Source organism: Calliphora vicina, chromosome 1 (assembly GCF_958450345.1).
Source record: "Calliphora vicina chromosome 1, idCalVici1.1, whole genome shotgun sequence".
NCBI classification, from domain to species: Eukaryota; Metazoa; Arthropoda; class Insecta; order Diptera; family Calliphoridae; genus Calliphora; species Calliphora vicina.
The window spans coordinates 134,583,496-134,716,628 of NC_088780.1; the positions used below are offsets into that span (position 1 = coordinate 134,583,496).

The 133,133-nt window shown below is 29.8% G+C and overlaps 4 protein-coding genes across 6 annotated transcripts; 2 read left to right on the plus strand and 2 right to left on the minus strand.

The window, feature by feature from the left end:
* Nucleotides 1–5,496: 5,496 nt before the first annotated feature.
* On the minus strand, nucleotides 5,497–83,564 carry cindr (CIN85 and CD2AP related). 2 transcript variants are annotated; one of them, XM_065515908.1, is made up of 7 exons: nucleotides 83,256–83,564; nucleotides 46,291–46,492; nucleotides 44,097–44,208; nucleotides 43,253–43,835; nucleotides 13,019–13,612; nucleotides 11,090–12,395; nucleotides 5,497–5,819 (listed from the first exon to the last, which is right to left on the minus strand). In XM_065515908.1, the coding sequence occupies exons 1-7, from the start codon at nucleotides 83,278–83,280 to the stop codon at nucleotides 5,777–5,779; spliced, it is 2,865 nt and encodes a 954-aa protein (XP_065371980.1). In that variant the 5' UTR covers nucleotides 83,281–83,564; the 3' UTR covers nucleotides 5,497–5,776. The 2 variants fall into 2 exon arrangements, with proteins under 2 accessions (XP_065371980.1, XP_065371981.1); XM_065515909.1 differs by lacking the exon at nucleotides 5,497–5,819 and having other exon boundaries at nucleotides 8,316–12,395; nucleotides 83,256–83,563.
* Nucleotides 83,565–87,898: 4,334 nt separating this feature from the next.
* mtTFB2 (mitochondrial transcription factor B2) lies at nucleotides 87,899–89,847 on the plus strand. Its single transcript, XM_065515910.1, has 5 exons — nucleotides 87,899–88,412; nucleotides 88,479–88,618; nucleotides 88,678–88,839; nucleotides 89,101–89,255; nucleotides 89,320–89,847. Exons 1-5 carry the CDS (start codon nucleotides 87,902–87,904, stop codon nucleotides 89,732–89,734), a joined length of 1,383 nt encoding a protein of 460 aa, XP_065371982.1. The 5' UTR covers nucleotides 87,899–87,901; the 3' UTR covers nucleotides 89,735–89,847.
* LOC135963908 (uncharacterized) lies at nucleotides 89,735–91,533 on the minus strand. Its single transcript, XM_065515911.1, has 3 exons — nucleotides 91,307–91,533; nucleotides 90,301–90,397; nucleotides 89,735–90,233 (listed from the first exon to the last, which is right to left on the minus strand). The coding sequence occupies exons 1-3, from the start codon at nucleotides 91,418–91,420 to the stop codon at nucleotides 89,854–89,856; spliced, it is 591 nt and encodes a 196-aa protein (XP_065371983.1). The 5' UTR covers nucleotides 91,421–91,533; the 3' UTR covers nucleotides 89,735–89,853.
* A 4,189-nt stretch (nucleotides 91,534–95,722) lies between these two features.
* LOC135963909 (probable Rho GTPase-activating protein CG5521) lies at nucleotides 95,723–123,770 on the plus strand. 2 transcript variants are annotated; one of them, XM_065515912.1, is made up of 7 exons: nucleotides 95,723–96,562; nucleotides 113,950–114,060; nucleotides 114,513–114,530; nucleotides 115,431–115,602; nucleotides 117,319–122,553; nucleotides 122,623–122,813; nucleotides 122,883–123,770. In XM_065515912.1, exons 1-7 carry the CDS (start codon nucleotides 96,457–96,459, stop codon nucleotides 123,110–123,112), a joined length of 6,063 nt encoding a protein of 2,020 aa, XP_065371984.1. In that variant the 5' UTR covers nucleotides 95,723–96,456; the 3' UTR covers nucleotides 123,113–123,770. The 2 variants fall into 2 exon arrangements, with proteins under 2 accessions (XP_065371984.1, XP_065371985.1); XM_065515913.1 differs by lacking the exon at nucleotides 114,513–114,530.
* Nucleotides 123,771–133,133: the final 9,363 nt, after the last annotated feature.

Genomic DNA, 133,133 nt, shown 5'->3' on the forward strand with positions numbered 1-133,133 from the left:
TCATTCGACTAATGATCGTTCGATTAATCGAATAATTTCTTACGAATAATTATTCGAACAATTTAAAAATGTACATTTTCGAATAACGAATAATTCGAACAATTTTATGTAGAATAATCGAATAAAACGAATAAATGTTCATATATATTTAAATTTATTTAATTGCTTAAAATTTTTCATAATTTCAAATTTAAATAAGTAACAATGACTCGCAAGAATTTTATTGTTTCTGAAATTCGACAAATAACTAAAGACAAAGAGACTTTCGATCACTGTAGATGAGTGCTCCGATAGCTCCTTCTATAAATATATAAATATTACTGCAAGAAGTTACAATTCTAAAAACAAATCTTTCAACATTTTTAACTTAGGACTTGAACCAATGGAAATAAAAGGTACGGAATAAACTATTTGTTATTTAGCTGGCGAAATATTAGAAGAATCGCAATTAATAATCAAAATATTAACTTACATTAAAATGAAGTTGAATATGATGGAGAATGTGATTTTGAAACGGTCGTCGAAAGTGATATTGAGGATGACATTTATAATGATTACATTGAAATATATAAAGGTCATGATCTTAAAATATATGTATGTATATATAAGTAATGTTATTAACCGCGTACGTAAGTGTTGCAAAATATTTAATAAATCGAATGATAAACACAAATATTGCCAACTAACATTTTGTTGCAAGAAAAGCATGCAGTTCGTCTTATACATGATTTTGAACATCGTTGAACATCTTTGTCTAACATCCCAGCAAAAATTTTGTGAATTTTTGTAATGACAACTAGTTATTTCATGCATTCTTTTGTAAGGAGTGGGGATTACCCATCACATTATTTTATTTACTAGAATAAGTACTTATTTTTATACAGGCTGGTAATGAACTTTTGCATTTAGCACAGCTATCTAGTGTGTTTGACTGGAAAACGGGAGGTTAGTGGTTCGCCACCTGTCAAAGCCATTAATTTTTTTGTTCATATCATATTCAGTTATATGTTGATGTTAAAACTATTGTTAACTTAGAATAAAATAACTCGTACATGGAGCAGTGAGTTAGCAGCTTGACTATCAAACATAAGCAAATAATGACTGTTCGATTCCCACACAAGGCAATATTTTTTGTGTTTTTTTTTTTAGCTACATATTCTTGTTGTGAATTTACTACTTATTTCTCAACTGATTGTAAGTACATTTGTAAGCTTGACCCATGCATTTTTTAAAAATCTCGAACAAAGATAAGTAGTGTTTTTTGCTGGGATGGTAATAAACTTTTTGCGTATTTGTAAATGCGTCAATCATGCAGTGCCACGTTCACTGACAATGATATCAAACTTTGGACAGATTTCCTTTATTGTGTAATTCCCCAAGACAACTTTATTAAGCAAAGATTCGGCAACGTTGATAGAGCTTGATGTATAATACAATTTGTTATAAATAATTTAGAAATAGTGAATAATTAATTTACTAAAGAATTAGTTACTCAATTCAAAACCCGAATTAATGAACGACATACAAAAGTTCTGAATACGTTTATATTGTATTTGAATTCAGGATCATGTCCAACTAGCGCAAATTTTTTAACCCTTTAATGCATATTGTTGCCAATTGTCTACATTCCAGTTCCACTTAATTTTAGACGAATATAAGCTTGATACTAATTCAGAAAAATCAAATGGAGTACGAAAAGTTTCAGCTAACGAAATTCTAAATCAAACTAAAGCTAAGTGAAATATAATAAATAAAAATCAACTAAATATTTGATACTTTATAGAAAAATAAAAGTAAAAATCATGCATTTAAGGGTTAAAGCATAGCTCCAAAACGGAAACTAAAGGGTTTGCTAGTCAATTGTTTTGTAGATTGTTCGGGGGTTAATCTGATCAGAATATTTCTGTTGAAAATTTAATGGTGGACTTTGTTTTCGAATATTTTTTAACATTATCAATACTTAAATTGTTAACATTAAGGTTATTTTTTGTTTTTCTTTAACAATAAATTATTAAAAAAAACCTACACCAAAACTTCATTCTTTACTTTTTTAAAAAAATTTAAATTATTCGAATAATTCGATTAATTTTAAACGTGTGATCGCTTTATTCGAATAAGAGAAAACTCTAATAATTCGAATACCCTAGTATGTAGGTAATATTCCTAACCGATTAACGATACTTGAAAGATATCACTTATATGTAATGAGTCAGAAAAAACTTATACCCACTATTCCAATCAAATCTTGTCCTTGGTCCAACAAATTATTTTTTTTAATCACGTTCTAAATCTTTAATTTTCAACTGTTATTTCGGTCAAAGAAAAGTGCGTGAAAAAATAATTAAAAGTTTTCAAAACAAATTCAAAAGATTCGATATCGAATAAGAGAATCCTAAAAATAAAAAAACTCGCACGTTCGAATAAGTATTCGTATTCGTGTTCGACTGCGGTAATTAGCCTTGTGAATGTTCATCGTCACACTCTTCAAAAGCCATTAAACAGTATAAGAAAGAAAAACTGGATTAGGAAGACAATATTGGTAAGGCAAACGAAGTCGAACAACTCTTTAGAAGAGCACCGAACACTTCTACCAGAGCCAAAGCTAATGCTGAGCCAAAACTACTGCCTGGGTTGCAGTCGTATAAAGTTCAGAAAATTCCAGATCGCAATGCGGTAAATAATTTAGAACCAAAAGATAGAGCGAAAAAATTGAGGTCAAATTTTGCCAGACTTTTCACAAAATCCGGATCACGATTTTTATGTGGCTGATGGACGAAATTCCCCAAGAAGTTTCTTGTGTGGTAAGCCATTTGAAGTTGTGGCAAAAGGCTAAATAATAATGTCAATTTTGTACCACAGGAAGCAAATCCACCCAACTGTCCAGAACTTCGGTCTGTGGAAAGGTATTGGGCTCTTGTAAAAAAAAAACACAGGGAAGGTATCCCAGGGCATGTGCGATTTTAAGCGTATGTCCTGGGACGGAAGCAACTATAAAATCTTTAATGGGAGGATTTCCGAAAAAAGTGGAAAAATTATATTTATAAATTTAATTGGTCAATTCACAAGGTCTCTTATCAGTCATATTGTCATAATGTCCTAATATATCATGACTCGGCAGCTCAGCTTAACCGACTCTTAGGCATTCGGCACAGGTCTCAGCTGGTTGGTTACGGTAACAAAATAAACATAGCATACAGAATAGTATTACTTTAGGACATTTTTTGCTTGAAGAGACCTTTTGAATTGACCAAATGTTTAATGAATTTGTAAAATATTTGAAAAATTTACGAATTTTTGAGAATTTTTATATTGAACGGTTTAAGTTTTATGTAACTTAATACAAGTATACGTTTTTTCTGACTCACTCTTTATATACGTTTTCAAAAATACAGAAAATCTGATGTTAATGTTCCACCACTAAAAACGCACTGTTCAACAAACTATCATTCGACTACATTGTTGTAACGACAAAAGACTGACATAGATGCTGGTTGTAGAACCAAAAAGACAATCTTTTCCAGGAAAGTACGAAGGGTGATGACAATTTTCCCAGATATTCCTTGTTTGCATACAAACAAAAAGTAAAAACTTATAGATTGAATGAAAAAAAAAAAGTTTTTCAAACCTGCTTCATATAAAAGTTAATGAAAAATTTCGTAATATTTTATTAAATTTTATTTTTTGTATGTAAATTATTGTTTTGTATTTACAACCATATTAATTGGTTTATATACACATCTGCTCAAAATAATAGATACACCTAATTGGAAAAAATTTAAATGGCGGTAACATTGAAAATTTCCTCGCAAGCGTTAAGAATACATCATATTATTAAAATTTCTATCTGGCAATGTCATGTCAGTCAAAAATCTGGCAACTATTTGCTTTCATGTTGATTTTTAAAAACGAATTTATTTGAATTACAAAAAATTATTTGCTCATAAAAATAGATACACATCAGTAATTTGTAATTTGTTTATATACAATTTTTTTTTTGTGCAATTTTTTGTTCCTATTTACGTGAAACAGTAAGTATAATTTAAATTTTAGCAACAATTTTATAAAAAATAGGACTCTTTTGAAGAAAATGGGACGAAATCATCATTGTACCGAAGATGAGAAAAAAATTGTTCAAACGATGAGAAATCAAGGAAAATCATTACGGGAAATAGCAAAGAGCATAGGAAGATCTTTACATTTTGTCCAAAATGCTTTATCTAAAAAACAAAAAAGAGAAACTCGCGGTAGACCAAAGAAAACCAGTCCAGAAACAGATAGGCGGATCGTCCTTATGGTTAAAAAAATACCCTTTCATATCATCGAAAGCTATTTCTGCGGAGCTATGTAACGAAATCAGTCCACAAACAGTTCGTCGTCGTCTTTTACAAGCTAAATTGCCGGGAAGAATTGCCAGAAAAGTGCCACTAATGCGCCAAAAAAATATCAAGACAAGATTAGAATTTGCTAAAGAGCACTTACAATGGTCCGGGTGTGAAGGCGAAAAAAAATGGAGAAATATTTTATGGAGCGACGAAACAAAAATAAATTTGTTTGGAAACGACTGCCAAAGAAATGTACGCCGACCAAAAGGAAAAGAATTCCACGTTAAATTTACAAAAAAGACGGTAAAACATGGCGGGGGAAACATAATGGTTTGGGGTTGCTTTTCATGGAATGGTGTTGGTCCGATATTCCGAATAGAAGATACCATGAATGCTAGTGGGTATAGAGACATATTGGAAAACGTAATGCTTCCATATGCATCGGAAAATATGCCATTAATATGGACATTCCAGCAGGACAACGACCCAAAACATAGTTCAAGATTAGTTAAAAACTGGTTCTTGGAGAATAACGTACCTGTTTTAAGCTGGCCCAGCCAATCCCCTGATTTAAACCCAATAGAAAACTTGTGGAGTGAATTAAAGATAAGGCTTTCGAAGGAAGTTTTCAAAAATAAAGACGATTTATGGGAGAAAACGCAAAAAATATGGTACGAGATTCCATTGGAGAAGTGTCAGAACTTGATATCCAGTATGCCCAGAAGAGTGGAGAAAGTTTTACAAAACAAAGGTGGATATACTGGATACTAGCTTTACTTTAATAATAAACTAATTTTTTTAAGATAAAATTTATTAGCTTTTGTTTAATAAGAATTTTTAAAAATGTATCTATTATTATGAGCACCAAATTTTTCGAAATTTAAGAAATTTAATTTACTTTATAATATTTATTATTAATTATGAAATATTTTGTTTTTGTTTTTTACTCTCCTTTTAACTATAAATAAAAATCGACTGAATTTTTTTTATAATTTTACAATATACCATTATTTTTTTTCGTTTTTAAAAAATAAATTTTGGTGTATCTATTATTTTGAGCAGATGTGTATATTGGGTTTTGCTTCTTTTTATAATTAATTAAATTAAAGGTATAAATACAATTTAATAACTATTTTATAATAAGATAATAAAAAAATAAAAAATATACATGTGTTATTTAAATATACAAATTAAAAAAGCCGATAACTGAATATCACATAACTTAAAGGAATTTTTTGTTTGTTTTAATTATTATTATTATAATTATTATTAATAATTAATATAACTACTGTTTTCTTTTAATATTTACTACAAAAAAATATATGTATGTTTGTATGTATGTATTTAATACTAAATAAAGCATTAAGCATTAATTGTAATTGTTTGGTATTCAATTAAATTATTGATAATTATTGTAAATTATATTCAAGTCGTAGATGATGTCCGTCGTCCACCTAAAACATCCAATTATCAAATTTTCCACGACGTGTAGGTTTCCTTTTTTGATGATTTAATTGGTACGAGTTTCATAGATCCAAATGCATGCGCCAGAAGCAGTTTTTAATATATATACATATGTATATTTTATTTTTAAAGAAAAGCAGTTAAAAATATAAATAGATAAAAATATTGTAAAAGAAAAAAAAAGAAGAATAGTTGAATAATTATTTTTTTTAAAATTGTTGTTCAGAAATTTTTTAATTTTTATTAAATTTGTTTTTATTTGAATTACAATTTGTAACTCAATTTTTAAAAGAAAAATATATCGCTCTTTTGCTGCAACAACGTCATAACTCAAAATCCTGGTGTGCAAAACAAAATGTGCGCCGTTCTTTAGTCTTTCATACAGTTTTATCAGTTTAAAAAAAAACAATTATTTTTTGTATGAGAGTGTTTTTTCGTTGTAAACGTCAAAATTAAAATTCATGTTTTCTCGTATATTTGACAAGTAAAAATTTGGGTTAAAAACAGATTAGAAAGATATTAATATCTAAATCAGATTTTATTTCTGAAATCGCATGATTTGTTGAAAATTTATTTTCTCGAAATGACTTTATTTGAATTATGATGTTCTTGCAGCAAATGAGCGATATGTGTATGTATATTTGTATGTACATATGTAAAATGTGGGAACCATAGATAAATAAATATAGATCGGAAACTCTCCTGTCATAAACCTAACTCAGTTGTCAGAAACCTAAGTGATGAGAATGCATTAGTATTAAATAAAACAAGTAAGAGCGTTATATTCGGCTGTGCCGAATCTTGTATACCCACCATCAATATGAGACAATAAAATATTTTTCTGATATATGGCTTATATGGGGGGTAGGGTATATTATGGACCGATCCTCACAAAAGTTAATTGAAAGATTTGAATAGGAAAAATGAGAAAAGGGAAAAAACTCCCGGGGAATTTTTATTGATAATTGGGCTGATTATGTTTAATGTGAATTGTGTTCATTTGATGTTAATCTGATTAAAATGAGTGACGAGAAAAAAGTGCGTACTAAAATTATAAAATTTTTTAAACAAAACTCCACTTGGTCCTACAAAAAGTTGGCCAAACAATCAAAGGTCTGCCGTCAAACTGATTCCAATGTTATTAAACAGTATCGGGAGAACTTGTCCGTTGATAGAAAACCTGGCTCATGAAGAAGGAATGGTCCACATGATGTTTCTAAAGCCAATAAATAGAAAGAGCTCCCAACACATCCGGTAGGAAAGCAGTCCGGTTAGCTCAGTACTTGGACTATTTCGTACGAAAAGTTAAAGCCAATGGTAGTTTAAAAACATATAAGGCTCAAAAAGTTCGTAACGGGAACTCTGCTAAAAATTTAGAGGCCAAAGACATAGCACGGAAATTGAAGTCAAATTTTATACAACAAATATTCCTGCTGAATAATGGATGACGAAACGTATGTACATACGTATTTAGCAGCTTCCGGGTCAATATATTTATGTTGCTGATGCTGGAGAGAATGTTGTAGAAAAGTTTAGGACCCAAAAGCAGAACAGTTTCCACAAAAAGTTCTTGGCATTGCAAAAAATATGCAGTTGTGGCAAAAGAAGCCAAATACTCTACAACTACCGAAATTTACATCAAGGATTTCACCAGTTGATTCTGCATCAAAAATTAATACAATTGATGTTTTTTGAATCCTTAAAAATAGTTCCAAAATCCCATAAAAAATAAAAAAAATAGTTTTAGTTTTTTTAAAAATTCACGATGAAAATTCATTTTAAGCTTAGCAAAACCGCACCAATATTTATTTTCTATCACTAACCATTAAAAATTTATGAGGCTTCAAAGTTATTTATTAACAAGAAAATAATAATTGGTAAAAAAAAAGTTTAGAATTTTTTGTTAGTTTGCCTTAACAAAAAATTTTTAAAGCCACATAACTTTTTGGTTGTGATAGAAAGGACATACTGGTACCGTTTTGATAAGCTTAAAATGCCTTTTTATCGAGCATGTTTAAAAAATCGAAAATTCTTGTTTTTTTTAATGAGATTTGCGCCGTCTGTTGTGAGTTTTTGGAACTATTTTTAAGGATTTAAAAAACATCAATTGTATTAGTTTTTGATGCAGAATCGACTGGTGAAATCAGATTTGCAATACATATATTCAACCGTTTTTGCTCTACAGAAAAATGTGCTCAAAATCCTCGTCTTTAGGTGCGTTGAAACACTACAAAGAGTAAAAATTTTCCAAAAAAAGGACGCCATTATTTTTATTTACGCAAAAACCTTCAGAAAAATTATTATACCCGAAAAACAAATGAAGTGACCTGGTCACAAACGAACTCTAATATACATACATACATACATATGTATGTTAAGATTTTTTCGATCTCAGTCCTTATAACCGTGTTCGATTGTAGTGCCTTTTCTGGGCAATTATAAGTCATTTTTAAAACTCATAATATTATTTTAAACAACCTTGCCGAATAATAAAATAGAAAAACTAGAGAAATTAAAATAAACTAGGTATTTTCATATATTTTATGATGATTTATATCTTTTCTTTATTTAAATATATAGTATGTATATATAGAATGTAAGTATGTATCTTTTTATATGTTTGTGTATGTATGTAGTTATATATTTATAATATTATTAACATGATTGTATTATTTATTTTTGTATGTCATGCACGATATTATTAATTGTATAAAATTTTTGAAAAAAGGAATGTTTTTTTATCTAGATTTTGTTTATGTACTTTTAAAGGGATTTTTTAAAAATCCTATATTGGGACATGCAAACAATAATTAATATATTTTATTTTGTTTTATTTGATTTATTATTGTAGTTGTGTTTATCAAACAAAGTAATCAACATAATAAACATAGAGGGAAGAACAAACTTTAGTTAACTTACACACATTTATAATAAACAAATAAAAATCATATTTATATTAAAAAAAAATAAAGTAAAATTACATTAAGCACAAGAACAACATGTTATTTTAGTTAAAAACAACAAAAATTACACAATAAAACTAATATGTATATTAAAAACTAAAAACAATAAAGTATATTTTATATTTGCATGTATGTGGAAATTGGTTATGGTTGGTATTTATGTTTACAATAGTGTTAAATTAATATTAAATTAAAATAATAAAATAATAGAGAAGTATGTATAGTTTTTAATATTATATAAAAGACTTTAAACGTCAAAAAGTAAAGAATTCAAGTTGACAAGAAGTTTTTGTTGGTGTAAAAGTAGTTTGTGTTCAACGAAACATAGCTGAATCCGAAGAATTCGAATAATATTTTGGGGCTTAGCTTTCCAGTAAAAACTCGCTATTTATCGAATACCTACATTATAATTTTATATACATTTTATTGGATTTATAATAAGGGAAACCCCACAAAAAAAATTAACTTTCGAATAAGTATTTGCTCGAATACGAATGTATGAATTAGCCCTCTGACCAATATGTATTCTATCACCCGTAGATATTGATATGAATTAATTTCAACAAATATATATCGGTCTTAAAATACCCAGCAGATAAGTTTACCTAAACATAATTTAAAATGAATATATACGGGTAAAAATTACCCAATATTAATATTCCATAAGTAACTAAGCGATGATAGATATCTATTTGTTGAAATTACGAGCACAAATAAAGTATTTATTTTCAAAAGTATTTCAAAATTCTGAATATTTTAAAAACTGTTTTTGAGCCGATCTGATTTTTGTTTGAAATGGAATGTTAGAATAAATATAATATGTAGTTACAAACAGATTACTTTATAGATATCTTATTTTGTATTTCTGACTACAAAAAGTATATTTTGGCAGCACTATTGCTGTTTTGTGAGGCTTTACATGAGTGTGTAATTAACAGAAAACCGAGGCTGATCAATTTAATCGATCGATTCAATTTAAGATTTTTAGCTTTTAATTTCATATTAACTTACTGCCTGTGAAACAGGCCCTTAATAAAAAACATTATAGAAGGCTACATTTCGTAGTGCCGAATCATGACTATCCATAGGAATTATTAGATTTCAACAATATTCTTAATAATGAACTAATTACAAATAATGAACGAAATTTAAATTGATTGAGTTTTTAAATTAAATTTTAAACAATTCCCAAACCGAAACTAATAATTACATCACATCCATTTTCGTTTTCAAAATCTATTTCCATCACATACCTGAATATTTAGTGCAACGTCAGACAAAAATAGAGCGCTTTCTGTGTTACATTTTTCTGATAACAATGATTGTCAATTCAGCATAAAATGTATCAACCGGAATTATTTTTCATCAGAAAGAACATAGCAGACCTATTACAACAACAACTAACATAAAAATAAGAAATTAAATTCTTGGAATTTACGTCGATAAAAGTAAAAACTATCAGTTAAGTTAAATTTTGGAAGAACCCCTGAATTCAGTATATAATTAATCTCCAGAAAAAATTTAGATATATTTATAACTTGCAGAAGCTATTTTTTTAAAACAGATGTTTAAACGCATGCGTCATAAAAATACTGGCCGAGGATCTCGTCTTTAAAACGTACTAAGACGTTCTTATAAATCCTATTAGAGATGTTAAAAATTCTTTAAAATAAATATAAAAAGTACATGCGACATAAAAATACTGGCCACAACCAAAAAAAAAATGCATTTAAATAACTGCAGAGTTAAAAACCTATTACTTCAGTCTCTTTAAATATTAACAACTAAGAATTCAATCAAAAAAATATTTATCAAACTACTTTACACCATAAAACCTCTTGTAATATTGACTTCTAATAATTAGTATGAATTTATGTAAAAATAAAAAAACTAAATAGTATATGTATAAAAAAAATACTTAAAACATGTTAGAGGTTTTTACACATTTTTTGTTTTGGAAAGAAGAGGGTGGGCGCGCTCACGGTAATAATCATGAAGCCTATTTTTAAACAATATAGTACATGGAAAATAAAAACACAACAAGGTTATATTTAAAACAGACTTTTTGTTTGGGTAATCATCATGTAGTAGTAAATAGGTATGAATAAATGTTAAAACTACACTGGCTGGCTTTCACTTTACATGGGAAATAATTAGAAAATAACGCACACACACATAATATAAAATGCTAAAAAAAGAAATCAAAATAAAAACTATCAAATAAAATACTTATACTAAACATAATTTTTCTAAGCACATAAAAATAGAAAAAAATATTTAAGTGTTTTGTTTTTCTCAGTTTTTAGTTTTTGATTATTTTTTTAAACTTGCGTAACGCACTGTGCATATTTATCCAATTCAGCGCGTAAGACTTTGTTGCGATCCGTTTCTTCCCGCAAAGTGCGTACAAGTTCATCGATTGTACGCTGTTGAGCATGGACCAATAATTCCAATTTGTCCACTCGCGATTCCAATTCAGCAATTTTGGGTGGCCCACCTGTGGTAGCAGCGCCACCATTATTAAGCAGATGATTGCTACTAGAACTATTTAGATTGGTAGATTTGGCAACTGTGGATTGTGTAGTACTCGAGCTATTGTGTGTATTACTGCTGGAGCCTTCAGCTGGTGAGGCAGAATTGGTGGTGGTAGAAGTGTTGGCCGCTGTAGTGCTTGACTTTAGTATGTTACGTGTGGCATTCATTGAGGGAGAAGCACTGCGATTACGTATCGACAGACTGTTGGGTCGAGCTCTGACATCGTCCACCACATGGCCAGAGGCGTTGCTATTAAGGGAGGTATTATTCGAAGCCGCCAACACATCATTGGCAATTTTAGCACTTAAACTTTTAGTCATGGCTTCTGTTAGGGTTTTAGCTGTTGTATTATTGCTACTGCTGCTACTGTTACTAGTACTACTGCTACTTTCCACTATCATTGATTGTTGCATAATGCTGGTGGATGAAACAGACGATGATTGCACTTTTGTCGAGCTGGTCGAGGAAGAGGAGGTGGTGGAATTTGTGGCTTGCATTGAACTGGTCACTTGTGAGCTGGCATTATTTGTGATTTTTACATCCTCGGCAAACAATTTCGAACTTCTGTCGGTCATCGCTGTTGTGCCTGCCGCCCCAGCACCATCGCCCACACTGGGTGATGTTTTCTTCTTAACCTGTGATGCTTTCAACTCTTCCATCCAGGGTGCCTTCTTCTTTTCCCATTCTCTTGGTTTTGGTTTGGCTAATTGCTCCTCACCCGTTGAATTATCATCGGATTTCAATTGATCATCACCACTTTGAGTCGTATCACTGCCATTGCCATTGCCATTGACATACAGAGAATTGTTATTACTTTCACCGATTGCATTTATAGCCGCCGAAGGTGGTCTACGTTTTGGCGCTTTAACGCGTCCTGCGCGCATATCTGGTAATATTGAACCGCGTTCAACGCGATCAAAATCTGTATCTTCAACGGCAATGGTGGCGGCCCTTCTCATTACCACACCTCCGGTACCACTTCCCGAATCGCTCGCATAGCTGGGCGATAACTTACTGCTGCCTACACCATCGGCGTAGTCGTGTGATGCTGCGGTGGTTAATTTGCTTTCGACACTTTTGACTTTTTGTTTAATCCCCGATAAGATGTTGCCTGGAAGATGAAGAAAAAAATACATGTTATTAAATATTTTAGGTTATGGTGCAAATAATACATTAATAGATATTTTTACTTGTCAATTAAACCGTGTTTAACTGTTGAACTCTGACATTTTCAAATTAATATAATTTTTGTATGAAAACTGTAGTATATCGTCTAAATGGGACTAAATCTTAAAATATTGTTTAACTGATGTTTAAACCGTCAACATATAAATATATAATGGTTTTTGACTGGACGATTAGCGATTAAATAGATTTATCTTTGAATGTTGTTTTCGAGTTATCGATTATTTCGTTTTCATTGTTTTGATAATAAATTATGAAAAATTATCTGAGGTTGTGTATAACAATACTGTATAGTTTAAACAAGAACTCAAAAACAACAGTGTCAAAAGACCATTTGATTAAAATGAAATGTTCGAGCAATACTTAAAAAATTAAAATCGTTTAATATAACTTTAAATTTGTTTCTAACGGATTATAATCCGTAAAAACAATTAAATTCACTAGCCAAGAACTTGCCACAAATACTTTTTGTTTTCTTTATTAACAAAACTCACATTCTAATTACAAACGGAAACACTGAATTAAATAGGAATTAACTAAATTACTCACCTGTTATGCTGGTCACTGTGGTGGTTTTTTTAACAGGCACTGTTGGCTTTTTATTAAGTACTGGTGGCGGTGTCGTCTTCGTTTTCTCATCCATATTTTCCATGCTTTTGCGTAACTCACTGGATGAGGAGGAAGTGGCTGTTATTAAGGTCGAGGTAGTTGATGTGGTGGTGTTGTTGTTGTTACTACTAATCGACGATGTAATCGTTTTACTCTCCTGTTGCTGTTGTTGCATTTGCAATTGTTGTTTCTTAAGGGCCAAACGAGCTGCAACATCGGAGGCATTTGTTAGATCTAGATTTTTATTTTCCAAAGATTTACGCTGGGCGGCTACATTGCCCGTAGGCAAGCCAGTCTCCGATAGAATATCGTTCAAAGAATCCCGAGAACCGAAACTATCTTTACGATTGGAACTTTGGGTGGATGAAGAGCTACCGGATTTTTTAATCAACGATTTGACATTGGTCGATGTTGAACCGGTTGTAGATAAATTATTGGTGGTTGTGGTATTGGTTGTATTTGATAATTTGGCAGTTGTTCTATGGGATTGTTGAGGTTGTGATTGTTGCTGTTGCAGATCATTCAATGGCGAAACTGTAAAATTTACACAAACACAATGCGATATTAGTGAAATTAATTATTAAGTAAAACTAAAATTTAACAAACTTTGTTTTTTAGAAGCATTTAATTGGTTTTATTTGTAAAAATTTCTTGGTTTCTTTTAGTTTTTCTTAATTATGGTGGTTGGTTGGGTATTATTTATTAGTAAAAGCAGGCAATATATTTATTATTACATATATTATTTGGAACAGAGGGATTGTAAATCATAACAGCAGCTAATATAAACTATTTATTATTTTAAATAATTTAACAATTTTTAACGATAAAACAGAATACAAACAAAATACTTTTCAACACAAACAAAACTAAAAGCCATTGCGTTTGCTGTGGTGCGCTATCAATAATTTCTAATCTCCCTGCATAATTTTACTTGATTATTAATATTTTTTATCAAAACACAACAAATAAACTTTTTTAGTTAGTTCTTTTTTTTATAGATATTGAATTTTTAACGAATAAAAAAAAAACTCTAAAAATGTAATATTTGGCTTTATGAACTCATTGTCTGTATTCGAGTGATTTAATTCTATGAATCACTCAGTTAAATTGTTTTTTTTTTTATTGCTTGCTTTTTATTTTATATAGTTTGAACAGGTTTAAGATTCAAACATTTATACAAGTACTTTAAAATGATGTTCGATGAAAGTCATGAAATGAGAAAAATTTAAAAACAAACCCCTTTATAATCATCTACTTGAAAACTTCAATAACTTAAGTATTCAATGTTCTTTTTAAGATGAAAATAACTCAAATTTAAATGTAAAAAAATATGTGAACAAAATTGTATGAAATTTCATATAAAGTATTTGTTGAATGTGCGTCTGGAAATTAAACAATATTTGTTTTGGAATATTCTTAATAAAAAAATAGCCCTGAAAGGGTAATAAAATAAATATGGTATTAATATACAATGTAGTTTAAACATAAAATAATGTTTAAAACATGTTTTGTGAATATTTGAATATAAATGCCAACTAAGTGCTACTCTATGACATCACAATTCGGCGTCACACAGTAGCAAATTTGTCACCGGTTTTTATATTACAGTTCATATTAATAACTGTGTGTAATTTTTTGAGTGATGGAAATATATCCATATACAGACACCACTACGTGATAAAAGACAAAAAAAAAAGAAACGTGTCTCCCAGTTTTGCCCAAAGTCATGCACTTTTTTTTAAGGGCCCCTAAAGATTTGGCACCTAGGTGTCATTTTTGCAAATATGTGATCATTTTCTCCGGCTCATATCTTGTAAACAGTTCGGAATTTTGATTTACTCAAATCTTGTAGCCCTTGTCATAAAGAACAAAAAGTGTGAACATATAAAATCAAAAAAACTTCATCTTCAAGATCAAAGTCGCAAAAAACTTTAAAAAATTCGAAATAAATTTTAAAGCTGCCTAAAAGTGTGCTTTATTTTATAATAATTTAATAGTTTATGGCCCAAAACACATAATTCCTTTAGTTTTTTCTACTAACTTATATTGACGTACCTAAACGGTGTTAAGAATCATTCCTAGAGTAATCTAATATTTCTGTTGAGAAGGCTAATATTCTGAAAGGTTTATAAAATTCTTCTTAAATGTTTGACATTTGATTTCAAATCATTCTCAATTTTAAACAGCATAAATATTTTCCAAAACATGTACATTTTGTTGTTGCATTTCATATTCCAGTAGACTGAGTCACGTAATGGTCGGTGAAATTTTTGTTGCTCTGTGTAATTAGTTCATATTTTACATGATCGTGAGCTAAAAACTTGAATTACTAGTTTCACTATTTTTTCTATTTTAACTTTTTTAAATTCTACTAGTAAAATTCAAGTAACTACATGCATATTTAATTTTAATTAAATGGCCTAATGAAGAGAACAAAATTTGAGATCTACAAATAAATAATAAGAGATCTTAATAAATACATACATATACTTTTATTGATCGTAACTAAAATCAATATTAAAATTTTCTATGGATATTATTTGTTATTTTTATGTAATAGAATTTAAACACTATTTTCACTTTTCATTTATGACATGACATTTCTTTAGTTGCAGTACTTTTTCTTTCACTCTATGACCATTTTTATTAAATGTATAAAGGTGTTTTTAACGATTGTTTGTTTATTATTTTTGTTATTGTTTTATTTGTATATTAGGTCATAATTGACATTTGGTTTTATTGTCGTTTTTCTATTTTGTATTTTTAGTACATATTGTAGTATTTACAAACAATTGTTTGATTATCTGGTCACGTATTTTGAAGAAAAAAAAATCAAGAGTTAAAATATGTAAGTGTAATAATGAAATATTCGAATAATCGTTAACAATGTAAGAGATTTTTAATGTTGGTTTCGGGTATACTTAGCAATCATTCATGTTTGATATCAAATAGATAATGCCACTTTCTCAACAATATATGTTGTTGTGAAATAACTTTATTCTTAAATTGTTTCAAACCTTATTCCCCAGTAGTATTTCTAATGTGGATTGTAATTTGAAAATAAAATGTTTCAGTATAAAATTTGATTACAAATTGAGAAAATTTTTTATACTCTTCAAGGCAAGGGTATAGTTGTATGTTGGACCTACAATGGGTAAAAATCGGGTAAATTTTTTTTAACCCGAATTTTTTTTTATCGTAAATTTTTTTTAGAAAAAACTTTTTTAAAAAAAATTAAAAAAATTGGAAAAAACTTAAAAAAAAAAATTTTTTAAAACAATTTAAAAAATTTAATTTTGTTTAAAGAAAAAAAATTGGACCTACAATGGGTCAAAATCGGGAAAAAAAATTTTAACCCGAATTTTTTTGTCGTAAATTTTTTTTAGAAACAAAAATTTTTTTTAAAAAATTGGAAAAAACTTTTTTTAAAAAAAATTTAAAAAAAAAAATTAATTTTGATTAAAGAAAAATATTTAAAAGTTGGACCTACAATGGGTCAAAATCGGGAAAAAAATGTTTAACCCGAATTTTTTTTGTTATTAATTCTTTTTAGAAATTTTTTTTTTTAAAAATTTAATTCACACTCTACCCTTCAACCCCTCGCCCACAAACTTCGTCTGTCTGCCTATCAATTTCTGCATTGTAAAAGGGGACTAAGATTCGGCACAGCCGAATATAGCTCTCTTAATTGTGTTTTTTTTTCAAATCAACCTCTAATTGAGTTCAAATATGAAATTTAAACCATGTTTAGGTTTGAGAAAATTATGTTTGTTGGATAAATTCAAATCTAATTTTTAGTTTGAGTATCAATTTTAGCAACCTGGTTTAAGAAACCTTTGAGAATAAGATTTGATATAAAATTGATATATGGTCGGTCAAGCCCGACCATATAATACCCTACACTAAGTAAAAGAGCAAAAACATTTTTCTTTTAAAATTTCAATATTTTATATTTTTGAGTGATTTTCGGGGCTATGACCAATTATGGACCGATCACCATGAAATTAGGTCGTGTGATTTATGTCTATATTAAAGTTAAGTATGTTGAATTTTGTGTGTGTACCAACATTTTTAAGCGATTTATGCACGTTAAAGTGATTTTCGGAAGCGGGTTTATATGGGAGCTATGACTAATTATGGACCGATCGTAACAAAATTTGGTGACATGAATTTTGTGTATATAAAACTTATTTGGAGCGGAATTTGTGGAGATACATATATAAATTAAACATTTATGACCGATAAAGTCCAATTTCGGGAGGATATTTGTATGGGGGCTAGGTGAAATAGTGGACCGATTTCAGCCAGTTTCAATAGGCTTGGTCCTTGAGCCAAATTTCATCGAAATATCTTCAAAATTGAGACCTGTACTCTGCGCACAAGGTTTACATGGACAGCCAGCCAGCCAGCCGACCAGACCAGACGGACATCGTTTAATCGACTCAGAAAGTGATTCTAAGTCGATCGGTATACTTTAAGGTGGGTGTTAGACTAATATTTTTGGGCGTTACAAACATCTGCACAAACGCATTATACCCTCCCCACTATGGTGGTGTAGGGTATAACTATGTCCAGGTTTGAGGAACCTTTGAGTAGTAAGTTCGTTGCGAAACTTTGTGTTAGGGTTAATTCAAATCTAAAATGTGAAATGTCTATAATACGAATTGTAGCTGAGAGACCTTGAAAGACAATTTTGTATGTCTGAAATGCCGCTTAAACGCTATAAAAAAATTTTTTTGCACCGAATCAATACATGCGATGGAAAATGGATCCAGACGAATCTACACCAAAGCCAAATATTCATGGCGCTAAGGTAATGGGACCAAAAGGTTCCTATCTATTATGAGCAGCTGAAATCTGGCCAGACCATCACAGGGAACCTTCGCCGAACGCAACAGATTCGTTTGAAGCGAGCATTGGCCGTAAAATGCCCAGAATTTGTGGCCAGACATACATAAAACCAAAATATTCCATCATAACAAAGCTAGGCCACATGTTGCAATATCTGTTAAAAAGTATTTAGAATGAAGTGGCCTTATAGTCCAAACCTTGCCCCTTTGAAGTCAATTATGAAATTTAAACCTATGTTTTGTTTTGAGAAACCTTTCAGAATTATGTGAAATTCAAACCTTTATTTAGGGTTGGCAAACCTTTGAGAATTGTATTTGATATCAAATGAAAATAATAACATTTTTCATATGCCTGAGCTTTACAAATATTAAACTTGATCAACAACTTTGGCTGACTGCTGCGGATAACACTTTCTTTGAAACGAATAACCGATTAACTGATTTTTCATTCTCTGCAACACCGAATTCCATTTCCCCTCTTCTCATCTTTCAATGCTTTTACATCATATTTTGTTTGGATTTTTGTATTTGTTTGTATTTTATTGTATAAAACATTACATCTTTTTACCGGTTTTTATAATATTTTTTTTATACCCCACCAAAAAATTGGGGGTATATTGATTTTGTCCCAATAAGCATTTTCGCTGGAATTCAAGTGTAAAGCAAGTTTAATTCCAGTCATACATTCACATTTCAAGGGTTGAAATACACTTGTATTACGCTTTAATTCAATAGCATTCTCCAGTGAAAAGGAAACTTGAATTCAAGTCGAACATTCCAGTGTTTATACAGTTGAGTTCAAGTCTTGAATTAAAATGCAATTCAAATAGGAATAATACTTGAATTCAAGCTTTCAAATACAGTTTAATTCAATCCTTTAATTATTGTTTAATTCAAGTCGAAAAAATAATCGGATTCAAGCTTTGATTTATTTTTCTAATTAATTAATCTCAAATTTTTTTGGATTCTATTTATTTTGCAAAAAAAAACATGTTTTATATATTATTAAAATACAAATCAATTAAAAAAAATCAGCTCATTGTAAGATTTTGGAGATACATACATTCTGAAGTTTTATTATTTTCGATTTCCTCTGGGAATCTAAAACAAAATAATTAAGAGTTTCATCTACTGACGAGTCTTTCATTTTTGGAAATTGGAGATGGATTCTGTGTGATAAGGAAGGAATTTGTTATACACTCCATATTGCTTTTTCGCATTTTACTTATTGATGTTTGATTTGATAGAAAAATTGTTTAATCTATTTTCAATTGTTTCTTAATATTTGTTTTTTTAATTTGATGAATTTTATTTGTTTGACAAAAAAGAATAAATTAACAAAATATTGAAATATTTCAAAAATAATGTTTGACTTGAAAAATAATTGAAAAATGGACTGGAATTCAAATTGAATTCAAATTTAATTTCCAACACTTGAAATTAAATTTTTGAGTGCTTATTGGGGTTATACCGTTTGTAACACATCGAACACATCCCAGACCCACAAAAGTAAATATATACGAGTATTCTGGGTGCTTAAACTATTTTAAGACGATCTAGCTATGTCCTTCCGTCTGTCTGTATGTTGAAGGCCCGATAGAGCCTACATGGAAGGACTTAGGGTAATGAGATTTTCCATAAATATTCTTTGTTGATCAGAAATGTTTGGTAAACGGGCAAAATCGATCAAGTAGAACCAGAGTAATGGACCAAAATGTGAAACAACCTCCAAGAAAGGTTGATATTTCATTGAAATTTTGAACATGATATTCCTATTAAAAAAAGATTTGTGTTGAAAATGGTATGAATCGGACAAAGATTTCTACTGCCTTCCATACAAATATCTTTAGGGAATATGGCTCTATGATACATAAATATCTATAGAATACAAAATTTTTAAAAATCATTGTCTGTATTATATTGGTGGTGAGTATATAAGATTCGGCACAGCCGAATAAAACATTTTTACTTATTTTTATTTCATATACAATTTACAAACAATTTCTTAAACAACTCTATAGGACCATAACAAAAAACAAACGAACATTTTATAATTTATTTGAATTCAAGTTTTGTTTCTAAATTTGTTAAGAGATTTAGTTACTGTAGTCATCACTTAAATTAGAATTTCAAATATGCATCATATTCGTCGTATTTTATACAAGAGTGTTGACAATTAAAGTATTTTATTTTTTATTTTTATCTTTTTATGGGTTTTCTCGTTTTTAATGAATTAGTGATTCATGAATTTGTTGTTTTCATGCAATATACATAGTATTTTGGTTAAACACTTGAATTTCTAAACGTGGATTGAATTAAATTCAAGTTTAAATAATTTGCGTTTCGTAAAAATAAATTATGATGTGTTGTTGCAATTATTAATTACACGATAAAAATATTGAATGTTTTTTGAGCGTAATAGTTTTTAAAAAGCAAACTGAAGGTGAAAGAATTTATTAAAAGTTAATATTTTATTTTAAAAAGCATTGGCATGAAATTGTATTAAGATATAATATATTAAAATGAAATCAGATACAATTTTTATAAGCTTTGTAATGTTAGAAATTAATTATTCAAATATAGTCTTGCTAAATCTGTGATAGACGCCTGGTCAAGCCCTTATTATAACACTGTAATTTGTTAATGTCATGATTTTGTAAAACAATTAAAACACTTTCTTTTATAAAAGATAAAGTCAAATAAAAATTTAATTGCCATAAACTACAACATTTGTTACCTTGATCACACATTTTTTTGTTAAGATTTTAACGTACAAAACATAAAAATTGTTATCGAATGAATCAATATACATAAATTATTAAATCAATTTAAATATGAATGAAACAGGTTGTTTAGTGTTATAAAATACATGTATTGTTTTCCAAATAAACTACAAATTTTAAAGACGATTTAACATACATTTTGGCACATAAACACTTGAAACAATTTCCAAAGGTCACAATAAAATTTCAAAAAATAAACATAACATTTTACAACTTATTTTTGTTTTAAGAATTTAACAAGAAAACAAACACACTTTCACTGAATTACTAAAAATATTTTGATATGTAGTTTTTTTTTATAACAAAGTTGTCATATTATATGAGTGAGAAAATTTTTAAATGACAAGTGTTTGAAAACAAAATACGCGTGAGTGGGTGTAATCTCGATTTGAACGACCACCACAATTTGACGTTTAACACTTAACAGTTTCAGGTAGTAAAACTAACTAAAAGAAACTTTTTTAAATATTAGACACACACATGACTGACAATTAAAATATATATACATATACTATATATTAATTTTAGTGTAGATTTAAGTTTGTTTTCAAAATTGTAAAATTTGAGTATCGAATTGCTATCGTGGAGATTTGATATGCAAAAGTAAATAATAACAAACAATATCAATATAAAACCGGTAATTATTGAATGGATTTCAATTTATTATTTAAGCAATAAATCTTAAGAAACTCTATGAAATCATACTATTATGGGTGTGTTGTTTTTGAAATTTTTGTTTAATACCCTACATAAATCAATTCAAATAAGAAACATTTTTAAATGAGCGTGTTTTACACAGACACACAGACAGACGGACATGGCTCAATCGACTTAGAATTTCATAAGGATCAAGAAAATATATACTTTATTGGGTCTCAGATGAATATTTCTCAATGTTACACACGGAATGACAAACTTATATATACACTCATTCACCACTTGTGGTGGTGGAGGGTATAAAAAGGGGGAAACAATGTAAAATAAATTTTAATTTATTTTCCCTTCCCTGGATCCGCACCTGGTCTTAGCTAATTGTCTTTGAACATTCGTTACTGATGAAGATTTCTTCTATGGCACATGTAGAATTAACCCTCCGTTAGTCGCAATCATTTTCAATCGAGACTAGTCGCAATGTATCAAATTGATATAAATAAAAAGGCGCGTTTGAAAACAATCTCTCAACTTTTTATTTCGAAAACATAAAAACAATATTAAATGCAATGTATTTAAAAGATTAATACAAAAAAAATTATTTTATCAAAAAATAGCTTAAAATTTAGGGTGATTAAATTTATTTACAATAAAAAAATGTTTGTCTGTATCAACCAGATCAGTTGCGAGTGAAGGAGGGTTAAAGAGCATCTTTAAAATTTAAATCTATGTTTCTTTCCGACAAATTACACCAGGGGAAAAGTAACTGACACAATAATTCTCAAAGCTTTCTCAAGCAGACATTTACAAATTTATTTTCATTTTCACATATTTTGTTAGCAAATTCACAATCCACATTTAAAAAATGGGAGTATAAGGTTTGAGAACAATTGGAGAATAAAGGTATTTTTTAAGTTGATTATAAGCAACTTCCCATTTTTCCAATTATCTCTTAACGATTCTGTTAATGAATTCATTATGAATTAATTCATAGGCTTAATTCCAATATATTGAATGCATAACTTTGAGAATTTATTGCTTATTGAATCATTCAAATTTTCTTTAATTCAAATCCCTTACAAAATAGCTTTAAACATGTATTGAATGAATACATTTTTCTTCAATTCAAAACTAGGATTAAGAGAGAAGACAATTGGTTACTTAATACATCCCAGGTAAATCTAGTATGAAGTCAATTGTCATTTTAGTGTCTCTAAGTAACCTAGAGCGTAGTCACTTTAAACATAACATACAAATTGTGTTGACATAATTCTCATACAGTTTATTTTCTTATTGCTTCAGTATACTGACATCCCATGTAACTAACGTATCTCTAAGTAACCTATACTGCAGTCACTTTAAACTTTAGAAAGCAGTTATTTTACCCACCAGAAGTAATCTATTGGATAGTTGTTGGAGAAAGGTTTGTTTACTAGCAATAGGTTATTCGACTGTATATTAGATGTCTTTTTATCTGATTATTTAAGGTCAATTAGCACACGTACATGTTATAATAACTAGTTCCGTAGCTGATTAATTAACCAGTAAACGGTATATAAAATCAATGCTTTGGTAATAGGTAATTTCACTAGTTGGGGACAGTCTCCTAGAACTGCTGGTTTGCTTAACTGCTGGGAAAATACATGACAATGCATTCTTATGAATTAGGTTTTGAAAATAGACTTGGGTTTTTCTCTCTAAGTTACCTGTCTAGTTGTTATCTAAGATTTTGAGTAATTTTGTAAGAATTTGGAGACAAATATATATTTTCTGAGGTATTAAGTTTACATTTTAACGAAAGTTAGCTCTTTAATACATTTGGGTGCAAAATAAACACACATATTTTAAAATCGCTTAAAATCATTGTCTGGAAAAAACTCTATGCATAATTAAATGCTTTTTACTACTTATGTTCGATAATTTTTGGTTTTACTAGTACACTTGTTGCATTAATATCAGTCCTTATTTGAGTGTTTTAAAATTATCATCTTTAACTTCTATTTATTCTATTTAACATTTAACGCGCCATAATATAAAACTTTAATTAATTAACTTTCAAAAAATAAATTTTAATTAAAATAAAAATCCACACGATTTTCTAAAAGTGCACTCACTCACTCAATCATTCACATTCACAAAATCCCACTGTGAGCTGTAGGGTATACAAACGAAAGATTTAAGACACAATCATGACAACTCTTTTTTTTTTTTTTTTGTTTAATTAAACTTAAAATTAGACATTTTATTTATTAAATGGACAACTTTTGTGCATAAACTTCATTATAAAATTTTCTCATTTTCATTTAAAACAAGAAAATGGTCTAAATCACTCACTGTCAATTGCTGCAGCAGGCGACAGTGACAAAAACCCCACAAATTTTTTTTTGTTAGAAAAAAATCAAAAAAATCACATTAAAATAAAATAGATGAGTGGCTGTCTGGACATTTATTTATTTGGAAAAAGAAATATACACGATTTCCTCTAATGATAACACTGCATACATATCACTCATTCATTCACATTTACCGTTTTTTTTTTTATTATTTGAATTAAAACATTTTTAACACAAAAACGAGTCTCAACTTCAAATTTTTTGTTGGTTTTTAGTAATTTTTCTTATTTTGCTACATCTTTTGATTTTCTTTAATTTAGTGTTAACAATTATTATTTGTTAGTTTAAATACGAAGTATTTAGTATGCTTGTTATTTATTAGATTTTTATTTTATTATTTGACACACTTGATGAACAACAAAAACAAAATAAATCTCACGAACAAAAACACTTTTTTATTCCAATTGAATTTTTTTTTTAAAAAATAAAGATGAGCGTAGGAACGAACGAACGTACTGTGTGTATTTATGGACAACCAGCTACAATAATAATAAAACAATTTAATCATAATCTACTAGACGTACTACCATGAGTTGGTGGTTGGCTGGTGGTGGTTGATTGCTCTAATGTCTAGTATTATCAAATGTAAACTGACTTTGAGCAGTGGTCAATAAAATCTTTAGACTCATGTGAATTTTGTTTTATTTTTGTTTAAACAACTTCTCTGCTAATGAACGAACACAAGTGTAAAATGAAATAAAAAAAAAATAAAAATAAATCCAAATTGTTTATCTGTATGTAGGTAGTATATTACACACATATTAGAAATAGTTTGTTGGATTTTTGTATTTTTGTTTTTCAAACTTATAAATATTTAACTAGGTACACTGGGCCGACTACTGACTGGGTAAGTTGGTTTGGTTGGTATATGACGGTTACTCGCTAGACTCTAGAATCTAAAGTCTAGATAATCAACAAGAGAAGATGAAGAACAAGAGCAACGACAATAACAACAACAATGATCAGTTCTGGAAGGTGGTGTTGTTTTGGAATTTAAGCAGTTATGAAGCGTGTGATATTTAGATTTGTTTTTAAAAAAGTATGGAAGCGTAGGTAAACTAAATTATTCTTTCGTTTCATCTAGGGAAAATTAACTTCATGCCCGCATGTGCTAAATTTTACACTTTTCGCAGGTACCCACACACAGCAAACACTCAAGTTTGATAACAAATTAAGAATTTAAATTCAAACACTTTGCTAAATCCTTAAAATGTTCAGTAGAAGCAAAAAACTATTTTTTTTTCAATACATTACAATGAACTAAATTGCCTAGTGTAAAAGGGGTCTAAGCAATTCAGTTAAAACATCAGTTTTGTTGCACTCATCTTATATAATGGGTTAATTGAGCTCTTATATATATATGGAGGTAAGTAACAAAATATGTAAATAAATTCCATTCTAACTATAACATAAATTATAATTAAATCATAAAAAATGCGGTTCCTACGAAAAAATAAAATAGAAAAAAACGAAAGAGTAGTAAACGAAAGCGCAAACAAGACAGAGCAGTCAGCAGCACTCAAGCAAGAAATTTGATAATAAATCATGGAATATTATAGACTTGGTAAGTTTTATATAACATTTTCTCATCTCATCTCCGCACTAATTTTTCTCAGTTTAGGAAGATCCCTCTGTGTTTTAAAAATATTTAAAATAAAGATGAAAGCGATGTAAAATAATGATTTGAGTCAACACTGAATAAGGGCTTGAAATTTACAAAGAATAAATAATTAAAAAAAAAATACTCGTAGTATGGGGACAATCTTAAAATTTGTTTGAAAAGATAGACAAAAACTGGAGTAAAAACTTTGAAAATTTAATTTTCAAATGCGTATATCTCTTAATCTATAAGAAATATTTTTTGTAGTGTATTTTGAAATCGGAACACAAACGAAGAAATAGGATCGTTTTAAAAATGTCCTACTTTGTGAATCCATAGTCGGACACTAGGCAACTTAGTTGCGCAAGTCTCTTGTGTTTGTAGTTGCTAGAGGTAATGTCGGGTTAAGAAGAAAATTTTACAATCTGTTTTGTTGCTGGGCAAGAGACTTGCGCAACTAAATTGCCTAGTGTGAAAGTGGTCCTATTATTTCAAACATTATTCCTCGGCATTTAAGACGATTTTTAGATCTGCGTTTTACAATTTTTTAATATTTCGTTACTTGGAGTCATTCAAGGTAGCCATAACGGTTCGAAACTCTACTAGTTTTCATTGTTTTCGAGAATCTTTTTTAATATCAATGGCAAAACCTATTTAGGTCCTTGTTTGTACATTCAACCAAGCCATGCATACACAAAACCGTTGGTTTCTCAGAGGGTATCATTGTTAAGGAAAGCTAAGACGGTTGTTCGCCTAAATGGTTGGCTTAAAAGAGGTTCAAACATTTGTATTTCCCATTGTATTTAATGGACTTTGTAGCCTATCCTCGTAGCAATGGGTGCATGTGCATTCAAATAATGATGATGTGGTTTTGTTGTTGATTTTAAAGTTTTCATTTATATCTCTTGTTTTTTTTGGTATTGCTACTTCTTGTTTTTTGTCTTAAATTATTCTTAATTTTATGATTATATTTGTTTGTATTTCTTTATTTTCTATTTACTTTTGTTTATTTTCTTAACTCTTTATTACTACATTTGTTTTAGTGGGAGAATATAGAAATAAAAACAGAAAACAAAAACAACTGAGAAAAATATTTGTTGTTTTAATGAAATGAGTTGGTTGGCTGGCTATTGCTGCTGTTGTTGTGTTTTTAAGGTGTTTGTTTTTATTTTTATATTCGCTTTGTGGTTTCGTTTGAGTTGAGGAGAAAGAAACCGAATAAATAACTTTGATAAATTATTAATAATATTGTGGTGTTTTCGTTGTTGTCTAAAAGAGTACAGAATTTATAATAAATGGAATGAATACTCGCTTTTGTTGTGTGTATAAATTAAAATGAGTTGCTTTGGTTTTTGGTTTGGTACGTTTCTATTATAATTAAAAAGGTAGTTGTTTCTCTTTGCTCGTTTAAAAGCAACACCATAAAGTATACTTTGAATTTTATGGTTAGAAGTATTTGTTTTTAATAATTATAACAGAATTAATTTTAAATAAATGTGGAATTTGTTTAATTATTCAAGTGATAGTAGGTACGAAGTTGGGCCCTGGTAAGCGATTGAAAGTTGAATTTTATTTATATTGGGTGACAATACAATGGAAGATTTGTTTAAACATAAATTTCAGTTGATTTTCATAATTTAAGTGTTCACATACATACATAGGTAGTTATATTTTTTTACTCTATGAGCACAGTGGGTAAATTTCAAAAAAGTGGAAATAAAGCAATAAATAAATAAGAATTTCTATGGCTATAGAAAGTTTAAGTTTTGAATTTGGAAATTTTTAATTTGTTTTCTATTTTCAGAATTTAATGTATATGTAGGTACATACAAAAGATTATACCTAATAAAGCGATATTAAAAAAATAAAAATGTCTTAATTTTTTTATTTATGTACCTACATATGTATTTTATTTTGACGTATTTATTGAATATTTTTTTACTTATTTAAAGGCTGTTTATCTCGATTTTAAATAGCAACCGAACCAAGACTATATCCAATATACAGTATTGGCCATAACTAAAGCACCCCCTCAGTGCATTTTTTCATATGGTATTTTTTTTGTATAAAAACAAAGTTTTAAATATCTTTATTTTTTTCATTTGTTAATATTATTGATAAACAAATACTTTCAAAGTTAACCTTTCCATAACAGGTAACTTAAAATCAAAAAATATTTTAAGGTAGAAAATGAAACGGACAAAACTAAAGCACCCCTTCAAGGATATACTATAAAAAAATTTTAATATATTTTTTGTTGCAAATCCTTGGATGGCACAAGAACATCTCTTGGCATAGAAGATATTATGTTTTTATGGCGTTTTTCGATATTCCTTCCCAGGCTATTTTAACGGCATGAAATAAATCGTGAAAATTGCCGATCCTTATTTCCGCAATTTTCACGATTTATTTTCATATTAACAATGTGCCACAAGTTCTCAATAGGATTAAGATCGGGAGATTGACTAAGCCAATGAAGAACTTGAATCATATTGCTCTGAAGCCAAGTCTTACAAACTTTGGAGGTGTGCTTAGGATCGTTATCCTGTTGGAAGCTCCCTATAAGTGGCATCTCTTCACTGGCATAAGGCAACATTACATCTTTCAATACATCACGGTACATGAAGCGATCCATAACCCCATAAATTTTATGATTTGGCCCAAATCCTTGACCAGAAAAGCATCACCAGACCATTACATTACCTCCTCCATGTTTAATTGTTCCTTTGCAATACTTAGGATTCAATCTTTCTCCTTTTGGTCTGTGTACACGCCTTATTACAGCGGTACTTTTTAAGTTGTATTTGGATTCGTCAGGAAACAGTACTGTCTTCCATTTTAGGACACTCCAGTCGATGTTGGCTTGGGTAAACTTCAGTGTAGCTTTCTTGTTCTTAGCTGATGGAAATGGTTTTTTTGCTGGTCGTCAGCTGAATAAACGGGCTTCTACTACTCTTCTACCGATTGTTCTTTCGCTAACGCATAATCTTAAACTTGTTCTCACTTGACTAGCGGATGCTCTACAATCTTTTTGTAGTGCTCTTTTGATCAAGGAATCATCATATCGTGTGGTTTTATGCGAACGACCTGCAGAATGCACCGGTGAAATGCGGCCAGTCTTAAAAAATTTTGAAACGAGCCTGAAAATAACTGATCTGTTAATTGAATATTTTTTACTCAATTCATGTAGTGATAAGCCCGTCTTCCAGTCTTCAATAACTTTAATTTTAAATTCACTGGAGTACTTGTTCCTTATCATTGTTTTTTAACAATAAACTGTATAAAACTTAAATTTTACACACTACGCCTTCCATTATTTTTATCTTTTGGAATTTTTAAATGCATTCATTGTGATTTCCGATAACTCACATTGCAAATATGCAGTACCGAGTCAAATTTTTAAACATCTTATAAGAGGGTGCTTTTGTTTTGTCCGTTGCGTTTTGATTTTTTATATGATTTATCATTTTAAATTAATTTTTAATAAAATTATCTTTTACTAAATGAATATTAAATGAAAATTAACAATATTAGTTAATAAAATATATACAAAATACATCCCAAAAAAGCTGTTTTTATCAAAAAAATTAATTGAGGGGGTGCTTTAGTTATGGCCAATACTGTAGGTATGTATTTACAGTGACGGGCATTACAATAGAATCACTACCAATATTTCATTTAAAACCAGGAGCAATCATAAGGATTGGTGTGGGCCAGAAAATATAAAAAAGTGGCAAAATTTGTAGTGGACGGACGAAACGACCATTAATTTAATTGGTAGTGATGATAAGACATGGGTTAGACGTCCAAAAAATGGCAAAAACCAAAAACGTTTAAACATGGTTGGGGAAATATTATTATATGGGGATGCTTTTCTTGGTATTGCGTTGGTCCAATTTATTGGATTAAAGAAAATATGGATAAGCACTTGTATGTAAATATTTTGGAGAATGTTATAAAGCCACATGCAGAATGGAATATGCCCTTAAAATGGCTCTTCCAGCAAGATAATGACCCAAAGCACACGTCAGGTCTTGCCAAAAAATGGTTTTTATATAACAAAATTCATGTTATGAAATGGCCGTCTCAATAACCAGACTTAAATCCTATGGAAAATAGTAAAAGGCAAACTCGGAGCTGAAAAATTTAAAAACAAGGAAGAACTTTGGCAGAAAATTCAGGAAATATGGTATGCAATTTCCCGATCTACATGCGAAATTTTGTTAAATTCAATCCCCAAAAGATTTGATGCTGTTATTAGAAATAATTGATATGCAACAAAATATTAAGAAAACAACGAATTCTTATGATGATTTTTTATTTTTAATCATTTTAAGACAAATTGATTCTATTTGAATGTCGCATATTTTATTTAGTCTTTTAGATTTGACATCGTTTTTAACATAAGAATGTGTTATTTTTTTCTATTTATTGTTTACGTTATGAGCAATAATATATAATGAAAACATTTTAAATTTTGAAATCAAATTTTGTAGTTTTACCGCTTTAATCGAATTCATATGTAGTGATTCTATTGTATTGTCCGTCACTGTATGTAGTAAGTTATTTGGGATTTTCAGAAAGTAGATTTCAACGGACATCGATATAGTCACACAGATAATAGTATGTACCCCTTAAAAATTCTTTAATTTTACAAAAATTGGTGATATTTAAAAAAATTAAATAAACCAAACAATTTTAAATGAACACAAACATTGATTTCAATATTTAAATTTTAAAACTTAAATTTTATAAAAAAAACACAAAAACCTATTTCATAGCTCAGATAATTATACGTACTCTAAAAAAAGATTAATGTACAAAAATAATTTCAGGTATACAGTCAGAGACTAAAGTTTAAATACAATCTCAAAAACTAAACGTTTAAGGAAAACGTAAAGTATAGTTTTATTTAATTTCATAAATAACAAAATACAATAACAAAAAATATACCCCCATATGCATAAACAGTTTATAAATTTATCAAAGGTTTATAAAACAAACTTTCCATACAAAATCTGTTTCATAAACCTTTGATAAATTTATAAACTGTTTATGCATATGGGGGTTAGACTTTACAAACATAACGGCAATTCTTAAAAATACGATAAAATTCACTCGACAAAAGTTTAAATATTTTTGAGGTGTACTTTAGTCTCTCACTGTATATTATTTTATTAGACCTCCTTTTGCCTCAATTACTGCCCTCAATCGATTACTTATTGAAAATACCTGTTTTTTGTTGTCTCAGGCGTTATTTGATTCCACTCATACTCCAAGCCATCTTTAAGTTCTTGTTTGTTCCTGTAAGTTTTTTTCGAATGCGCAGTTCCAATTCATCCCATAAATACTCTATAGGATTCAGGTCTGGTGATTGGGGAGGCAAATGGAGTTGTTTCGGGACGTTATAGAGCAGCCATTCTTTGACAACATGCGAAGTGTGCGAGTTGTCCTGCTGGAAATACCAGGCACTACTAAGACCCAAAACACTTGCGGAATATTTCGAACTGCTTTTCAAAATGTCTAAATTAAAAAATTGGTCCATATTTGTTTCCATAAATCGCAGTTTTCCAACTCCATTCGCCGACATGCAGTCCCAAACCATGACCGAATCACCACCTTACTTAACTGTTGGAATGAGGTTCTTCGGAGGCAGCTCTTCATTAGGTTTGTGCCAAATTTTTTGTTTCCCTTCACAAATTAATAAATTGTACTTGCTTTCATCACTAAAAAGCATATTCGCCCAGAAATCTTTTGAATTGTCCGCACATTTAAGTGCGAAGTTGAGTCGCTTTTTTCTGTTTATTTCGCTTATTAGTCGTTTTTTTCTTGATACGCGGCTATGGAATCCACTTTTTTGCAAAATATTTCGCACGGTTTTTGAATGAACATTAATATTGTGGACATTTTCAAAGTGTTTCGAATTTCAACGGCTGTTGTTTTAGGATTTTTACTAACAACACTTTTTATAAATCGCTCAAATCTAGGGGAAATTTTGGGTGGACGTCCAGTTTTTGGCTTGCCTTCTAGGGATTGAGACTCAGTCAACTTTTTTACAGTCTGCACAGTCTTTTAACTTTAAAAGTACAATAACCGTAAAGATAACCGGACTTTTTGTAGTTAGTTTTTGAGAGTGTGTCCATGCCTAGCAAAAGCAAGCAAAAATATTGATCAGAAACCCAGGGTTATTCTTAAACTCCAATTTCAGAGGGGGTACGTACTATTATCTGTGTGACTGTACGTAAGTGTCAACGTGTTCATACACAAAAACAAAAATTATGCAAATGTCATGAAAAAAAATATTTTCGGATAGTCTCTATCATTATCTCTATCACTGTATTTTTGTTTAAAAAAAATTAGTTTTCCCCATATAATTGTGAAAATTATCTCAAATCAAAGTCTTCCTTCCTCGCCACGAACAGGCTGCTGTTTCGCTATTGATCTGGTCTGCTCCACACAAAAAATAAAAAAAAGATGCCACATAAATTTGTTTTCATTACATAACACTGGCACCGTTACACAACACTCTCACACAATATGTCACGATTGCAAATGATGTTTGGTTTAGTCGGTCGCTCTTTTAGTTGGGTTAGTTTCATTTGGTTTGGAATTTGTCTCCTTTTTTTTGTTGAAGCAAAAGCCACAATTATTTCAATTTTCTAAATAAAGAAAAGCAAGGCGAACTGAACTTTCTGTATTTGAAACATCATAAAAATTTAAAATGTAGCATCTACAAAAAAATACGTTGTTTTTACCACTTTTTTTTCCATCACACATAGGACCCAGAGAGCAAGAAGCACATGAAAATGTTTTTTTAATCGTTTTCAAGTTTTACTGTGGTTTGTTTGTTGTTGGCATAAAAATGTTTTTTCATTTGTTTTTGTTGTTGTTAAGGAAGAACGGGTTTGTTATTATAATATAGTACACTTAAAGAAAATTTAATGCGAATTTATTTTATATTGTCTTCTAATAAAATTTAATTGTTTTAGAAAACATATAAGCACAAATTATACTTCCTAAATGCATTAGTTAGTAATGAGTAGTACTTGACTTCTATCTTACACTAAACCAATAAATAATGAATTTTTGGATTTTTCAATTTGTATTAAATTCCTGTAAGGACTTTTATTTAACGTGTAGCATTTTTAAGTAGCATGTTTGCAGGTTATTAGTTTCTTGTTTGATTTTTGCCTGTGTAATAAAATCTAAATACGTACACGCAGAGAAAAACTATAGTTGTACATGTTTACCATAACTATTTCAACATTTTTATGATTGCTCTAACCATAGTTGTTTTTAGTTACCATATATATGATTGTAATCATTAAGTGTAAGTTTGTGGCAACCATTTTTATGATATTCGCCTAATTTTGTTGTTCTCTGATTATGGTTATCATACTCTGAGATATAATGTGAATACCCCAATTATTTGATTTTACATAAATTCTTGTTTTTTGTGGCAGGCATTATTTGACATTTTGTTTGCTTTCGTTTATGTTTATTATTTATCATTCCTTTCTATGATGAGTCTGTCTGTCTAATGCAGTATTTTGTTGCTTTTATATCTTCCACCGAAATGTCAATACATGAATCTGACTGCATATAATGTTTTACATTTTAGCATGCAAATACAGAAAACAAGTTATATGGCATTTAAAATAAGTGAAGAAAACAAGTAAAAATAAATAAATAAATATGCATTTCCGTGTGGCAGCATTATCACGTATTAACAAATTATTTGTTTATTTTGCATAAAATATGATGACAGATCCAATGAGTTTCTTATTTTTTTCGGTTCGTTTTTGAATGTTTGTTTAAAGAAACAGGAGAGAAGGATTTTCATAGAAATATTTAAGAAAGATTTATTATAGCTTCCTGTTGAAATCGCTTGCTGGATACAAGTGTGCAAGATTTCAGTGAATACAGGAATCATAAAAAGTTATACATCTAAATCAGTGATGTTCAAAAATAAAAATGAAGATGTATTGGTGAGAGAGCTACCCAGCAAACATAATGTTAAACACTTAAAATAATAACAAAATGAAGAAAGTTTAGATTTAGAATTTTTGTCAAATAAAACCAATTTATTAAATGAATGTAATTTAAATTTTAAGGAAATGAAAAAATATACATTTTAAGTCCGAAATTCTCTTAAATTTTGTATTTATTTTTGACGTTGTTTTATTGTGTTCAATTGTAATTGACACGCGTGTGTTTGCTATGCTTCAAACAAAAACAACCAACAACAATGCTTAATAAATTTCTGAAAAAAATACGATAGACGTCACATGTGTTTTCTTCGCATTCTCAGCGATGAATGAACAAAAGTTTTTAAAAGAGCATAACAAATGTGTGTAAATTTTTCAAACAATTGTTGTATGGCGTGAACATCACTGATCTAAATCTGTACTCAAATAAAAGAAAAAACAACCACATTTCAGTGGTTGTGGATTGCAGAACGAGAGAAAAATTACAATTTTCAATAGGCAACGAGTGTGATATATATTTGTCCCTCTTCCCAAACCACAACTATTTTGACATTTTCTTTTTTTGTTTACTATTGCCTTATTACTGAAACCAGCTGATTCATATCTGTGTAATCTGTGACTATTATAATTAAAACCAAAATATGTTCATGTTCATTGATCTCAATTAGCACATCTAGTCTTATAATTTTTTCCTTGACTTATCCTACATACATAAATAGCCATTAGTACCATTAATTTGAGATATAAATTTATTATTTTATCATGTATGTACAGTATTGGCCATAACTAAAGCACCCCTCAAAGGATTTTTTCAAATCATAATTTTTTTGATAAAAACGGCTTTTTTGGAATGTATTTTGTATATATTTTATTAACTAATATTGTTAATGTTCATTTAATATTCATTTAGTAAAAGATAATTTTATTAAAAATTAATTTAAAATTATAAATCATATAAAAACTCAAAACTCAACGGACAAAAGCACCCTCTTATAAGATGTTTAAAAATTTGACTCGGTACTGCATATTTGCAATGTGAGTTATCGGGAATCACAATGAATGCATTTAAAAATTCCAAGAGATAAAAATATAGGAAGACGTAGTGTGCAAAATTTAAGTTTTATACAGTTTATTGTAAAAAAAAAACAATGACAAGGAACAAGTACTCCAGTGAATTTAAAATTAAAGTTATTGAAGACTGAAAGACGGGCTTATCACTACATCAATTGAGTGAAAAATATTCAATTAACAGATCAGTTATTTCCAGGCTCGTTTCAAAATTTTTTAAGACTGGTCGCATATCACCGGTGCATTCTGGAGGTCGTTCGCGAAAGAAAACACGATATTATTACAAAAAGATCCTACAGCATCAGCTATTCGTACGAACAAGTTTAAGATTATGCGTTAGCGAAAGATAAATCCGTAGAAGAGTAGTAGAAGCCCGATTATTCAGCTGACGACCAGCTAAAAAAAACATTTCTATCAGCTAAGAACAAGAAAGCTAGACTTAAATTTGCCAAAGCCCACATCGACTGGATTGTCCAAAAATGAAAGACAGTACTGTTCCCTGACGAATCCAAATACAACTTAAAAAGTTCCGCTGGAATAAGGCGTGTACGCAGACCAAAAGGAGAAAGACTGAATCCTAAGTATTGCAAAGGAACAATTAAACATGGAGGTGGCAATGTAATGGTCTGGGGTTGCTTTTCTGGTCAAGGATTTGGGTCAAATCATAAAATTTAAGGGATTATGGATCGGTTCATGTACCGTGATGTATTTAAAGCTGTAATGTAGCCTTATGCCAGTGAAGAGATGCCAATTATATGGAGCTTCCAACAGTATAACGGTCCGAGACTTGGCTACAGAGCAATAAGATTCAAGTTCTTCATTGGACTGGTCAATCTCCCGATTTCAATCCTATTGAGAACTTGTGGCACATTGTTAATATGAAAATAAATAGTGAAAATTGCTGAAATAAGGATCGGAAATTTTCACGATTTATTTCATGCCGTTAAAATATTATCTTCTATGATTTTCAACAAAAAATTAATAAAATTTTTTTTAAATATTTTTTGATTTTAAGTTACCTCTTATAGAAAGGTTAACTTTGAAAGTATTTGTTTATCAATAATAAACATATTAACAAATGAAAGTAATACATAATAGATATTTAAAACTTTGATTTTATACAAAAAAAACACCATATGAAAAAAATTCATTAGGGTGGCTCGATTTTTTTCATGTAAAATCGTATAGCAGAAACGCATTCTACGGAAAATTCTAAGAAATTTTCCACAAGAAACTTTAGATCTAAAATTAAATCCTATCTTGCGCATTTCGTCTTTTATCCAATGATATTTCAGTATATATTTTTATTTTAGACCTATGGTTTCTTGAGGAAACTTTATTATTTTGAATGATTTGCCCATAGATAAATAGACATAGAACGGTAACTATTGGGTGTATGACTTAAAAATGCGGCATTTACAATAGATGGTGTTTTTTTGTTTTTAATAACTTAATGTCGTTTTGAAAGGTACACATCTGTCATTTATTCTCACTTATTTATTGAACACTATAGTGTAAACAAAAACTGACTCATCAGTCATGAGTGAGTGAGTGAATGAATGAGTCAGACCTTGTATTTTTAAATATATAGATTTTTTTTAAAAAAAAGCCCAAAAAGTCGATCGTACGTATGTATACTTTAGTAACTGTGTGTAGATTTACAATGTTTATATTCAATATTTTTTTATTAAATTTAAGTCCGATATAGCAAATTCAACTACTTAACTTAATTGCATAATTAAAATATTTTTAGGAATTTTTTTGTAAAATAACAGGCGCGGATACAGGGAGGAAAAAAAATTCGCACAAACACCTCCACCCCCCCAAAAGAGTTGCAATGTATTTAATTAAATGTATGTACTAAAATCTACTGTAAAATAAAATGAGATGAAATATTGGGATCTAATTGCATAAATAATTATGAATACAAATTTATTCTTAATATGAAATGCATTTATAACAAAGCTCAGCTTAAATAAACTAAACTTGATCAATTCAAGGTTTAAATTTTTTTATGGCGAATTGGCAACTAAGTGGTAAAATATTATTAAATACTAAATGGCAAATATCTATGAATAGTGTTAAAAAAAACTACAGCAATTGTTTTTAAACGAAAACAAAACAAACTAAATAATTTTGAACATGTAATAACTATGTTGTTTTTTGGTATTTTTTTGTAAGAAAATTGATTTTGTGTTACATACAAAAGTTATTAAAAAAGTTGGCCATACGAGTACCAAACATTTCAATAGAAGCCTTTTCCAAACTGAATTCTGTAAAAAGTGAATTGTGTACTTAAAAGTAAAGATACAAAGTATTTTTCATAAAAAGTTTTTTAAATAAATAAAACATTTCAACAAAAAAAAAAAAGTGAAATAAATAGAAATGAAAATGTATGGCTTATTATGGGTTAAATAAATCAATAATTACAAGGAAAAAAAATAGAAGAATTAAAAATGAAAACGTTTAAATATTAAAATGACATGAAAGTGGTTCACTCGTTCATTTACTCACTCTTATTCTTCTTGTGTTTTGTAATGCAACTCACTTTTACTGTCAATTTTCTATTGATTTTCTACAAATTGTTGTTTACCGTCTTTGTCTTGTCTTGTCTTGTCTTGTGTCGTGTACTTTTCTTTTCATTATTGTCTTACATGGCGATAAACAATTGTTCAATTATTGTCATTAGTTTGTACAATAATATACATATATCTATGTATATCGATCTATAAATTAAGATAACTATACACACTAGACACAAGTACATGGAATAGAGAGTGAGTATTTATATACAGTCATGGCCAAATGTTTTCATACATTGAACAAAAATATTTGGACAAGTTAGATAGATTTTTTCATGAATAAACATAAAATTTTATTCGAAATCGTTTCATTTACATTACAAAGGATTATCGGTAGTGGAACAGAATTTTAAATTCAAATTGTATCACTTAGGCCTCTAATACACGGTTGTCATATTCTTACAAAGTTGTCAGAAAATGTTCAATAAATGGTTAACAAACATATGTTTCAACATAAGTTCTTATGACTGTGTTAACCATTTTCTGAGCATGTTTCGGACAATCTGACAACCGTGTATACGTAGCTTTAGTATTCAGTTTAGTTGAATACTTAATGGAATATTCTTAAGACCAGCAGTGAAATATTTAAATTAAGACTTACGTTTTAGAAAGGATTTGTTTGAAGACTTTTGTCTTCAACTGTATAATAGTTCGTTGTTTTTACTCTGTTGCAGCCTAAGGCTAATTATTTACAAATAAATACATATGCATATCTTATAGGTGAAATTTAAAACAGTATTTATTTAAATTACAATCTTTAAACATATTATTCGTATTATACATTTTAAAAAATATGGATATTATTTAAATAAACTGTTAGTGCCAATACTAAAGCTATAGCTAAACCCGTACATATCTGATAGGCTCTCGATATACACCCAGAGAAAAAAGATATTTGTATATGATCTGGTTTAAACAATGTTATGGTCAGTGTAGTTATCATATATTTGATTGTAGTAATTTGTATGATGAATTATGGTTATCATAATCTGAGAGCAACATATTATTGTGATATAATGATTTATTATAGACATGATTGCCACAAATTATATACTTAAATACTACAAGTATATGGGGGATTTCATGTCAAGTGAACCAACTTTTGAAATTTGCACCAAGAATTGGATAGAAATTCAGACACAATTTTTTTACAAGACCGGTGGAGAACTCTCTACAAGACTGTGTAGCTGAAAAGCTGGGTGAAGGGGATAAATTGTAAACTCTCAAACTCTCTGAGCCGAAACAAAATTGTTTAGATTTTGTACTCAGAATAATTCAACAAACAATATGAAATGAAAAGGAATGAATAAAACCAAATGATTAGGAATTTTTCTAAGTATTTATTAAATTATTTGGAAGGTGGATTCTTACCATAAGGAACAATAGGAGTAGGATAGCGAAGTACACTGTTTAAAGTTTGATTTATATCTCTCCCAAAAAGAAGTATTTACGACACTTTACGATTGATTTACATTCTGCATTAATATATATTGGGGGAAAAAAGAATTGAGGAAATCGCTAAGTGTTGTTTTGGCGTAAACAAAGACGATTGTTCGGTCAGTGGTTAACTATGCTGCTCCAGTGTGGTCGCCTTCGTTGAGTGATATCCAGTGGAGAAACCTTCAAAGCTGTCAAAACGCAGCCTTAAGGACCGTCACAGGCTGCCTTCAAATAACCTCCGAACACCATCTACACGAGGAAACCAAGGTTATACCGGTCAGGAAACACAACGTCATGTTGACGCAACAGTTCCTTCTGGGATGTCACCGGAGGATTCATTCAAACTTCAACATCACACAGTTGGAGTCTCCCCGAGGCATGTCAGACAGGACCTACGGAAATACGAGGAGAGCATACAGAGGTATGTGCAGGATCCATTTGATCGCCGCTCGTATATGACAGCTTTGAACGACATTCACAGAGACCCCATCAATTCCGCGGTAGCAGGATACCGTATGAATATCGTACTTGGAGGTCGCCCACCACCGATAGCAGACGCTGAGAAGATTCTGCCGCGTAAAACAAGAGCCCTTCTGGCACAACTTAGATCAGGATGGAGCAACAGACTTAATGCCTTTTGGTCCCACATAGACCGTCCTAAACTTATACCCAGGTTGTGGTCAGGGTCCTCATGACACCCTCCACATATTTAACTGTTCAGCCAACCCTACTTCACTACGTCCTATGGATTTATGGACTCATCCTGTTGAAGTAGCACAATTTCTTGGACTTGAACAGAATGCAGAACCCCCAGATTGATTATTGTAAAATTGTTTATGCTACTACAACAACAACAACTCTCTGAGTTAGAGGGGGTCAAATTTTGACATTTTGGACATGGAGGTGTTTTTTTCACATCCATATAACTTATTACCTATTGTTCTTAGCAAAATTTAAAAAAATAAAAAAAAAATTGAAATTTTTTTCCGAAATCAAAAACCTAGATACCTATCAAAATAAATATTTTGTAACTCAAGCATTGACTGCTTGGCCACTAACTCAGAGAGTTCTCTACCGATCTAACTCAGAGAGTTCTGTACCGAAAATTGTGTCTGAATTACTATCCAATAGAACTAACCTTGGTGTAAATTTCATCCCGATCGGAAAACATCGATTTCAAACATGAATTCCCCCACATATTAGATTGCTACAATCAATTGACATATTATGGTTGCTGTAATCATATAAATAATTACAGTGGCCATAACTAAAATCGACCATAATCATGTTGAAATGTTCGGGGTGATCACGAACAACTATATCTTTTAGAAAAATACTCGAGCGAATGATACTATACTGATCGAAAAATGTAAATCTTAATTCGATATAATAAAACTATACAGCTTAACCACAAAAGTCAAAAAATCAAACTTTGTTGTGTTGTTTTAAAAGAAGCTTATTATGTAGATATTTAACAAAAATTAACTTTAAACTTTATTTTGTGGTTGGGCTGATAGAAATTTTTTCACATAAACTGATAGCCAATACCAGGAAAGATTATGCGAAACTACAAACTAATGAGATTTGTTTATTTTTATCAATGTTCTCTTAGGAACTTTCGCTACAGACATTTGAAAATGAGTTAGCCTGATCCAATTTTATACTAACCCCCATACTCTCAAACATAGGGTAGAACTAGAGGCCCAACTGAGAGTAACAATATACTTTATCCCAAATTTTATGGCTGACACAACAACAAAATACATGTAAATCAATATATTTTGTTGTTTTTGACAACAGACTTAGGGTTTTTTGCATATAGAAAACACATAGAGCGGAAACTCTCCTGTCAAAGACCTAACTCAGTTGTCAAAAACCTAAGTGGTGAGAATGTATTAGTAAAAAAAACTACGTGAAAACAAAAACAACACTCGTATGTATAACTTTTTTTGAGTAATTTTTTTGTTTGAGTTTTTTTTCGATTTTCCGCTCTATGTTCTCTATGGTTTTTTGTCTCTCAGTAACGCTGCCAATGACAAAATTGAAAATTTGTTAATTTTTGTATGAAAATTATTTTTAAAAACATTTTTATTATGATTTTATCACTGTCATAAAGTTCAGAATATGGCTGTAAATCAGGCGCGAAACCAGAAAACCGAAAAGTTTTAATATAAAAAAGGAAAAATGTAAATTAAATTCAACCATTTGATTTTACCTGGATCCGCGCCTGGTGTAAATATTAAAGTAGATTTAATTTTTTTTTTTGATTTATTAGGAATGATAATAAAATTATGTAACAATTTCAACGAATCTAATTTAAATTCGTAAAGAATGCAGATCATTCTGAATATAACCACCATGTATTGCGGGGGATTAACGCAGCCAAAACTATTCTTGTACCATTTATCAAACATAGAGTTCTCATACTTATAAATCTGATTTAGAAGGGCTAATCTTTCAAGTTTTCGAATGTTGTAAAACATCTTGGGGTTGGACTTGATAGAATCCTCACTTGGATTAGTCATTTGTCCAAAAATACTAATTATTAGAGCAACATATCGGTGCCAATGAGTTTTTGATAGAACGTGAAGGTTAAAATCAAAGATTATTAACTTGCTGGCCTTTTGTTGTGGTGATAAGACCAATAATAACATATGCCGCCTTAGAATAGTGGCATAAAATAGAATAAGTAACTGCGTGATCATTACTCGATAAGATCTTTCGCATCATCTGTGTTTCTATTACTGGGTCCATGAGTTACTGGGTCATTATACCTGAAAGGAACCAGTGAAAATTCAGGCATTTTGGTATGAAAATGCCGATCAGTTGTGGTTTACCGATGCACAGTGGGGCAGAATCAAACATTTTTGTAAATAAATCTAGCATTTCTAAACGGCTGGTCCAATAGAGATCAAATGTTCTTCGTTAAGATACCTTATAGAGAAATATAAAATTGTTATATGTTCTTAAAGAAAGTTTATTTTTAATATGTCAAATTTTATCCCGATCGGTTGAGCCGTTTAGAAAAGCCAGATTTATTTCCAAAAAATGTTGATTCTGCACCACTATGCAATGGTTGACAAAAAGATCAATGGTGACACAGTGGTCGGTATTTAGGGCCTAATTTTCAAAGCGATATTCCGATGCAATACCTATAAAAATCTAAAATTTTAATTATTAAATTATGTAATATTTTAATATTTACACCTAATTTCGAAATTGAATTTTAGTTCGAAAAATTCGAACATAAATGAAGCAATTTATTATTGTAATTTTTAATAAATAATCGATTTGGTTTGTCTAATATAAAAAATAATTTTTACGAGATTTCAAATCATTGTAATTTAAAACAAGTAAGAGTGCTATATTCGGCTGTGCCGAATCTTATATACCCTTCACCAAATTATACTTAAATTTTAAATATTTTTAGGTAAACAAAATTTAATTTTTTTTAGTGGTTTTTTTTCATTTTTTTGAAAAAAATTTATTTTAAATTTTTTTTTTTTTAAATTTAAATTTTTTTTTTTTTAAATTTAAAATTTTTTTTAAATTTTTTTTTGGTTTTTTAAATTTTTTTTTTTTGAAAAAAAAAATTCGGGTTCAAAATTTTTTTTCCCGATTTTGACCCATTGTAGGTCCAACTTAATATGGTCTTATATACGTCGTTGCAAATGTCTTTGAAATATCTATCATTAGATATCCATATTGTCTATATTAATGTCTTAGTAATCCAGATATAGGTCAAAAATTGGTCAAAAATCGAGGTTGTCTTGGTTTTTTCCTCATATCTCAGCCATTTGTGGACCGATTTTGCTGATTTTAAATAGCAAAATTCTCGAAAGCATGTCTGACAGAATTATTGAAGATTTGGATCCCGAAGATATCTGGGGTCTTCAGAAAACTGATTTCAACAGACAGACAGACGGACAGACAGACAGACAGACAGACAGACAGACGGACATGGCTTAATCGACTCCGCTATCTATAAGGATCCAGAATATATATACTTCATAGGGTCGGAAATGAAAAATGTAGAAATTACAAACGGAATGACAAACTTATATATACCCTTCTCACGAAGCTGAAGGGTATAAAAAATATATATACCTATGATTTGTTAACATTATTTAATTAAATAAATTTCAAGGTGACTAACTACAACAAATATTTTCGTTTTCAAAACTGCATGCATGTATTATAAATTCCAAATGGCTTTGATTGTATAATTTTATAAATCCTGCTAAATATTTAAAACAAATACATAGTATGTAGTTTAAGGTGAATTTTGCACTTGAAATATTTAATCCAGTAATTTGTAATCGAACTAAACACACGTTGAAATTGCAAACTTGGTTATTACACGTAAAACAAGTGATGCGCTTGTTAAATTGAAAACAACGAATTACAAACAAATTTATTTTTGCTTGTAATTGAAAATTCACAACACGTGTTAAAAAATTACAAAATTTTTCTTTTGTATACGAGTCAGTCAAATTACGTTATGAACTATTTAATTTTATTTATTTCGGTTTCGGTTATTTTCATGATAAAGATGAACTATGAATAATAAAAGAAACAAAGAAATTTCTACATATGACTCAAAACAAAAAATAGAAATACAGAAATGAAAACAAACTTTAGTAAATAAAAAAAAATATGTATTTAAACAAATAGAAGTATTAAATATATCATGAAAAAAGATTAATAAATTGAATCTTTCACAAACATAATAAAAATAAAAAATAAACAGAAAAATATACAAACTGTATTATTTGCAGTTTTTGTATAAAATCTTTAAGAAAATGTTATTTGAACTTACCTTCTGATGGAGCCATAAGCTTAACAAAATTATCGGGAAACACACCAATTTTGCCCCTCAATTCACCCTTCCACCAACCCTTATCGGGTAAATCCATACTGTGTATGGTTATAATGTCACCTACTTTCAGCTCAAGTTCATCATCGTTTTGTGGTGCATAGGGAAATTCAACACGACAGTAATCTCGTAGGGGTTTCGGTGGTAAACTGGGTGCAGCATCATCGCCACTGCCACCACCACCCAGCATCAATGATGATGATATTGGTGCTGCCACTGTTGAATTGTTGGTCGTAGTAGTGCTGGCAGCAAGTAAATCTTCTTTGGAATTATGAAAACTAAGACGATTTATTTTCTTTGTGGCGGCGGCTGCTGTGGCTATTGATGACGACGATGATGCAGTTACTGTTGACGATGAGGCGTTAGTCACTGTATTATTAGCGCTTTTAGTTGTTTGTTTTGATGTGGATGTGGATGGTGGCCGTTTGCTGGCAAATACGGGCGATGATTCGATAAGTTTAACAAAATTTGAAGGAAAAACACCAATTTTATTTTTTAAACGTCCACGCCACCAGCCTTCTTCGACCTAAATGTTCGGCACAGCACAGCGCATAGAAAGAACCAAATAAAAAACAAAAAAATAAAGAATTAAATAAAATAAACACAAGTGAAATTAGAACATTTTTATCATCACATTGTTATAGTTATATTTTTATTATTGTTGTTGTTCTTATTATTCGTATTATTTTATGTAGAAATACCCATGCAATCTTTAGGATTAGAGGGTTGTAGTTTTTTTTTTATTTTATATGAAAGAATGAATGAATGAATGGATGTTTGTACTAACCTCCCCTAGGAATTCAATGACATCACCCACGGCCAGCGATAGTTCGTCATCGTTGACTTGCGTATAACTGTAAATAACTTTACAGCGTCGATTACTCGTCGTCGATTTGTCTCTGTAATGTGTAAAGAAAAGGAAATGTTTAAATTATCTTTTATAATGCAAAATTTATATTAACTTTCACATATTTTTTACTAACACAGATTTTTATTATGTACTTTATAAAATATACAAACAATAATTGCAAGCATATCGTGCATACTGTCATCATTTAAATGTAAATTATATTTGTACAGCTTTTTAAATCAGAGAAACGGAAATAATAAACAGACATTTAGTTTTCATCGTCCATACATACATTCAGATTTTATGAAACTTGAAATATTTAAGGATTATAATGGATTAAACGAAAGTTGGCCAAAACAATTAAATAAACCATGTGTTGGTACCTTTTAAATTTTCTCCAAGGAACAGAGTTTTATAAAAAGGTTTTAAATTTTAATTTGTATGAATTTTCAATACCAAAATTTGGAACTCAGTGTAATAAATTATACAATAACAAAAAACAAGAAAAAAATTCGGCATAGCCGAATATTATATACCCTTCACCAAATTATACTTTAAAATAAAAATTTTAAATATTTTTAGATACACAAAACATAAAAAAATATTACAAAAGGTTAAAAAAAAATTTTATGCGATTTTTTTTAATTTTTTATTTTTTTACTAAAAAATAAATTTTATAAAAAAAATTTTTTTTTGTGAAAAAAAAATCGGGGTCAAAAATATTTTTCCCGATTTCGACCCATTGTAGGTCCGACTTATTTTTGCCTTATATACGCCATTGCAAAGGGCTTTGAAATAGCTATTATTGGATATCCATATTGTCTACATTAATGACTAATGCCCAGTTTTTGACTTGTTATTTAAATACGTATTTAGTTAATTTTAACTTAAAATTAAGTTGTATTTAAATACAGTTTGAGTTTTTCAGTGCTACATAATTTGTCTTATTTAAATAAGATAAAAGTATGGTAGCACTACTAAATATCAAAAATTTATCGATAGTTTTGCTGAAAAAAGCTGTTCAACCAAAACAAAAATTGATACATTTTGCCCAATAAGAAATAAAAGTTTATTAAACAATAAAATTATTGGTAGGAAAATGCACAAAAGAAGCTCCAATTGCCCCGCATCGGAATTGTAGTTTTTGCAAGACGCTTTTTTTAGCAAGACGCTGTTGTTTGTTTTTTTTTTTACTACAATAGAGTGAAAAAAAAACCAAACAACAAAAGTCAGCTGTCAAAAACATATGGTAGTTTATGAAACTTAAATAGAATTTAAATGACCAACGTCGGCCATTTAAGTATCATTTAAAAAAGCACTGAGAAACTCATTTTCGCATTTAAATAGAACTTAAATATAATTCATATTTAAATACTTCGTATTTGCTGTTTTAAGCAAAACTATCGATAAATTTTTGATATTTAGTAGTGCTACCATACTTTTATCTTATTTAAATAAGACAAATTATGTAGCACTGAAAAACTCAAACTGTATTTAAATACAACTTAATTTTAAGTTAAAATTAACTAAATACGTATTTAAATAACAAGTCAAAAACTGGGCATAAGTAATCCAGATATAGGTAAAAAATCGAGGTTGTCCTTGTTTTTTCCTTATATCTCAGCCATTTGTGGGCTCGCTTTTAAATAGCAACCGAACGAGGCCTATAGCGGATATATTGATGTATGAATCATGTATGTCCGCTATCTATAACGATCCAGAATATATGTACATGGTGGATTTCATGTCAAGTGAACCAACTTTTAAAATCGATGTTTGCCGATTGGGATGAAATTTGAATCATGGTTTGTTCTATTGGATAGTAATTCAGACACAATTTTTCAACAAAATCGGCCGAGAACTCTCTAAGTTAGAGGGGGTAAAAATTTTTTCTTAGCAAAATGTGTTCCAAACTGTTTAGATATTTCTTCAATCTTTCGAAAAAAATCAAAAATTTTTTTCTCAAAAGAAAGCTTAGATATTTTCCTTGAAAACGTATTAGGGATGCGAGTTGGATATCAATCAAAATAAATTTTTTGTAACTCAAAACATAAAATTTTTGACTTTTTTGCTGGGTATGTTTCTGATTGTACAAAAAACAAATAAAAAAAATATTTAATTTATCACTTACCTTAATACAACTGTATTGTCCTCATTCATATCGACGACACGAACAAAATTATCTGGAAATATGCCCGTTTTGCTATTTGTTTGTAACGTGCCCTCCCACCAACCACCTGGCATCTGTTTAATACTGTGTATTATATCACCTTTGAGCAGATCCAATTCATCTGGTTCCTTGGCTGTGTAATCGTATTCAACAATGGCGGAAACTAAAACGAAAGATAAGAAAAGTACAAGAAATTGTTAGAGGAAAATAAAATACAAATGATTTTAAATAAATATGAGAGATAAACGTTATTTTTCCGTTTCTGTAAAATGTATATAAAGTGGACTTAGCGCATTTGCACATTAGGCTAATGGAATATGTAGTTCAACATGCATGACTTGTAAATTTCATTGCAAAACGGAAATAGTCAATATTAAACAAATTATTTCAATATCCTGTGAAACTAAAAACTATTCAATCTGAAAAATAAACATTGTAAATTCACATTTAATCCGTTTGAGAAAAAATTGCCAGATATACAAGTTCTTTTGTGTGTATTTTGTTGTTAAAAGAAAGTTTTTCTTTTTTTTCAATTCAAATTATTTGTAACAATTTTACATTGCTCTGTTTTTTGTTAGTTTTTTTTTTACAATAAATAGGCTATCACGAGTTGAACATAAAACATAACGTTTAACCTTTTTACTTACAAAAAATAAAAACTTACAAATTATAAATACAGAGATTTACATACAATGTTGCCAAATTATGCACACCCTCTAACCATGTATGGCAGTTGGAAACGCCTCTACAAAAGATTTAAATTTTAACTTCAAACCAAGTGCGATGTTTTTTATAGTCATCGCCATTTAATAGATTTGTGTACATTAGGATGGCCCCAACAAAATAGTTGTGGATGATGTTCACAACTAAAATTAAAGTTTTATTCATTAAGATACCATTTCTCGAAATGTTTGTGCTGGCTACCGTATTTGGTGATCTGGATCAAAGGTTAAAAAAGTCATAAAGGTTTCTATGATTTTTTTATATTTTTCGCATAGAAGATATATGAAATATTGATATCATGTTATCGTCTAACTCCAAAAATATTCAAATAATATTTTTCAAAAATGTCAAGATTTTTACATATATGTATATATTGTAATCATATAAAATAACTCATATAATTTCACGGAAACGGGTTTTCCGTTTTTTAAAATTCAATATAGTTCGAATTTTTCGAAAACTATTTTCTTTCCGACCTGATATTACCAAATGTTTACCTAAAATATATATGTATAAACGATAAACTTTCTATTATGTAATAACCCCATTTTTTAAATGGGGTTATTTGAGGCCAAGAACGAATCAATCCAATATCGGATACTCTTACGTTTCTGCTTCGATCGAAAGAAATAATAGTTGGACGGGACAAGGTCTGGACTATAAAACGGATGTGGCAAAACTTCCCAACCACTTCATATAGTTTTTAACAGGTATTGCAACATGTGGCCGAGCGTTGTCATGACGGTCAGACCACATACAGATCATTACCTTAGCGCCATGGATATTTGGATTTGGTGTCGATTCGGCTGGTTGGCTGGACTTCACATACGATATCTAACGCTTCGGGTAATCGTATTGGATCCATTTTTCATCACAAGTAATGATTCGGTGCACGAAGCTGCATTTCAGACATACAAAATTGTCTTTCAAAGTCTCTCAGATTCAATTAGTATGGAATTTGGATGAATCCTGCTTTTGGCTGAATCCTCTCAATGATTTTGCAAGCTCTTGTTGAGTTTTAATTCAATTGGTCTTCAAACTTTTTTTTGGCTGGCATGGGCGGTATTTGCTTTCCGTATCAAAATCACAATTTCTGAACCGCACAAACCATCTCTCGCACGTTGAAACCGATGGAACACTTTAGGGGTACTTTTTTCAAATTAAAGAAGTAAGGCAAAACTTCCCGATAACGCTTTGTTGGTAGAAAATTTGAAATTTTTGAAAAAAAAAAACATTGTTGTTTACACTACAATGTTCAATATCTAATTGAGAATAAATGACAGATGTTTACCCTTTAAAATGACATATAAGTTATTAAAAATATAAACCGCAAAAAACATAATCCCACGTCATCCACCCAATATAGAACTAGCTAGATCGTCTTAGAATCTGCGACAAATATTTTTGTGTTACAAACGAAATGATGCTTAAAAAAATTACATTTTTATTCTGACGCCAGCGCTAACAGTTTGTGAAATGGTACCTCAAGCAAACTAATATTTTATTTTAGTTGGAAACATCGTTATTCCTCCATACAAACGGGGCCACCCTAATGTACATTAATTGTTGGGTAGAATTTGAATTTGGGCTACCGGCGATATAAATGCTTAAACTTCTAAGGAAACATTTAAAATTCAACTGTTATGCTTTAAAACTTCTACAATTCATGATGCGGAAACTAAATTTCATGCGAATGTAATCCAAAAAAGTAGGTTGCCCACAAAATACTACTTTGAAGCTAAATGTCCACTGTTTCAGGACATGTTAGTGTTCCTAATCAGGAAAAATTTCCCGGAAATTCTCGTTAATATTCACGGAAAATTTCGGGAATTTTTTAATACATAGATATCTTAGTTTTTTTGAAGTGATTTCCTTCTATGTGAAATACATTTGTGTTTACTTATATGTATTGTTAAGCGATTTATATTCGTTAAAGTGATTTATTTATATATAAAACTGTGGTTACCTATATAAACCAGACATTTATGACCGATAAGTCCTGTTTCGAGAGGACATTTGTTTGGGGAGCTAGGAGAAATAATGGACCGATTCTATCAAAATTCAATAGGCTTCGTCCTAGGGTTAATATTGAAGTATGTATGTGCCAAATTTAATTAAATTTATGAAAATTATCCTGAGCAGATTGGTATACTTTAGTTAGGTGATGGAACAATATTTTTGCACGTTACAAACATCAGCTCTAAAATAATATACCCTCCAGGGAAAGGATAATATTATTATTATTTCCCGGGAATGAAAAAAGTACGGTACATTAGGAACCCTAGCGCCAGTAGAATTGTCAAACACAAATCTTATTCCACCACAAAATAACCAAATTGTTTGTCGCTTACAGCTTGACGTTTCAATTGTATTTCAGTAAATTATTATTTAGCATATTTTTTTGTTTTAATTCATTCATATTTTGTTTCAATTATACAAAAAAAAAATAGATATTTCTTTGAGCCTTTGTTTTACTCAGTTTCATGTCGTTTGCGTGCGTTATTTCTTTGGTTTTTATTGCATTATAATTCATTTTCTGTTACAGTTCACGAAACAAAAGCAACAAAGGCCAGACACGAGAAGACATAAAGTAAGACAGAGAGATAGACAGACAGACCGATAAGACACAAGGTGAAACAAGGTTCAAAAGAGGCTCTTCATACGATTTCAAAGCCAACGACAACGACACCACCAAAACAAAAAGTGTTGCCTGTTATTTAAACCAATTATAGGCATATAGATCAAGTTAAACACACAATCCCACACATACGAGAAGTAGTTGAAAGTTTTCGGGGTTTGTTTTTTGTATTATTTTAAAAAAAAAAACCTGATGTGATGATCTTCCGCAGCAGGTGATGTGAATGAAAACAAAAATGGTTAAAGACAAGTTTAAAAACTAAACGGATTCAATGTTTATAAATACAACGTCGAATACTATAATATTTAAGCTATAAACAATAAATATACAGTAGCGAGCATAAAAAATGCAATGTGATTTTCAACAACACTGATTTTGCTCAACAAGGTATCCAATTGTCCACATCTGCTGTTTATACCCTACACCACCCATGTGGTGTAGGGTATAAACAGCGTTTGGGCAGATGTTTGTAATGCCCAAAAATATTAGTCTAACACCCACCTTAAAGTATACCGATCGACTTAGAATCACTTTCTGAGTCGATCTGGTTGGCTGGCTGGCTGTCCATGTAAACCTTGTGCGCAGAGTACAGGTCGCAATTTTGAAGATATTTCGGTCAAATTTGGTACATATTATTTTTTCACCATATTGAACGGAAAATCCATCATTCGTTAATTTTATTATCCTTTGTAGATTTCATATCCTTGAATTTATTAGTATTAACAGTAAATTACTTTATTGTAACAGTTTTTAGTTTTTAACAATTTTTTATAATTATTTTTTTTTTCAAAATTTTAAAAATCAGGTAAATTTTCTTAGAGTTGCATTTTTTTGCTCGCACAATTTTACCACTGTTTTTACTAAAAATTTTATAATTATCCTTACGTAAAAAAATATTGGTCAAAATGTCATACAATAATTTCCTATGATCAATAAGAATATAAAAACAGCAGATGTGGACAATAGGATACCTTTTTGAGCAAAATCAGTGCTGTTGAAAATCACATTGCATAGTGTTGCATTTTTTATGCTCGCTACTGTACATATATAAATTATTTAGTAATTATATGTGTATTTTATGGACTGAGATCGAAAAATTTTTAACATACATATACAGTAATGGCCATAACTAAAGCACCCCCTCAGTGCATTTTTTCATATAGTATTTTTTTGTATAAAAACAAAGTTTTAAATATCTATTATGTATTATTTTCATTTGTTAATATGTTTATTATTGATAAACAAATACTTTCAAAGTTAACCTTTCTATAAGAGGTAACTTAAAATCAAAAAATATTTTAAGGTAGAAAATGAAACGGACAAAACTAAAGCACCCCTTCAAGGATATACTATAAAAAAAAATTTAATTCATTTTTTGTTGCAAATCCTTTGTTTTGGATGGCACAAGAACATTTCTTAGCATAGAAGATTTTATGTTTTTATGGCGTTTTTCGATATTCCTTCCCAGGCTATTTTAACGGCATGAAATAAATCGTGAAAATTGCCGATCCTTATTTCAGCAATTTTCACGATTTATTTTCATATTAATAATGTGCCACAAGTTCTCAATAGGATTAAGATCGTGAGATTGACCAGGCCAATGAAGAACTTGAATCTTATTGCTCTGAAGCCAAGTCTTACAAACTTTGGAGGTGTGCTTAGGATCGTTATCCTGTTGGAAGCTCCCTATAAGTGGCATCTCTTCACTGGCATAAGGCAACATTACATCTTTCAATACATCACGGTACATGAACCGATCCATAATCTCATAAATTTTATGATTTGGCCCAAATCCTTGACCAGAAAAGCAACCCCAGACCATTACATTGCCTCCTCCATGTTTAATTGTTCCTTTGCAATACTTAGGATTCAGCCTTTCTCCTTTTGGTCTGCGTACACGCCTTATTCCAGCGGAACTTTTTAAGTTGTATTTGGATTCGTCAGGGAACAGTACTGTCTTCCCCTTTAGGACACTTCAGTCGATGTGGGCTTTGGTAAACTTCAGTCTAGTTTTCTTGTTCTTAGCTGATGAAAATGGGTTTTTTGCTCGTCGTCAGCTGAATAAACGGGCTTCTACTACTCTTCTACGGATTGTTCTTTCGCTAACGCATAATCTTAAACTTGTTCTTACTTGACTAGCGGATGCTGTACAATCTTTTTGTATTGCTCTTTTAATCAAGGAATCATCATATCGTGTGGTTTTACACCAACGACCTGCAGAATGTACCGGTGATATGCGTACAGTCTTAAAAAATTTTGAAACGAGCCAGAAAATAACTAATCTGTTAATTGAATATTTTTTACTCAATTCATGTAGTGATAATCAAATTTTTAAACATCTTATAAGGGGGTGCTTTTGTTTTGTCCGTTGCGTTTTGAGTTTTTATATGATTTATCATTTTAAATTAATTTTTAATAAAATTATCTTTTACTAAATGAATATTAAATGAACATTAACAATATTAGTTAATAAAATATATACAAAATACATCCCAAAAAAGCCGTTTTTATTCAACAAATTATGATTTGAAAAAATTCATTGAGGGGGTGCTTTAGTTATGGCCCATACTGTATGTTAATAAAAATGAAACCACTAAACTTACAGTTTTGAATCTTTTTTTATTTGATTGAAATTATTGTTAAAATTTACAAAAATAAAATTATTTTTATAGTTCTAATCACTAATGATGAAATTTTGAACCTTTTTCGAAAACCCTTCCATTATGGTTTTTATAGAGCTTTATGTCACTTTGTTCGAACAGGTTGTCCATCTCCCTTTAAAATCTACCACACTTTTGGACTCTTCAATTCTCTTTTAACAAGAGCCCAATATCTCTCCACTGGCCTCAGCTCCAGGCAGTTTGGAGGAATTGCAATTCTTGGTACATATACCACATTATTGTTGTTGTACCACTCAAGACCTTTCTTACCATAGTGACAGATGCCAAATCAGGCCAAAAATAAGTGGACACAAATTAAGAAGTCATTTGTAAACATTCCTTGATGTAAATTTCGGTATTTATAGAGCCCTTTTTAAGCCCTTTGCCATACCAAGAACTTTTTGGGAAATTTTGTCTGCCTTTGGGTCCTAAACTTTTCTTCAACATTCCCTCAAGCATATGCAACATAAAAAAATTTACCCAGAAGCTGCGAAAAATTTTCCATACGTACATTTCGTCATCCATTATGCAGCAGGTATATTTTTTGTAAAAAATTTGACTTCAATTTCCGTGCTCTGTCTTTGGCCTCTAAATTGTTAGCAGAGTTCTTTTTGAGCCTTCTATGCTTTTAATTGCCCTGGAGACGATCAATTAAACACATCAATCACATAGTTGTGTGTGTGCAGTCGTTAATTTTCTGCTACACGTACGCGTTGTCGGCAATGATTGATGAAAATCAAAAAGTTTTGATTTTTTTATTTGACGACTGATTATTTGATCGTCTCCTGTTATGATTGACAATCAAATTCCATTTGCTTTGTGTTTGCCGTTCACGGATGAAAAAAAATATTCATATTATGTGTCTCTGATTAACAAAAAAAAAACTACAGATTCTTCGAGATTTTTGGTAATAATGGAAAAGTGCGTCCAAATACAAATGGTGATTGACGTATTTATTTGTACGTGTTCTTTAAAGCTTCAAGCTTACGACACTCACACATATGCACTGATTGACGGGTTTATTTGATCGTCTCCAGGGCACTTTAAACCTGCATTGCCTTTAACTTTTCGTACCAAATAGTTCGAGTACTGACCTAACCGGACTGCTTTCCTACCGGAGGTGTTGAGAATTTTTGAAAATGCTTTCTATTTTTTTTGGGCTTTAGAAACATCATGTGGACCATTCCTTCTACCTGAACCAGGTTTTCTATCAACGAACAAGTTCTCCCGGTACTGTTTAATAACATTGGAAACAGTTTGATTGCAGACCATGGATTGTTTTTTGTAGAACCAAGTTGAAAATACTTAAAAATTTTAGTTCGCACTTTTTTCTGGTCACTCATTTTAATCAGATTAACAAGAAATGAATATAATTGACATTAAATATAATGCTTTACAAAGGTAACTTCATCAAAACAAAAATAAAATAATACTTGGGTTAAAAAGTTTTAATAAAAAAACGTGTGTTAAGAATTTTACGATCTCAGTCCTTAGTAATATGTATTGCATTTATTGTTTTAGTATGTACTTATTTTACTATATAGAAATTACTTGTCAGTAGAGATGAGACAGGGGCTATTGAAATGCCGCTTATTTATTTTAGTTTGAAAATAACATCAAGTTTAATTTTAATTTATTGTGTTTTAATATTTCTTTGTTGTTTTCTAAGCGCCTACATATGAAATATTTGAAATATTTTGTTTTGTTTTGAATAAACTTTTTATTGCTTACTACCTTTTAAATAAACTTGCGATGATTCTTAATATTTTTTGCGTTTTAAAATTGCGTATTTAAAAATAACTAGCATAACCCGGTGCACTTCGCTACCCCTACCCTAGTAAAATTTAAAAAAATATGAATGGAAATACGAAAATAACACATACAAAATTTGTAAATCTCTCAATTACAGTTCACTTGATATTCGAAAATAACTAACTAATTTTGTATGGGAGATACCACTCCACTCCACTGCTCTGATCCCACCCATTTTTAAACCTTTTATGTAAATATCATGCTTTACTTTAACTTTCCTTTATAAGGGAGGTGTCATTTCTACTAAGCCGATCATGCTTAGCTAAACTTCGAACAGGGAACAGGAATAAATTCGTTTTTAGCTAACCTGCGTAGAATGGTAATAAACTGCCTTTAAGTTCGTAATAGTAAAAGCTAACTTTAAGTAATAGAAAAAGGTACCCTTAAAGTTAACTTTTACTATTACGAACTTAAAGGCAAGTTGTAATAATGGCCCTTAGAATTATAGTTCTCCAGATATTCAAAATTAATTATTTACTTTGTGCCACAACCCAATCCCGTGTAAATCTGTGTAAAATGGTAAGAGAGCTAAGCGGACAAAGTTTGAAGAACCTTGCAATTATTACTTTGTATGGGAGGTGACTCACCTCTTTATCCGACCCCTCCCATTTTGGGAGCTATGCCCTCTAATCTAATTCCGTCTATATTCAGCTAAACTCCGCAGAGTAATGAGAAATTTGCTAAAAGTTTAAACACTTTTACAATTATAGTTCTGCAGAACTACAGAACTTTTACAGAACTGCAACGCTCACTATTTCAATCCCGAACAATTTCAGTGAAACTATGAAAAATTATAAAAGAGCCATTTGGACCAAGTTTGAAGAATCTTGCAATTATAGTTCACAAAATATTTAGAAATAACTATTTACTTTGTATGGGAGGCGACTCACCATTTTTTCCGGCCCGTCCCATTTTTGATTAAACTTCATGCAGTGATAAGTAATTGATTCGTATGAAGTTTGAAAACCGTCACAATTATAGTTCGCACATATTATAAAATAACTATTTACTTATGTACAATTACATATTTATAAACAGATTTATAAAACAAAATTTCCATTCAAAATTTGTTTTATAATCCTTTGACAAATTGAAAAATTGTTTATGCAGAAAATAAAAAAAAACACCTTCAAAATATATTTTTGTGACTTTAAATTACTAAAGTTCTTTGTTTCTATAACAACTCTCACTTAAAACAGAGCGAAATCAATACTGTTTAATTCTTTCTCTTATTTATTTACAACAACAAATTGGGAAAACACGCATTGCTTTGTTTACTTTTTAGCTTAAGGTTCACATGTACACGTTTCTGCATATGTGTTGGTAACATATTTCTTCTAGCATGACAAGGTAGCAAGTTCATTCAGAGACGGAACACAATTCTTAACATGTTGACATCGTACTGGGTACTTTGTCATGCTGGAAACGAAAGGCTAACTGTTAAGCAAGCAGCGTTTTCATAGATTCTGAAAAAGCGTTAAATGTAGAATGAAACACTGCCTCAGAATATGTTTTGGAAAATGTTGGAACCAAACAGTGTCGATTTTGTGGATTGCATAATGAGATTTGAAGAATGTGGTTTACGATAGCACTGTTCGATAAGCTCGGGTCGAAAAAATTCGATCGCTGTGAATTAAAAGAGTTCTATATGATCGTGAGAGGTCACGAATCATACGTATATGCTAAATAGCAGTCGTTCTTTAAAGCACACCGAAAATGTTCGCTCGCGAAGCACTTCATCATAAAAGCCGGACTGTTGATCTCGACCATAGTCACTTCACAAATAAAATATAAAGATACAATTTTCGACATTTGAATAAGCTAGTTAGCCGTAGTGTATTATACCCACACTAAAATAATTTTCTGCATGAATCCAATGAATTCTGACATTAATGTGATGAAAGTTTACATTAAAATTCAACCAATGCTGCGCTTCATTGGATTAATGAAACATGTTTCATTAAACCTATAGCAATGAAATGTTTCATGATATAAATGAATGTTTTACCTTGACTAAATGAAATATAATTCATTGGAAATATGAATTGATATAACAAACGAGACGCGTTTGTAGTTTGAAAAAAGCAATAAATTCTAAGTGGTAGTTTAACGATAACCTTTGTTGGAAAATGCTCATAGGTGGTTTTAGCCACTGAAATGTGTCATTGAAATAATGAAAAATTTCAAATTTTAATTGAAATTATTTAAATAGTTTAATTAGACAATTCATAATTGCAATAAATTAATTTCTTTATAAATATGATTTTAAATCGGATCAATGAAGAAAAATCATAAATAATTTCATAAATTTAATGAAATAATTTCATAAATTTAATGAAATAATTTCATAAATTTAATGAAATAATTTCATTAATTTAATTATTAATTTTCGATGCATAGTATTGAATATTTTGGTATTTTGAACCTAAAAAAAGAAAAAAAACAGCTTATTTTTGATAAGTATATAAGAATAAAACGAAAAAAAATATTTTTTGAAAAAATAGGCCAACTAATTAGTTACATAGTCAATGTTTTACCACAAACGATTACTAAAGTTGCCTTAATTCCGTAAAATATAAAAATAAATTGAAAAAAGTTCATTTGAAAAAACTAGGTAACTCAATTTTTCGAAAAAAACAAGGTAACTGACATCAATTTCGGTTTTAATGTCCAAAAATGGAGTTGGTGAAATATGTTTAAAACTTTAAATGTGGTTTTCTCGTGTTTTCAAAAAATGGAGTTACCTAGTTTGTCCATACGACCACAGAAAAAATTTAATCCATTTTGTTCATTTGAAAAGATAAATCTCAGATATTTTCAAACATTTATATATATTTAAGTTTTTAAATATTTAATTTTTAAATTAAAGCAACAGAGTAGATGTGATTTCCAATGAAACTGTTGGGGTGTAACAAAGATAACAAGCAATTTTAATTATTTATTGTAAGCAAACATTACTTACAAAGCTGTTATTTTTATTATTTTTGATAATTTATGTTGCTTTGCCAAAAAAAAATATTTCATTTTTGCCACATTTTTTATCTGCAATATATTTGGCCAAGTAAAATTTCTCCCACAAAACCATAGTATTGATTAATATAAATGGCACAAATAATTATGAAATATTATATAGTAAAGATCGTGAACTATTGAAATAGTAGAATCAAAATGAAATATACATACATATGTATAATTTGTAATTAAATTGAATGAAGCAATTATGAAGGGTTTTCAAACCCTCTTAACTGAAATGTTTATTAAGTATTTAAATGCTACTTTTTGTTACAAATCCAAAGTATAATTTTTGGTAAGAAAATCAAAAATTATTAAATTTTTTTTAGTTATGTGACTGAATTAACAATATTAAGTCCAGTCTTATATAAATGTAGAAACTTTTTATACTATATTTCATGTTTCTTTTTCAAAAGCGTTTACTGCCATCAACAGTGTTTATTTTTTCATCCCTAATTGCAGTTTGTGCAACTTATATTTTCATTATTTATATTTCCACTCATTCTTTTCTATTTCTTTTATTCTTAAAACAAAACTCAGAAATAAAATAAAGTAGAAACAAGTAAGAGAGCTATATTCGGCTGTGCTGAATCTAATATACCCTCCACCAAACTATACTTCAAAATACAAATTTTAAATATTGTTAGGTAAACAAAAATTTTTTTTTCCTAAGTAGTTTTTTTAATTTTTTGGAAATTTTTTTTTTCGAATTGTTATTTTAAAATTTTTTTTGGTGAAAAAAAATTCGGGTTAAAAAATATTTTTTCCGATTCTGACCAATTGTAGGTCCAACTTACTATGGTCTTATATACGTCGTTGCAAAGGTCTTTGAAACATCTATCATTATATATCCATATTATCTATATTAATGACTTAGTAATTCAGATATAGGTCAAAAATCGAGGTTGTCCTGTTTTTTTCCTCATATCTCAGCCATTTGTGGATAGGAAACTTCTCGAAAGCATGTCTGACAGAATTATTGAAGATTTGGATCCCGAAGATATTTGGGGTCTTCAGAAAATTGATTTCAACAGATAGACGGATATGGCTTAATCGACTATAAGGATCCAGAATATATATACTTTATAGGGTCGGAAAATTATATTGTGAAAATTACAAACGGAATGACAAACTTATATATACCCATCTCACGAAGGTGAATGGTATAAAAAGGCAGAGGGAAAAACTTGTTTAAGCTTGAGCAATAAAAAGGTTCAATTGTTTTTAAGCCAATACTAGTTGTTGTTTACATACAGCGATGTTCAAAATAATTCAAACAGATTTTTTTCAGTATTTTATTTTACCGATTTCTAACAAATATAGAGTTCTTTAACTAAACAAATACTTTGATACCTTCTACTAATAAAATAAAAATGGAGAAAGTTAGGAAATATTTGGACCTTCTGATATCAAAAAACTGTAGCAAGGTGGGTAAAAATTTTGAAAATTTAATTTTCAAATACGAATATCTCCTAAGCTATAAGAGATAATTGATAGCTAGTGCTTGACGAGGAGATTCTTTATATGTTATTTTTTTTTTTAATTGGAATCCAAACGAAGAAATAGAATCGTTTTAAAAATTTAACATACCCGAAGTGACCTAATTTGGGATACCCTGGCCGCGCCCCTGTTGAGTCCATGTGTTCCAAACTCAAGACTTGAACTCGACAAGACTCCTTTTTGCGCATGCCATATTTCATTCAAATTGGACTAAGCGCTTAGAAGTTACAGATTTATTTCCCTCTATTTTTTTGCTATACCACTATGCGGCCGTCTTCCAAACTGCTAAAATTTCAATAATGTTGTAAAATGCATTGTAAAGCTGCATGAATACGCTGACATGTACCATTATGTTTTTATTAAAATATTATAATGAACTCTAAAACATGGGTTAGGGGTTATTTAGATAAGGAATTGCATTGAAAATAAAGAAAATACGAAAGTTTGAAAATTGCTGGGACGTATTATCCCAGTAGTACCAAAAGGGTTAAAGATTTCATAGTTACCTTTTTGGACAAGTGGTCCACACTTACGCTTAAAATCGGTCATGACCTGGGAGACCTTTCCTGTGTTCTTTACATATTTTGGTGAATTTACCTCCCGTGATACAAAATTGACAATATTGTTTGAATACAACAAAGGCCTTTTTTACATAGTGGCATGATGCCAAATCGGTCCAGAAATCTGAAGGCATTCTTTGTTGTAAAATCTTGACCCGAAACTTGTGAAAAGTCTCCCAGAACATATGTTTCATCATCCATCACACAACAGATGTATTTTTATACCCTTCACCTTCGTGAGAAGGGTATATACAAGTTTGTCATTCCGTTTGTAATTTCCACAATATAATTTTCCGACCCTATAAAGTATATATATGCTGGATCCTTATAGATAGCGGAGTCGATTAAGCCGTGTCCGTCTGTCTGTCTGTTGAAATCAACTTTCCGAAGCCCCCAAATAACTTACATACACGATTCATACATCAATATACCGGGAATTCTTCCGGCTTGGGAAAATCGGTCCACAAATGGCTGAGATATAAGGAAAAAATCAGGACAACATCGATTTGTGACCTATATCTGTCATTAATGTAGACAATATGGATATCTACTGATAGATATTTCAAAGATCTTTACAACGACGTATATAAGACCTATAAATTGGACCTACAAAATCGCCAAAAAAATGTTTTAACCCGAATTTTTTTTTCACCAAAAAATTTTTTTTTTGAAAAAAACAAAAAAATATTACTTTACTTTGTCAGAATTCCAGGTAGGAGTTTACAGTTCTTTGCCAATTTGTAAATAAATATTGTGCGAACAGAGCATCGAATTAATCAATTCAATTTGAGCTTAATTCATTAAAATCTTAATTCGGAATTACAAAAATTAAACCATTAATTCCCAAAATCAAATTCTGTAGCTTCATTCAAAGGCTTTTATTTGAATAGAATTGCTGTAAGGAAGCAAAAGAAATCAAACTGCTTTCAAATTCAAGATATTTTTTAGCTGGGATGTGATTATAAATAAAATAAAAAAAAACACAAAATTTGATTTAAAATATAATTTAGAACAAGTTCGATATTATTTAATCCTTTCTAATTAACATTTTAATTGAAAACATAACAATTTCTACCAAAGTCATGCGAAATGTTAGTTATTTTCACTTTGTTTCAACAATTCTCCCCCACACTGTAGGTACTAACATAGAGACTTGACTTTAGTTTTTGAATGCGTTTTTTTTTTTTGTTCATACCCACCACATCAACCACAGCTAACGGGTTGACGCCATTTGTCGGTTTTGCCTGCTGCCAGTTTATATCTGCATGTAAGTACATATTCGGTCCGTCTTTATGTCCGTCCAATTGACAATTCTGTTTTTAGTGGCTTTTCTTATGGTTCTTTAAAATATCACTCTGTGTTTTACTGTTTTTGGTTGTAGCTGTTGTTTTATTTTTTTTTGTTCAGTTTTTATTTCTGTTGAGCTTGTATGAACGAGTAATGTTGAGGTTAAACTGAAATTTAGTCTTAGTGACCCACTTTTTAACATTTAATGCCAAACAAATGACTTTCAATGGTTTTGTTTTATGATTGCAAAAGCACAAATAAATAAAAAATCAAAATGAACTACAATTACATACATTATACTATATTCTAATAATGTTTTCACTGGAGAACACAGAAACTTAAAAAAAGTTTTCTGAAATTTAGAAAAACACATCATTTATAAGGAAATTTTTTTTCTTTGCAACTATAGTTTAAATCGTTTAACCCTCTAACCCGCAAGAGTGCCTCAAGGCATGCATTACAAAACACCAATTATCTCATAAAGTAATTATAATTTTTTTTAAGGCCGAAATGCATTCTGACTTTTAGTTTGTGTTCTGTCAGCTGTTTTGTGAGTGATGATGTCATAATTTTAGCACGTGAAATTTTGTGTGTGATTTTTTTTTAAATCAAAGTTTTACTAACTTTTAGTCGCCCGATCTATTCGAAATATTTTTTATTAGTTCTTTTTCATTAGTTTTTCAATAAAATCGTATCATAATTATTGTTTTTTACACCTAAACCGGCAACAATGACCTGAGGCACTCCTCACCTTGTTCTTGTCCTCATCTATTTCCTAAACTTAATTTGCAAATTAGTTTCTGATGGCTGTTCTGAGTTTATTGGGTCATAATTACCCTAACAAAAATTATTCGACAACTTTTTTCAGCTTTTTAAAGTTTGCGGTTTAGAGGGTTAATTTACGTACTTTTCTTAATAAATTTTATAAAATTCCCCATATGTACATAATTGTTTCCCAAATTTTATGTTTCATGCCATCGAATTGCTACTCAAACGGTACCGTGAAATAACTCCCAAATGAAATAACTCCCCACGAAAAAATTAAATAACACCCAACAAATTTTTCATACAACTTAGGACTTAGTTCTATTTTGCAAAAGCAGAACCCATAAATATCAAAAACTGTGTTCACTCAGAAAATTAGTTTTGCATTGCCGGCCTTTGGCCGGTCGCTAAGGTTTTCTCCTCTGGGGTGTATCAAAAACCGGCTTCGCTCAGAAAAGATTATTTTTACATCGTCGGCCTTTGTCAGGTTGTAACGATTTCTTAATATGATGCGAGATGAAAATCGGTTTTCTAAATTATTATAAAACCTTTCTACAATGAAAGAAATATCAAAAAGCCAGATTTTGATACACCCCGGAGGAGAAAACCTTAGCGCAAGGCCGAAGGCCGGCAATGCAAAACAAATTTTCTGAGTGAAGCCAGTTTTTAACACATCCCAGAGGAGTAAAACTTTGCGCTAAGCCATAGGCTCGCAATGCAAAAAATGTTTGGAAAGCGAAGAATAATTTCACTTTTGTAGTTCCTTTTTTATACCCTTCACCTTCGTGAGAAGGGTATATATAAGTTTGTCAATCCGTTTGTAATTTCTACATTTTTCTTTTCCGACCCTATAAAGTATATATATTCTGGATCCTTATAGATAGCGGAGTCGATTAAGCCATGTCCGTCTGTCTGTTGAAATCAATTTTCTGAAGACCCCAGATATAATTCTGTCAGACATGCTTTCGAGATTTTTGCTATTTAAAATCAGCAAAATCGGTCCACAAATGGCTGAGATATGAGGAAAAAACCAAGACAACCTCGATTTTTTACCTATTTTTGACCTATATCTGGATTACTAAGACATCAATATAGACAATATGGATATCTAATGATAGATATTTCAAAGCCATTTGCAACGACGTATATAAATAGGACCATAGTAAGATGGACCTACAATGGGTCAAAATCGGAAAAAAAAATTTGAACCCGAATTTTTTTTTCACAAAAAAAATTGAAAAAACAAAATAAAATTTTAAAATTTAAAATTTAAAAAAAAAAAATTAAAATTTAAAAAAAAACATTTAAAATTTAAAAAAAAAATTTAAAATAATGTAAAAAAAAATTTTTCCAAAAAATTAAAAAAACAATTGGAAAAAAATTAAATTTTGTTTACCTAAAAATATTTAAAATTTTGAAGTATAATTTGGTGAAGGGTATATAAGATTCGGCACAGCCGAATATAGCACTCTTACTTGTTTAGATTACATTTCATTTATATTGGGATTTATTTCATTGGGAGTTATTTCGCTTTTTTGGGACTAATATTTTTAAAATTATGAAAACGCAGATTATTGGGAGTAATTTCATTTTATCCTTCGGTAGTTATTTCATTTTTCAAGTTTGGGAATTATTTAATTTTTGGTGGGAATTATTTCATTGGGAGTTATTTCATTTGGGAGCTATTTCACGGTACCTACTCAAACACTTAAAAACGTAAAAAGGAATTCGTTTTATGCTCCACTTCAATGCATTTACTCATGCCACATTAGTTTGTGCCGATCACTGATTTAAATCCCCGAGTGGAAAAAGTGATTTGAATATAGAATTCAAAAGCTTGCGAATCTTCATGAAGAAGTATTACGCTAAACAATGAAGACATTTAAAATGAAAAAGAAAAAATAGTTAATTTAAATTGAGTTTATAAATAATCATTAAAATTAAATTTTTGTTTATACAATCCCACATCCAATACCACATCATATTATGTAGTAAATACAATACATCCATATCATTAAATTGAAGGATATTTTAATTTATAAATGTTTTACATGCAAAAGATATAAAATGAATCCATTATAAAACTTAAATGTCCATATCAATAACAACACTATATACACAATAATAATAAATATATATATAGTATAGAGAAGCTCATCATATGAATCTTGCTAAAGTATTGAATGGGATGTCATTTTGTTTGTAGTTGTATTTTTCAATTTAAATACAACAATTGACAAAGTCAAGGTCAATACAAATTGATGTGCATGTATTAAAAGAAATATAAGAATTTTGTATACATTACAGCAGTATCAAAACCCAGCAGTTCTGCATTGACTACAACTACAAGTCAGTGTCTCCCTTTTATCCTTACTGTCTTATAACATGACTTTTTAGGAGCATTTGATCCTTTGTAATGCAGATACAAATCAATCGGTAACTTTATACATCACTGGCAATCTACCGTGATGTCAGTCGTCACTAAGTAACTTAGTGTGTAGTCAATTTAAAGTCTATTTAAAGGTCAATTTTGTAATGCAAAATTACAAAGAGTAAACACACATTTATGTAGAGGTAATTGACTTCCGCCTAGGAAGTCACATAACTAATTCTATTTTACTTTAGAAATTTCCAATTGTATTTCAGAAATTTCCATTTGTATTTCAGAAAATTCCAATACCAATGGAATTACAAATCGCTCATTTACTGCAAGAACGTCATAATTCAAAAAAAGTCGTTTCGAGAAAAATGACTTTGAATGTTTTATGACATTTTACTATTTCTTAAATAAAGTTTCAACAAATCAACGATTTCTGAAATAAAACTTGATTTAAATAGTAGATACTAATATGATTCTAATCTGTATTTAACCCAAATTTTTACTTGTCAAATATACGAGAAAAAAAACACTCTCATACAAAAAATAATTTACTTTTTTTAAAACTGATAAAACTATATGAAAGACTAAAGAACGATGCATATTTTGTATTACTCAGTTCAAAACACCCGGATTTTGAGTTATGACGTTGTTGCAGCAAATGAGCGAAATAGAAAATTCTGAAATATGGAAATTTCTAAAATTCAATTAGAAATTTCTGAAATAAAATTGGAAATGTTGTAGTGGTGACCCTAATGATGGGTAAAATCACTAGTTTGGGACACTTAGCTAGCACTACTGGGAACTGTAGAGTAGACACATTTGCACACATATGGCCATTTCCACATAAAGGTCCATTCTAACATTATATTAAAACAATGTCTAATTTTAATATTCTATATTACATTTTCAGCTAATCTTAAATTGTTATCATGAGAAAATTATGCTGAAAATTGAATATATAATCTTAGCTACTTTGAATTACATTTTCTCTTTAGTATTTATTATCAACAACAAACAAATACATCTCGATTAACAGTAAATTTTTAATTTTTTTTCTTCATGTTTGAATGTCGCGTTCCGTTACCTAAATCATAGTTTTTTATCTGAACTCTGCAATCGGTTTTGTAGCTCAAATACAAATTTAGTTGCTTTAACTAAAAACAAAGTTACTGATAATAATAATCGCTCCAAACATTTTATTTTGATATTCAAAACGTGACACACTCGTTCGATATCGTAAATGTAACTTTATCAAAAACAATTGTTTTTTTTATTATATACATATTATAACATACATATTTTAATGGGTAAAACGTGTGCCGTAAGAAGGAGGAAATCGTCAATGCAGTACTTGGGAAAACTTAATAAAGATCTACTAAATTATATAGAATATTTCGATAAAGCGGCTGAGAAGCTCAATCAAAAAGAAAAAAAAATATTCAGCAAAAGAAAACACATTCTTTAAATTTTAATATATTACGGGCTATTTACGTTCAATCATTTGTTACCAAATGTAAATAAAAATCAAACTATTTTCACGATACAGAAATAAATAATTAATAATCAGAACAGCTGAAACACAGATCTATAAGTAAAACTTAATACTAATTGGGATTGTCAATTATTCGATATTAATTTCTCATCCAATAAAAGTTTGAGTGATCGATTATTTTATAAATTTTCTTGATTATTCAAACGAATAACGAATATAAATAAAATATTATTCAAAACTAGTTTCCAAAGAAATTTAAAATGGTTTAAAGTTGGTTTTTTTTTTTTTTTGAGAGAGTTTTTCTTCAATATTTATATAAAATTATACGAGTATTCGATTATTCGACAATTATTGCTCGAATAATCTTTTATTCTAAACTGAGACATTTTATTCATTCGAATATAAATTAATTTTTTTCCAGCGAAAAACGAGCTATATTTTTTGTATCGTTCGCGATTCCATGTTTATCTATATCTATATTATATCTATATTTTGCACAAATTATAGTGCTACAAATATGCTATCGATAAATGTAAATAAGAAAAAAAAAATTTAAGATTTCTTTACTTTTTTCAATTTTATATTTGTACGAATGTCGCGTTCGGGTTCGTAGAAATCACCATATGTATGTATATTACATAGTAGTATTACATCATTACATATAGATATGAAGCTACTATATACTTAGTACCTCAATATAAAGTCAATAACAAATTAAAATGTGTATTTATGTATTTATGAATATTTACGTCATTTTAACACCTTAGTAATAATAGTATTGTTTACAAAGGATTAATTAAAAACCGTGCATGAAAATTGCAAAAAATATACGAATTCAAAAACGTGTTTGAATCGTTCAATTATTAGGATAATTAAAAAAGCACTCACAGACTACCAATATTTTCTTTAAGAGCTGGATTTAATTATTTAGAACTTTTTAAATAACAAAAATCAATCTTTGTTTTTCTATTGAAAACTCATTAAGCAATTCGAAATCTTTGTTTAAAATTACAATGTTTTGAAATCAAATGAATCTAAACAAAAGAAGAAACAAAAATAATCACTTTAACAACAAATGAAAGTTGACCGGTAGTCACATAATGGTTTAATCAAAATGTAAACAATAACACTCACTGAAACATACATATTTAGATAAAAATATATTTCCACACAAATACATACTGGTACAACATAATGTAAAACGTCTTATGTCGACTTAAGTTAAATTACATTTTATAAAAAATAAATCTATACATCGAAATTCCAGTTCCAAGAAATATTCAGCAATTTGTTTTATTCTTTGAAGTAGAAATATTTGAAAAAATATCTTTTATTATAAGTCAGATATGTTCATAATTTATTACATATACAGTTAGTGATAACTTTTGAATTTACTTTCAAATTATAAAAAATAAAAAGTTCAAATAATTACCAAAAATCTCTAAAGTTAATTACCCTAACTATAAAATAAATTTTTGTTAAAGTCAACTTTATTTTAAAATAGAGCTTTTGTTTTTTTCGTACCATAAGAAATATTTAAAAAAAAGCTTTCAAAACATTTTTCAACAAAATTTAAAATAATTGTCAACTGTATGGACTTAAAATCGACTTTAAGACTTTTGTAGTTAGGCTGAATATCTAATAAAAACTATGATTTTCAACTTAAGTCGTTATAACGTTTCACCACAGACATAAGCGTATTTGTGATGTCTCAGTTGTTGTCATTGATGGTTTTGAAGAGAGTGTTTTAATTCAATTGTTTTCTTTTATATTATAATCTTTTGTCAAGCAAATTAATCATTTACATTTTTCTTTCAGACTATTATTTATTTAGCTTTTTTTCATAATATTAATAAACATTTATTTAATTTTGTGTTGTGTTGTTTTGTTTTGTTTTTTTATTTTTATATTTAGCTACTAATGTCTCTTTGTATGTAGTATTTATGTAATATAGTGGTGAAAAAAACTCCAACAACAACAACAAAAAATAACTATAATTAATGTCAAGTGATAACCAACGCCAACTTATAAAACCCCCTAGAAATGAAAAAATGAACAAAAACCAAAACAAATTGTGATATGAAATGGAATCATGGTGGCCGTCATATTGCACTCTTATAGTTTTGATGACGCTGTGAGTCATTAATTAAATTGTTAATATGTTTATAAAAACAGCTACAGCAACAAATAAATAAAATCAGTAGAATCTATGGTTTAGTAGAGAAAAATGATTTGTGGTTAAAGATTTATTTACACGTATGATTGATGTTGATTATTCGTTTTTAGTTGCAATTACACATATTATTTTCTCGAGGCCGAATATACATTTTATACATATAAATGTCATATATCAAAATGATGATTAAATACTATAACTTTGTAAATATGCGACAAATCACATTTCCAGTCCAAAACCCAAATTTTATGCAAAAGGCTCAAAATATATTTAAACGACTATAACTCTATAAATATGCGTCAAATCAAGAAAACTAAAGCTCAATCTGAGATCTGAGATCTCCCTTATTTCGCCCACAATCGATTTTCAATAGCTCTGCGTCAATTAATTAAAACAAGCTAAATTTATATTCATTTGTAACCAAAAATGTATTTAGATATAAAATGTTAAAATTTTATCTGTCTGTCCAATCTGTGATCACTTACTTTTCTACTAAAACTAGATTTTTATATAAAAACAAATTAACAAAATCTGAAATCTATCTATATAAATAAAAATCAAATGTCGTTCGTTGGTAATTGCATCAGTTGAGAACGGCAGGACCGATTTAGACAATTTTTTTTTTTAAAATGTTGGTCATAGTCCAACTTAGATTCTTACGGAATGAAAAATTGACCACGCCCACTTTTTACGATTTATCTAAAATCGGAAAACGGCTGCCCCGATTTGGCTAATTTTTTGTTTCAATGTTCATAGTAATCCAATTTAAGTTTTTACTGAAAGAAAAATTGATCACCCCATTTTTTTTCGTTATATCCAAAATCGCAGGACGCCTGGACCGATTTGGTTATTTTTTTTTAATGTTCGCAATAGTCCGAAAAAATTTTTACCGAAATTAAAAATTGTCCACGTCCACTTATTAAATACATTTGCAAAATACATCGATCTGTGATCACTCATATTTCAGACCAAAATTCGATTTTTTATATAAAAACTCAAAATATCTAAATTCGCCAATAACTTGGCCAATAAGGGTTTAATCAAGAAAAGGAGCTCGATCTGTGATCACTCATATTTCTGACCAAAAATCGATTTTTTACATAAAAACTCAAAATATCTAAAATCGCTAATAACTTGGCCAATAAGCGCTGAATCAAGAAAAGGATCTCGATCTGTGATCACTCCTATTTCTTAACAAAAATCGATTTTTTACATAAAAACTCAAAATATCTAAAATCGCTAATAACTTGGCCAATAAGCGTTGAATCAAGAAAAGGAGCTCGATGTGTGATCACTCATATTTCTGGCAAAAAATAAAGATTAAGAACAAGTTTTTTTTAAAACAAAAAAAGTTTTTGTTAAAAAAAATTGGTGGAATTTTGTTCCCGTATTTGTCCCCTTGTGGATCTCGCTGCACAGTTCGCTGTACATATTGTCAACGTATATGGCTTAGTAAAACATTCGGGTTAAAAAATATGTTTCTCCAAATTAATCCATTTTCGGTCTGAATTTTAAAGCCGTTATATATCGTTCGAAAGGTCTTTTGCTGTATTTTCCTGAATTATTCGCGACAAACTTTTATATCATATAAATTGTATCATGTAATAAATAATTTGATTTGATGTAGCATTAAAATAAAAAAAAAAAAGATTTTTTACTATTAATTTATATTCTTATTTTTATAGTACTACATTATATACATATTTCGAATTTAATTTCGAATTTTCGAACATATCATAAAAAGCTTTTATCCTGAAACTATATTGAAAATACTTTCAAATATATGAAAATTTAGAGCTTATTTTAACAGCTTTCAAAACTTTTCGAACATAACTTCGAATTTAATTTCGAATTTTTCGACCAATAATTGTCGAATACTCGAATAATTTATATTGCATTGTCATCAGGTTATGCATGATCTACAGATTATTTTAAAAGCTTTAACAAATTTTAGAACTTTCGAACATAATATTTCATTGTCATCAGGTATTTGCATGAATGGCTAATTTAAGACTATTCGGGCTACGTGAACGATTAAAAATTCAGTTACAAATTTTTACCTAAAAAATATGCAATCTTGTAAAAAGCTTAAAAGCTTTTGCTTATCTGCAATGATATTACGATTGAAATAAAAAGAACTAGAGATTCGGTGGAACAGTTTCTGTTTTCTGTTTATTTGAAGGTAAGGTTTTATTAGACTGTCCCCAATTGGGGACAATGAAACGAGTTTTAGAGGTCAAAATTTATTTTTGCTACTTCAAGAATTTGTTAATAACATAATGGATATATTATTTATGCCACCAGATCCTACCTCTGCAACTGATGCTTTAAACTGACAATTAGCTTAGGACTCGTACATGTTAAAGTAACTATTTATGTAGCCAGTCAATAACTAGTTAGGGTAAGTAACCGGTATGTGAATCCAATGCGTTTACTATTATGAAAAATAAGAAAAAGTAAAAATACAGCTAAAGGTTTTTATGTAATGGGGTGGTTAGTTTATTAACCACCATGGCGGTTGGCATTAAAAAATAATTATGATAAAAAATGTTTTAATGTTAATCATTTTGACAAAAATTTCTGCACAAAACAAACGAAATAGCTGTTCTATTATCAGCCCAATTATGAAAAAAAATTCCCGGGAGTTTTTTCCCTTTTCTTTTTTTTAACATAGAATTTGAATAGGAAAAATGAGAAAAGGGAAAAAACTCCCGGGGAATTTTTTTTTCATAATTGGGCTGTATATCATTTGGTATATTCCCACCTCCTTTATAATCATCCGGCTCTTCCAATTGAAAATTTATTCCCCATTTTGGTTCCACCATAGCAGTCACTAACAGAAGTAATAGCACCATCAGATCGTTTTCCTTGCCATAAATCACTTCTTCGTTGGATTCAAGACTGCAGACACTTTCACCATCCGAAGGTATAACTTCGAATACAGAATATCTTCTATATCATGTTCATGTTCATTGAGTACAAGCGACATCCTTACAAAATAACATAAAATTATGTAGAGAAACACATTATATAAAACATACTTCAGTCACAGTGGTTTGTAATCTAACCACTCTATTACTTACGTTATTTATCAAAGAGTATGATAACTTTGTTAGCACAAGACCAAACACTCTGAGCTCTTTTTATTGAATGCGGGAAAGTCCTTGACAAAGAGCACCCTGATGACAAAGTTTTGCAAAAAAAAAAACACCAACAATGACCAAAAATAGTTTTAAAGGCTCAAGTAAAGGTGGTTAGAAAAGCGATCACTAAACCGCAAAGAGTTAAGGAGTTTCGGTCACATTTGTGTTGTGTACATCTGAACAGCGATCTTCTGATTTAATGCAATAATCTCGATTTCGGCCTTAATGATTACGGAGGTCTCTAAAAACTTTTTTTGGAAAAAAATTCAAGTTATTCAATTTCAAGGAGAAGTTAACTTAACGTAAATTACTCGTATTTATCTCACAGTTTGTTAAACAAATAAATGGTAAAAGCTACTTGTGTACACAAATATTTAAAATATTTTAAACAAATCAGATTTTATACATTTTAACCACTTTTGAATAACAATAATAAAATAACAATTAAAAATTTACAATTTATAACCATTTATATGCAACAGATGCCTTTAAGTTGTACAATGTAGCCTATCAACTTGCTGCTTGCCACAACACACTTAATGCAAAATGGCACTTCAGCTAAAAAAGGCGATAATTCAACTGTTTTACTCATTTCTGTTGCAAGTATTTTGTGTAATTGTATTCGTATGAAAAGTATATAAAAGTGTAAGTGCAACTGTATGTGTATTTGTATTTGTATTCGAAAGTGTTTGAGTGTAGTTGTATAATTTGATTAAATCACTTTGTTGAGGCTTAAGATGATGACAGTGTTGTACACTTCTATTTCCATTTTTGTATGTTTTTTTTTTGCAGTGGCATTGCATTAGTTGTTTGTTGTTTTGTTCATAATTATAATTGGCCCAGTGCCAAATGATTTACAAGACATGTTTTGGTTGTAGTTGTTGCTGATGACGCTTCTGATGATGGTTGAAGTCATATTTCAAAGCATAGTATCAAAGTACAAGCAGAAATCTTGTGGCAGGCATGCAAGAAAATCATGTTCATCATTAATTATACAATGATCATGCTGATGATTTTCAAAAATGTCTTAGAAAAATATCCATTGAACTTGAATGCATTTTTTTGGAATTTTAAATGAATCTTTTGTTTAAAGTCGTTTTATTAAACTCACGAAGTGTGTTTGAGGGTATAGTTGCTGAATGAATGTTATAATTAAATAATGTTAGCAATTTTCAAAATAAAAAAAAAAAACAATAATGGAACGATTTAAATTTATTATTGAAGAGTCAAAGTTTAAGTTTTTTGCAACATTTTATATCACAAAGTTATGACTAAGGACGGAGATTGAAAAATTCTTAACATACATAAAAGTTAATACAAAAGGAAATCGCACTAAACTTACAGTTTTGATTTTTTTAATTGATTGAAATTATTATTAAGCCTATAGTACACGGAATGTAAAAAGCCACATTCGCATGCGGCTCTGACGTAATTTTGACGTCATCATGAAGCCACATTTGCTACATGCCGTGTACTTTGACTTTTTGGAACATTCACATGCAGTATACATTTGCATGTGTACCACATGTAGCTTACAATTCCCATGCATACATGTGCCTTTTTCACATGCCGTATACTACCCAGTTACATGTGAATTTTCTCATTCTAAATATTTTTACATGCGCATGTAGGTGTCACAAAATATGTAAAAGACAGAAATTTTGATACAACATTTGCGCACCGCATGTAGCTATCGACGTTTGCACAAGAATAGAAACTGATGAAACTAGACGGATGGGGAAGTATCGTAGATAAGCAAGGAGTAGATGGTGTGGATGTTAATGTGGCAAAAGTGAAATGGCAACTTAAATAGTCAATTTGGCAAAATTAAGGAAAAAATGGGGACGAGGATGAAATGTGTCTTGTTTTTTCAAACAGTTTTTCGTCCAAACACAACGCATCAACATCGTGCTTTCGTCTTTGGGATGTTCGCCACCGTCTTCATCGTCTAAAATAAGCATGACCAAAATAGCAGTCACTTTCTTTTCGACATTTAATCAATACTTAATAATTATTTTTTCAATCAAATGTCACGGACAGAAAATTGTGGTGACTGGTAGCATGCCGTGTACTAGAAAGCCATATACAAATGTGGCATGTATATTTTTTTGTATAAAATTTGACTTCAATTTCTGTTCTCTGTCTTTGGCCTCTAAATTTTTAGCAGAGTTCCTGTCAGGAACTTTTTGAGCCTTGTACTGCGCTAACCGGACTGCTTTCCAACCAAAAAATATTGATGACAAAGAATTTTAGGCATTACTCCATAAAGATTGTTGTAAAACTCAATAAGAGCTTGCAAAATCATTGGGAGCTACTCAAACAGCAATTGCAAAACGTTAGCGAGCAGCAGGATTCATCCAAAAGCAGGGGAATTGAGTACCATACGAATGGAAGCCGAGAGACCTTGAAAGATGATTTTGCATGTCCGAAATAATGCTTGAACCCTATGAAAGAAAAACATTCCGCACCGAATCATTACTTGTGATGAAAATGGATCCATTACGATAACCCGAAGCGTAAGAGATCGTATGTGAAGCCCGTCCAACCAACCGAATCGATACCAAAACCAGATCTCCATGGCGCTAAGTTAATAATGCTCTGTATTTGGTGGTAACAAAAGGGTCTTATCTATTATGAGTTGCTGAAATTTGACCAGACCATCGCAGGGAAACTTTACTGACAGCTACGTAACCGTAATATTCCATCATGACATCGCTCGACCACATGTTGCAATACCTGTTAAAAAGTATTTAGAATGAAGTGATTGGAAAGTTTTGCCTCACCAGCCTTCTCGTCCAGACCTTGTCCCGTCCAACTACTATTTGTTTCGATCGATGCAGAACGCTCTCTCTCTCTCTTGGATACGCTCCACTTCGGAACGGAGTATCCGAAATTGGCTTGATTCGTTCTTGGCCTCAAAAGATGAGCCAATACTTTGAATAAATTTATACTGTACAAATGTTTCAAAATAAAAGCTACAAATTATAAAAAATCCAAATGTATTAAATGCGAAATGCAACTGGCTGATTTATCATCGCACAGACCAAATGGCGACAACTAGAGATATGAAATTTGGCCTGTAGGTTCGTCTCCTCCCAAATAGACCCAACCACAATGGATTTTTGAAATGTTTAGGGTGTTAAAAGCTGCCACTATGATGACATCAAAAGAAAAACAAAAATTCCCAAATTGGGCGTAAAAAAGGAAAAAAAATTTAATCAAAATTAATAAACCAAGTTTGATAGTAATTGAAACAGGGGTTTTCAGGGCAAGATATGGGCCCAATTCATTTTATAAAAGATACCATGACAGGTATAGGATACAGAACCATATTAAACGATGTTATGTATCTATACGCTGAGGAAAATATGCCCCTAGTTTGGAGATTCCAACACGACAACGACCCGAAACACACATCTAGGGTTGTAACCGAGTGGTTACAATCCAACGAGGTACGTGTTTTGAAGTGGCCTGCCCAATCGCCAGATCTCAATCCCATAGAAAATCTAAAATTGTGTCCTTTGTTTTTTGTTAAATTAAGTTAATAAAAGTATACAAATAAAATACTACAAAAATTTTAAAATTTTTTAAAAAATTATTTCAGATTTTAGGCCACTAATGAAATATTTGGAAAAGTTACCACCGTATATAAGCAGAAAATATAAATACAGTAGACATGATGGATTCACTATTTAGAAGATACATACAGGAAAAAACTTTGAATTCACCACAGAAAATAATATTGAATATTGTTTATAAACACCCTATATTCCTATCAATTTACACTGCGGTTAAGAGTTTATTTTCCACGTTCAATGACTTATTTGTTTTAAAGCGCAAAACTAAAGCATCATAAAAATTAATTAAGTATTACAAAAATATAGTTATTGAATTAAAATCGGCACTTATCGCAGGCAGACAAAATCGTAATGCATCATTAACAAAGGAAGGAATGTTTATTTTACAAAAATAAAAATAATAAAATAAAAGTAAAGTAAACAATTATATTTAGTTAAGAACAAAAAAAAATAATATAATAAATAAAAAAGAAAATAAAATAAAATAAAAATAATGTAAATCAGGAACAACAAATAGTGATGGGTGTGGTTTTTGCATAAAGAAAATTGTTTATCAATCAAGATTATTAGTAATTATAAAAAAAAATGTATATACATATGTACAGTAAGCCTCAAAAGTGAGTATACACCAAAAAATATTTGATTTTTTTTTTAAGATAATGAAAATCCTAAAATTTATTCATCGATTAAAATTTTAATGTTTCGGTTTGTTGGAGATTGGGTTGAATAATAGATTCGGTTGTGAAAAAAAGATTTAAGTCGGACTATAATGATTTACATGATCCTAAAAAATCAATAAATTCGCGGGTGTTTACTCACTTTTGAGGCTGTGTGTATATAAATACCATATTTGTAGAGCAAATAATTGCACATAATAATGTTGACATTAATATTTTTAAATAGACATTTTTCTTTTCAAATAAATGTTAATAACATTAATAAAATATTATCTTATCTTTTTGGACTTGAAAATATCAATTTTGTTGTTTTTGGTTATAAAACTATCAACAAATGTTAATAGTTTTTAGTTTAACTGATAAACATATCAAATTAAAAACAAGTAAGAAAATTAAAAACAAGTAAGATCGGGCTTTACCGACCATATAATACCCTACACCAAGTAAATATGCAAAAACATTTTTCTTTAAAAATATCAATAATTTATATTCGTGACAGATTTTCGGCCTTATATGGGAGCTATGATCAGTTATGGACCGATCACCATGAAATAAGGTCGTGTGATTTATGTCTATATGAAAGTTATTTATGTTGAATTTTGTGTGTATACCAACATTTTTAAGAGATTTATGCACGTTAAAGTGATTTTCGGAAGCGGGTGTATATAGGAGCTATGACTAATTATGGACCGATCGTAACAAAATTTGGTGACATGAATTTCGTATATATAAAACTTATTTGGAGCGAAATTTGTGTACCTATATAAATTAAACAATTATGACCGATAAAGTCCAAATTCAGGATTACATTTGTATGGGGGCTAGGTGAAATGATGGACCGATTTCAGCCATATGTAATAGATTTTCACCAAAACAAAATATAGCATAGAAAATCGTCCTTGAACAAACGATTTTGTTTAGAACGAGCCATTGCACGATTAAAAACATATATAAAATTCAGAATGAGAATTTTGTTCCAACAAAGCGTCATATGTTGGAAGTTATGCTTTACTTCTTTAATTTGAAAAAAAGCTTACCAAAGCTTATGTTGAATGAGTCCATCGGTTTCAACGTGCGAGAGATGGTTTGTGCGGTTCAGACAGGGAAGAAAAAAAACGCCCTGGCCAGCCAAAAAAAAAAAAAAGAATTGCAGGCATAACTCCATGAAGATTGTTGTAAAACTCAATAAGAGATTGAAAATCAAAGCGTTTGGTAGCGCTGGTTTCATCCAAAAGCAGAGAAGTTGGATACGATACGAATGGAAGTCGAGAGACCTTGAAAGACGATTTTGCATGTCCAAAATTATGCTGGAACGCTATAAAAGAAAATCATTTTTGCACCGAATCATTAATTGCGATGTAAAACTGGATGCATTAGAATAACCCGAAGGGTAAGATATCGTATGTAAAGCCCGACCAATCAGCCGAATCGACACCAAAGCCAAATATCCATGGAGCTAAGGTAATACTCTGTATTTGGTGGGAACAAAAGTTTGCTATCAATTATGAGCTGCTGAAATCTGACTAGAACCTATACCGAACGCAACTGATTCGTTTGAGCGTGCATTGGCCGAAAAACGCCCATAAACCATAATGACAACGCTCGGCCACATGTTGCAATACCCGTTGAAAAGTATTTAGAATGAATGATTGGGAAGTTTCAGATCCGTCCCACTACTACTTGTTTCGATCGATGCAAAACGCTATTTCTGGGATACGCTTCATTTTGAATTTAAAATTTGAACTTTGAACCTCGATAAAACACTAACTAAAGCGAATTTGAAATGTAATTTAACGGTAAGATCCGATTCCTTGTGGGTTTTTTCGCAACATAATTTTAAAATTTCATTTCCAAAAAGGAATTTCAAGACATTTTAAAAAACCACTGGATGCCTTATAAAACTGTATAACTATGTATTATAAAATTAATTAAAACCTAACAACAATTTAACTATAATTGTTTAATTGAAAACACTGTTATATCCCTTAACTAGTTCGTTTAAGAAGATTAGCATGAAGTACTAATTAAAAAAATGTTAATGAACGATAAACATTGGTTAAAATACTTTTTTTGTTCTTTTAACTTTTAAACATGAATTTCTTGATAAATTGAGTTCGTCAGTTTTCTACAAGTAAATGACCCAAATACCCGTAGAAAATAACAAACAAATGTAATAATAAAAAAAACAATAACAATAACAACAACAACTAATTAAACTAAAAGATATAATAACAAAATTTACATGTATCTTTGAGAACGTGCTTGTATTCACACATCAAAACTGTATTCCAGTCAAGCTCCGGGTAATACTAAGTTGTAATAATCTTGTACGAGTATTTTTAAAATAGTATTTTATTCTATTTAATTTTTTTAATTTATTTGTATTTATTCGTTTACAAAATAAAATACTCCATGAAAAACATTTTAAGAAGCAGATAAGAGGACAAAATAATCATCTTAAATATTAAAAGTTTATTAAGAAATGCTTTTTCCTTCAATGACTTCTTCGTTTTTCTTTTTTTGTTGTTTTTTTTTAACTGTTGTGGTTTTGACTGACTACTCACAAAGTGAAAATATTGTGGCAAGAATGAAGAAAACAAGAGAGAGAAAAAATTATTTTTTTGTTTCTGAAATTGCAAATAAACGTGAAATCAAAAAGCCGGTAATGTCTTAATCTTGATGGCCATGACGTGAATGAACTCTTTTTGTGTTATTTTGTTGATGTTGTTGCTGGTTCTTTGCAATCATACTGTACAAAACAAAGTTGTTAACTATTTGATTCATACAAGCAGGGTGTAATTCAAAAGAGATGTTATTTGTTAAGGATAAAAAGATTTTGTTATCGATAACTTGTTGAAAACATTGTTTGAGAAAACTTATTGTCCATAGAAATTTAGTCATCGATAACTTTCTATTTTATATAAATATTTGTTATCGATAACTTGTTTCCATAAAAAAACATTGTTATCGATAACTTGTTATCCATAGAAAGTTTTGTGTAGAAAACTTGTCTTAGTGTAGATCAATTCTGGTCCTACATCGTCAATGGACCAAGTGTAATGTGATATTTATCCCTAAGGGAGGTAAAGCATCCCACACTTAGGCAAAGGTTTATAAACCTATAAGTCTTGCTTCCTTTCTACTTAAGACTTTTTAAAGGGTAGATGACACTCACGTTAGATCGACAGTTGACTCATTCCTTCCGTCCTCCTCTCAACATGCCTGTACGAAGGGTAAATCTATTCATGATCTCTGGAATTTGGAGAATACACTATATTGGCATTCCTTGACATTGAGTAGACTTTTAATAATGTCGATTCTGCTTGCATATGTCAAGTTTCGATGGAACTCAATATGGACCGATCGACTATTGGTTTTGTAAAGAGTTTGATTTCGAATAGGGTCATAAGATCTACATCTGGGAGACCCACAAGGCGGAGTACTATCATCACTAATGTGGAACTTTTATGTAAAAAACTAAATAAATTAAATTGTATTTTACATTTTTATTTTATCCGTTTTTTCGGCTTTTTCCCCCTTTCCTCCCCCTGGATCCGCGACTGATCTAGATATATCGTGAAAAATACAAGATTACAAGATTCCAAAATTTCCTCTTCCACGCCTAAATGGTAAATATTTATATCTTGGTATCAAGCTAACACGTGAACATAATATTGCGAACGTTAAAAGTCATGACAACACTGTATGTTTGGCCCTGGTAACATTAATTGGTTATTTTATTTGATTACTGATGAAACTATAATTAATTTCCTATATATGTGTAAGCCAATATGTACTGTACTTTAGGATGCCGGTTCTTTTGTGATCTTACTGATCTATTCCTTTTATTCAGTTGAACAATTTTCTCGGACCACTGTGAACAATTTCATCTTTTCTTATCTTTCTTTTCAGGTATTACAAAGTAACTTTCAGGAACCAAGTAATCTGCTTACATCTTGTCAAATATAACCTATCAGTAAAGGATAGAGTTTTCTATATCTTCTATTGCAATACTTTTCAATTGCGTATAAAAAACCAACTTAATTATAAAACTAAAACGATTATTTGATCTGTAAAATGTTTTAAATAGATTTAGAAAAATGTTTTTATACCATTAGCAGATGAATTAAAACGTCTAATAACAAATTTATCTTCTTTTATAAATCCGATCTATCAATAATACAATTCCATTACACTACTCTTTTTGAGAGACACTATAGGCAATTTGTCATGTTAATTCTTGGCACATTTTAGTGGGTTTGTCTTTCAGTATTAATTTCAACAAATAGTTTTTGTTTATTAAACTCTGTTTAGTACTCATATGTATTTATGTTTGTTTATATTTCCCAACCGAATATGGAATATATCGTCAATTGTATTGTGAATTTGAATAATGATTCATGGCAAAAGATATTCATCCATCCATCAGCAAATGCATTGGAAAAAATTTCATCGCAACAGCGACAAATAAATGTTACAGAGTTCTTCATTTCATAAACTGTTTTTTTTTTTTTTTTTGAAACGTATAATTTACGACTGTTGAATGTTATATTGTTTTGTTGTCTTTACATTTTTTCTTATGTGTGGAATTAAAGAATTTATTTTATGAGTCATACACAATTATTTCTCAAACATTTTAAGACTTTAAAGCAAAAACTACAAAACAAACTAAAAATATTATGGGAATTTACACAAAATTAATTTAATTATACAATATAAAACATCTAATAATATTGTAGCAATAAATTTTAACTATAAACTTATTAATTTTAAGGGTTTCTTATATAAATTCTTTAAGAAATTAAAAAGTAATATTTTAAAAGCTTTTATTTAACTAGCAATGTTTGTTTGTATGTAAGTTTAGTTCAAAGCCTGAAGAAAATTCAATATTTTATTCGAAAATTCGAAATAAAATTTGAAAATTCGAAATAAAGTTTGAAAATTCGAACTAATGTTCGAAATATTTTAAAGTTGTTAAAATAATCTCTAAATCATGAGGATTCTTAAAAAATAATTTTGATTTTAATTGATTTCTTGCATTTTCGAATTTGGTACCTAAACATTTTGAAAGAAAACACTAATATTTTAATGAATTTTCAATGTAGTTTCAGAATGAATATGTATAAGCTTTTTCAAATATGTACGAAAATTTTAATTTTAATTCGAAATACATATTTAAATGCTCGAAAATAAATTAATAATAGAGCATTTATAATTAATTAATTTATTTATGTAAATTTGTCTCTCTTTTTAACAAATATTACTAGATTTTTTTAAAATCTTTAATATCAACGTTGCTTTTCTTACGAAATACTTAAGAATATATTTTTAAACTGTAAAATTTCTCAAAAAAAAAATAGAGTCAATAGCACCTTAAATCTTTTAGTTCGCCTTGTCATAAGGTCCTTGTTCTGAAATCTAATCTATTAATTTATAAATAATATGAATTGATAATTGCCATCATATCTGTGTGTTATCAGGGTTTTTTCTTGCTTTATAAATATTTTTTTTAATTTTATCTAAAAAAATTACTTGTACTATATTTTCTTATCTTATCATGCAGTTGTTTCTTGAATTAACTTCTTGCTGCTATATAAATTTTTGCCATTATTTTCATAATCGTCTTTGAGTAGATTTATTTTAGCAATTAGTTTCTTTTTTTCAAAAAATTCTTACTCTAATGGGTATTTATTTATTATATATTGTTAAAAATGTATTATTACTATGTAATTCTTAATATAACAAGTAAGAAAATGAAAAATAAGTAGTGTGTCGTTAAAAAGGGGTATTAGAAATTTAAATGTTCTTGATCAAAATATACTTGAGAATTATCGCAGATTTAATACTCTTTACAATTGCTTAGTTTGTTAATTTGCAACGGAGAGAAAAAGTCAAACTATGTATTGTGTAATCATGTGTAATCATCTTCCTTAGTGAGTAAACGAGCTAAGTCCACTTTTTATGAAAATTGAGTTTTTAATAGAAAACGATAGAATAAGTAACAATACGCTGTTAACACTGTGGCAAAAGTGCTAACTCCATTTCGTGGTATGCAAACGTACTAAGTAATTTAAAAACTACAAAATAAGTAAGAGAAAATGTGCTAAGTCCCAAAAATGGACCTTTAGGTCGGCAACGCACTTCTTCTAAACAGTGATTATTTATTAGTAATAATAATACTGCATTAAATCAAAAGATTTTCCAATGTTTTTTTTATCTCCTGTAAAATTTGTGAAAAATTAATTTGCAGACTAGATAATTCATTCGTTAATTCCACCGTACATCACCCAACAATTTATCTTTGGTCTTCAGATTTTCTTTGAAATTTGTCAAAGTTGCATTCGAAAATTGCACATACAAAATGTCTCCATAGGGTATATCGTTACCTTAATATAGAAAGACTTTAACTCGTTTTTTTAAGTCGAGCGGACCATTTATCGAAATAAACGAAAATCTGGGCTTACAAAAAAAACACACGTGTTAGGGCCTTTCTATTTCGATATGTGAGACAAATTTGGGCTATTTTACTATTGCTGATGGGCGACCTCCAAGTACGACATTCATACGGTATCCTGCTACCGCGGAATTGATGGCGTCTCTATGAATGAAGCTGTCATATACGATCTGCGATCAAATGGATCTTGCACATATCTCTGTATGCTCTCCTCGTATTTTCTAAGGTCCTGTCTGACATGCCTCGGCGGAGACTCCAACTGTGTGATGTTGAAGTTTGTATGACTCCTCCGGTGACATCTCAGAAGGAACTGCTGCGTCAGCATGACGTTATGTACCCTGGCCGGTAGAACCTTAATTTCCTCGTGAAGGTGGTATTCGGAGGTAATTTGGAGGTAGCCTCTGACGGTCCTTAAGGCTGCATTTTGACAGCTTTGAATATTTCTCCACTGAGTAGTTAACCACTGAACGGCCAATCATCTTGTAGGTTGCTAGCAAGGTTTCTTTGTCCATACCCTATGTACTGCCGGCTAGAGCCTTGAGGACCTTGTTCCTATTTCGCAGTTTATGCGTGATTGCAGTGGCTTGTGCTGAGGAGGTAAAAAGGCTATCCAAAGTGTTGTTGGAATCATTGGTGCAAGTTAGAGTTTCAAAAAAACCGAAGAATTTCAAAACCGCAGTTTCGGTTTTAAAAAATTTAAAACCGATCGGAAAAGCTAACAAATTTAAAATTCAAACTTGACGGGTGTTCAAGATGATAAGGAAAATTGATACATCTTATATACACATTAAAGTTGGCTAATATGCTTCTCAGTAATGAAATAATCAAGAATAGGGGCTCAATGGTAGTATGATACCAAAAAAGGAGAACTAAACCAAACTAAGGAGTACTTTATCGTTCTTCAAAATGGTACTTTTTGAATTTTCTATACTACTGAACCTATTATAATCAGGAAATTATTTTGATTTCAAATTTGACGGGTTTCAATAGTGGAAAATTGTTACTTTATCTTCTAATTGTACTTTTTATTATATTAAATTATTTTACTTATGTACATAATAGTTGGCAATAGTACTATTTTTTTATGTAATAGTACTTTTGGGATATATTATAATAATAAACCTTATTGAGTTAGAAATCTGCAAAAGATGTCTTTAGTGGTACAGTTATTTTGCATTTTCAATAATAATCGGACCAGAAATATGAAATTAGGCATTCATGATGCTGAGTGGGAATACAAAATGTTTGTCTTTATTGTACTTTTTAATTCTAATAATACGTTTCGAATGAGTTAGAATCCACATTACAATGAAGCAATAAACTTGAAACTAGAAACACGTTATCCTGAATTATTATTAATTCACAAAGGGAGACTTAATAGTACTATTTCATTCTTCTAATTGGGGGTGGCGAAGCCCACCGAGTCAGCCACTACTCCATACTTTTATTGAATATTTGAAAATATTTTTTTTTTTTATATTAAATAAGCAGTCATTTGAATTTTAATTGTCAGGAAATACTTGGATGAATCTTTGGATGAAAAAGTTTGTTTTTCATTTCTAAATTTTTAATTTTTCTACTGAAAATAGATTAAAAGTAAATACCGAAGAATAATTGTCGGTTTCGGTTTTAGACCTTGAAAAAACGCGGTTTCGGTTTCGATTAAAACCGAACACGAAACTCTAGTGCAAGTAGACTAAATTTTGGTCAATAAAAAATATTTATAATTCAAAGATACTCGCTCTCAAGATGCAACTGGCATATGTATATGACACATCATATGATGAAAAATTCGTATCACTTCCTTATTTACCATAGTAATCATAGCCTTCCTTAACAATTCGCCGTTATAAAATAAAATACTTAATGTCTTATTGGTATTAAAAAGATTTATGCTAAATTCAATCCAAACGATAATAGACAGATCTTAAAGCCCAACTCAAAACAAAAATATAATATAAAAGGATAAATAAAGGTTTAATATAGGTTCATACATAATTTTAAATTGTTATTGAAAAATAATAAATCAAATTGCATTAGGAAAATAAAGAAAATTATTCAAAACTTACCACCATTTTTCATGGCATCAACCATATTGACGAAATTGAAAGAAAATTGAAATGTTGTTTGTGTGGCTGAGTGTTGATATTTATATTTTTGCGGATGCTGCGACGTCTACTGCTACGTTAATCGTTAAATTATTATTCTTGTTGCTGTTTTATTTTCTTTATATTTGTGTTATCGTTGTTGCTGTTTTATTTATTTTATGTTCTTTATTTATTCTTTTGAATTCGTAACAAGAACAAGAAATTGCATTAAAGCAACAACAAACAATTACTTTAAAATGATTTCCCTTCTTTATTTTGGTTTCTGTTATTATTAAAAGTTGTTTTTGGTTTGCTTTCTTTAAAAAACTTTACTGGAAGAGAAATAAAAATAAATGAAAAAAGCGTGTAATATAAAAGAAACAGCAACAACTTTTCGAATTTATATCTTGAGTTGCTATTTTCGAACGTTATATATTTTTATTTATTTATAAATGTTATTTTATTTGTTGTATTTGTATTTTATTATTTGGAAGAAGTATGAATCATTTCTGTTAGTGATTCAAGACAAGTTTTGTTTTTGTATTTTATTTTATTTATTTTCGTTTTTATAGGTACATTTTTATTTTATTTTTTAAGTAAACAGCAAAAAAGAAAAAACAAAGTTATACACTAGATAACTCGTACTGGTTTTAAGAGATAAAAAAGTAAATAATGATGTTTTTAGTGATAAAGAGGATATAGATAATTATGATGATGATAAAAACCGCAAAATATGTAGGTAGATTGGTGATTTTTTCCCATTTTTATTTTGACCTTATTCGCCGAAATAAAAACAAAAAGAAAATCAAATATTTACTTCAGTTCACACATGAATTTAACTAAAAATTGTTTGATTTTTCTCTTTTTTTAAATTGAAAACATTTTTATGATACTTTTGGATATAAATATTCTGGTTTATTTTTTTACTGCACTTTGTTGTGTTGTTAATTAAAACAAAGAAAAAAACTCAAACAAGAATATAATTAATTCATGTCACGAATTCAAACAAAAACTCAAGAAAAAACTAAGATGTGTCAGTCAAAACAGACCGATTCATGAACTCCGATGTCAAGCACTTTATATGTATAAATGATTTACGAACAATACATTTTTTTTCGTAAATCATAAACCCGTTAAAAAATTTAAAGTTGGACAAAAACTCACTGAGTTACAGGTCGATAAGTTGACGAACATCACTGAAAACGGTTTTTTTAGAATAAATTCTGAAATTTTTTTGATACAAGTTGTAATGTACTCAACAAATTAATAAACCCACGCTAGGTCGTTTTCCAAGTGTTTTTCACTGTAGCACCGTGTTATTAAATAAGTGGATGTAACTTTTAAGCGAGTAAATGGAACGAAAAATTATTTAAAGATATATTCTTTCCACAGGGTTCACGTACAAACCTGAAAGAGCGTATGTGTAATTACTCTAAAGCATTCTTCTCTCTAACCGAATCCAAAGTCAATACCTGATGTATACTATAGATCCATATTCGATAATGTCCACTATTGTCCGACATAAGCAATAGAACTCAGCCAATAAGATTGAGATGAAATAGCTTTGAGCAGAACCAAAAAACTCCCTTTGCAATGTTATTTTCAAGACTAAAACCCTTTACTGTTTTTCTTAGTATAGAAAGGTCAATAAAATAGTAATAATTTCTTTTAAATCGATTAGAGAAAATGTAATTAACTGTTATCAACTAAATTGTTAAATATGATTATCTTTATGTTTAAATATAATAGTTGATTGTTAATCAATTAATTGTTCAATAAGATAATCTTGCAGTTATATTGTTGAGTGTTAACAACTTTAAGTAACAATTTTTTTTTTATATATTTACAAAATTGATTGTTGGTGTCGTTTTAATTATAAAGTTAATTGTATTGACGAATTTGGTAATTAACATGACAATTGTAATGCTTTTAATTAATTATTAGTTGTGGACTTTTTTCTGGTGGCGGTTTCATGTTCACATTCTCCTGTTTAATATCTGGTTTGAGCCCTGATTTGATCGACCCCCTGTTGGGCTTGTTTCAGTGGGATTATCATTGTTTAGGCGATTTGTTGTTAAACAAAGTGAAATAGTTTCTAAAATGTCATCATAACTCATTTCTCTAAATCAATCTGTTTAAAAATCCTATAATTAGAGATCAATGTTGATGAAAATACAAAGTTTATGTTATTATAGCCATTTTTGGCGGATAACATTGCAAAATTGGATGGAGTTGGCTAAAAAAATAGTGAAGGCAAATTTTTAATAAATTGCAGTTACATTTGTTTTGCTCCCCTGTTCGCACAGAGTCGTATTTGTTTGGAAATGTTCCACTATTGGAACGGTAGCGCAAAAATACCTGTTTGTCAAGCAACCTTTCAAGCAGCCATGTAAATTGCCATAATCGCTTGAAGGTGTCTGATTACCTATGAAAAGTCATTTTATCAAGCAGGAAAGGATTACATGTGTTTGTGTGAAGTAACTGCATGAAGTTGTTTTCTGCCGTAGAATTTGTTTTTTGTGGAAATCAAACACAGAGCAGAATTACATATTTTTTGGAATGTTTCAAATCACAAACTATGTAGTTGTAACAAGTACATCGAACGAAGATTTTAATACATTTATGTTTTCTCTAAATAAACCAAAAAGTAATTTTTCTTTATTTCAATAAATTCAGTTTTTAACACATTTTTTTATTAAAAAAAACTTAAATAGTTTAATTTCTTTATTTTTCACCAAACAATTAACATACTTTTGTTATAATCTGTTAGATCTTTTTTTATCTTTTCAATAAGATTTTCTTGCAGCAACAACAAAACTAACACTGTATTGAAAATACTGCGCTTTCTTTCATTTACTTCTTAAATACACTATATATTTTTATTATTTTTCATCAATTTTCACCATTTAACGTGTATTTTTCTTTGTTATTGATTTTCACATTTCACACCTTTTTTCCACTTTTCTTGCAATTCAACGTTGTTGTTGGTTAAATTAAAAAAGAACACGCCTTCCTTCCTTGTTTTTTTTATCTTAAAGGAAATGTTCATTAACTTTTAATAGAATTTTATTACTTCAAACACTTGTTTGTTTCTATTTTTGTTTTATTATAAATGCACAAAAATTATTCTCCTTTTTATCTGTTTTATTACTTTATGAAACACTTTACTTTGTTTTATATTTATTTGTTAAGAAACACAATTCGTTTTAGCTTTCATCCGCTACTCTAAAAAAAACTACAACCAATCTAATTGTCATCAACACTGGAACTGAAATTGGAAATTTCTTATTTCAGTTGCAAACAATTGGAAACAGGGATGGCAAATGAAATACAAATATTGTACCAACCAGCTATACTATGTATTATTGTGTGAACGAATGCTACCGGTCAATTCCTATAATTCATGGGATTGTAAAAATCCGTTCTGCAAAATATTATTATAATAGGCTATGATGTGTTTACATGGGAAAATTGTTTTTATAAAAAAATTATAATGATTTATTGGTTATAAACTTTACATAATTATATTTTTTTAAGTTAAAAAATAATTTTGAAATTGTACCAAATGAGTCATTGTACTTTTCATAATCGATTTGTACAAAAAAAGGTACAATTGTACTAAATTTGGCATCCCTGATTGGAAATGTAGTAAAAATGTCATAATTTGATTTCATCAGCGTTGTAAATTTTGGGCACAAATATAATGCGTTAAAGAAAACAACTTAAAACTTCAGCGAATAAAATCCGTTCCTATTTATATTAAGCTATAATGTATAAACATTTTTAATTATTGTTTTTCAATTATTATTAAAAGTATTCGAATGACGATTATTCTGTGATAAAATAAACATCACTGTTTTATGATTTGTTTTATTAATTTATTTTTATTGTCATTTTAAATTTTAACAAAATTTAATTATTCCCTATGAGAAAGTACCTTCTTTCACGATGTTTATACATTTAATTACTACATGCCGTTACACGTTAATAGTAAATAAAAAAAAAAATAAAACTAACTTGTGGACATCATGTAGTTCACTGCCGGAGGAATATCGAACAAAATCATATATTATTGTAGTGGAACTTATTATAGTATCGTCTATTATTGCAAGTTCATAACCATTAATTTAAAAAATTAACTTTTTATGATAAAATGTAAAAAGAATACTTTAAAATATGTAGGTTCGAACAAATTTTAAAATTCGTTTATTAAAGCAACATTTAAAATAGGTATTTTTATTTTATTTTTTAAAGACATAGAAAATTGCCTAGCCTATTTGGTTTTAACGTCTGTCAAATCTGTTTTTATATTTAAATATCTACATAATCTATGCTTATTAACAAAATATTTATTTTTTACATTATACACTTTTAAAACACATTTTTAAATTTTCATTTCTGTTTTTTAACATTTGGTAAGACTAATTATTGTTTTTGTAGAACTGAATCCACCTTGTATGAATTCTCCTATATTCACCTTTAATATCAATAAGCATACACTGAACATACCTCATGGTAAAATACAAACAGCTGACTGCAAAACGTAAACAAACAGCCGGCATTGTTTTTTACAATTTCTATTTTTTGTCTTTGAAAATCAGATTTTTATTAATAAAGAATTTATTAAAATGTTTCAAACTAAACGTATCCTCAACAACTACACTATTGTTATAAACATATTACGAAAATATGCCGTCAAACCACAGCTTAAAACCTTCTCCCAAAAAAAGCAGCATTATGGTAACTTGTTTCCCGATAAGTTGTTGAATAAAAAGCAAAAGACACCATCCTACATGTACATCACAAATGAGAAGACTGCTCATGAGATCGATCAACACTTGCAACCCTTCTTCAGGCAAAGTCCCTGTGACACAATATTGGAATTAAATCCTGGCATTGGAGCATTTACTCGTCGACTGTTGGATAATGAAGAGAAATTCAAGAAAATAATTTTAATGGAATCTATGGATTATTTTATGAATAATCTACAAGAAATGCATACATTATATCCAGATCGTGTTAAGGTTAGGCATGGAGATTTGGTAAACATTTGGAAATTGGTCTATCAAGATAAAATGGACAATGGCTTGAGGGTACAAGAATTATTGCGTGATATCCCAACTAGGCCATTTGAGGAGGGTAAGAAAGAGTTGATGAACATATTTTTATTTGTTTAATGAAATATTGTTGATTTTTTATTTATAGATCCCAATATCTTGTTATTTGGTGTTGTGGGTTCTTATCAATTTTTTAAGCATCTTGTCAATTCTATAATATTTCAAAATAGTTTCATTAATCTGGGCAGAGCTGAGATGTATTTTGTTGTACCACCACCCATATATTTGGTAAATAATGTTATTAATTGTGGTTAACTTTTTGTAATGGATTTTGGATTTAATTTTAGCATTTAACATGTACAAGTGAAATTGGTTACATGATCTATAGATCTACGTCTATTTTATTTCAAATGTTATTCGAATATCGTTTTATAGCTCGTTTGCCAAGAGATGACTTTTTGCCCACACAATCTGAATACAATTTTACGAAAGGAAGTAAATTAGGCAGGGTAAGTAAATACATATGTAATTTTGCGGAATTTTCTATATTTATAATATATATAAAACTGAAATGGTCCATGTATGTAATGTCATCACGTGAGAACGGCTGGAGCGATTTGGCTGATTTTTTTTTATTCAATTCGAAATTTTCAGGAGATGGTTTGTAAAGAAAAAAAATTCAACATTTGCGGTAAAACTCGGAAATTCTTTTTTTTTTGTGAGTCCAGTCAACTGTAATAAAAAAGCTCCCTAAATTCTTTTCCTTACAGGTACGTTCCGTAAATCCCGAATTTTTATACTTGGTGAGAATCGTACCTCGAAGGGATATATTCAACTATGTAGCTCCTGAAAATTTACCAGCTCTATGGTATTTTGTAAAACAAAATTGCGTTAGCAGGCGAAACCGCATCATACCGAATCTTGAGTATGTACATATAACTTACATTTAATTTGTAAAAATAAGTTTCACCCAATTTCTTTGCAACCAGGAAATGGATACCGGGTTGTGGGCCTCGCTTAATTATTAATGCCGAAAAAGCTATACCGTCCGTGCCGCTATACGACGATGAAGATGTGGCAAAATTACCAAAATATTCATCGCGTTGTTCTACCATAAGTAATAATGACTTCTATCCTAACATTAATATCTATACACAATTTGGTGATTTAAACGCGAGTCAGATGCTAACACTATTTTCGCTATTCCGCAAATGGCCCGAATACCAAGACAGTTCATTTTTGGCTTCATTCGAAAATAGTATGCTAAAAATGGAAGCCTCAGCTGAAGAGTCTGTAGAGGGAATAGCCGAAGAGGATGACGAACAGCCCGTTGAACAATCTCACGAAGAGGAAACATTAAAAACATCTGAAACAGAAGCTAAACATACAATAAAAGAAAAATAATGGAATTTTATTATGTTAAATTTATTGTCTTCTATAAGTCTATTATACATTTTTATTGTTAAAGTTAAATATGTAATAGTTTATTTTTGTTATAAAAAAAATTAAGAAAACCAGCTTCTTTACTTTCCTTCGGGACAACGTCCCTGTATGGCTCTCTTACAGCCACGAGCACATAAATCTACATTTGTCAAGTCATACGAGTGCTGGGGTTCTTCACCAAAACGTGATTCCAATGATATGGACAATTTAACACAGTCCACATGCAGTGTTACAGGATTAACGCCAATTACATACGACAGATGGGCATCTTTACAAGCACCAGCCTTACCGAATTCATAGCAAACACCTTGAATTTTAACTTGACCATCGACTTTACAGTCATTGGCTATGCAGACGGGCAAAATGGAGTTATCACCCAATACCAAGAATTCACCATCTTCACAGGGTCCCTTACGGAAGGCGGGATAGCAGGCATCGGTTTCGGGATAGTATAAAGCAGCTGGTGGAAAATTTGAGAAGTATTAACATGAGTTGTATTTTGGTTTTAAATTGAAGATTAAACTAACCTGGTGCACAGTCACAGATCCAGTCATTAACTTGATCGCCAGGATATAATAATTCATGTTGTTTACAGCGCGAAGGAGCATATAGAGGAGTGCGACCCTGGAATTAAAGAAATTAATTTTCTTATGTGACATGTAAGTTTAGAAATACATATGTATAACAAGTGAAATTTAAGCATCTTCTAATTTTTATATCCTTTGGCACATCTTCTATTACTTAGTTTGTATGTTTTAATGGACTTTTTCTTATACCATTCTTTCTTAATTTTTTATCATTTCAATTCTGTTATTTAATTTAAAGTCTCTATTATTTCTGAAGTTACTCTCAAAAGGCAGTGGAGTAATGTTTTTGATATCAGTAGTCTAGATTATAATCGAAATTAACCAATATTTCCTTAAACTAATTTAGGTTTTTCTTTTTTGGTTAAAACTAATAATTAAAATGATTTTGGCGCTATTCTACTTATACACTCAATTTCATTTAACAGAAATAATATTTTTTTAAATTTTGACCAAAAAAGAGGACTTAGAACATTTAATACGACTTGTGGACAACGAAAAGAAACGAAATAATTGCAAATGTTTTCTAAGCAAACAGTATTTTTTACTTATTTTAACGTTTTGTAGTTTCATAAAATGTGGACTTAGCACGTTTGCTCACTAATCTAACGATATGTTGAAATATAGTTTATGAAACGATTTTGCTGATTATTCCTGAGACCATAACTGTAATATTGATATATTTTTCATTTCGTTAGCCGTCAGACGAACAAAATATTGGACATTGAACCAAATAATAAATTTGCCAAAAACAAAAACTATAATGTAAATTTGTTTAATCTGAAACAAATCAAACACTTTCACTCTTTGATTTAAATATAGAATTGTTGTTTTTTTAATTAAATACAAAGGTTTCGTTTATTTATAGAATTTAGTTTCTAAAAAACCCATACAGTGAAATGATACTAGCTGAAAAAAACAAAATTCCCTGAAATAGAAACATACTTACAGCTAAATTGGATTTTTTCTTATCCACAGCTTGATATTCGGGGAATAACAAGTCGCCTAGAGCCAATTGCAAACCCAATAGAATGCATGCCAAGTATTTAATTAAGCCGAACATAATAGTATTTAATTATTTTTAAAATATAAACACACAAAAACAACAATTTGACGCAAATATTAATAATTGATTAAACAAGATTAAAAATAAATAAAACAAATCACCCGTCCACCTAGAGATTCAGTTAATCACTATTGATGTGTTTCGTCAGATAAGTAGCCACTACATACAGAAAAATCTCAACTACCAAACCAACAACATTAAGAAGACTTGAATCCAGGGAGAGAGCTCGCAAACCTCTTCTTAAAGCTCTTTCAATATACAATCAATACTTTTATTTAGTCTTAAAAGAAAGAGATCAAGAAATGCTAAATGTAAAATACATATAGATGAGCTGTTGATGCTGCAAAAAAGAACAAAAATCAGGAAAGAAAAATTGCTTTAAATTTCATATTCCGGTTTTTAAGTAAATAAAATAAAATTTCAATTTGTTTTTTTTTCTGTTGGTTTTAGGGAAAACCTCCAAAAAACAAGTTTCGTGTTTAGTCATTATCAATTATAGAAGAGAGGAAAGAGAGTTTAGTTTGTTCTTAAGAATTGGACATATTCAAATTGAGTAAAGTTTTTAATTGTTATTATTATTTTTTATTAATTTTACAGTTATATATTTAGTTTGATAATTAATACAGTAGTCCCCAATTTAAGTTTTGCACTTCAAAGCCAAAAAATGGATATAATGTTGTCGGCTTCCTAAACACTTGAAATAAAGTACATTCTTGAAATAGATCAGAAGCTGTTATTAATTGTAATTTAGCAATAATTTTTCCTTGTTCATATTTATAACGGATTAAGTGTTTTTATATGGTAAGAGTATATACATATCGATGGCTTAATATAGAAAGGTCGTATCTCGTTTTTTTTTTTCTCAAAATCGATTTTTTACATATTCTGGTAGACAAAACTCAAATATACCTCCCTTAAAAATTCAGTTTCCTATGAATTTTGAAAGAAAACCCCTAACTGATTTAAAATTTAATGCATATTTTTTTTTATAATAAAACAAACAACTTTTTTGGAAATATTTGTTGATATATTACAAATTTTTAGTTGTTTTTTTTTTTTTCAATTTCACTTTCTAATATTATTGAGTTTTTTACTTCTCCTGTAAGGTAACTAATAGTTGAGATACGACCTTTCTTTATTAAGCCATCGATATACAGAGAGCCTCAGAAATGATAAAACACCACAAATTATTTAATTTTTTTAAGATAAAATTTGATTAAAATTTAAAAGTTTTGATTTGTTGGAGATTGGTCTGACTAATAGATTCGGTTGTGAAAAAAAGTTTAAGTATAATGATTTTCATGATCTTATAAAAGAACAAAAAATTCACTGGTGTTTATTCACTTTTGAGACTGTGCTTAACTTTCCGAAGCCCCCAAATAACTTACATACATAATCGATACATCAATATATAAATAGTCCCTCATATTTTTCTATTTAAATTCAAGAATTTAAATAGAATAGAAATAGCTGATATATAATATACATATCTCTTATTGAGATCATAATAAAAAATAAACGTAACTCCCACAGTTTTTCCGTAACTACGATTTAAATTTTGAGATTTTCGGGAAAAACCATTTTTTTGGCCATATTTTGGCGAATGAGACCAACTTACACTTCTTGTTCAAGTGGCCTGAGACACGTTAATGATCTGGTGAATTTGTAATAACATAAACATTTTTTAACAAATTTCAACATCAATTACGTGCACATTTCGATTATTTTGCATTCAATTGCAAAAGTATTTATTTAGTAGCAACATTTTTACAAAAACTGAAAATTTTAATTTTTTTTCGAATTTTAGCGATACTACAGTTTATGGGTCATTTTGACCCCAAGGAGATACTGGGTTAATCTCAAAAAGATTTTTTTAATGTAATTTTCATTAATATATGTGTGTAAATATATCGACATATTTCTGGAAAACAATGCAGAAAGTTAACGAGTTTCACATATTTATTTCATATACAGTGGAGGACAAAACAATGGAAACTTTTCCAAATATTTCATTAGTGGCCTTAAATCTGAAATAATTTTTTAAAAAATTTTAACATTTTTGTAGTATTTTATTTGTATACTTCTATTAACTTAATTTAACAAAAAATAAAGGACATAATTAATTAAATTCTAAAAATGAGAAAACAAAATTAAAAGATTTCTTTATTACGGCATTGACAAAACAATGGAAACTTAGGTATTATATTAACACATATGGTCTAAATTGCAATAATTCAATATTTTGTTGGGTATCCCTTATTTTTTATAACTGCTACACATCGACGATGCATTGAACCAATTAAAGAGTCAATGGTCTCCCTTTGAAATATTTTGCCATTCCCTTATAACCGCCTCCTATAAATCTTCCTTCCTGGTGTAATTTTGGGTCCTTATTTTACGATCTACAATTTCCCATAGATTTTTAGATGAGATCTGGCGATTGGGCAGGCCACTTCAAAACACGTACCTCGTTGGATTGTTACCACTCGGTTACAACCCTAGAAGTGTGTTTCGGGTCGTTGTCGTGTTGGAATCTCCAAACTAGGGGCATAATTTCCTCAGCGTATGGATACATAACATCGTTTAATATGGTTCTGTATTCTATACCTGTCATGGTATCTTTTATAATATGAATTGGGCCCATACCTTGCCCTGAAAAACATCCCCATACCATAGTATTGCCACCGCCAAACTTTACAGTCTTATTTGTGTACTTTGGATCTAATCTTTTTCCCTTTTGTCGTCTTACAAATGTTCTCGCATCACTGCCTCTTAAATTGTATTTGGATTCGTCGGAAAAGAGGACAGTATTCCATTTCTGTATCGACCAATTTAAATGATCCCTGGCAAATTGTAGACGAGCAGAAAGGTTCTTTTTAGAAATGAGTGGTTTTTTCACAGGACGATAGCAACCAAGACCAGCCTCATTTGCCCTGCGACTAACTGTTCGGGTACTTATTTCTAATTTTAGACTATTAACAACCTCTCGAGGAGTTATTTTTGGGAATTTCTTGAACTCTCTCGCTATTAAATTATCTTGCCTTTGAGTAGTCTTACGAGGTCTTCCACCTAAATCTTGAGTTTTTACAGAACCGGTCTCACGAAATTTCTTTATAATTTTTGAAACTACTGATTTTTTTATTGAATATTTGTCACAGAAACTTTTTTGTTTTAAACCGGCTTTAAAATTGTTAATTATTTTATTTTTTAAGTTTTCACAAATCTTAACTTTAGCCATTTTCGTTAACTTTGAAAAAAAGCAATTATGCGAAAAACTTAGAAAAAGAAATTGTGAAAAATTGCCAGAATTTAAAAATGAAATAACTGTAAACAGGATGCTTTTTACATTGTTCTTTTAAATATTATTTTCGTTTTACACTTCTTTCTTGCAGAAGTTTAAAAGATTCCATTGTTTTGTCAGAAGCGAAATAGTGAATATTTTTAATTTTGTTCCCTTTTTTCAGAATATAATTAATTATGTTGTTTGTTTTTAAGTTAATTTATATAAATAAAATTGTACAAGTAAAATACTAAAAAAAAAATTTTTATTTTAAAAAAATATTTTAAAATTTGGAATGTATCTGAACTTTTACCTCGATGCGCGTCCCGAAATCGTTGTCCGATTTGGCTCAAATTTTCAGCACTTAACTTTTAGGCCTAGTGTCACAATATTCCACCTGGCACCCTTCAAAATTCAAACCAACATTTTTTCCCATACAACTGATTGTCACTGTAATGTATAATAGCACCAAACACGTTTTAATTAATAATTCATTATTTTAATTTTAACCTAAAAACGTAAAACATACATTTTTAAAGAAAATATTTTGAAATTTATTATCATAGGATATCAAAAACGTTTGGCTTTTGAGAACAACTTTAGTGACAATAGAAATATTAACGAAAATAAAAGAGTTAAAACGATAAAACTAAAGAAAAATGTAAAATGAAAATATGCTAAGTCCCAAAGTCGCACTTCTTCAAACAGTGATAATATCAAATAAGTAATAAAACTGCATTTACCAGATTTAAAAAATGTTTATAGCAAAGAAAAAAACATAGTTTGCAAACTAATGTTTTTTATTAAATATCTTTATTTTAGTCAAATTCAAAAAAAAAAATTTAACTTTCTAACGTCTGTCTAACTTTGTGTTGGTAACACTTTCCAACACTATATTATCGTAAATTTCCCTTCACACTCATACGTAAACAAATGAGTGTTTGCATAAAAATGTAGCCAAATCTACTACCTTTGGCAGAAACATAACACCTTAATACCTTAACAACACAACTCTGTCACTTTAATTCAGAAACGTCAACAGTTTTCACCAACACAATTATTATTATTTTTTACAACGCATGAAACAAAAATTTTTACAACGATTTTTCAATAGTAAAATAGAAAAGAAAATTATCAAATTTACCAGAAAAATATAATTTAAGTCCTAAAGTTTATGGAAAAGTAAGAAATCATAAGGAATATTAAAGTTAAATACCAGAAAAATTGTTATAAAAAATAATTGTAAGGTGTTTGTAAGTGAAAAATAGAAAAAAATCAGGCAAAAGAATGCAAAATGGAAAAAAGAAAACCACGAAAGCAAATGCAGAGTAGTGAAAAAAACATAATTTTTTGCCACTGCCGTCCATACAGCCACCAATACAATAATAACAACGATAAATATTTTAATGGAGTCAAAAAGTAGCTAGCTTCAGCAGCAACGCAAAAAATAAAGGGGTTGTAGTGGAGAAAAAGTGGAGGCACCTGTCGCGGGAGTTATTCGTCATCATCAACAACAAAAACAATAACATTATAGTAATAATCTTCATCATCAACAAAAAAAAAAAACTAAACCTTTGGAAAAGGTAGTGAGTGATCAGCTTACAAATTGTAACAAAAAAAATCTTGTTAATTACTCAAAATAAAACAAAAATGAAAATAAAGAAAATGTGTAATGAATGATAAACAAGTTTAAAATAAATACACAATCAAAATATATCAACATCATAATATAATTCCGTACAAACGAAATATAATGTTTACTAAAAAATCTCATGCCGATATTAAAAAATCCACTGCGAAGTTGCAGGATTGCAAAAAGGATTCAGCCTCACGTTTACGTCATTTGCGTACTATTTTAGGTAAATATTTATTTACATACATACATTGTATATTTATTGTTTAAACAAAATATCAAACTTGTTTAGTTTGAAATTTATCTTGCTCTCTACTTATGATACAATTTCGTGCAATTCAAGTTCATTTTTGTCTGGTTATTATAATTCCGGTGATGAGCGAGTGGGTGTAACCACTATGGCCACCAGCTGCTGTTGACAGCAGCTAATTTTATTCGCGTAGTGTTTTTTCATTTCAGCCAAGAAATGTAAAAATTAAGCCAACATACTAAAACGTTTGTGGTTTTATAATGGTTTTTGTATGTTCCATTTTAATCACGAGTTTGTTTTCTTATTTCTTAGTATTTCGCATTTTTTATTTATGTTTAAGCGTTAATTTTAACAAAATTCAAAAATTTCGTTTTGTTTTTCTGACATTTTCTTGTGCAGCGATGGGTTACATTTGCAGCAGGTTTTTAATTATTGTAAATTAATTTCAATTTGTAATAAACCGCAAAGAACCTGCTTTACCTGTGCAGCAATAATACTGTAATGTTAAGAAGAAAATTTATAAAAAAAAACTCCCAAAAATTTCAAAAAAATATTTCCGTTAAAATTTTCTTGATTAGGAACCCTATATTAGACCAATATTATAAAAACTGGATAAGCTGTTAAAAAGTTATATTTATTTTAATAATATGTATCTCGAAAATTAGTTTTGTTTTGAATTCTAATTTTAATCAAACATTTTTATATAAATTGTTATAAAACTCTAGGACTAATGCGCAGGCTAAAGAATTTTTGGTAAATTTGGTTTAGAAATATGTACTTCAAATTTGCCTTTATTTCTCTAAATGATCTCCTTTGAGTTCTATCTAACGACAATAATTTCAGATCGGTATTTATTTAAAGATAACCTTGAAATCTATGGTATTTCCCCAACAAACTGTACCACAAAGTTTATTTGTGCACTTTAGTCTTACCATGTGGGTTATATTTATCCATACTTTGTTCATTGTTATTTTTTTTATATTAGTTTATTTATTTAGATCCATAATAAACAAAACTCTCTTTGGCAAATCAATGACAACCACTTTAAAACTGCCTACAAAAAAAACTGTATGTCCATATAATACAGTGAGACCTCGATTATCCGTGATTCGATTAACCGGCAAGATCAATTATCCGTGAAAGAAAAAGAAAATATTTTTGGATCGAGAAGTGCGGAGTTGAGAAGTGCGGATTGTTAGAGTTAGACATTATAAAAAAACAAAGTGATTATGTAATTGGCTATCGAAACCGAACAACTTTAAAGACTGCTGAAGAACCAAAAGTAGATTTTGTAGTTTATGAATGGTTCCGGAAGGAACGATTTAAAGGAACTCCATTTTCTAGATTAACCGTGAATGAAAGGCTAAAATATTCCACTCAAAAATAAACAAAAAGTATTCACAAACTTATGTATTAAAAAACTACTCAAAATTGGTACTCAATTAACCGTGAAAATTGATTATCCAGAATGCTCCCGATACCGACCATTACGGAAAATCGGGGTCTTACTGTATTCGTATAATATAGGAAAATAATTAAATAAAATTATTTCAATACCACATTTTGCTTTTTTATACAATTTTTGTTTGTTAATATGTATTTTCAATTGCTGCTTACGCTTAGTACGAGTTTTTGTAGTTGGTTTTGTTTAAACAATACCACCACCATAAACGTACTCTGATGATGAATTCTATACAATTGCTTTATGCTCTTGGCCAAATACGAGTTCTGAGTGTTTGAGTATAGAGTGAAAAGCTATAATTTTCACAAGAACGATTTCATTTCACAGTGGAAGCGGTTATTAAAACTGAGATATGATTAAAAATTGTACAAATATTTCGTCTATAAAAGATAAATTTCCATTTTGATATTCTTTTAAATTAAATTAAATAACATTATCATTATGTATTGAAAATTGAATCACCAATGTTAATAATTTAATTGAGTAAAAAAGTTAACCTTTACATATTTATTAGATCCTTGAATAGATTAATCCACTTGAATTTGTTTCTCCGGTTCTTTGTCACTCTGTTAATTGAATTATTTTTTTTTCCATTTCTGCCATTTGTTGCTGCTTTTTTGCATACATACATATATGTTTTAATTTTATTATTGTTGTTCTTGTGTTTTCAATATTATTTATATTTGATTTCCCTCCAGTGGATTTTTTGTTAAATATTTGTTTTATTTCATTAAGTTTTTTTTTTTTTTTGGTTTTAATTTTTGTACTTATTGTTTTAACCACTTTTGTTGTTGCCATTTATATATTTCTTTGCTTGTTATTGTTTATATACATACATATGCATATGTACAAATTAGCAACAACCAAATGGATTTTGTTATTTCAATTCGTAAATTCAAAATAAATTTTCACACTAATATACAATATAATTTATGCAAAATATACATAGATACTAATATAGGTAGGAATTATACATACAAATATTGTTTTCGTCTCTGCAACAACAATAACTAAATATTAGTTACAACTATAAATGAATTGGTTTTTTATAAACATTTTTCATCTATATGTATTTACATTAGGGGGTCCCGTTTATAGGCAGGAAAAATAAGGTGTCAATGTTCCCAACTAAAATTAAAGTTTGTTTAGCGAGAACATTTAACAAAATGTTTTTCCTGGGATCAGTATTTGGTGAGCTGGATCAAGTAATAAAAAGATAACTTTTAAGATTTTTTGTAATTTGATTTTTTGGGTGTATGACTTTTTTCGGCTTAAATCGGCTTGAAAATAACCGACGTTTTCGAATAAAAGTTAAAAATTATTCGGCGAAGGTCTCTGGTCGTCTGGCCTCATATTCTGAATGATTTTCGGCCAAAGTTCGCTTCAAACGAGTTAGTTGCGTTCGCTACAGGTTCCCTGTGATGATCTGTCCATGATTTCAGCAGCTTATAATAGATATGCACTTTTTTCAAATTAAAGAAGTTAAGCAAAACTTCCCACATATGACGCTTTATTGTCACAAAATTCAACATTTACGAACCAAAAAAGCTTTGTTGTCTACATTAGATAGGTACCCTGCAGAATGACATATAAATTATTAAAAATAAACGCATTCAAAAGATACGCCATCTATTGTAAATCCCAAATTTTTAAGTCACACACCCAATATATGTCTCTCAAAGGAAACATATAACATTATGTAATTAATTTTTTCTGAGTGGAATATGAATCATATTTGGCCCTAAGGGCTTGATTCTAAATAAATGAAAATAAATAAATAAAAATAAATATTGGAATCATGTGAAAGGTATTTGAAAGCGCTTTCAATGATATATCCGAAATTTGTAATTTTCGGCAAAAATTTAAAATATTTTATATATTTTAACGATTAAATTAATATGTTATAAGCGTCATAAAAATTCTTTAAAACCATTTTTCGTAATTTAATATATTTAACCTTTTTTTTAATTTTTAAATACCTATGTTCTCCCCGATCGGATGTTAGCTATACATTTGTTGTTTAACTAAAATACTTACATCATTTCACGCAAATTTTTTGATTTATTTGTCATGCTTTTTTTGTGATTAATATTTTTAATGATTTTGATTATTTTATGTGATAAATGTAAAAATGTGGTTATTATAAAAATAGAAAGTTTATTGTTTTAATACTTTAGGTATTTTAGGTTAAAATGTAGTGTTTTTCTGATGTTAGCTATACATATGTAACAAGAGATCGTAAAGAAAATAGTTTTCCAAAAATTCGAATACAAATCGGAAGATTTAATTTCGAAAAACTAAAGAACCCGTTTCGGTGATATTATATGAGTTTTATAACGTATTCATTTAAACTAATTATAATAAATAATTATATGTAAAAATTAAAGAAACTACAAATTTTTGCAAAAAATTACAGAAATTTTAATATTTTTGTACAGAACTTTTATTTTAGTTGGGAACATCGACAACATTTTTTTTTGGACTACCCTAATAAACATACATATGTAGAATACCCTATGCTTAAGAACAGGAAGTAGATTTAATAGATATTTTGTTGTTTCTATCATTTATCCTTCTTTAATATTTTAAAATTGATTTCTGCGGAAATAAACCAAGAGTTAACTTAATTTTTATGTACGTATTGGAATATTATTTAAATTACCCATAGTGTATCTTTCATACAATATGTATTGGTTAACGTATCAAATGGGAGCAGGTATTTTTTTATTAAATTTTATATGCGTAAGTAATTAGATTTTCTTATATTGCTTTATAAAACTCTTTGCAATTTCATAAATCTACGTATACACGGTTGTCATATTCTTACAATATTGTCAGACAATGTTCAATAAATGGTTAACACCCATATGTTTCAACATAAGTTCTCATGGTTGTGTTAACCATTTTCTGAGCATGTTCCTAAAAATCTGACAACCGGAAGATATAGATTTTGATTTATGAGTCTATCGGAATTCAAACGACGTATGAATAGACGTATGAATAGTATATAAGGATTCAGAATTTATGCTCTTCACAGGGTCGAGAATGAATATGTAGAAATTTTGAATTATGGCAAATTTCTTTATATCCTTGGCATGGTGAAGGAACAGCTATCAGCTATTTTGTATGGAAAACTGTTGAAATATAAGAAAATTTATGTTTGCAGAATATGAAAATTTTAAATATCAAACTTAATTTCACAACCTATTTCGTAGCTACTTAGTCAAACACTTGTTCAATATGGATAAATTTACCTGACTTGATAACAGCAAAATGTTTTAAAATAAATTTATTCTTAAATGTTTAAAAATCTTACCAACTTGACACTTATGATTAATGGTCCCACACCATCAACGGCTCTTATCGCTATGATGAAAATTGGCTGCTGATCCAATTCTGACATTAGACTAAATGCTTCGGGCACATATAGTGGATATGTCAACGTGCTTAATCGTCTGGGGGAAATCGCGGAAAATATTGACTATCGAACTGCAAAAACTTTCTTCGACTGCGATTTTTCCGTGTTGATAGCGGCTGGATAGAATGATATTGGATACTCCAATCATGGGAGTTCATTGGAGACCTTCACTGATGGTTTAAAAACGAGGGATTTTTTAATTGTACAGGTGTGTCAGACTTTCGGCTAATTTAACTATCCTTTTCGGCAAGATAGTTGGTTAAGGTTTTATAAAATAATATACGATTTTCGTATCAATGCTCATAGCCAAGTAGCCCAGAAATAAAGTAGGTGTGTCTATACAACATTCAATCTCTTGGAATCCATTTGATACCTGGTACATACCAGGTAATCATAGATTGTATTCTTTGGCAAAGAAGCGTATGACCCTGAAGAGATCATACGAGCATGCACATACAAGGTGGTCGACAGCGACCGCAAGGGCAATATGGCCTAGATATAATTGTCGTCTATTTATTGTTATGATGAACATTTCGCGGTTTCAGCTAGTAGCATTCAGTAATCAATGTTCACTGAATGTTTGGATTAAACGACAGGAGATTGAATCTTTCATTTCAGGATTTCTTTGGAAGTTGTCATAACGAGAAAGATGAGGAGATGGTTGAGTTTGTTCTCTGGCACGGTCCGGTCTTTGGTTAAGGACTGATTTTATAATCCTAACCCATTTTTTTCAAATATTTCAGTACAAGTATCACAACGGGACCGACAACGGACCCAAGTGTGTCACTGCTAAATATGTCTGCCTGTTTGTTTATAAAATTTGTAAAAGAAATGGCTGCAAGTTACAAGGTTTACATGTTGATATTATATCCATATTATATCCCTCAACATTTGTTATACCCCTCACAATTTGCGATCAAATAAATATATGTATTTATTCGGCATAGTGGATTTGCTATACCCATGTCCGTATATGCGTCTGTTGAAATCAACTTTCCGAAGACACATAATAACTTATATACATGATTTATACAACAATATATCCGCTATAGTCTCGGTTCTGTAGCTATTTAAATTCGAAAAAAATCTCTTACTCATTCTTAGTTTATTTTAGTTTTATAAGTTTTAAGAAGTCTTTAAGAAAATCTTAATACTTTTGAAAACAGAACTGTACGAAATAATTAACTTTCATAACAATTATCTAAAATTAAGCCATAATTATCTTTTAACTATTTGTCTACCTTAAAGTATTTATTTTTATATAGTGCCTTTAAAACCATTAAATTGCCAAATTACCTGACAAATACCATAAGCATAGTAGTTTATAATTAAAGACTTTTAAATATAACAGCTCTGTTGAAATAAAAAAAAAAAACAAAAATTGTCTAGTAACCCAATTACTTACGGAGTTATGAAATTCTTTGCCCCATTAAAAATAATTCTAACTTATCATTGAAATTCGACACGATAACAACTTTTATTATTTTGGTTTTTGTATGTATGAGCGATAAATACAAACATTTCTATGAATTTGATAATAAATAAAATACATAATCCAATTAATTTATTAAAGAAAATATTGATCATCATTTTTTATTTAAATCTTTGCCAATATAATAATATACAAACAAACATACATTATTTATTTTATTTATTAATAATAAATAAACTAAAGAGAAAAGTGCGTCAACAGCCGAGAGTTAGCAAACCTCAAATTGTAACCACTACTACCAACACTGTTTCATATACTTGGATGATGATTCAGAGTCAAGTTTAAACCGTTTTCATTTTGTTGGTTATTTGAATTTTTTTAAAAAATTTATAAATGTTTTTATTATTATATTTAGGTTAGGAAAAAAGTAATTTCGTGTTTTGTTTGTTTATAATTATAAAAAACAACATTAAAAAGAAAATTTTAGAAATCAAACAGATTTTTTTAAAAACACATATATACATTTAAAATTCTCAGTAGGTTAATACTAAAATTTTTCTTTTCCCGCACTTTTTCATTTCCCGGGAAATCGGGATTAATTTTGAAATTTCCCGGAATACCGGCAATTCCCGCATAGAACAAATTCTCGTCCCGGGAATTCCCGTGAAAAACTCTAGTTAATACTCAAATATTGAGACGGGTTTTGAAAAACATACATACATTTTAAGACAACATGAATAAATTTCGGGGATTATGCAGACATGTTTCTGATTTTAATTCAAGTAATCGCTAATTGTACAATTAACTTGTTCACCCACTTAATAATTTATAAACAAACAACCCAAAACCACCGGTACTTAATAAAAATAATAAAAATACTTGTTCATAGAGTGACTGAGTATGACTAGCTTTCTGGCTGGCTCTCTAACTGACTGACTTACACATGAACATGATGATTATTTGCAAATAAATTGTATGAAATTAACAAAACCATGTAACCATAAAAACAAAAATACTCGCACACAACCACGAATTAATTTGAAATCCAAAAAAAATGAAAAAAATAGTTTAAACAACCAGAATAATGTTGTTTTTAATGTTGTATGTTATACTATACGAATATAAAAGAAATGATAGACAAATTGTTGATAAATATGAAAAAATAAATAAATATAAAATTCAACAATAATAACACTAAAAAAGTTGTTCAGAAACATTAGTCGGTCATTAACGATCAATTCATATACATACTACATTGCGTTTAAGCTTGATTTATTGTTAGAGCTTCCCTTGCTTTAAATAATAAATTATTTCTTGCGCAAATCCTTGGAATTGGTAGGTAATAGACGCTGGTAGCATTAACCGCAGATTATCCTTGGTCCAACACATTATTATATATTTTTTTAATCATGTTATCTTTCAAAAATATGTCAGATATTATCTTTTCTAAATCATTAATTAATTATTTCGGTCAAAAGGGTCACCGAAAAAACGTACGTGAAAAAATATTAAAAACTATTCAAAAAATCCAATATGGACTTTCAAAATAATAGCAAAAGATCTGATGGTTCATCGTCACACTGTTTCAGAAGCCATTAAACAGTATGAGGGAGACTTGAACATTGAAAGGAAATCTGGAACAGGAACTAAAAAAGGTCTAACAGATATTGGTAAGGCAAAAGAAGTCGAAAACTCTTTCAAAGAGCACTGAACACTTCTATCAGAAAAGCAGCTTGTACAATTAAATGCTCTGATTCTTTTGTACGCATAGTCAAAGCTAATGCTGGATAGAAGTCGTATAAAGTTCGAGATCTCAATGCATTAAATATCTTAGAAGCAAAAGAACGAGCGAAAAAATTGAGGTAAAATTATATAAAAAAAAATACACGGATGATGAAACTTATGTACTGGCAGACTTTTCACAACTTGCGAGTCAAGATTTTTATGTGGCTGATAAATGAGGTAATGTTCAAGAATAATACCGCACAAAAAATAACCAACAAAAATCTCAATTCCCTTCTGTGGCAAGCAGAGACCTGCGTCAAACGGCTGTAAGCCGGCTGAGCCGAATAAAAAGATGCTGCTCAATGCAGCTCAATGGGCTCTTGTAAAAATCGAATTAAAGAATTATGGTAATGGTAAACAGTACATAAACATGCTACGGTGTTTTATTAAACATAATCGTAAACTAAAACTATTTGGAAAAATATTTCCAGAAAATTATGCAGCGAAAAATTTAATAAAATAATAAAAACAATTATTAGGTTCGGTGTTCTTTGTATCCTTAATCGCTATTCAAAAAATTACCTGTGATCGATTTTGTAGAGACTTCTTGTCAAGACTCCTGGCGTAGATCAGTATTAACAACTGATCTACGTCAGTAGATCGTAGATCAGTATTAACAACTGATCTACGTCAGTTGTCAAGACTCCAACTAAACAATCAATTTAGAATACTAAATTCATTCTAGAATAAGACTCCCAACTTGCAGACAGTTAATTGTTATGGGAAGAATAATATGAGTTATAATATGGGTTATTGTTTTAAACATAGAATAAATATATGGGGGATTTCATGTCAAGTGAACCAACTTTTGAAATCGATGTCTTCCGATCGGGATGAAATTTGCACCAAACAAGATCGGTGGAGAACTCTCTTAGAGGGGGTCAAAATTTGACATTTTGTCCAAGCAGGTGTTTTTTTCTTATCCATGTAACTTATTACCTATTGTTCTTAGCAAAATTTGTCCCAAATAGTTTAGATATCAAAAATTGTATATCTTGAGTTACAAAACATTCATTTTGATAGATATCCTACTCGCATAACGACCAAAAGACTCTTAAAGGAATGGACCTAAGCTTTCTTTTAAAAAAGGGCCCATTTTGGAAAAAAAAGTTAGATTTTTGACCACCTCTAACTCAGAGAGTTCTGGACCGATCTTGTTGAAATTGTGTCTGAATTACTATCCAATAAAACTGACCTTGGTGCAAATTTCATCCCGATCGGAAGACATCGATTTCAAAAATTGGTTCACTTGACATGAAATCCACCATATATAAAAGGGAAAGAGGGAATACAAAATTTAACAGAATTACTCTCTTTTTAGAGTGATCACAGATCGAGCTCCTTTTCTTGATTAAACGCTTATTGGCCAAGTTATTAGCGATTTTAGATATTTTGAGTTTTTATGTAAAAAATCGATTTTTGGTGGGAAATATGAGTGATCACAGATCGAAGTCCTTTTCTTGATTCAACGCTTATTGGCCAAGTTGTTAGCGATTTTAGATATTTTGAGTTTTTATGTAAAAAATCGATTTTTGGTGGGAAATATGAGTGATCACAGATCGAAGTCCTTTTCTTGATTCAGCGCTTATTGGCGAATTTAGATATTTTGAGTTTTTATATAAGAATTCGGTTTTTGGTCAGAAATATGAGTGATCACAGATCGAGCTCCTTTTCTTGATTAAACGCTTATTGGCCAAGTTATTAGCGATTTTAGATATTTTGAGTTTTTATGTAAAAAATCGATTTTCGAGATCGAGCTCCTTTTCTTGATTAAACGCGTATTGGCCAAGTTATTAGCGAATTTAGATATTTTGAGTTTTTAGTAAAAAATCGATTTTTGGTGAGAAATATGAGTGATCACAGATCGCAGTCCTTTTCTTGATTAAACGCTTATTGGCCAAGTTATTAGCGAATTTAGATATTTTGAGTTTTTATGTAAAAAATCGATTTTTGGTGGGAAATATGAGTGATCACAGATCGAAGTCCTTTTCTTGATTCAACGCTTATTGGCCAAGTTATTAGCGATTTTATATATTTTGAGTTTTTATATAAATTGATTTTTGGTCAGAAATATGAGTGATCGTAGATCGAGCTCCTTTTCTTGATTCAACGCTTATTGGCCAAGTTATTAGCGCATTTAGATATTTTGAGTTTTTATATAAAAAATCGATTTTTGTTAAGAAATATGAGTGATCACAGATCGAGCTCCTTTTCTTGATTCAACGCTTATTGGCCAAGTTATTAGCGATTTTAGATATTTTGAGTTTTTATGTAAAAAATCGATTTTTGGTGGGAAATATGAGTGATCACAGATCGAAGTCCTTTTCTTGATTCAACGCTTATTGGCCAAGTTATTAGCGATTTTAGATATTTTGAGTTTTTATGTAAAAAATTGATTTTTGGTGAGAAATATGAGTGATCACAGATCGAGCTCCTTTTCTTGATTCAACGCTTATTGGCCAAGTTATTAGCGATTTTAGATATTTTGAGTTTTTATGTAAAAAATCGATTTTTGGTGGGAAATATGAGTGATCACAGATCGAAGTCCTTTTCTTGATTCAACGCTTATTGGCCAAGTTATTAGCGATTTTAGACATTTTGAGTTTTTATGTAAAAAATCGATTTTTGGTGAGAAATATGAGTGATCACAGATCGAGCTCGTTTTCTTGATTCAACGCTTATTGGCCAAGTTATTAGCGCATTTAGATATTTTGAGCTTTTATATAAAAAATCTATTTTTGGTCAGAAATATGAGTGATCACAGATCGAGCTTCTTTTCTTGATTAAACGCATTGGCCAAGTTATTAGCGATTTTAGATATTTTGAGTTTTTATGTCAAAAATCGATTTTTGGTGAGAAATATGAGTGATCTCAGATCGCAGTCCTTTTCTTGATTAAACGCTTATTGGCCAAGTTATTAGCGAATTTAGATATTTTGAGTTTTTATGAAAAAAATCGATTTTTGATGAGAAATATGAGTGATCACGGATCGCAGTCCTTTTCTTGATTAAACGCTTATTGGCCAAGTTATTAGCGAATTTAGATATTTTGAGTTTTTATATAAAAAATCGATTTTTGGTCAGAAATATGAGTGATCACAGATCGAGCTCGTTTTCTTGATTCAACGCTTATTGGCCAAGTTATTAGCGAATTTAGATATTTTGTGTTTTTATTATAAAAAATCGATTTTTGTTAAGAAATATGAGTGATCACAGATCGAGCTCCTTTTCTTGATTAAACGCTTGTTGGCCAAGTCATTAGCGAATTTAGATTTTTTGTAAAAAATCGATTTTTGGTGAGAAATTTGAGTGATCACAGATCGCAGTCCTTTTCTTGATTAAACGCTTATTGGCCAAGTTATTAGCGCATTTAGATATTTTGAGTTTTTATATAAAAAATCTATTTTTGGTCAGAAATATGAGTGATCACAGATCGAGCTGCTTTTCTTGATTCAACGCTTATTGCCCAAGTAATTAGCGAATTTAGGTATTTGGATTTTTAATATAAAAAATCGATTTTTGGTCAGAAATATGAGTGATCATAGATCGAGCTCCTTTTCTTGATTCAACGCTTATTGGCCAAGTTATTAGCGATTTTAGATATTTTGAGTTTTTATGTAAAAAATCGATTTTTGGTGAGAAATATGAGTGATCACAGATCGAATCCTTTTCTTGATTCAACGCTTATTGGCCAAGTTATTAGCGCATTTAGATATTTTGAGTTTTTATATAAAAAATCGATTTTTGTTAAGAAATATGAGTGATCACAGATCGAGCTCCTTTTCTTGATTCAACGCTTATTGGCCAAGTTATTAGCGATTTTAGATATTTTGAGTTTTTATGTAAAAAATCGATTTATGTTAAGAAATATGAGTGATCACAGATGGAGCTCCTTTTCTTGATTCAACGCTTATTGGCCAAGTTATTAGCGAATTTAGATATTTTGAGTTCATACATTTTGCGATATGAAACATTTTCAAAGTTTACAGGTTGCATTGCATACAGACATTTTGGAATTCACCCTTCATTATAACCATAGATCATTTCTTTTCTAGCTACTTTTCTAACAAGCTTGCGGATTTTAATGCCGATTCCGCTTCTTAGAGAAAAGGAAAATTGTATAAAGCGGTGCGGATTTTGTTGTCATTTGTATATTATGTATTGTATAGATGAGAGCTTTAGAGAAATCGCAATGAAATTAAAATAGATTTTAATTTAGTGCAAACTCCGTCTACGTTTTTAATTGTCAAAATTTCAAACAAAAACAAATTCTTGTGTTTCTACTCTATGGGTGATACAATAACAAAATACATGGCAATACATTCACATGAATTAGGTTTTTAGCTCTCAATTACTAGTTGTCATCAATGGTTTTAACGACCCTGAGTAAGTGTGATTCTGATATGGTAAGTAAAGTTTTTAATGGAATGTAAGCTGAAATATTTAAGCGGATCCCTTTGAAACTATGTATCTATCACCTGCTATATAATCAGCATTTTGTTGTTTATGATTGAATTTTCGCAGAATTTAAATGAATCAGAGTCCTATTTTATTACAAAAAAGTGTGATGATAATTTACTAAACGCCCTGGGGTACAACTAGATATTATCAGTTGTAGCGTAATATTTGTTTGCTGTTGCTTTTTGTTAACATTCATATAAACATTTGTTTGCAGCTCAAATTGATAACAACTCAAAAAGTACAAGAACAACAACAACAGCAGCAGCAATTAAAACATTAACAATTCCATTTAAACATGTTAACAACCTAAAAAGCCCGATTCTATGTAGTTCAGACACTGGAGGAATGAATTCTTACATGTGTGGCTGGCTGGCAGCTTGCTTTTGCTACCAAATGATAAATATTTAACAATAACTTACAAATAATACTCATGTGAAATTCAAGTTTATAGCAAAACTTAGTTTTTTATTTTTATGAATGTGAAAATGTGTATGGGTATGTGGTATGACTATGAGTTGTATATATGTAGGTATGAACCATGTGTGATTGTTTTACCCAAGAACCTCCACAGACTTATCATTATTCAAGCTACTCTTTGGGCTTACATTCGAAGAAGTATAAGACGAAACATTATAATACAAGTAAATGCTAACAAAAAAAAAAAAAAAAAAAAAAAAAAAAAAAACGTAGCAAAAATATTACAAATATAAAAAGAACGTACACAAACGCAGTTATAAATTACTAATTGTGGTAAGAAGCAAAAGAAATATAAAAATATAAAACGTCTACATTTCTCCTTCCTATTCGTTGGCAAAAAATATTCTTAGTATTCAAAGAAGATGGAAAAAGTATAAAGAAATTAATGTGTTTTTCTTGCAAGGGTTTGCGTTTGATAATAAATTATTTAAATAAACCTTTAGAACAGTATGAAAATAACTTTCCGAGTCGATTGAAGCAAGTAGTAGATCCTTTTCGAAATGTAATTGTTGGAAAACATGTCCTTAGTGAACACATGATGGTTTATTAAAGAGTGTGTCAAAAATGTAAAAAAAACTTTATACACACTTTTCCAACCAAAAGATATCCTTGGTCCAACAAATTATTCATGGCTATTCCTGTTCTCACTTTCACCATTCACCGTATTTTTGAAAGCATAATTACAACAATATTTATATTAAACTAGCTGTCCTGGCAAACGTTGTTGTGTCATAGCTCACTCAAAGTTTGAAGACTTTGTATGGGAGGTGCCATGCCCATGTACTTATATAGGTCAATTGTGAATCTAAACCATCCAGGGACCCACTAAAACACACACAACAAATTTCATCTAAATCGGCCCAGCCGTTAAGGAGGAGTTCAGTTACTAACACACGTACAGAAGAATTATATATATAAAGAAGATAAAGTTTCGAAAATTAAATAATTAAGGTTAAAAAAATCACGTGTAAACATTTATAATTAGAAATGCTGAGGAAATTACATACTATTGTTGTAATTTCGCTTCCAAAAATACGGTGAATGGTGAAAGTGAGAACAGGAATAGCCGTTATTACTTTTTTAATCACATTTCAACTGTTATTTCGATCAAAATGGTCACCGAAAAAAAGTACATGAACAAATATTTAAAACTTTTCAAATTGCTTCATATTTCTGGGCCGATTTGGCATCATGCCACTATGGAAAAAAGGCCCTTGAGTGGCCTTCATATCAAACAATAATGACAATTTGGTACCACGTTGGGCAAATCCACCCAACTGTCCAGAACTTCGGCCTGTGGAAAGGTATTGGGCTCTTGTAAAAAATAATTAAACAATTGGGGGATTCAAACGGTCTGCTATTAGGTCGTATTGTCATAATGTCGTAAAATATTTTTTTAGTTTAAACAAATTCTTGTTGTGCCGCAAACAAAAAAAGTGTTATTTTATGGCAAACCAATTTATTAGTTTATAACTTTTTTGTTTGAAACCCAACAAAAATTTGTTTAAACTAAAAAAATATTTTATGACATTATGACAATACGACCTAATAGGAGACCATTTGAATCCCCCAAATATTTAAATTTTTAATGAATTTTTACAATATTTGAATAAATTTAGTTATTTTGGAGAATTTTTATATCGAACGGGTTAAGTTTCATTTAACTTAATACAAGTATGAATAAGTTTTTTTTAACACACTATTAATATATACAAATTTATCAAATCCGTCACAAATCAAATCTTTTTGATTATTTTAAAATTGTACTACATATATTGAAGACGAATTATTAGAATATTTATAATATAAAGGGTGATTTTAAGCCCGATATAACATACGAAAGGGGTTAATTGTTGAACGAACTGTCATACTGGCTATAGCTTGATTTCGTGAAATGGGGCTGTCAGTTGGCCTTCAAGGTCGTACGATTTGATATCTTTCGATTATTTAATGTGGGACCACGTGAAGTCACTGCTTTATGCTGATAAACCAGTAACAATTGACGCCTTGGAGGCCAACATTGTTCGAGCTATGCACGAAAAAGTGGCCCAAAATTGAACGTCCAGAATGCGCCATATGCCCGAAATCAGTTTTAAATATTAATGCCATGTATTGATCTTTAGAATAATAATAATAATAATAATAATAATAATAATAATAATAATAATAATAATAATAATAATAATAATAATAATAATAATAATAATAATAATAATAATAATAATAATAATAATAATAATAATAATAATAATAATAATAATAATAATAATAATAATAATAATAATAATAATAATAATAATAATAATAATAATAATAATAATAATAATAATAATAATAATAATAATAATAATAATAATAATAATAATAATAATAATAATAATAATAATAATAATAATAATAATAATAATAATAATAATAATAATAATAATAATAATAATAATAATAATAATAATAATAATAATAATAATAATAATAATAATAATAATAATAATAATAATAATAATAATAATAATAATAATAATAATAATAATAATAATAATAATAATAATAATAATAATAATAATAATAATAATAATAATAATAATAATAATAATAATAATAATAATAATAATAATAATAATAATAATAATAATAATAATAATAATAATAATAATAATAATAATAATAATAATAATAATAATAATAATAATAATAATAATAATAATAATAATAATAATAATAATAATAATAATAATAATAATAATAATAATAATAATAATAAGTGTAAATTGATGATTGTCAGTGAGAAAAGCAAATTAATATAATGTGCAAAGATTCTTGTGACGAGTTCGACATGAAGTTCTAAATTAAACTTGTGATAAATATTTATCTATCTTCATAATAGATTTATACAGATGTTTTTAAAATAAATATTTTAAAAGCTATTTTGATTACATTTGAAGTTGATATATGAAAAACCCTATTTTTACCTTTCTTAAAATTGTTTACACATTAACGTTAATGCGTCTGTCGGTCTGTCTGTTTTTGCGAAGAGCAAACTATAGTTTGTAATGTTAATACCTTTACATATACCGTTTGATTAGCCCCAGAGAAGAAGCTAAGAAGTACGAGAATACATATAAAAAACGAACCACTGCTAAACAATTATGAAGTGTTAATTTCATTATAACTATTACTATGTATACTAGCTTGGAAAATAGTCTTAAATAATTTGCAAAAGGGTTCTTAAAATCTTTAATGTGGTTAGACTTGATATTTTGCTAAGTTCTGTTATTGACATGATTAAAAGAAAAAGGTTTTCTATATAAATGAAATATAAACTCAAAGTAATATTAAAATCTCATTTAAAATGAATGACTTTTCGTATCAACAGTTGTTTGTAGTTTATTCTCAACATCTATAAATTCCCGAATTATCTCGTTTCCACAATATTAAACAATTACTTTTTAGCTAATATAAATTTTATATTTCGTTTAACTTTTTATGGGTCATTTATTAAGAGTTAAATCTATTATTATTATTTTCTTTGTTAAACTGTTAAATTCTTATGAAAACAAACAAAATACAATTTTTGCATTCGTTAAATAATAAAAAATAATGTCGAAATAAACGCTAAAACTCAACATGTACTATTTGTATATTAAGTACTTTTTTTCTGTCGCGTACGACATTTTTTACATTTTTATTGTTAAGAATAAAAATAAACTTGTCTATATGGTGTAATTGTTTATTTTTTGTATTGTTTTTGTAATTATTTATTCTACGAAAGGGGTGATAACAACGTAAAAATAAAGAATTAACACATATAGTGTCACTGCTATCTGTATTATAAACATTTATAACTATGATGATGGAATCAACGATTAATAGTGTAAAAAGTTTGAAGATTTTGTTTTATTGGTTAGAGGTATAGTGCTCCTTAACGATTTCTAATTTTAGAAAATTGTGAAACATGGTTGGTTACCGATTACCAATTCAAAACGGTAAAAAGTTAACGTTAAAGCTAATTTGGATTATATTATTAATCGATAACGGAAATTGCAGTTATTTCGGTAACGCTAGCTTAGCGGTAAGACTTAAAAGTATTATATGAAAATATAATTGAATAATTGTAAAAATACAGTTTTTTAAAATTAATTTTCAAATGAACATGTTTTTCTACACCATTTCCAATTGTATTTCGGATATTTCTAATTTTATTTCAGAAAATTCCAATTCTATTTCGACATTTTTAATTGTGTTACAGAATTTTTTTGTAATTCTGTATTTAGGTACTTTTTTATTATACATACATACTTATTAAACAATTTTGAATTTTTTCCCTTTCAGATAATGTGGATCATGAAGATGCCAAGTCGCTTTTCGAAACTAATTTTAGCCATGTTTATTTTATACTCTATGACACATTCATACAAGCGGAAGCAAATTTAAAACAAAAAGGTAAATATTCATGATATTTGAAAATGTTATTACTAGGTACCAATTTTTTTTTTTTAATTTTAATTTCGTATTTTCTTTTTTTCGTGAAAAAGAAATATAATTATTTTAAAATTTTCCTATTACGTATTAATATTTTTTTGTTAACAAATTGTATTATTTTTTTTTATATATTTTCAAAACAAATAAAAAAACACAATAATTAAATTTGTTGCTATTTGGTGTGTTTTCTTCCTTAATAATATATAAATGTATGTTTGTGTACATGTTGTAAACTACTACTCCTTGTGATATCCAAAACAACAAAAAAATATTCCTAAAAATAAAAAACCTAATATTTGTATGTTTAACCATTAAATTTCTTTGTGCAAATCCAAAAATCAAAACAATCAAATGCACTTTTTGCTACCGCTCTCTCTGTATGTACTACAAACATTTTTTTGAAATTATGGCAGAACTTCCGTTTCATATTGGTAAGTTTACTAAATTATTATATTGTATGGTTGACTATTACCACAATAAATAAAACAACAAAAATATCAACAACAACAATAATAAATAAAAAACTAAATTTTAAATTAATGCCATCCACATCGTTTACTCGCTTAATTGTTTTGTTTTCATCAAGCCAAAAAACCAGATTATTGTTTTAATGTTTAAAATTTCATTTTGTTTATCCTGATACCACAACAAATTTGCATGCCTATGTTTGATTTTATTTTCTTTATTGACACCGACAAAATTTCAGCTGTGTTTTGCGTTTTTTTTATCAAAATTATTTTTTTCAACACATTTCCTTTTTCGCCACTCTTCATATATCCTTACAGTTTGTTTTCATGTATTTTGTCCTTTTACATATCGTCACCTAAAATGCAAAAGGGCCTATCAACCATAGAATAAACATATAGAACGGAAGGAGAGAGTAATATATATTGAAAAATTACTCTCTTTTCACACATACGGGTGATACAATAACAAAATAAATGCAATACATTCTCATGAATTAGGTTTTTGACAACAGACTTAGGTTTTTGGCTCTCAGTTACCTATCTAGTTGTTGTCTATGCTATCAACACTTTTTTTAATTTTACAGGAGAGACAAAAAATTTAAATAAAATTTATCCTTATCCTTATTTTTAAAAATAGAAAGCTAAAAATTTGTGATGACGTGTGCCTTGATGCGCTGTACCAAAACTCAATTTTGAATTTGTTGGTTGTTACGCCCTTTTGCATTTCAGATGACGATATATTTTATTATATGTAGTTTCGTTTATGTTTCGCTTTGTTATGTTTTTGTTTATGTTCATTATGTATTTTTTTGTTTTTGTTCATAAATTTCTCTAATTTGCTCTTTTTCATCTATTTCCATTTAGTTCACAAAGCCCATCGTGAGGAATTGGACGGTTCACTATGGCTACTGGAGAAAATCCTGTGTTTACTGCCAGAGTTGCTGGCTCGACGCTGGCAGTGTCATTCGCTCAGTCGTATTATGGGAAAACTCTTACATTTGGGAAATTCGCCAAAATTAAGAAAGGAGGGAGTACGGTAAGTTGCATTTAATATATGGGTAAAAACACGTTTCTTTTAAAATATATGGAAACTTATGTATGTCAATTGTTCATTAGTTTATAAGTGTTTATGATGTGTGTGATGTATAATGACACTACTAGCAAGAAAACTGAAAAAAAATTATTGAAACTAATTTGGATTTGGAGTTGTATATACGAACTGTTCAGCAAATATGGAGGAGCAAAAATTTTATATCGACCCCTTTGCGCGAAATTATCGTATGTTACATTTTTCGAATATCGAAAAAACCGGATTTTTCTCCTCGAATAACCGGTTTTTTCTAAAAGTGTGTTTTTATGGTTTTAGTGCATTAAAATATTTAAAAAATATTTAAAATCCAAAAAACTGTAAAAAAAACTCCAACTATTTTAGAAAACTTTTTATATTTAGAAAAATGTCACAAGCGATCTATATTATATTCTATATATTTTTTCTATTTTTCTTAAACCTAACGTAGTTGTTGACTTTTGTAATTAAATAAAAGTCGTAAAATGTTAATCACTCATTTTAGAAAAAACTCAATTTTAAAATGGCAGACTTGTGTTTCTAAACGTAGTTGTTGACATTTGAAATTAAATAAAATTCATAAAATATCACAAATACCACACACTTTTGGAAAAAATTAAATTTTAATATCAAAATGGGTCGAATTTGACCCGAAGACCTTGTGAACGTTAAAAGAAGTAATCAAAATTAGAAAAGTATTTAAGCGTTTTAAAAAGGCTTATTTTTTGTAATTAGAATACATGTATATTCTTTATCATAAGTATGAGATCTGAGATAAAATAAAACTTATATTCGTCTTATTTCTAAGCGTTTTAATATTTTTCCAAAAAACCGGTTAACCGGTTATTATTATAAAACCGAAACCGAAAGTGGTTTATATTAAATTACAATTTTTCGAAGAAACCGAAAACCGGTTTCTAAAAAATGTCAAAGAATCGATCACCCTAGTTATTACTCAATCAGGTAACTGATGTGCCCTCATTAACAACAGAGTATGATCACTTTGAATGATAAAAGAATTAGCGTGAACAGTTTTTCTCGAGGCACATCCACAGGACTGTATATAATAAATAGATTGCACATTTGCACATGGTATAAAATCCATAAATTCTATTTTTTAATTAGAATTCCGTCTACGTAAAATCAAGAAAACATGCGTAGTTCATTTCGAAAGCAAACATTTTCAAAGCATATTGTATATAAACAAGATTAAGCCACTATGAATATCTATCTTTAAGAACATAATATTTCAATTTGATTCATTCTTAATGGCCGAATTATTCTGCTGTGGGTGAAAAATCGTAGTTAGCTTATTTCAACCGTAATGCTTTTTTGCTAACTGAATATCTGTTACTATAACCAAAAAAGCTATGGATATAATGGTATCATTCAATTTGCAAACTAATAAAAATATAAATAAATTTTAAATCGTATTATTTACTTATCAAAAATGCCAAATATAAACTTTTAAACAGTTTGGTTTGGATTTCATTAAGAAATTTGTTTCATCCTGTTGAATTCTTAACAAATCGATAGTGGATCTGCAACAGTCTTTAATATCGATTGCCCATATGAATCGAAAATTTAGCAAAATCTAACAAAATTGGTTTTAACACACAGCATTTTTAATTATATATTTTTTGAACTTGATCTTCATTTCAACTACAATATCTAATTTCTTTGCAGTTACTTTCTCCTATGGTATCAGGCCTTGGGTGAAAATGCTCCCGCCTATGTGCACAATATGTATGCTGATTTAATACCCGGCCTTATAGTACCCCAAAAGGGACTACAAGGCCCGGATGTCGAATTTAATACAGCCGATTTTCTCAATCATCCCAATATGAAAGTGGAAGGCAGTACAACATCAGTATTTCACGATAGCTATTCACATCCCGTACAAAGTTCAGAGTTAATAGCTCTGCTGCCACCATCCTCTAGCGAAAAGTCACAACCTCCGGATCCACGTGATGGTCTGGAGATTTTACTCAATAGTATGGTGCAGACGGCAGCTTGTTTAAAGTGGCGCGATAATCATGCACAAAAAGATCACAAGGCTTTTGCATTTTTGCTACAACGTTTCAAAGAAGTTTTTCTACCAGTATTTTGTCCCAACTTTGATTTTAATATGTCGGTCTATGATCCCCGTTTAGAATTGCCCACAATGAGATCGATTAATAAAAAGGATGAGGTAATGGCATCGTGTGTGGTTGTCCTAATAAATTGGCTATCGCGTTTTACCCACGAACGTTTGCTGCAACATCGTTTAGATAATGTACACATTGCTGAAGCGGCGGATCATATTCGCTTGCATGCTTACCAACAGGCTCTGATAGTAAGAGATGTCCTGTATTCCACCCGGGAGAATGTGAATTTTATACATGAGGTTTATCGCCAGGCATTTCTACTGAATTTTACTACGAAAGCTCAAATTGATGCTATACGTTGTTCTATAGCTGTCTATCGTGATTGGATGACGGGCAATACTCCGCCACCCTTCCTCTTGGAACCTGAAGAGAATGTGGGCACTGCCTTGCAGCAGCAACAACAGCAAAATAATGCCAATGCCGGTGGCACACCAAAATCAAATTTGCGTTTACGAAATCCTTCTTATGTGGGAGCCATGTCGAAGGAAAATATGGGTGTACGAGCAGGTCTTCAAAATATTTTACAAATATTTGTTACCAATGCAGCCAATGTATTCTTGGTTAACACTAGTAACCTAAACATATATTTTCCCACAAAATCTCGCGAATATCGTTCAACGCCACTGCATGAACAAACCGAGGTTTGTAAGAAGGTATTGAATGTCTATCGGACCATGGTTATGAATACACCCATGGATTCCAGAACATGGGAACAATTGTTATTGGTGTTGCTGCAGGTCACATCGGTTGTTTTACATCAGCATCCACCACAAGCCTCCAAAAGTTCCAGCTTAGGCGGTATTTTGGGACAAGCTATATTCCAAACCCTCATAGTCACCTGGATAAGAGCACACACTAATGTCCCAGTCAATGTGCAATTGTGGGAGAAGTTTTTAACTGTTTTGACCTCATTAACGTATCGTGATGAGCTGATTATCGAATGGGACAAGACTATACAAACTTTAACGCGAGTGTTTTCACGGTATGTTTACTCTTTGAACTTGCAAGATTTGCCTTTGGACCGTTTGGCCGAATCGAAGGGAAAACGACGTAGAGCAGGCGTATGGCAACAAACATCATCGGTTTCCAATGGTTCGGTGACAAAAGATCGAGAGCCGAAAGAACAAAACCAACAAGAGAGAGCCTCTACCAACAGTCGTTCTGATGAGAATTCTCAGTCCACAATGGGCAGGCATTGTGGATCGGTGAGTCATGGTCAAAAGCTGTCAGTTGGCCAACGTTATCCGGTTACACCAATATTAAGCCGTAGCTATAGTGAGGGTAGTTTACCTTCTATGCCACGCACGCCCAGATTTCGTGCTAAGCATCGTCATCAGAAGCCCCCCACAAATTTACCTTCTAGTGTGGAAAATTCTCTTAACACAATGATACATCAGAATTCCAATTCTCCCGAGTTATTGGAAAACGTTCAATTAACTTGCAATGTGTCACAGAATAATGATATGCGTAGAGCCATGTCATTGGACTCATTGGCGACTTTAAAACGTTCAAGGAAGTCAAGAAGGTTTCGAAGAAATACCCACAATCAAGATGATATTGATGATATAGATGGAGGCGATGACGACAGTGATGATTCACGGTCTCCTTCGCCCACTGCCAGCAGTGGCATAGAGGGATGCTCCATTAAAGATGCTCAAATTCAAATAGATGTTTTAGCGGTCGATAGTGGCGGAAGTTTGGGAGAAAGCGAGGGTAATTCGGGAAATTACCAAACTGAAAGGAGATCTATTATACTGGGTGGAACAGCCACTGGTTGGTTGCCCGATTCAACGGCTATTATGTGGAAACGAATGCTGGGTGCTCTAGGCGATGTTAATCGCATACCCAAAGCTGAATTGCATGCTCAAGTGTTCAAGCATTTACTGGATATGACATTGAATTTAATAAAAATTAAGCAAAACCAAGGCATTTCAACAGACAATCAACAAACACCGCCACCACCAGCTTTGGTGCCACCCATTGGTATTGTGGCTCCCTGGTGCTATGGTTCGTTACAACTAGACAAGTCTTTCAAACGAGGCAAACTCTGGGCTGTACAGTTGCTGTGTACTCTAACAGTAAATGGGGCCGTAGCGGGCATGCAACATCTGCCCTTATTTTATTGCGCTCTACATCGTTTACTGACGGGAGAAGATCGAGAATTAATATATGCTGCTTTAAAATACTTGGAAGGTCCCAGATTTTTAAGTTTACTGCTTCCGGGACATACTCTGCTACTTTTGGATATAGTACATGCTTCTGCTATTTTGTTGACTTCCTTGGAGGCAAGCCGCTTGACTCCCCGAGCTGAAGTTGCCGCCTTATTAGGTACGCTATTATGTTATCCTTCTACTTTGTTGCCCCGTCCTCTGCTGCAACCTTCACCCCAGCAATTTGAGCTAATGGAATGCGCAGATTTACAAGATCACATTTTGAACATAGTGCTGCGTTGCGCACGCCGCGAGCCTTCTGCTAAGGCAAGATGCATTGCTCTGTCACAGTTGGGTCAATGGATTCTCATGAAACTGTCACATCCTTTGGCGGCAAGAGGCAGTAGTGCCAATTCAAAATTCCAGCAGCCAGTACCTCATTCCAAAGGTCAACAGTTGAAGGATGATCATCGACAATACTATAATCCTCGCATCAAGGAGGCCTTACAGGTCTTACTACAAGCATTACAATTCAAACATCGCACTATTGCCATGGTGGCTGTAGATTCTTTGAAACTGTGCATCGAACGTGGTCGAGAATTGGCTTCGATTGAGAGAATGCCTCAATTAATAATTACTGCTATTTGTAAAGCCTTGGAAATACAAAGTGTAACTAATCCCAAAGATTCCGATAAGGTGGTTTTAACATCCTTAATGTTATGTCTAGGAGAATATTGTCTGGCTTTTCCCTCAGCCACTATGTTAGAGTCGATCAATGAAAGAGGAGACACTTTGGTTCTTATGGTATTAAGAGTTCTCCTACAAATCGCCTCCGGAGCACCAAAGCATGAAAGAGTGAAGTTAACTGCTGACGATGACTTTGATATGCATATTGCCAGCGATGATCTGCATGATGATGGAAAATTGCCCGAAGCGAATTACCAGACATCGGAAACTATACAAGCCTGCATTAGCGCAATAAGATTGTGTGCCAAGGCGGTGGCCATGCACTTGGTAACTAATCTGGGTCATTTTCCCATGGGCATTGGAGCGGCTCGCTTAAGTTCTATGGTCGAGGAACAAGACGATGTAAACGGTTATAATGGTTGCATCACGGCAGCAGGAAATCAACAAAATTCCGTAAATAGTATGGATCTTAGACGGGATTCCGTGGAATTGCCTTCAATTTTACATGCTCAAAATATGCAATTGTTTATGTTAAATCCCGGTCTAGTGGCCAGTTTTATTGAATTGCCTACCCTTAAGTTGCCGGGAGGTGGTGTTACTGCTGGTTTGGTGACAGCCGAAAAACAAGTACGTGTTCTACTGCGTGATTTGAATGGCAAAGCTTGTTGGGATGCTTCCATTTTATATAGTGAACCAAAACGCGAATGTCCGAAGATGGACGGCTATGCCCCTTGCTCTATAGATGCTAGAGGTTTCAGTCCCGCGCACTCACAACGTTACAACCAAGTTCAACCCATGGACTCCTTAATGCATTCAATGCAGGGTATGGATATATCACCACCACGTCATACCTTGAGACATAGACCTTTGGGCGAGTTACCATTAGCCAAGGATTTGGCACCCGACTTAGATCAATTGGATGATCTTTTAGGTTATATAGGGCACACCAGCCCTGAGTGCCTACCCTATCCGGTGGCTCAACTAAATGCTCCCGCACCATCTCCTCTGGGTAGTAATGCTGAAGCCCAAGCTATATCAGTGATACTCAATCAACGAGCCTTGGAACAAGAATTCATAGCTAATCTCAATCAACAAGCCTTACAACAGCCATTGCCTGGTAGTTCAACTCCCTCCATTGTGGCTGGCCATGATACACGGTCACTGCATTCAATGCATGAACCAATTTCTCACAATTCCTTCGAGTCCTACCACTCATCGAGCTTGAATGGTCGCAATGAAATACCATTTCAATATTGTCGCTTACTCTTCTCACATCTGGGCTTAGCTGGTTGGGAACGACGTTCTCGAACTCATTTGCTGCAACGCACCGAGAAACTACTGCGTGAGCTACGCAATGTGGATTTGCAGAAATGTCGTGAAACTCATAAGATGGCCGTTATATATGTAGCCTCTGGTCAGGAGGATAAGAACAGTATTTTACGCAATGCCAGTGGCAGTACAATGTACGAAATGTTTGTTTCCGCCTTGGGCTGGGAAATAGATTTGGAGACTCATAACGGTTTCTTGGGTGGTTTGCCAAGACAAGGCTGCGGTTCCACTGCTCCCTATTATGCGACACCCTTTTTGGAGGTTATCTATCATGTGGCCACGCGCATGCCTTCCGATTCACCAGAAGCTATTTTACTTAAAACTAGACATTTGGGAAATGATGAAGTACACATTGTCTGGAGTGAACATTCACGGGATTATCGACGTGATATTTTACCCACAGAATTTTGTGATGTTCTCATTGTGGTGTACCCCTTGAAGAATGGTCTATTCCGGGTTACCGTCAATCGTAAACCAGAAGTACCTTGGTTTGGTCCCTTGGCCAATGAGAGTGTGGTTAGTGGTGCCTGTCTGGCAACTTTGATACGAGCCACCGCTATTAATGCCAGTCGTACTAAAAGAGCCGCTCTTCCCTTGTATCAGCAATAGTAAGTTCCCAGCATATTTTTACAAGAGATAATAAGTGTTTTAATTCATTGGTTTTTCCCTCTTTTCAGTTATGAGGAACGAAATCGATCTTTGGATAGTGTTTCGTCTAGGTATAAGGAAAGCACTACATTTGAGGACTTTGCCAATCGTATTTATAATCCGATGCCCATGTCAGCATACGCTACTCTAAGAGACTCAGTCCATAATTCGGCTCCATTGGCAGCTGCTTTAATTGATCATCAACGGTCTTCTGTGAAGGGTAAGTAAAAAATATTAGCACGTTATTAAACGACGTTGCATTTAATGTAAATTTCAATGTTTCTTACAGGTTGGGTACAAGCCTCAATTGATGCAAATATGAAAGAAATTCCTTTGGGTATAATGCCTTCAGTTTCAGCCTCCTCAACAGCTGCTATGGAAGCCATGAATTCTTCAAATTCACCTAGAGGTGCTCGAAAACTAGGCTCTACCTTCAAGGGTGGACCGAAACGTATGTATACGGGAAATCATACCACACCACCGGAGAGTCCCACATTACCATTGCGCAAATTTAAATAATACATAGTATTTTATAGCTAGGAGCGACCCCAATACTAATTATTATTATTAACATTAACACTCTACAATATACATACAAACATATTTACAATAATAATAATAATACACCCATATTAAATTTAGTGTTTCCAAAACAAGTTTACAAATACCAATAACAAATAATTCTACTTAAAACAGCGAAAGGAAAGTTAAAGTTAAATGCTATTTCAAGTTAAGAAAAATTCAAAAACAGACATACACAATATTGCAAACAATCAATAACGAATCAAATTCATTCCTTTTTTTAATAACACGAGTGAGCAAAATACATATAAAAATGCGCATTTGAAAAGCAAATTATTAAAAAAAATACAAAACAAATTAATTTAATATTTTTTGTATGCAAAGTCAACGAAGCGCATTTCTTTTATAGGCATTTTATGATTATTTATTCGTATTTTATTTAATTTTCTGTAATGTTTAATGTTTGTTTTTATTTAACACAAAACACATTTAATATTATAAACAACGTATATTTAAATTATTTAAAGTATAAAGTATTTATTTATCTCTAGTTATTTAATTCATTTGTTTAAATGTTATATTTCTCTCTAATTTTGTTTATTTAAATCTCTTCTACTGTTTTCTTGCATAAGTTTAATTTATTAATTTTTCTTTTACTCTCTTTTATTTAATGTGTTATAACGATTTTTTTTTTAAATTAATTACAAAATGATATTTTTAACATAAAATGCTGTTTTTCATTATAGAAATGAGCTAGTTTTGTACTATATAACATAGGATTTATAAGGAAAACTATGGATTATTGCAAAGGAAGTATTGAGATTTAATTTCCTTTACGAAAATGCCACAATTTCAGATATTTTCGAAAAAAATTTCGAATTTTTCGGATTCAATGTTTAATTTAAAAATTTCTGATCATATTCAAAATTCTATAAATATATACTGCCTTTTAAGTGTTAGAGTTGGCATTTTATGTTTAGAATGCAAATGATACTTATTTAAATGTAAAACTTTTCTAATCTCGAATAATCGAAATAAATTTTGACAATAGAGTAACTTATAAAAACATTTAATATCGAATTTTATACCATTTAAAAGTTTCCTATTAATGTTACAAATAATAAATGAAGATTATTCATATATTAAATTCAATTTTTATTTCTATTAACAAATTTGATGTTTTTAAAATTTCGAATTTTTTCGAACATTAAAAAAAGCATTATATAAAGAGTGTAACTCTATCAAAACCAATTCTAATATTAAATATTAAATTTGAAGCAATTTTTACTTGTTATAGTAGAAGTTTTCTAAAGTTTTTAATATTCGAATTTTCTTTTTATGTTTAAAATTATAATTCATAATAATTATTTATTGTTTTTTTTTTAAATTCAATCTTATGTTTATATAAGAAAATTTATAATGTTCGAAAAAATTATTAAAAGTATGATTAAATATTTTTTTTTGATATTTTCCAAATTAATTTTGAAATACATTTCGACATATTTTTGTGTTCTGTAAATCAAATCCAAATGATTTACTCATTTTACTTTAGAGTAAACAAACCAGTTGGATTATTTTGTATTTCGATTCGAAAAGAAAATCGTTCGAATTTGTATGAATTTCGAAAATGTTTTCATTCGAATCGAATTGCGCAATTACCCCACAGTTTCAAATGACATTCGTGCGATTTGCAGAATATCAATTTGTCAATTATTCGATTATGAAAACCGCTCGTTTTTGACATCACTCGATTTAACAGTTTCAAATGACATTCGTGCGATTTGCAGAATATCAATTTGTCAATTATTCGATTATGAAAACCGCTCGTTTTTGACATCACTCGATTTAAATATTTTTAATATTTTGGAAAATTCGAAATTAATTTTGAATTTTTTTCGAACATTTTAAAATTACAATTTATTTTATGTTTGAATTTTCTTTTTGTGATTAAAATGTAGATTTTTCAGACTTTTAATATATTATTAGATATTTTCAAAAATTCGAAATTAGTTTTGAATATTTTCGAACCATATAAATTTAAAATTGAATTTGAAAAAAAGAGTATATATTTATAAGCAAAGCTTAAATATAAATTGATGCATTTAGAAAATGTTTATGGGCAAATAATTAAAATTTTTATTTCTAAAACTATTGAGAAACTAAAAGCCAGCTATAATCATCCATTAAATATGCATAGTTTTCATTATTAAGTTCTATTATTTGAAGAGTTTATTTATATTTTTGTTTTTACTAAAGAATTTTTACGCAATTGATTTACGTCCATTTGAATATGTCATTGAGTTCTATTATTTATTTTATTCTATACAATATTATTTATTTTATTTATTAATTACATACTTTAGTACATAATTAATTTGTCTATTACTCAATGTTGAAAAACTATAATTTTTGTTTTTTTTTTTTAAATATTATTTTTTAAAAATACACAATTTAACATTCATGATTCCCAGTTTTTTTTTAAAGAATTGGTTTTACTCAGTTTTTTATTTAATGTATCAAAATTCCAGTTTAAATTAATTGCCATTTAAATTGCGGGGCAAAGTTTTATTAACATTTCAATTCGATAAAAATTAGAAAATATCATATTTGTATAATTGTGCTATTGTTGTTTTTTCTCTATAATTCTCGGCAATATCTTATTAAAAATAGTATTAATACAAAAATAAAATAATTAGTTTATAAGTTATTGTAATTACAAAAAAATATTTAATTAAAAACACGAATATTAAACAAATAAAAAAACAATAAATTTTGATATAAAAAAACATCTTTTAAAAAAGCTTGCAAAAAAACGAAATTTCCAAAAATAATTAACAAAATTTAAATATTATATTATATATACGTATTATTACATCAAATTACTACAATAATGTATTTTAAAATAAAATTCCTATTCAAAAATTTGGAAAATTTAATGAAAAAGAAATATATTCTATTCCCCTTAATAATGTACATTATTTTTGTAAATTTTTTATATTTTTGTTTAAATTGAAGAAAAAAAAAACAACATTAAGCATTTGTTGCTTTTTCTAAAATACATACATATAAATGAAAATATTTTAGTTTATTTAATGTTATAAAGAATTTAAGTTTTTTAATTTTTTTGAAAAGTGCAACAAAATTTATATAAAATCGAAATATTCAAATGATTTTTGTAACTAACACCAACTAATTAATTACATATTCTTATAAATATATATATTTATAAAACAAAAAAAAACACATACACACACTAAAAAAATTCTATATTTGTATATTTTTAATATTTAAATACAAAATTCCCTCCCTGTTAATTTGTTTTCTTTTTTATTTGTATCGTATTGTATTAATTACAACATCAACAAATTTGCTAATAAAATTTCAAATTTAAAAAAATATTATACCCATATAAATCAAGGTTGTTATTTATTTTATGAAAATATTCCATATTTTTGTTACGGATTTGCGTTAGCTATTTGAATTTAGCGGTCTGTAAAGACTGCCTGTAACATTCATCATGTTTATAAACATGTCCATCAGTAGAAGTCTCTACTTAACAACGCTGTTATTAGCATTGTTAACATTGGCGCATATTCATAAATCATATCTAAAGTCGGAATTAGTAAAACAGAAACTAAAAAATAGTTCATAGATAGTTGTAGATCTTATTCACAATTCATAACTAGCTTAGTTACTGCTTTGACATGTAGAGAAAACAAAATGTCGATAATATTTCGATCGATATATATTGTAATTAATTAAAAGGCTTATAAAGCTATTAAAAAACTATTTTTGTTCTCTAAAAAGTACATACAAAATGTATAGTTGTAATTTGTATGTAAATCAATTAAAATAGGGGCATGTAAAATTAAATTTTTCAATAGAATGTTGTTAACAAAAAAAAAACACATCTCTAGATTATTTTCTTTTTGTATACATGTATTAAAATGAAATCAATCAGCTGTTTTTTTGAATGTATTAGTAGTTAGCATTTAGTTACAACTTTACCCATGATTAACTAATTGTGCTGAAAGTAATCAATTGTGAATAACTTAAATAGGTACTTAAAAAAGTCAACACTTGGTGATCGTTTATGAATATGCGCCATTGAATCTGCTAGAAGCTCTAGAATTCGAATATTCTAGCTTTGTCCGTTAAGATCATTCATGAAGCTACTAGAAGGAAGATGACGCTGTATAAGCAGTGGCTGCGATTGCCACTGACGGTCATCAGTTAATCGTAGGCGCTGTTGAAGTTAATATCAACAGTCTTGTACATTAAAAAGTGTAATTTAAGTGTGTGTATTATTGCGAATTGTAAACGTGTATTTGTATAAAAACGCATTTGCTGAATTCACAAAACCCCTTGTATCGAGTGTATTATTGTATTCAATACAATAGTGTAAGCTTGTTGTTGAAAATTTTCATACAAAAAGTAACTAATACACTTTTATATTATATGTTATTGGTACAGCATTGGTATCCAGCAGTACGCCCGCGGGCACCGTCTATGTGTGAGTTTCTTATATATGTGAAACCGAAATTAAAAAAACGAACATGAGTTATCTTACAAGTGTTGTAAGTGAAGGATATTTTCATAAAAAATTTCGCATTTGAAAATTTAATTTTCAACATTTTTACCCACCCTACTCCAGTTTTTTGGTGACCGCGGTTCCAAATATTCCCCGATTTTGTCCATTTTTCTTTTATAGAATTAACAATAGATCTATATATCAAATAAAGAAAGAAGTGTTTAAAAATCATGGCTGAGTCCAAAGTTATATTCATTTGAATTTAAAAAAAGTACTTTTATTCTTTTTAAGTTATCTAACAAATTTCTAAGAGGATGTATAATGAATTAGTATTTTTTGAAAAGCTAACTTTACGCCAAATATTTTAAATGAAAAAAACATTTATAATTTTTGATACCGACGGGACAGGTCCATTCAAAAAATGCCTATTTTTTATGTAAAATTCAAGTTTAGGGCAAAAATTCTCAAATCGCATATTCGATATCAAAATATAGTAACCTATTTTAGATGGCCCAATAAGTTCTTAATTATTTTGTAAAGGGTTCCGATAACTGGTATGGATATTATGGCCAAAAAACGAAAAAATCCCATTTTTGGGATTTTTCAAGATTTTTTTAGGAATTGCGGGATACTTGATAACAAATTTCAAAATTTGTTTTCATTTTTGCATTTTAAATAGAAAAATCTACATAACTGTGAAATTTCATTAAAAATATTCATAAATAAAAATTTTATTTCAATTTGAAAAATTTGTATCTATGCAAAATTCAATAAAAAGCATTTTTTGTCATATTTTTCAAAAAAGTATTCCGTGAATATTTTAATTCAAAACTTAAATTCGACTACACTACCTCTTTGCGCATGTGAAATTTCATTCAAATCGGCGTAAGGGTTTAGAAGTTACAGATTTATTTCCATCTTTTTTTATTCTCATACCCATGTGTGTCGTTGTGTAAATATGACGAAATAAAGAGTTGTTTTTAATTTTTAAACGTTTTTAAAAGGTAAAAACGTAACAATATAAATATGAAAGATGATCGTAACCACTTTTCCATACTATTCGGAAGTTTTAAATTTTCATATATTAAAATTGTTATAAACATAGAGAAATACACATACATATCGATGGCTTAATATAGAAAGGTCGTATCTCAACTTTTAGTTACTTTAAAAACTCAATAATATCAGAGAGTTAAAGTGAAAAATAAAACAACTAAAAATTTGTTTTATATCAAAAAATATTTTTAGAAAAGTAGTTTGCTTTAATATAAACCAAAAAATATGCATTCCACTTTAAATGAGTTAGGGGTTTTTCTTTCAAACGATTTTTTAAATGAGTTACGACTTTTTTTTTATAATTACTGTAAATCTGTTATTCGTCAACATACGAAACTGAATTTTTTAAGGGAGGTCTATTAGAGTTTTGTCTACCAGAATATGTAAAAAACCCGATTTTGAAAAAAACGAGATACGACCTTTCTATATTAAGCCATCTATATATAGCGGAAACTACAAAAAAACTCAAAACAAAAAATTACTCAAAATCATTAGACATACGAGTGTTGTTTTTGTTTCCACATAGTTCTTCTTAATAATACATTCTCACCCCTTAGGTTTTTGACAACTGAGTTAGGTGTTTGGCAGGAGAGTTTCCGATCTATGTAGCTATGGAATGTAGCTGCGAATAAGGAACTGTTAAATTTACATACATACATATTTTTAAATGCCCACTGTGCAACGCAAAGGAAGTTTATACTTATTTGATGTTACGAAATATTTGACCTTTTTATTACCCATATTCTTAGTTCTACTCTATTTTACTTGGATGTTAAAGTCAATAATTGGATTTTTAATATAGGAGTGAGTGTATGTGAATGTATGTTGTTTAAACCAGATTGGCACGCAATTGACTAGAGACAAGGAGTACGAGTGAGTAGTATCGTATCCAAAGTGTAAGTAGAGGTGAACCTAACAGCCGCCTATCGGTTTTTCTTTATTATTGTTTAATAAAAAGTGGTCTCTAAAGAATAAATATAAGTAGGTAATTGTTTTTTTTTGTTTTCGTTTTATTTTTTTGAGAACTTTAGTGTACTAAATACCAAAAACCAAATAGATAAATTTGTTAGTTGCTATAATAGTAATCAGTCAGTATTTTGTTAACACAACAACAAAATAAAAATAGTTTAAAAGTGAATAACCTTTACATTACATTTCTTGGGTTTAGTTTTAGTTTAAGGGTGGATTTTTGTTGTTAACTTTAAATAACAATTTGGTCAAGTATATATTATTTTAGGGGTAAGGGAATACTCGTGTACATATGGTGTTTTAGTTAAAAGTTAGTTTTTTTTACACTCGTTTCAACTACAAATTATGTATGTAGTTAATTAGCATATGGGTATTTCCATGGCATTGTACGTCAAACAGTCCATGACTATTTTAATGAAACACAGGTTTTTGGATAAAATATTAGGGATAAAAAAATTCTCCAGTTTTTTTTATCCCTACCAAAAAATAAGATTTGTCGAGGTCATCAAAATAGGTATTTTTTGTGAGATAATTTCATCCTTGTAGTCAAATCTCTTTCTGCCGAGACATTTCTTCAGGTTTGGAAACAAGAAATATACATTTGGGACTAAATCCGGAGATTTAGCCCCAAATCTATGATAAATTCATGGATTTTTGCTAAGGATACTGAACTCTTTTTGTGCATTCTAATACCCAAGTGATCACTCATAATTGAAACCACTGAGTCATGTAGATGTAGATGACTATGGATTCAACAATCTCTCGCACTTTCAATCTCCGATCGGCCAACACCATAAACCAACACACGAAATCTTTTTCGGGAGTATAGAACTCAACTGGTCGGACAAAACGAAATTCAGTAAACCACTTTTTTACCATTGAAATTGATGGTGCAGAGTTCCCATAGTATTTATTAGAATGATGGTTTTTTCTGCAAACAATAATGCTTAATGAGCATACAAAATTCACTTTGTTTTCTATTTTCTCCTCAAGCCACTCCTCTGCTATCAATGGTTGTCAAACACAGACTAAATGACGCAAATTGTTCAAAGTTTGACAGGAGTCAACTGACAGATGCCTGTGGATCTATATTAAAAATATAAAAAATAAGTACATTCGATAAATCCAAGGTGCATTTAATAAGGTGCCATCGGCAGCACAGCTGATTATATAAATAGTACGCACAAATGTCAAACTACATATATAAAAAATATTCGCCCGTACGCCCGTATGTCAAACTCTATATATAAAAAATAAGTGAATTCGCCTGTATTTATTTCAATTCGCCACTGCTGTCACCTTGTTAAATACGCATTGGATAAATCGTTGTCTAAAATATCGAGCGAAATAAGGGTATATCGTACGTGACATAAAACGGAAGAGATTTTAACCCCTTATGGACCAAGACTTTAAATCGTTGAAAAAGTTTTATTTTTTTATGACCGTTGGGTCAGCATTAGCCAAAAAATAAAAAAAAACTCATTGGTTTTTGTTTAAATTTTATTAATATATTGATTAGTTTTGTAACTTTTATAACATTTTCCATTACAAGTCTATTTTATGGTATTTTACGAAATTGTTTTTTTATTATATTTAAGCGAGTTTGCCAATAAGCAAACAAAATATATTATTCCAAACATGATAGTGTACTTCAAAGTATTTTTGGGCAAAAAGGATCAAAATATGTTTTGTTTACATTTTGTAAGCTTATTATTGTTATGGTACTTATAAGTACCGTCGGTCGACAAAGGGTTAATGTGCAATTAAAAATTTTTTTCTTTTAATTTCTTGCACTTACCTAGTTATAGAAAACTAGGTAACAGAGTCAAATTCATTTATCACTATATACTAATTGGACGCTTAGTTTTCGCCGCCTCCTTAGCCTATTACATAATGATTGAACAGTTATCTTCGCTCTTAAAATATGTAATAAGCTCTTAATACCTTCACATAGTCCAATTTGAGTGTTTTTTCCTATTCAATTAATCTGGAAAAAAGCTTCAAGGGTGTTTATATTTTCAGTCGTGGTTGACATATTCATGGAATTGCCCGTATGCTAGTTAAATTCAATTTGAGAAACAAACATGTCATTGACCAACTGTTTTCATTTGAAAAATTTAACACAACGGGATACGTTTTTCTTGCAATATATCCAATAAACAACTAAATTACTATATATTAACTTATTTTTAACTGACATTTCCAATAACTTATAATAATATTATTTTACTATGTGATTTTTCCTTAAACAAATAAATTTTTTAAGAGATCATGTATTAAATGCTTGATTTTTCAATTTTATTTTAAAACTAAACTTTAATACGCTGCTGCTGTTGGTCACTTCTAAATGTATCTAAATATATACGAATGTCTATGTAAATTAACAATTTCTTTGCAAGTACGTTTCTATGCTTACCACATTATTACCCCATACTTGTATCCATTTAATCACTCAAAACATCTAGTCATTCTGTCTACGATTATATGTATATACTTACATACCATTACAATAACTACCATTTGAAATGGGTTCATTTGCTTGTAAACAAACGAAGTAGTCGGCGTGTAGTCATATTCAGCCACATGTCCACAATGTATGTTGGGGACCACCTTAACTAATACTACCACAATCGCCGCCGCTGCCACCAGCCATATGGACAAAAATAAACTCTTGATTTACTACAGCTGACGCCATCACCTCTACTTTACTCCAACATAGTCAACAGAGTAGAATAAATAATAACAACAAACCGTTAGTAGTCGGCAAAATTCGACTGAAGGATCACTACTATTTGGTAGTAGTAAAGCTACCTTGAAATATCGGAGTTGAACAACTTTGATTATAGGAGTTCAGAAGACCTCGTCAGATGTAGAATGTTGAGAAATCTGTTACTTCTCAATTATCTGAATTAAAGAAATGGGATGATTTGATTAACAAAATCCCGTAAGATTTTAGGACACTATTGATGTCTTCTGAACTATCTGAGTTCTCAAATGAGCTGAAAAACCAAATCCCGTCAGATGTAGCATGGAAATGAATCTGATAAGTTAAATGGGTTTAGGACAGTCGACTGATTTCCATGACATCTGAACTATCTGAGTTCTCAATTGAGTTGAACACCTGGGTCGCTTTGATTACAGGAATCCAGAAAATTCTCTCATGTGTGGAGTTAATACGAACCAAAATTCCGTCAGATGTGGAGTGAATAACAATATGAAAAAGGACGATACACCGATTTCCATGACTTCTGAACTATCTGAGTTGAACAACTGTAACGCTTTGATTATAAGAATTCTGAAAATCCCGTTAGATGTTGAATGAATATAAATCTGAAAAATTAGATGATTTCCATGAACTATATGAGTTTTCAAACGTGTTGAAAAACTGAACAGCTTTGATTATAGAAATTTAGAAAATCTCATCATATGTAGAGTGAATACGAATTTGATAAATTAGATGCG

Excerpts from the sequence above, each read along its gene's own strand:
- LOC135963908 (XM_065515911.1), bottom strand. The coding sequence starts at position 91,420 with ATGTTCGGCTTAATTAAATACTTGGCATGCATTCTATTGGGTTTGCAA. Across the intron at positions 90,398-91,306 it reads AGAAAAAATCCAATTTAGCT|GGTCGCACTCCTCTATATGC; the intron begins GTAAGTATGTTT and ends CTTTAATTCCAG. Across the intron at positions 90,234-90,300 it reads GATCTGTGACTGTGCACCAG|CTGCTTTATACTATCCCGAA; the intron begins GTTAGTTTAATC and ends ATTTTCCACCAG.
- cindr (XM_065515908.1), bottom strand. The coding sequence starts at position 83,280 with ATGGTTGATGCCATGAAAAATGGTG. Across the intron at positions 13,613-43,252 it reads GCTTATGGCTCCATCAGAAG|TTTCGCCATTGAATGATCTG; the intron begins GTAAGTTCAAAT and ends TAAATTTTACAG. Across the intron at positions 12,396-13,018 it reads CACAGTGACCAGCATAACAG|GCAACATCTTATCGGGGATT; the intron begins GTGAGTAATTTA and ends TTCATCTTCCAG.
- LOC135963909 (XM_065515912.1), top strand. The coding sequence starts at position 96,457 with ATGTTTACTAAAAAATCTCATGCCGATATTAAAAAATCCACTGCGAAG. Across the intron at positions 96,563-113,949 it reads TCATTTGCGTACTATTTTAG|ATAATGTGGATCATGAAGAT; the intron begins GTAAATATTTAT and ends TTTCCCTTTCAG. Across the intron at positions 115,603-117,318 it reads TTAAGAAAGGAGGGAGTACG|TTACTTTCTCCTATGGTATC; the intron begins GTAAGTTGCATT and ends ATTTCTTTGCAG.
- mtTFB2 (XM_065515910.1), top strand. The coding sequence starts at position 87,902 with ATGTTTCAAACTAAACGTATCCTCAACAACTACACTATTGTTATAAAC. Across the intron at positions 88,413-88,478 it reads AACTAGGCCATTTGAGGAGG|ATCCCAATATCTTGTTATTT; the intron begins GTAAGAAAGAGT and ends TTTTATTTATAG. Across the intron at positions 89,256-89,319 it reads CGCATCATACCGAATCTTGA|GAAATGGATACCGGGTTGTG; the intron begins GTATGTACATAT and ends CTTTGCAACCAG.